The sequence below is a fragment of the Lagenorhynchus albirostris genome, chromosome 1 (genome assembly GCF_949774975.1).
Source record: "Lagenorhynchus albirostris chromosome 1, mLagAlb1.1, whole genome shotgun sequence".
Lineage (NCBI taxonomy): Eukaryota > Metazoa > Chordata > Mammalia > Artiodactyla > Delphinidae > Lagenorhynchus > Lagenorhynchus albirostris.
In genome coordinates, this window is record NC_083095.1 from 132,782,607 (window position 1) to 132,904,925 (window position 122,319).

General features: G+C 55.1%; 1 long non-coding RNA gene across 3 annotated transcripts; it reads left to right on the top strand.

The window, feature by feature from the left end:
* Positions 1-1,468: 1,468 nt before the first annotated feature.
* Positions 1,469-81,180, top strand: LOC132532036 (uncharacterized). 3 transcript variants are annotated; one of them, XR_009544306.1, is made up of 4 exons: positions 1,469-2,634; positions 25,219-25,332; positions 79,505-79,588; positions 81,137-81,180. It is a non-coding gene; the product is annotated as an uncharacterized LOC132532036 (long non-coding RNA). The 3 variants fall into 3 exon arrangements; XR_009544312.1 differs by lacking the exon at positions 79,505-79,588; XR_009544301.1 differs by lacking the exons at positions 79,505-79,588; positions 81,137-81,180 and adding an exon at positions 37,368-37,609.
* Positions 81,181-122,319: the final 41,139 nt, after the last annotated feature.

The following is a 122,319-nucleotide window of genomic DNA, read 5'->3' on the forward strand; positions in this document are numbered from 1 at the left end:
CACAAACACAAAGGCTGTGTGGCTCCCAGAATAGGAGAGTGGGAGAAATGGATGGGGTCGTAGACTGCTGCTTTGCTTGGATGTCAGGGACTCTGGGGAAAGGCTGTTTGTCTCTGTTTGGCTTCCCTAGGGCCCACCTGGAAGCCCTGGGAAGACTCCTCAGGAGGTGCTTTGAACCAGAGCAGGCAACAGCCGCGAGCTCGTTTCCCTTGAGGCCCCCAGGAAGTCTGGTAGGAAGGCAGGAGGAAAATGGCCAGGGAAGAAGGGAAAAGGGAGAGAGTAAGGGCCTTTGGGATGGTCCACAGAGCCAAGGCCAGGTGTGCAGAAGGAAAAGAACATTTGCTGAATACCTCCTGCGTGCTGGGTCACTCTTGTGTGTGAATTCTCATGAATTCTTCGCCAACCTCCTTTGTGGCTGAGTATTTTTATTCCCATTGTACAGAAGAGGACAGTGAAGCTGGAATTGGCACTGGGTATGGCCTGACAACAAAGGCTTGGGTCTTTTCAGGGCACCTTGGTTGGTGGGTGCTAAAGTCTGACCCTTCTGGGACTCACAGCACCACTACAGCGAGGCCTGGGCTTCTCCCACTTCCAGCTCCGGTCAGCAGGGGGAGGCTGTGCTGCGCCTGGCTGGAGATATTGGGGGAAGTTGGGACTGGGTGGAGTGAAGAGGAGAGAAGAGGAGAGGAGAGGAGAGAAGACAGGAGAGGAGAGGAGGCCTCTTTCAAAAGCTCCTGGATTTGGGGAGCCCTTAGCAATGCCTCTGTGATGGCTGGAGGATGGGGAGGCCTCTGCCTAGATTAACTAAGTGGCATCCCCACTGCTGCCCCAGAACAAAGTTGAAACTCCTCAATTCAAGGCTCTTACAGCTTCTCCTCCCCACAAATACACGCATTTTCCCTGTTTCCCGCTTCCAGGTCTTTGTATATCCTCTTCTCTTACCATGGGATGCCCTTTCTGCCCAGTCAATTCCTACTCATCCTTCAATATCTAGCTTCAGTGTCAACTCCTCCAGGAGCTTTCCTGGACCTCCTCCACCCCCACCCGCCGCGAAGTTCCGTCATACCTCCTGCTCTCTCATTTTTGGAGGGATCTACCACCAAATCAGAGCCCCAGAGACGATGGAAGCCATTGGCCTTCCAAGGAAGTGTAAACTGAGGCCAGAGAGAGGCAGGCATTTGCCCAAGGTCACACAGCAAGAGCGGGAGGCCATCCTGTGAGCCCTGTCCTCTTAGCATGACAGGTGTCCTCACCCTGTGCTCAGATCCGGACAGCTGCTTCCCTGATCCCTCCTCTCCCCGCCCCGCAGTGCTGGGCGCCCAGCCTGCACTGCCTCACACCTCCAGCCTGCCCCTAGGCTTAGCCGCCAACAAGCACGGAGCGCCCCCTGGATGGCGTGGTCAGGCCCGACCGCCCTCTCCTTGACTCACCTCCAGCCCGGGAGGGCTGGGCTCAACCGCGGCGGACGGGGCGCCGCCCGCACCGCCCCGGCTGCGCCACCGCCCCGGACTGTGCCGGCGCAGGAGGCCGCCCTCCTCGGCGCCCCCAGGTGGGGCAGGTCGAGCCCGGTGCGCTATCCCTTTAAGCCCGGGCGAGATGGGAGCTGTCAGCGACAGCCGAGGCTAGCGCGGGACGTAGCCGCCCGCCAGGCCGCAGCGGGGAGCGAGGAGCAAGCGGAGAGCCGAGGGGGCGGTGGGGCCCGGGCTCGGCGGGTCCCCTCGCCGCCCACAGTGCGTCCGCACCTCGGGCCCGGCGAGTGGCGGGCGGCACCCCATGTAATGCGGAGAATGTGAGGGCAGCGCAGGGCGGTGGGGAGGAGGCGCGGGAGAGGGCGTCGGCAAGATAGAGAGGCAGCCGGAGAGACTGAGGACAGGGATCGGGGCGGCTGCAGGTGGGAGAAAGGAGAGAAGATAAAAGGATAGGCAGTGACAGAAAAGGGGGAAAGAAAGGAGCGGGAGAGCACGCGGCTGCAGGCGGCGGAGCAGGCGAGGAGGAGGGAGCCAGCGCCTCTGGGTGGGAGCGCCGGAAGCCGGAGTCGGGCTCCCCGGCCGGGGGTCAGGCTTAGAGCACGGCCGCGGCCCGGCAGGGCAGGGTGAAGGAGCAGGGACGCCCGAGGGGGCCCCTCTGGGAGCACCGGAGGACCTAAGGCGGGGCCAGTCCGGTAGGACCGCAGGGCCACTCCTCAGGCCCCGCTCCGGGGGCTCCGGCAGGCCGGGGCCAGGGGCCTTTGTGAGCGCCCCAAGAGGGCGAGAGTCGGGAGTGCGGAGCCGGGTGTGCGGTGGCGGGGGGGTGTGCGCGCCCGGGTGTGCGCGAGTGTGAGCGCCCAGGAGGGTGGGAGCGCGCGTTAGGGATTCTGCTGGCATCGCAGAGTGGAGAGCAGGAGGCAGGAGCGGGGCGCGCGGGGGAGCTTGGGGCCCTCCCGTGCACACGCACACACACCGCGCGCGCTCACACACACATACACAGACACACACACGCGCACACGCCCTCCCTGCCTCGCTCGTTGCCGCGGCCACCATCTCAGAGCCGAGCCCTGCGGAGCGGGAACCCAAGCCGGAGCGGGAACAGGAGGGAAACGGAGCCGGGGAATGCGGCCCCGGAGAGGAGCTGCGCGCAGACTGCGCGCCCGAAACGGTGAGTGTGGCCGGGCCGAGAGACCGTGGCGGGGCGGGGCGGGGGCCGCGGGGGCGCAGGCCAGGGAGCCCGGGTGTCTCTGCCTGCCGGCAGCGCCGCGTCCGCGGCCTCTGATTGGGCGGGAGCCTCAGGGGCCGCGGGTTGGGGGTGGGGTGTTGGGTGCGCGCCCGTTGTGGGAGGGTGCACGCGCGGAGCTGCAGGGGGGCGCGCTCGGCACCCCTGTTCGTGACCGCGCTCTCGCCCGCTGGGCGGCCCCGCCTAACCCTCGCGTGTCGCGGGAACCCCGGCGACTTGGAGCAACTTTGCGTGTAGGGGGAGAGGATGGAGGCTGTTTAGTGGTGGAACTCCGGCCTTCCTTTCTCGAGGAGAGAGGGAGGAATGGGGCGGGGGCGCGGGTTGTGCCGCCCGGCGGGCCAATGGGTGCATCTCCACCACCCCATCAGCGCAGCCGCCGGCTCTCTGGGACACCCGTCCAGCCCCACGGCGCCGCTCTAGAGCCGCTCCGGGCGCTGGACCCCTGGACCCCTCCAGGGTCAGGCACAGCCACAGCTTCCAGGTCCCAGGGCCGCGAGGTCATCTTTGCAGCCAGGCTGAGGACACGGGTTTGAGGTGGGGAGAGTTGGGAGACGTTCCCGTGTGTGTGTGTGTGTGTGTGTGTGTGTGTGTGTGTGTGTGTGTGTGTGTGTGTGTGTGTGTGTCCCTGCTCCTTCTGCTCCGTGGGACAGGCGGCTGGAAGAAGGGAACTGCCGGCAAAGTGCATCCCATCAGCCCTGGCCCGCAGGAGCTCCCAAGAGGCTAGGGAGTGGAAGGGGAACCTCTAGGGCTCCAGCATAGTGCCACCCCCGCCCCCTATCCCTGCTTTGCTTGGAGCCATGATCCTGCGTGCCTCACTCAGTGTGATGAGATTGTGGTTGTGCTGTACCCCGGTCCCCACCTCCATCTTCTTGCATCTCCTCCCGCATTCCTGTCCACTGCTGACTACTTCAGGAAACTTCCTAGCTACCCCCCACCACCCCGCCATGCCAGCCCTGCCCCTGCAGAAGCTAGGATGGGGAGATGTGGTCCAGGATGGTTCCCCGAGAGGGAGGGAGGCCAGTGTCCCCAGGAGTGAGAGGCCCAAGAAAGGGTCAGTATTCAGGCCCCCTGCAGGCCCCTCCGCATTACCAAATCCTCCCTGCTTCCAGGCAGGTTCTTCCTTCTCTAGGAAGCCTTCTCTGATTGCTCCCAATCCTTCCTTTTGGCTTGGGATTCCGGGCTGGAGCAGCTGAGTTCCCCAGCAGCCCTTGTCCATGTGCCCTCCTTCCTGGGACTCAGCGTATGAGCCTGTGGGGTCAGAAGTCTTGTTCTCAACCTAGATGCTGGGTGAAGGATCGTGATGTTGGGCCAGTCAGTATCTACCTGGGTCTCTGGGGTATGGTAATATCTTATTTGACCAGTTTTCAGGCTTAGACCTCACTTCCACTTCCACTCCCCTTTCTGGAATCTCTCTGCCACCTTGTAAGAAGAGGATTTTGAGGCAGAGATGGAGACAGGAGATCTGCAGTCTCAGGGCAGCCCCTTTCACTGTGAAGGTATCCTTTAAACCTGGTCTTTGGTGAGGTGGGGAGGGGGCAGGGAGGGCCCTCAAGCCCTCTTTATTGACTGGGCAGCAGGGCTCTGGGGGCCTGCTGCTGGAAGGTCTCCCCAGGGCAGCTCTCCTGCTGCCTGTGACCAACACCCTCTCCAGATGGGCAGGGAGGTGGGTGCAGCCACTCTCAGCCTGATTCTCCCTGGCTTGACCCCAGCCTCATTCATCTTTGCCTCCTAGATCTGGGGCCAGAGTCTGCCTGGGCTCTGCTTGATGGTTTGCAAACCTGGTTCTGGCACTGGGATGTCGGTATCATTCTGGGAATCAGAGTGGTTTCCCAACCCCAGCCTGGCACTCTAGGTCCTCCTGTTTGGGCCCTGGAACCCTTCCCACTGTCTCAGGATCTCTACCCTGGAGTCCCTTTGTGGGGCAAAGAGCTCACCCTCAGGTGAATGGGTTCTCCACATGGAGGTCTAAATGTGCATTGGCGGGGATGGGGTCTGATGACTACTGGGACCACTTCCTTCCCAAATGGCCCACTTGAGACATAGGCAGCTGGAGTAGCTATCAACTCCAGGCAGGCTTCTGTGACCATTCCCCCCAGCCCAGTCCCGATGACAGCCTGGATTCATCCCCAGGGCCACTCAGGCCCTTGAAGTCCTCTGGTGGGGAGGCTGCTGCCCAGGAGTGACCAAAGCTCATCCTGGGGCTGGGGGTGGTGGTGGTGGTGGCCTGCTGGGTCCTGTGGCGGCTCCCTTAGCCTCTTTGCTGGCTTCACTCTGGGGCAGACTCTCTCTGCCTCTACCCCTTCCTTTCTGCCAGCTCTCGCTGACTCAGTCTTTCTTAGCCATCATTTCTCTCTCTCTCTCTCCCCACCTCTTTACCCCTTTGTCCCTGTGTGGCTCCCTGAGTCTGGACTTTTGCCTCCTGTGTGCTGACCTGACTGATGCCCTGGTTGATACCCACGTGGCTGGAGCCTGGCCAGATGTCTACTTCGCACCCCCCCGCCCCCCACTGCCCCCAACTGACTCCAGCAGGATGAGCCCTCCATATGGGACCTCAAGCCATGGAGAGGGAGAGAACATGGTACCTCTTTGGCCCCAGATCTGTTTGTTAGGGGTGAAAATCCCAGTCAGGTGCTCGCAGCCCCCACTGTCTTTTTAAAGACAGCTACTCCCCTCCCTAAACATCCTGACTGGGAATGCGTAGTGCTCAGTGTGGCCCCCTTAATTTCTGTGTCCAGCCAGGCCCTGGCCCTGCCATGTTTGTGTGTGTTTTTTTTTTTTTTTTGCGGTACGCGGGCCCCTCACTGCTGTGGCCCCTCCCATTGCGGAGCACAGCCTCCGGACACGCAGGCTCAGTGGCCATGGCTCACGAGCCCAGCCGCTCCGCGGCATGTGGGATCTTCCCAGACGGGGGCACGTACCCGTGTCTCCTGCATCGGGAGGTGGACTCTCAACCACTGCGCCACCACGGAAGCCCCTGTGTTTTTAAATTATAACAAATTCAGTGATAAGTTGTTGATTGGGCTGGGCCCTTGGGTGACTTGAAAGGGTAAAGTTACCCCTGACCACTCAGGCCTCCTTTTGAGGGAACTGGGGGCCACCCTGGCCAATCAGAGTCTCTTCTGCGGACTTCCAGGGCCCAGACATCTGCTCCCAAGAACCATGTCTTGCTTGGCCTTGCTCTTTACTGCCTGGAACCCTTCACTTGGGGCTCACTCCACATTGGGGGCATCTCCTGGTTTGAGGCCTGGGCTGAGTACTGGGGGTACTGATGACAAAGCTGGGCCCCTCCCTGGGTGGGCTGTCCCTGAAAGGGGTCACAGACATTGACCCACACCCCTGGGTATGAGGCAGCCTGGGCTGGGCCCCTGCAGAGGTATGGGGCAGGGAGGCTGGCAAGGGGTTATTTCAGATGGACCGGAAGGGCTGCTGCAATTTGACCTGTTGGGATGTTTCTGGCACTTGGTAGATGCTCAGTAAATACGCTGAATAAGTGAATGAATGGAGCATGTGACCAAGTGAGGGCTTTCCAGGCAGATGGCTTAGTGTTAGCGAAGGCACGGAGGTGGGAGGCGCCAGGCATGGGTGGAACATGTTTGCAATGGAGTAGTTTATGCAGGGGCACAGCAGGCACAGAGCAGGTTGGCACAAGACGGAGGAGGATCTTGAGTGCCCGACTGAAGAGTGTGGGCTGATTCCGTATTCAGGGGTTGTAGGGTTGAAGTTCTGGAGGGACGCGATCAGATTTGCAATTTAAACCTCTCCCTCTGGTGGTCGGGGGAGGGGTTGGCCAGGAGAGCCGGAGGCAGGGAGGCAGTCCTGAGGCTGCTTTGGGAATCCAGGCTGGTGCCCAGGGCAGCAGCAGGGGCAGGCACCTTGTCAGCCTTCGCCCTGAGAGCCAAGTGGCCGTGCGTGGTTCCCCTTCGATGGAGGATGGAGAGAAATTCGGACTGGGTGGGGAGCCAGGTGGGGTGATGTAGGCCATCCGAGTGGGGCAGGGCCTCGGTGATCACCACTCCCACCTCCTGGGCATACAGAGGTGGCAGGCATCCTGGAGTCATAAAATGAGCCTTTACTACTGGCCCTCCCACTGTGCACACTTGAGCAAGTCCCTGAGGTCCCTTGGGCCTCAGTTTCTATGTCTATAAAACGGATACGTTTTTCTCCCTGGGTACCTGGAGTGAGTTTGGGTGGAAGTTAGTGACCTTGGAAGTGGAATACACAGGGAAGGCGTAGAGGGGCGGTCGGCATCACTGTTTGACAGAGGAAGAGTTTGAGGCCCAGAGAGGGGCAGTGACTTACGCAAGGTCATAAAGCAAGTTGGGGGCAGGGCGTTCCAGCCTGGGGTTTTCCTGGCTGCGCCTGTGGCCTGCCAGGGCAGTGGTGGGCGGGGAGGCTGGGGCCTCGGGGCCTTTGCAGAGGACATCCTCAGGCAGTTGCTTTCAGTTGCAGTCCAGCTGTCAGCAAGCGTATGGGGCCATATGGCCACATCAGGGGAGACACCAGCTGCTGAAGGAGAGATAGCGGCTGCCACCCTGACCTTCTGGATCTGTGTAGGCACTGCCAGCCCCCAGGGTCAGGAGGGGAGGGGGCCAAAATGGGACCTCAGTGTCCAGGTTGGTTTGGACATGGAGGTGGAGCCTTGGCAGGTGTTCCAGTTCTGACACCCATCTGCCAGGGCAGCCGGACAGGCGGCTCCATGCCCAGGACTGATCCAATTGGCTCAAGACCAGCTGTGCCAGCTACCCCCATCCCCACCCCCATTCCCCATGCCGCTCCGATGGCCCTGCTGGTCCACAGGCCATGGGGTGGGCACGGCGCATCTGATGTCAGGGTCTCAGGCCTCAGGAGTATATGTGTGTTACATGCAGCTCAGGTGTGGACATGCAGCCTAACCCTGAGCACTGATTCTATAGCTCTGAGATTTTGGGGTGTGGAAATGGACCCCTCAATCAAAGGGCCTGGGCTTGGATGCCATCTGGAACCAAGTTTGAATTCTGACTCAGCTCCTTCTGAGTGGGATGAGTTCGGGCAAATCACTTTTCTGGGCCTCAGTTTCCTCATCTATTATGGGAGAACGATACCTACCTTGTAGGGGTGTCATTAGTGTACTTTGAAATAACACAGGTAAACTGTGCACTAGCTTGATACACTGAAGAGTCTCAGTAAATGTTAGCTCATGTTTTGCCCTCTGCTGGGAGAGGGAAGGGAGTCCTGTTGGAGGTTCAATCTCCAGGCTGAAGTAGAGAGGAGACTTATTATTTTCCAGGACAAAGTTTGCTTTCTAGTTTTCCATAAGTTTTTATACTCCCTTCCTCATTTAGTCCTCATGGCAGTTCTGTAAAGTAGGCAGAGAGCACCGACCCATTTCACAGATGAGGAAGCTTGGAAGTGATTCTCCAGAGTCACGCAGTGAGCTGGCCTTTACCCTGTCTCTGGATTCCTGGTCCAGGACTCTTGCTCCATTGGTATGCTTCCCAAATTTTGAGGGGCGGAGGCTGGGGAGAAGTGGGTCTGTCTTCAACAAGGTCTGTCTAGACCAAGCTTGGGGATTCTAGAGATTCCCTGCCTAGCCCTGTTTATATTATAGGTGCAGGGACAGGCTGCCATGGTGACAGCCGCCAGTCCCAGCTGGAGTGAGTATGCGGGATGCTCAATGGGGCAGCATTTGCTGCGTTTCTCTGTCTCGCCAGCACAGGTTAGCGGTGGCGGTGACAGGGAATGAGGAGGGGATGGGCCTTGGGCCCATCTTAGGCAGCCTTGGGCCATGCCAAGGCAAGCAGGGCTCAGCCTTCTGGGCCGGGTGGGGAGAGCACTGGGTTCTGCCAGCTGTGTGACCTTGGCCAGGTCACTGTTTCCCTCTTTGAGCCTCAGCTTCCCTCTTTGTAAACTGGAGATAATTCTCTCCCAGCCTGCCTCAAAAGGCTGTGTTTGAGACTCTACGATAAATATGTATTTTTATACAAACAGCGTCTTCCACAGCTGTGAGTCCAGGAGTCCCCAGTCCCACATCTGACGGTCCTGTAATCATACAGCGATTCACTTGTTGGGTGCTTCCTCTGGGCCTGGCTGTGCTGGCTGCTATGGGGACAGAGATGAATAAGACCAGCCCCCGCCCTCTTAGGGCGTGCAACCTGGCAGTAACTGTGGACGCCGTGGCATTTAACGGTCCTTCCAAACACATGCTCGTTGTCATGCTCCTACTCAGCACCCTTCAAGGGCTTCTTATTCCCTCAGACTGGCGTTTGGACCCCTCAGTGTTTTGCACTGTCTGACTCTCTCTCCTAGCCATCTCCCTCCATATTCCTCTGTGCACCCAGGCTCCAGCCAAATGCCACTCACTCTCCTTTTCACACACGCTCTGGCTTTCCTTCCTCCAGGGTTTCGCTCTGCTGTCCCCTCTGCCTGATTCCTTCCTCTGTCTCTGCCCATAGATCCCACCCACTTTTCAACACTCAGCCCAAATGCCATGTTTAGAAACCCCTCCTGGTCACTCTAGCTGGGAGTAGCTGCTCCTTCCTCGGAACTCTGAGAGCAGCATATCTGCTTTACGTTTTGCAAACGTTTGCTGTGAGGCCTACTGTGTGCAAGGCCCGTGATACATGGCAGTTGGTCTCTCTTCATGGCCTGGGAATGCCTTGGTGACAGGGACTGGGTACCTGGCACTTCCAGGGGACCTGGGGCCAGATGAGCTGACCAGGGGCATGTGGCCCATCCCTCAGGGCCTCGTCGGCCACTGCCTCTTCCGCCTCTCCGTTGTGCCTGGGGATGTGAGCTGGGCCTAGGACACCTGTTTGTGAAGCTCCAAGTTATGGGCGGCTTTTCTGCTGAGGTGCTCGCGACAGACGAGGCCTTCTCTGCCTCTGCCTCTCCATCTCCGCCAGGCCAGGGCAGGGATGCCCAGTCACTGGCCACACGTAACTCTCCCTGATGAATTGCATGGCATTCCGCAATTAGCGATTGATTATTTGGGGTACTGTTAACTCTTCCATTATCGATCGGCAGAGGTGGACCTGGCCAACGCCGGTGTGGGTCAGCTGGGCCTGGCTGGGAGATTGTGATCACGGCCATTTATTCCTGACCAGGAAGCTTGTACATAGGAACCAGAGAAAGGGAGGTGCTGGCCATCCTCTCTCTGATTTGTGCTGCCAGGGTTGGGATAGAGGAATGGGGAGGAGTGGGGAGGGGGCAGACAGGGAGCTTTTGCTCGCTCCCCCCTCCCTTTGTCCCCACCTTCTGTGTTCTGCTTCCAGTCTCTCCTGGCCTGAGTCTCAGCTTTCCCATCTGTTAAATGGGGATATCGGTCTCTGTGCGGTAACATTGTGCCTTTGAATGAGAAGGCTAGGCAGTCACTGACTTGTCATCATTTGTGCTTAAGCGGGGTGGGGGGCGACATTCAGAGGCTCAGAGAGGGTAGTGGCCACATGAGGATGGAGCCAGCATCACGATCTCTAGGCCAGGGCTGCTTTGCAGAAAGGACAGGGAGGTGGTGGGCTGGAGGGAGGTGGTGGGTCAGAAGACAACAGTCGCTGGCGGTGGTGGGATGAATTGGGAGATTGGGCTTGACATATATACAATAATATGTATAAAATAGATAACGAATAAGAACCTGCTGTATACAAATAAAATAAAATAAAATTCAAAAATTAAAAAAAAAGAACCTGCTGTATAAAATAAATAAATAAATGAAATTCAAAAAAAAAAAAAAGACGACAACAGTTGCTTCAGTAAAGCACTGTGTCTGGCTTCTGAATGTGCTAAGGCTTCTAAATGTTGAGCTAGGACTCAGCGGAATTTGTGCAAAAGCGATTTCTAGGGAAACCACATAAAGGAGATGGCAGGGGGGACGTTTAACCTACTTAAGAGATCCAGTTGCCTTTCAGGCCTGCCAGGAGCATGAGGCATTATTCGTGGGGCTCTGGTTCATGTGACCAACTTTTTTTTTTTTTTTTTTTTAACTTTTCGTTAGGAACATTTTCAAACATACGGAAAGATAGAGGGAATAGTGTAGGAAACTCCCATATACCCGCTCACCTAGATTTAACAGTTGTTGACATTTTGCCACATTTTGCTTTGTCTTTTTCTTTCTGAAGTAGTTTAAAGTAAATTATAGACATCATGACATTTCACCCCTAAATATTTCAGCATCCATCTCTAAAAAATACAAGAAAATTTCTGTCTAACCTCAAGTGGTCACATATTTCATTTTATCCTTGAGAGGTGAGGATGCTTGAGAGATGCGGAGACTGAGGCCTGTGAGGTGACCTGCCCTGTCCAAGGTCACATGGCGCAGAGCGGGAGGGGAGGAGAGGTGGGATCTAGGAGGCCGCTAAGGGTGTCAACCCATGATTGGCTGAGACGGTGGGGGGAAAGGGAGGGGGTGAGTGGTCTGGAGCCGGGCGGGTGGCTGGAGCAGAATCCCCCTCTGGGGGTTCCTCTGGCTCAGGCTGGAGGTTCCGCCTGGAAACAGGAAGTGAGTCTCTTTTAGAGTAACTGGGGCTCTTTTCCTTTTGTTTGCTACGGGGATTACTCAGGAACTGCAGCGTCAGGAAAATCTAGAACAACTTCTTGTTTATTGTTTAATTTAGGAGACTGTTATCAGGCTCTGGCCATGCAGGGCCAGGGGAGCCCCTGCTGGCACCAGGAGTAGGGCTGCCCCCACCAGCCGCCTTGGAGGCCAGTGGGGAAGGCATGGGGAGGGCTGCCTGGAGGGAGGGCTCAGGATCCTAGCTTGGGCAGCCAAGGGCTTTGGGGGAACTGGGGTTGTATGTGCTGCAGGGAAGGGAGGGCACGGTGCCTGGAGTCCAGGGGGCATGTGGGACAGCTTGGGGCCGAGCCTGAGATCTGGGCTGGGCTAAATCTTCTGTAGCCTAGAACAGAGATGGGAGGTGAGGCACGGAGGGGTGAGCTGGGGCACGTGCAGAAAGGAGAGAGGGCTCTGGCTGCCTCTAGCCTCACTGAGGAGCCATGTTCGCTCTCCTACCTGGGCCCACTTTCCTCCCTGGGGAGGGAGGATGGGTGTCCTCTGCCAGCCTAGGGTAGGTGCAGGTCTCTCTGGGATGCCTTGTCTCCTTGGGGTCAGGGTGATCCTGCCCCCCTGGCACCCACAAATGCTTGGGACTCCTTTTTCTGCCCTTAGTGCCCTTGGTGACTGACTTGGGAGCACCTCTTGACTCTGTGAGGGTCCCAGAGGTCAGAGGTATGCAATTGGAGAATGTGGGAAGGAGAAGGCAGGCTCAGAGATGATCTCATTCTTTTAGGTTCCAGATAAGGAAACTGAGGCACAGGGAGTGGCCAACTGCATCTTGGGTCTCAATTGAAAAGCACTGCAGAGCCTAGGCAATTAAGTCAGGCATCCGGCTTCTCAGTCCCAGGATCCCCAGCTCCTGGGCCTTGTGGGCTTGTGGTTCAGACAGACCAGTTCTCCCCTAGATGCAAAGGGGTGGAGGCGGGCCCAGCTGGGGAAGGGCTATCAGTCACCCTGGGGGTGGGCCCCAGGTTCTTAGGACCCGTGATCCTGTCTGCATACACACGCACCGCACCCCCCGCCCCAGTTACTTACCAGTGGGGAGAATGGGTATGTAGGCTGGGGAGGAGGCTGCAGTAGGGGGTCCTGAGGCTCAGCCATCCAGGGCCCAGAGGGTCTTCATGTGCTCCCATCTCTGCCCCCACAATGAGGAGAGCCCTGATTAGGGCCAGGCTTACTGCTGGGCTTCTTTCTTGAGGACAGGAGTAGGGGCAGTGGGCAGGAGAGCCCCGTGGGAGGAAGGCAATCGGTGGGGAAGCAAGAGACAGAGACCTCAAAACACCTTCTGATTCCTGGTCTACAGCCCTGTGGCACTGCCAGATCCTACATCGAGGCTGTGTATTCTCCGAAGTTGGGGAAGGAGAGGAAGACACCCAACTTCCACCAAGTGGCTTGATGGGGGCTGTATGACCTGGGACATGCCACTACCTCTCCTGGATAAAATGAGGCAGGGAATGGACCTCTTCTGCTCTGAGAGTGGGGCAGGGAGGATTGGCCATGGCTGTTGGCTTGTCTGTTGGCTGGTCCTTTAGCCCCCAGCTGGGTGGGCAGTGGGCTGGGAAGGATCACAGGAAATAGGGCAGGTCCTGTTGCCCCCACCTCCAGGCCTTCCCTCTGCTCTCCCAGTGCTGCGGGGTAGGGAGTGCACCGTGCCTGGAGTCCAGGGAGCAGGTGGGACAGAACAAGCACACGTCCCCATGCTGACTGACTGCATGCTGGAACCTCGGCAGGGTGTTGGAAGAGCGCTACCCTTGTTAGTGCATACAACTGCCCTGCAAAGTGGGCCTTATGGGTTCCATTTTACAGATGAGGAAACTGAGGATTAGAGAGGTCACCCAGCTGGTCAACGGTGGGACTGGGATTTGAGACCAGAACTACCCAGCTTTGCTGGACCACACTGTCTTTGAGACTTGGTTTCTGCTCTGGGATTTACTAACTGCTGTTCCCTGGGCCTTGGTGTTTGCCTTTGTCCAGTAGGGCTGGAAGGATGGCTGAGGGAGGCGCTGCAGCCACAGGCTGGAGGGAAGGCTGAGCCTCCAGTCACCTCCTCCTGGCTTGGCAAGTTCTCAGGGTTCTGACTGAGGCCTCCTGCTGTTCTTGGAGGAATCCTTCCTAAGCTAAGCAAAGTGAGAGGCTCCCTGGCTCTGTGCAGAGGGATTGGGCCTCTGAGTGTGCAGAGCCCTTCAGCACCTCCTCCACCCTCTGCTCTCAGCTGGTGTGTGCCTTCTGTGCATTTATCAGGTGATGACGAGATGGTGCGGGAGGCTGTGTGCAACTGTATGGGCCATCTTGAGGCCTGGAGAGTCACACCTGAGGACTGAACAGGAAGTAGGGCAGAGGTGAGTTCATTGAACACCTACTAAATGTTAGTCATAGTGCCAGGTGCTTTACATACATTACCTCATTTAATCCTAAAAACAATCCCATGAGATATGTACTATTACTATTCCCATTTAACAGATGAGGAAACTGAGGCTTAGAGAGATTGAGGGACTTGCAAAGGTCACACGGTTAGTGAGTGGAGGAGCTGACATTTGAATCTAGGAACGTCTGCTTCTAACAGAGACTATGTCATTTGTGTGCCACACGAGGGGAGTCTGTGCTGCAGCTGGGACGGAGGAAGTTAGGGTTCAGGAAGATGCCGCTGGAGGCTGCTGTGTATTTGGAGAGAGGAGGACAAGGGGCAAGTGAAGGGTCCAGGTAGGGAAGGAAGAGTTCAGTGGGAGAGGCGTGGTTGGAAGTCCAGCGTGCGGTCTAGAGCTGTGTGTCCTTGGCTCCGTCATCTGCTCAGGGTCTACACCCTCCAACCTGACTTACCTCCCCCTGAGGGGAGGGGTGCACACTCCTTATAGTCCCTCCTCAGGCTAAGGCCTGGAGGTGGGACTGAGCGAGGGTCCTCGGAAAACAGTCAGGGCAGTGTGCCCCGTAGGGAGCATCTGGAGAAGAGGCTGGAGAGGGGCCTGGGCTGTGCAGGCCTCAAATGCCAGCTCGGAGTGGTGATGTTCTCTGGATTTTGAGCAGAGCCAGGTCTGAGGATTGGAGGGATGGATCTCTGATGTCTGGGGGCTGGTTAGTGGCTGTGGGCCATGAATGGTGGGGAAGGGGTGAGAGAATAGGGGCATCTGGGGGCTTCTCCCCTCCTTGCCCCACGGCTCCTGTCGGGACAGGAGCAGTGGGGAGGTGACTCATCTCTCCTTGTCTCCCATTTTTTTGCCTTCCCTTTTCCTGCCTCCAGAGAAGTAGGAGTGGGGGTCTTTGGCCCCTCTCAGGCCCCTCCCTTGGAGGCTGTAAATATTTTATCTCCACCATCTCTGCTGCTAGAAATTGCTGCTTTTAACACTTTTTTTCCCCCTTTTGCTTGATACAAACGAATGCTGGAAAAATTCTGTGCCGGGCGCTCACTCTGTCTCTTCTGCTCGTGCCCAGAGTCCCCTCCAAAAACTCTAATTGCTTTTAAGCTGCCGTAGTTGGCAAAAGCAGTTTTCTTTACATTATTGAGAAAGGAGGAAAATCCACTACGTTCTCTTCTTCCTTTTTTTTTTTTTTTGATTCTAACCTTTAGTTTTGAGTTCCTCCTCACTGCTGCTAAGGTTCTGGGAGAGAAATGGAGTAGAAAGAGGTGTGGGCAAGGAGGCAGAGGCACCCTTGGACAGGGCATTTTGCCTCTCTGGGCCTCAGTTTTCCCATTTACAAGGTGGTCGTATGTCTATTCATTCAACAGACATTACCCTGAGTACATCCACTGGAAGAACTTGAGGACAAGGACGGGCTCTGTCTTTCTTGCTGCACCCCCAGCACCCAGCACAGAGCCTGACACACAGTAGGTGCTCTATGAAGATCAGTTGACTGAATCAGTGGCTCTACTGTGAGCCAGGCACTTTGCCAAGCACTGGGAATGCAGGGGATGAATCAGACGCAGCCCCTGGCCACTGGCTGAATGGAGGGGAGCTGCCACACAAACATAATTACCATATTGCTGAGTTGTAACATAGGTGGGTACAGGATACTTAGAAGCACAGAGCAGGGCTGGCCAGGGAAGCTGGGAAAAGCTGCATAGAGGAGAACTTGGGCTGCATCTTGAAGAGGGAGTAGGAGTTTGAACTGTGGCCAAGGAGGAGGGAGTTCCAGACAGGAAATAACACGTGCGAAGACCAGGGGTGATCAGCGCTGGAACTGAGGGTGGGGTCAGGCCAGGGAGGAGTTGAGGCTGCCCAGATGGGCCTGAGTTACCTGGGAGAGCTTTGCATGGAGGTGGGGAGTTTGGACTTGATCCCAAGGGTAGTTATAAGCTCCAGGGAAAACAGAGCTGTCAAGAAAGGAAAAGTAATCAGAGTCTTCTATGTGGCTCAGCTGGGAAGCTTATAACTCTCTTCTTCTTGCAGGGTTGGAGGGGGGGGAGGGATTAGGGCCTTTTGGTCCTGGTAAGCCTGTTGGGAGCAGGGGGTGTAGGGAGGCTGGCAGTGTGAGTCTGAGACAGACAAGGCAGGGGACAGGGGACCCAAATCCTTATCTCCTCTGCTTGTGCTAGGGTGAGAGGCAGCCCAGGCCTTTCCTGCACCCTGGGGTGGGGGTCCCCCAGTGTAGCTGGGGAGGCAGGCATCCAGTTCATAGGCCTCTGTTGCCATGGTCAGTCAGGTTTGCTTCGCTCTCGGTTCCTCAAGGTGTACAGCCCTTCACAATATATAAAGCCTGCTCACCTCTGACCCCTCAGAAGATCTTGGAAACTGTGCCCTGAGGTAGGCAGAGCAGGGGCCGTTCCCCACTGCCAGGTATAGGCCAGGTTTACCCCCAGGGTTCTCTAGGCAGGTGGAGATGGGGTGCGGATTTGAACCCAGGTCTCAGGGCCCCTCGCCGGCTGCCCGCACCACCTCTGTTGCGCCCCCATCCACCCCCAGCCCTCTCCTCTCCTCCCCTCCCGAGCCCCGTGCTCCTTCCCTGTTTGCAGAGCATGTGGGGCTTTTCAAAAGCATTAATGATAGAAAATAAATTGGAATCGGAGTGGAATCATCGCCGGGCATTCTCGGAGGACCGCCTCTGCCCTCGCGTCTCTCAGCCATATTGAAGCCAGCAGCCAGACCGGAATATGAATGAGTCCCGGGCCGGCATAGCTCTTAATCAGTCAGGGAGCCCTCACTGGCCAGACGGCATTCACCAGCAGCAAAGCTGTTTGCAATGAGGCCTCCGCGGCCACTGGGCATCACCGACCAGGACTGATTTCTCTGGGATGGAGTCAGAGTCCATGGCTGTGGAGGAGGGGTGGAGGGGGCCTGGTGCCTAGGTCCCCCACCCCCTCAAGCCCTCTGCTGGGGACACAGCTCTGAGGCCAGTCTGGGGTGGGGTCTGGCATCTCTGCCCAGGGTGGGGGGGCCCATATGAAACTGCCAGTGGCTCCTCAGGGTCTGGATTCCTCATCTGGGTATTCAAGGTCCCCTGTGTGAACTTGATTCTTTTTGTCCTGTCTCCTCCAGAAAGCCTTCCTTGATTACTGCCCAGCTCACAATGGCTTTTCTATTTTCAAGCTTCCTGTGGCCCCTGGAGCAGGGGTCTAAAGGGGACGGGCAGGTAATGAGTGGAGCAGGCTGGGTGTGAAGCAAAAGGGAGAGGTGGAGACTGTGGCAGTGTGCAGGCATGTTTGGGAGCTCTTCCATGGACGCTTTCACACCCAGCTCTGCTAAGTAGTCTTTGCTCCACAGTCACCCTTCTCGCTTTCTTTTTTTTTAAATTTTTAAATTTTTTATTTTTGGCTGCGTTGGGTCTTCATTGCTGCGCGCAGGCTTTCTCCAGTCGTGGCAAGCGGGGTCTACTCTTCATTGTGGTGCGCGGGCTTCTCATTGTGGTGGCTTCTTTTGTTGTGGAGTATGGGCTCTAGGCGCGCAGGCTTCAGTAGTTGTGGCACGCAGGCTCAGTCGTTGTGGCATACGGGCTCAGTAGTTGCAGCACATGGGCTCAGTCGTTGTGGCTCGCGGGTTCTAGAGCACAGGTTCAGTAGTTGTGGTGCACGGGCTTAGTTGCTCCATGCCATGTGGGATCTTCCTGGACCAGGGATCAAACCCATGTCCCCTGCACTGGCAGGTGGATTCTTAACCACTGTGCCACCAGGGAAGTCCCCATACTTCTCCCTTTCCAACTAGCAAGGAGTTCCTTGAGGACAGGCCCTGGTCTCTGCCCCTGCAGCCTGTCTCCCCACAGACATGGGTATGGGCCGGGCACCCAGGCAAGTTTTCCAGAAGCCTCAGGGGCTCTGGGGACCTGGGGAATCACTCAGAGTAACCCTCTTGTTTAGAGATGGGGAAACTGAGGCCCAGAGATGGGAGGTTGGAAAGTGCCCCTAAGCAGCCTGTGCATCTGTGCTCTTCTAATCCTCACAAGAGGAGTTTTTGTACCTGTGTTTTAGAGAGGGGGAAACTGAGGCTCAGGGTGTTTGGATCCGGGAGGCCCTGCCGGCCTGCATGTGAGTCAGTGTGTTGGAGCCCCAGTGTCAGCTGCCTCTTTCTGGCAGGAGTAGGGGTGCTGAGACAGGCACTGAGTCACCTGAGGGGGACGAGCTGCGTTTGTGCCCAGAGTAAGCCCAGCCAGGGGCGGGAGGCCTGGGATCCTGGCCCAGATCTGCCACCAACTCCCTGTGTGACCCAGGACAGAGGGCTCTCTCTGTGCCTCAGTTTCCCCAGGCCAGGCTGAGAGAGGCCCCTGGAGGGCTCAGAGAGAGTTCGGGGGGCTCCACTGAGCTCATATGCCTTGGCCTTGCTGTCAGCCCTGCTCAGTGCTTCTGTCCAGCCCTTGGGCTCCCTTGGCCCCAGTCCAGGATTGTAATGAAACCTCTTATTCCTGTACTTTCTGGGGTCACTGTCATGTGGGAGGTGGTGACACCCAAGAAGGTCTTGGACTCTGCAGACCTAGTCAGCAGTGTGGGGCAGCCGGGGCAGCCTGCCCCCCTACCCCAGGAGGGAAGAGGGTCTGAGGCCAACACCAGGGGGGAGGACTCCCAAATGCAGGACTGTACACGCAGCCCTACAGCCTGAGCCTCACCCATGCATGGCCCTGGCCCTTCCTTTCACACGCTCAGAATGGACTCCCAGGGTACACCTTGTGTAGCTCTGGGGTGTCAGATGGGGATACTGAGGCCCACAGAGTCTGAGAATGAGACTCAGGGTCGCCACTTGCTCACCCTGACCTCTGCCTGTCCAGCCTGTGCTCTCACCCCTGCACGACGAGGTGCTTCCCCGTTGCCGAGGTAGCCCTGCTCACCTTGGACGGCTCTCGTTCCTGCTTGGAGCTAGCATCTACCCCATGGGACTCTCGCGGGGGTCCTGGTTGGGGCCTGAAGCCGCAGAACCTGTCCTAGCCCCTGCCTTCCAACACCCCCCATGGACGTACAGGCAGACGCCAAGCCCCTGAGACCTCTGTCCTTCGGACGCCCAGCCTTGCTCCCTTCCTGCTCAGTGGTTCTGAGTCCTTTTGGTCTGTGGGCCACTTGGGGAATCTGATGAAAGACAGGGCCCTCGACCCGAAACAATGTACCCTCCCCTGCCTGCACCATATGCATAAATGCACATCTAGTTTTGTGCAGTTTCAGCGCTCACAGACCTCCTAAGTTCCCCATCCCAGGGGACCCCTGTTAAGAGCTCTGCTTTAATCGATTCCCAGGTGACATGGTGAATGTGACCTGTCGTGTTGTCCTAGGATGGGAAGCTAGGCGTGTCGGTCCCGCAGCCACGCTCTTGCGGCTCCACCCGGTGCCTGGCTGGGGCCTGAGTGCTGTGAGAACCCGCTCATTCTTTCCACAAACTTGAGTCCTTTATGCCTCCTCTCATTGGAGGGTAGGGCAGTATTGGGAGGCACTGGGTCAGGCATGAGGCTGAGGGCCAGTTGGGGAGGGTCTCTGGAATTTGCCACCCGCTCCTGGCCTCTCTACGGGCCTGCTGGCTGCCCAGACGCCCTAACACACACACACACACACACACACACACACACACACACACACACACACACACACACAGACTTTAGATGTAGACACGACGACACACACGCCCTTCACAGTCACTGCCGCAGACCCACACGAGCCCCCTCTCTCCGAGCACCACACACCTGCACACAGCAGTGCCCTCTACCTGTACCCACGGGCTCGCCCCAGCCTCTCTCTGCACAGAGGGAAGCACACTACAGCTTCCCTGTTTTTTTCCCTTCTCCTCTTTCCCTCCCTCTCCTTCCCTAGCACAGGAGCCCTGTGAGAGCTCAGAGCTGGACCTCAAAGCCCCCTCCCCTGGAGTTTTCTACCAAGGCCCTTCCCGTGTTGCCCTCACCCCCTGGGCTCCCCTGAGCCTCAGCCTAGGGTTCCCAAGACTGTGATGTTCCAGGGTTTCCTGGACACCTAGGGAAACCTCCCGCCCCAGCACTGGGAGCCCAGCCGAGGAGCCAGAGGCCTCTAGCCCCGACCTGTCTGTACTGCCTGTGTGACTTGGGCCACCCTCTGCCCCGCTGGCCTTGGTTTGGAAGAGTGAAGTTATGGGCTCCACATTCTCCAGCTGAGGTTCTCAAACTGGTCCTAGAGCCCTGGTGTCCCTGAAGGGGCCTGGGGGCTATGGGGGTGGTGGTGGGGCTGCATAGGTCCCTCCCATTTCAACCACAGCAGATCTGCTCAGATCTGCATTTTATATTGGGTTCCCGGCAGGATTTAAAGAAAAAAATTAACTCTTTATTGAAAATTCCATAACACATCTTGTAGGCAATGGAGACCATGAAAGCCCCCTCGTCCCCCACCTAAGAGGCGATCACTGTACTGTCTGGATATTATCCTCCAGCCTTTTGGGGCATAAACCAACAATCTGCTCTTTATAGAAATGGGTTCCTTCTGAAATAGCGTTATACAGCTTGATTTTTGTTCATATTGTTATACATAGAGGTGCCTCCTTCTGTCGAAGGGCTGCGTGGCTGTGGAGTGTTCCCTAGTATGGATGTGCTGTATTTTGTTTAAACAGTCCCTTATTGATAAACATTTAGGCCATTTCTTTTTTACTCTTACCAGCAATGCAGCTATGAGCATCCTAGAATATTTATATGTGAGTGCCTATGCTATCATTTCTGTAGGAGAAGCTCCTAGAAGTGAGATTACTGGGTGGTAGGGTGTGTGGGTTTACAACGTTATTCAGTACTGCCAAGTTACACTTCCAAAGGTTGAGCCAATTCCCTCTCCTTCCGATGGTCCATGAGTGCTCATTTCCTCACATCCTTGCCAGCACTGGTTGTTATCATTTTAATTTTTCCCAGTCTGATGGGCAAAAAATGATATCGTGTTGTTTTCATTTGCATTCCCCTGATTGCTATAGAGATAGAACATCTTTTCATATGTTTATTGGCCAATTTAGTTCCTCCTCTACGGATTTCTAATTCACTGCCAATTTTTCTCTTCTTTTGTCTTTTTTTCTTATTGATTTGTAGGGGCTCTTTGTATATTAGTGATATTTTCTTCCAGTGTCTCACTTGCCTTTTAACTTTGTTTATAGTGTCTTTGCTGTACAGATGTTTTTACGTGTTTATATAGTCGGATTTATCAAATTTTCACTTTATGGCTTCTGGATTTAATGTCTGGCATAGAAAACTTCCCCCACTGTGTAAGGTTTCATTTCAAATAAGAATTTTATTGCTGAGAAATCTTTGCAAAGCCCTGGTTTATGGGCTCCTCCTGGCAGCTGCAGCACTGGCTCTGGGGGAGGGAGGGATGGCCCCATCGGCGTATCCATTTCATCTCTCTGACTCTCTCTCTGTCCTCTGGCTTTGGGGAGACAGTTGCTCTTTCTTCGGGCCTCTGTCTCTTGTGTGCTCTGTTCCTCCCTTTCTGGTCTCTACTGTTTTCCAGTGGTAATTAGGGATGTGAGATGGTGGCTGTGGCAGCCCTCAGTGGGTTGGGATGGGACAGTGGCTGTTAGGGAACATGCCCTCCTCATCCTCCGCCTGCCAGCACAGCCCCAAGTCACATAGGCTGGCAGAACGGCCCCTGGCTCAGTTCTCTTTCTCACAGAAACTCATTTCCTGTTGGGAGGCTGAGGGAAGGCTCTGAGCTAACCCCACTCCCTCCTCCACCAGGAAGTCATCCCAGACAGCCCCTTCCTCCACTTCCACAGCCCTGGACCTGGCCTTTCCCTTCTGTCCTCACTGCTCTTTCCCTGTCCCCTGCCTTCTCAGCGCTGAGCAACCTGGGGTCCACCTGGCCACCTCTCAGGGTCTTGGTTTCCGCCTGTGTGAAATTGGTTGTGGGCATATGTAACAGCTGCTGGGAGGTGTGGCCCGTGTGGGATACAGCGGAGCTGGCAGGTCTTCCAAGCCAAGCTCTGGAAGGTGTCCCCTCTTGCTCTCTCAGTACTACGCCCTCTGAAAAACCCACTACAGGAGAGAATTTGTGTGCTGCTGACAGAGATGGGGACTTGAATTCCACGAGTGTGATGGCTGACGACTAGCGCTCACTTGTTCTCTGCTCCACCCCAGGCCCAGTGCTATGCTTGGCTCATGGGAGGTGCCCAGGAAAGCAAGAATGAACAAGGAAAGAGTGAATAGTGCAGGAGGATGCTGAGCCTGGGGGAGGAGAAGGGCAGCCAGGGCACCAACTCTCTTTGAGCTCCTTCTGTGTAGCAACGTACTTTTCTCATGCTTCCTCATTTCTGGGGATTGGGGGTGCTAATGGGGAATACCCCATGACCTTCTGGAGGTGAGGGCAGGTGGGCTCAGTACTGCCCCATACTGCAGGCCTCTGTGTGGGGGCTGGAGGGGGCCTTGGGCTGAGGGAGCAGTTGGGAGACAAGTCGGGATCTCTTTGAAGCACGACTCAGAAGCACATAACTGAAATCTCTGAGGTAAACTTCCCTGGGCTCCTGCAGCCCCTTGGACTTCTGTCCCAGCCCCCTCCCCCTGACTATGATGGCCTCTCTCCTCTCTGAGCTTCTGGCAGGCAGGGGTGGTGTCCTTCACATCTCTTTATCCCAGTCACCAAGCACATAGGTGCTTACCAAAAGTAGAATGAATGAATGAATGAATGAAAAACCAGGGGTATTAGGTAGAGGGTTCAGGTCTGGGGAAGAGGAGACCTGGGTTCTGGACTTGACTTTTTGGCTGACTTGCTGGGTTGACCCTGACCCTCACTGGGCCTCAGTCTTTCCATCTGTACAATGGGCCTTTCAAGCTCTGTGATTCTGTGACTGTGTTGACCAGAGCAGGCACTTGTCTCTATCTCTCTCTCTTATACACACACACACACACACACACACACACACACACTTGCATATACACACGCCAGTACTATCCTCTTTGATCACAGTGTTCGCTGAGCACCTACTGGTGCCAGCCCCCCATAGTACTGAAGCCACTTTAGCAGCATCCTGAAGTAGCTGTTTCTGTGGAAGTCTCACATTCCCCGGGGCATGTGTTAATCCTGTTGAAGACTCAGGCATCTGATTCCCAGGGCTCCCTGGGCTCCACTGAGGGGGTAAGGAGCCAGGAGGGCAGGTTGGAAGCACCTCCCGCCACCACCACCTCTGCCATGGTCCCCATCACCCCCTGGGCTGTGAGGCCTGCAGCTGGGATTTCATGTCCTTTCTAGGACTCAGCACACAGGCAGGCCTCGTGTCCAGGAGAGCTCACGGCTCCCACTGTGTCTCCTCCCCTGCCCCAAATCATTGTCATGCTCTGCCTGTGGTTGCATTTCCAGAGCAACTCCTTGTGATGCCACCGTGGAGAGTGGGAGCTTCAGGAAGGTTTGGGAAGAAGGGATCAGGAGGCCCATTCATTATCATGGAACATGGCAGCTGGGTGCTTGGAGAGGAGCTGTGACTATGTTTTGTCCTGCCAGCTCAGGTGGAAATGGGCTCAGGGCTGCCAGCCAGGTGGTCCGGAGGCCTGCCCGGGACAGGGCTTTGCTGACTTGTGCCAGTCTACTGGGAGCCAGCTTGGGCGTCCACTCAGGGTACCCCTGCCTGGATAGACCTGGCTTGGAGGACCCAGGCCTGAGGAACTGCCCAGGCTCTGGCTACCCCTCTCTCCCAGGCTAGCATCACTATGTCCTGTCCTGTCCTGTCCTCCAGGGTCAGCAGCCATTGGGAGGCACCCTGGGGACCTGCCGGCAGCAGGGGGCATAATTTGGGGCTGGTGAACTGTGGGGCTAGGCAGGCCTCTCTTATTGGGTCCACACTGCTTGTGGCTCTGTTGTCAGGAGAGGAAAGCCAAGGTGGACCCTGAAACCCGCCCAGTTCTCTGCCTCTTTCTTGGAGGAGAAGTTTACAGCCCATGAAACGCGAAGACTTGCCTTTAGAGAGTCCCTCCAACTTCACCTACCATGTAGCTAGAAATTCCGTCTTTGCATGTTAGACTTGAGGGAATGTTGACTTTGGGAGAGACTCAGAGGCCTTTGCCATCTTCCGCCCACGTTATGGCAACTACCTCCAAGCCCCCTCCATCCATGCGTCCATCCATCCCATCTGGAAGGCCTTGTGAATCCCCCTGGGGACTTAGGCCTGTGTTTTATGGTGCCATGTGGGGAATTAAGAGGAAACGGAGGGGCTTGCCTGGCCTGTCAGGGAAGGAGGGAGCTGCTAACCCTCGTGAGGGCTGCTGGGAGCCAGACCCTATTAGATGCCGACTTTCTGTGTCTCCCTTTCACCCTCACGGTTATAGCCACCTCTGGGTGCTACCTGTACTCGCGTTTTCTTAACCCTTGTCTTTGCGTTGACTCATGTTTGAAGGTGGATTACCCAGCGCTCCCCACGCCACACATCCATGAAATCACAGCCGTGATATACTTGTCATTTTTTAAAAAAATACACAGAAATATAAACACACACCTATGAAAATAAAAATGTTTGTCTACATCCCACCTAGAATCCCCTTATGTACCTCCAGCAGCGTGTCCCACGCTTAGAGAATCACTGATGGGGTTGGAACCTCTTGGCAATAGCTCAGAAAGCGATTTAGGTCTTTATGCGAGAGGGGGATTTGGGTCTTGGTCTGAGAGGCTGAGGAAACTAAGGCTCAGAGGGGGAAGCTTGGCCCAGGGCCACACAGCCAGCAAGTGAGGAAGCTGGGAGTCGACCTGCCTCCTCGGACTTCCAGCCCCAGGCCTGTGTCTTGGGCCCTTGCCAAGGAGATGGGACTCCCTAGTGTCTTCCTCCACTCATGGAGGGTGGGGGGACGGGGACCCAAGCTGTTCTTGGACAGTGTTTGGTGAAGGAATGAACTAGAAGAGGCTGGGGAAGGAAGGAGGGGAGGTGGGTGGCTGGGAGCAGAGGGCATCCTTGGGAACCAGGAAGCTGGGGCTCAGGCCCAGGGAGAGGCACCCCTGGTGCTCTGCTGTGCCCGCCCTCAGGGGCCAGCCCCAGGGCCTGCTTCCTGGAGCCAGGCTGGGGGGGAGGCAGGCCCTGGTGTTGGCTGGGCACCTACTGTGCCTCAGGCCGTGCATCCCTTGTCTGCTTGTATCTTCCCAGCAGTCCTGGCGGGAGGGACGGTATCCCCATTTTACGGATGAGGGAAGTGAGGCTCAGGGACTTGACTTTCCTAAGGTCACAGAGCCAGTGGGTGGAGGAGGCATGTTCAGACACCCCCCTCTCTGCCTGCTGCCAGAAGCTCCGTCATTCCCAGAGCCCCACCTGCCCTAGATGGTGGCATGTGAGTGCATGTGAGTGTCAGTGAGTGAGAGCATGTGTGTGTAAATGCCAGTGTGTGAGTGATATGTGAGTGTGTCAGAGATTAAGTGCATGTGTGTGTACATGTGAGAGCATGTGAGTGTGTATAAGCACAAGTGTGCCAATGAGTGAGGGCACGTGCGAGTGTGCAAGTGTGAGTGTGTCAGCAAGAGGGAGAGTGTGTGTGTGTGTGTGTGAGATGTGTGAGTGTTTATTGCCCAGCCGGGTGGGAGCAGACTCCCTGTGTGCATGGCCCCCCGCTGCTCCCCAGAACTGCCCTCTGCTGCTCCGCTCTGGCTGACGGCCCATCTCCTTTTCCCACAGCCTCCTGCTCCCACAGGCCCTGAGGCTCCTGTGCCCACAGGCAAAGAGAGAGACCGAGTCAAACCAGGCTGATCCCCCAGCAGCTGCACTCCCCAAACGCCTGCCCGACCTGAGGTAAGAAGCTGCTCTGGGCCGCTGGGAGAGCGGGGCTGGTGTGGGCCACGGGGGGTGGATATGGTGTCCCCAAGGGAGAGGCTGTGGGAAGGCCATTGAGGGGCAGTCTTTCCGGGGGGTGTTCCCATCTCTCCATCCCCACGTGAGTTCAAGTCCAGGAGGTTTGATTTGGCTGGACCTCCCAGTAGTGCTTTTGCTGCGGCAGGGCCCTGGCAGCCAGCTCCGAAGCTGGGGGCATTTTTCTGAGTGACGCGGTCTCACGGGCGTGCTGGCTGCTGGGTTCCCGCGTGGCATGGCATGTCTCTAACGGTGAGCTGAAGGGCTCTGTCCTTGGTTCTGTCCCATCGTTGACCAAATGTGTGCATGACTCTAGGTCAGGAGGGAGTGGGAACGTGCGGACAGAGACAATCAGCGTCCAGGAAACTGTCAAGAGGCTGGCAGTGGCTCCAACGTGTGGAATTTAATGGGGCTCCAGGCCAGAGTCAGTGTGTGGATGCACACACCTTCAGGGCAGGATGAGGCTCAGCCCCAGGTGTGTGCCTGTGACGAGCACTGGTGGCCAGGTGACCTTGGCTCCGTGTGAGCAGAGTAGATGGCCTCTTGGACTGTATCACAAGGAGCAGGGCACCCAGAATGTGGGAGGTGACAGACCTTCCCACTCTGTGTCTCCCGTGAGGGGATGTGGAGAAACTATAGCAAGTCCCAAAGAGGTGGTAGATGGGGAAGGAGGGGGGCCTGGGTGGCTGCCTTGCCTGTGACTTTGAACAGGTGACTTCCACCCTTTTTCCCGGCCAATGCTTTGTTCTGGACAGGCCTCTGGGACCTCTGAGAAAGTTTGCTACACAGAAGGAGCACCGGGGGAGGGCTCAGGGCAGCAGTCTGGACTGGAATGTTAACCCCATTTTTCAGAGAGAGGAGACCTCGCGGCTCAGCAGGGCAGTGGGCCTCAACCCCTTCTGCTGAAGGACTGGGTGACAGTCGTGGTATGGCTGCGGCTCAGCCGACACCGTCCTCCCACTCAGGAGGCCGCGGGGTGTGGCAGGGAGCAGACGGCTGGATTTCCTTCCTGGGTGCTAGGGCTCGTTTTGAAGTCCAGTTACCTCCATCAAAATATTCCTGCTAAAAAAAAAAAAAAAAAAAAATATTCCTGCTAATCAGTCAGCCCCTGGTGGAATGAGCAGCTGATTAGCCCCTCCAGTTTAACCTGTAATTGCTGCTGGGAGATGGGGAGAGAGGATGTGGTCAGGGTTATCTGCAAGGCAGCCAGGGGTGATGGGAGGACTGGGGGCAGGGGCGTCAGGGAGGCGGTGGCTGGGCCCTGCCCCCCGCCCCCCACTTCCCCATCAGGGGCTGCAGCAGCCTTCCTGCCGGCTAGGCGACAGTGTGAGGCACCAGGAAGCTCAGTGGGCAGGGAGACAGGGGAGCTGACAGGGGCCCCTCTCAGCTGGGGGGCTGGAGAGCCCTGAAGAAGGGCTGCCTGAGCTGAGCCTGGAAGGCTGTAGGATTCGTTTAAAATGTTCTGTTTTTCTGATAATAAAAAAGCCTGCCTTTCTCCATAGAAAATGTGAACACTTGGGTGTTTTACCTGTCAGTCTTTTACAAAATACATATTTATATCATAATTGGGATCAAACTGCACTTACTGTTTTCTAACCTGCCTTTTGCACTTAATACTATACTAAGATCATTTTCCCATCGTTAAATACTCTTCTGTAATGTGATTATTTATTTTTTTATTTTTGGCTTTGTTGGGTCTCCGTTTCTGTGCGAGGGCTTTCTCTAGTTGTGGCAAGTGGGGGCCACTCTTCATCGCGGTGCGCGGGCCTCTCACTGTCGCGGCCTCTCTTGTTGCAGAGCACAGGCTCCGGATGCGCAGGCTCAGCGGCCATGGCTCACGGGCCTAGTTGCTCCGCGGCATGTGGGATCTTCCCAGACCAGGGCTCAAACCCGTGTCCCCTGCATTAGCAGGCAGATTCTCAACCACTGCGCCACCAGGGAAGCCCTGTAATGTGATTTTTTATGGCAGTGTAATGTTCCAGCCTGTGTGCTGTAGCATGTTTAACCAATTCTCTGTGGTAGGGTTTGATTGTTTCCCGTGGTGTGTCATCATAAAGAATTCCTGGATGAACAAGATGACGTATGTAGAGTTATGATGGGTGGAAAAGGATTGGGGGAGGAGGAGGGTCCAGGCTAATCAGAGGTATAGAGGTGGGGGACTTTGGAGTGTTTGCGGAGTGAGGTGCCCAGGAGGGGGGCAGGGCTGGTCACCGGGAGCCTTCGAGACCTGCTGAGGAGTTGAGACTTGACTAAGCAAAGCCCTGGAGGGAGCTCAGGTCTTTCTTTGCCGTCTCCTGCCTCCTCTGGCTGCTCCTGTGGTCGGAGGGGAGGGGGCAGGTTGGTGGAGTGGGGAAGGGCAGATGCGGCTGGGGGTCCCAGATGCCACAGCCCTTGACCTCTCGCTCCCTGGAGGGATCAATGGCATTTAACTCAAGCCCCCCTCTCTCTCTGGTGAGCCCTGCCCAGGTCTCATTGCAGGAGGGACACACACACCAGCTCTGAACACTTACTGACTTCTGAATCAGTGCTGCAGCTCAGCCAGGCCTCCCTTCTTCCCCTTGGTGGAGGGTGGGAGGTGGCCCATGACCTTGGAGAGCCAAGAAGGGAGGCTGGGGGTGGGGTGTCTCCTCCAGGAAGCTTCCCTGACCTCTGGGCCCATCTGGTGGCCCCCTCCCAGTCCTCATTTCCCCGTGCACGTGTGTTCACACCAGCACTGCTCACACGCTGGGCGGGATTACCTATGGGCGTGGGTCTTTCTCCCCACAGACCTCAGGGCAGACCTAGCCTGATTTGCCCCTCTGCTCCCTTTATACCAGGTGCTGCACAAATGCTTACTGAAGTCATTCATTCATTCCATGGCTCATTCATCATTCGACACATACTTATCGAACACCTGCTGCGTATTAGGCACTGTTCTATGTGCCCAGCATTCACAGGTGAATAAGTTAGACCAAGTCATTGCCCTCACAGAGCTTAAATTCAAACAGAGTAGACAGAAAATGACCAGAGAAGTAAATTAATAATAAAGGTTAGGGAATAATAAGAGCTGTGGAGAAAAATAAGGCTGGAAAAGGGAGAGAGCATGCGGGAGAGCTGTTCTCTGCAGGTGGTCTGGGAAATGCCTCTCAGCTGAGCTGCCCTGTGAGCAGAGACCTGAGGAGAGGGAATAGGCCCCTGGAGGTCTGGATAGGCTCTGAGCAGGGAGCAGCCAGTGGGGAAGAAGGGCTGAGAAATGGGCTTGCGGGGCCTCTTGTTAGAGAGTGTGAATGGAGGTTATTCATGGCTCACAGGCTCCCTCTCACAGCCTCATGGGGAAAAAACTGGGGAGGGGGTTGTGGGTCGGGGGGAAGAGTAGAAGCTGGTAGGCCCATGCGGAGGCCCCAGCGTCAGTCCGGAGAGAGCTGGCGGACTGGGCCTGGGTGGGGAAGAGTGGCTGAGGGTAGGAGACTGAAGGAGTACTGAAGGATGGACTGTGGGCTGTGAGGGGTCAGAGCCTGAGAACAGGGTGGCTGGTAGAGCCTTTGACTGAGCTAAGCTCAGGGGGCCAAGGATGAATTTGGAAGGGAAAGGAAGAGTCCTGTTTGGAAGTGGTATGTTTGAGATGCCAGTATCCACGTGGAGGGGATGCACAGACCGTGGGTTTGTACAGCTGCAGCTGAGGGCAGAGGCTGGGGTGGGCATGTAAATGAAGGAGTTGTCAGCAGTCTGACCCAGGGTGGGGGTGTGGGGGGGAAGGGTGTGTGTAAAGCCTCAGACCCTGGGGACTTCCCTGGTGGCGCGGTGGTTGAGAATCCGCCTGCCAATGCAGGGGACACGGGTTCGAGCCCTGGTCTGGGAAGATCCCACATGCTGCCGAGCAACTAAGCCCGTGCGCCACAACTACTGAGCCTGCGCTCTAGAGCCCGTGAGCCACAACTACTGATCCTGCGCTCTAGAGCCCACGAGCCACAACTACTGAAACCCGCGTGTCTAGAGCCCGTGTTCCGCAACAAAGAGAAGCCACTGCAATGAAAAGCCCGCTCACCGCAGTGAAGACCCAACACAGCCAAAAATAAATAAATAAATAATGACACAAATAAATAAATAAATTTATTTAAAAAAAAGATAAAAAATAAAGCCTCAGAGCCTGGACAAGATCATGTAGAGGAGGAATCTGGGCCTTACTGCTTAGGGATCCAGCCCATGGGGGCTCCTTGCCCATGGGTGGGCCTGTCACCCCAGGCTTGCAGACAAGCTGTGTAGATTTACCAGCCTGGAGAAACTGCTGTCAGCTCACCCTCCCTAGGTCTTCTGTAACCACAAACTGGGTGGTTTATTTCTCATAGTTCTAGAGGCTAGAAGTCTGAAATCAAGGTGTCAGCAGGGTTGGTTCCTTCTGAGGGCTGTGAGGGAGGATCTATTCCAGGCTTTTCTCCTTGGCTTATAGATGGTCATCTTCCCCCTGTGTCTCTTCACATGGCGTTCTCCCTGGGTATGTGTATGTCCAAATTTCCCTTCTTATCAGGACACCAGCCATACTGGTTGGCCACGCCCACCCTACTCCAGTATGACCTCATCCTAATTAGTTAATTACACCTGAAATGATCCCATTTCCAGATAAGCTCACATTCTGAGGTACTGAGGTTTAGAAATTCAACATATAAATTTGAGGGGCAAAACTCAACTGGTAACAGCATGCGACTAGCCTGGGATTTCCAGAGCAGTGAACAGTGGACCAGGAAGCCCTGGTGGTGGTGAGCATCTCATGCCTTGAGGTATACAAGGTAGTGCTGAGGCAGCCCTGAGCTGTCAGGGATGGAGAGAGGAGATTCCTGCCCCAGGGCTTCCTGGTGTTTGTTTCAGGGCGGGGGGTTGTTTTTTTTTGTTTTTTTTTTGCGGTACGCTGGCCTCTCACCGTTGTGGCCTCTCCTGTTGCGGAGCACAGGCTCTGGACGCGCAGGCTCAGCGGCCATGGCTCACGGGCCTAGCCGCTCCGCGGCATGTGGGATCTTCCCGGACCTGGGCACGAACCTGTGTCCCCTGCATCGGCAGACGGACTCTCAACCACTGCGCCACCGGGGAAGCCCTCAGGCCGGGGTTTTAATTGGGGCCCAGGAACATGGTACCTGGTGTGTGACGGTAACAACCCAGTCCCTGTACACTCAGGGTGGAAGGCAGGTACGCACAGTCGGGACTGGAGGAGGAATTCCCTGACCTCTGCACTCCCTAGCTGGGTCACCTGGGGCAGTTGCTTTCACTTCTGAGCCTCAGTCTACCTTGACTGTGAACCAGGGACCATCTTGCCTGCTTGTTTTTGTCACAGGCCTCTGGTGAGGCTCGAAGGAGAGAACCACTGGGAAAGTGCTTTCCTTTTGCAGACATTTCCTGAGTGCGGGCTGTTTGCTAGGCTCTGTGCTGTCCCCAGGAACCCAGAGATGAGACGGTTATGGCCCTGGTCCTCAAGGAGCGCACAGGCCGTGGAGGCGGGTGGGCGGGTGAAGGTGGCACTTTAAGTTATGCCCGCTCTGGGGTCAGACTGCCTGGAATCCAGTCCCAGCTCTGCCTCTCACTAATGGTGTAAATTTAGGCCATTTACTTAAGCTCTCTGGGCCTCAGTCTCTTCATCAGTAGATTGGGAGTAATAATAGCATTGACCTTGTATGGATTGAGTCGGTTGGTGCACATAAGGGCTTAGAGCAATGTCTGGAACATAGTAAGTGCTCAATAAATATAATTTAAAGTCATCAGCTACAGGACAGTGTGATAGAGGACAGCAGAGGAGGTTATGGGGAGATGTGCATCGAGAGTCTGGCCCTGTGAACCCGACAGACGCAGTCCCTGCCCTGTCTGGGTGCCCTGCCATCCTGTTGACCCCTCAGTCATCTGCCACCCTTTGTGTGGATGGTGAGGGGGGTATGGAGCAGGCATGCCCAAAGGGAGAGGTCAAGGCCTTCGCACAGTCTTAGGTGGGGGTCCGGGGGGGGGTCTGTGCAAGCTGGGGGGGCAGCTGCCACTTCTGCCTCTGCCGCCTTGGGCGCTGTGCAGTTCGGGACAGGGTGCCTGGGGTGTTTGGCTTTGTTAGTCTTTGTTTTTAGTCCATAGTTTTCATAGGTTTCGGAGAGAGATGGTGGGGAAGCAAAATTAAAATTCTTCTTTGAGAAGTTAACAACTTCCCAATTAAAGGATTCTTATTTGCGAGATGCCTTAGAGGCCTTTTCAATCAAGAGGCTCTTCTGAATAATAAAAGGTGCTTGAGCTGGGCTTGGAGAGAGACAGAGTGGAGCCTGAGCTGCAGATGAGAAGGTGGGGGACACTGAAGACGGGTGCCCCCAGCCTTGAGAATGATGGTTGTGTGTGATGGGGGTGGGGTGCAGTTCCTTTCTGCTCAGCGGTGGAGATGGGGATTGGCATGGGGAGGGCAAAGAGGGGGAAACTGTCCTTACCTCCACCCCTTGCAGCCCTTACGCCCCTCTGGCTCTAGGCTGAACGCCACACACTGGTACCTTCTACTGTGAACCCTCTGTCCTCTTCCACTCAGGCCAGGAGAGAGTTGGGAGGAGGCTGGGGTGTGGTGATGACAGTCTGTAATGGTGAACAGGACCTGACCTTGTGCTCAGGAGCAGACAGTTTGCAGAGGGGGCAGCACCTCTTGGCTTCTGAGACCTCGGGCTCCGTGGTAACATCCTGGGTGTGGTTTTGTAGCTGTTTGGTGGGTGTGTCCACCTGCCTTTCAGCTTGGCACCCCTACTCAGTGCTACACAGCTGGTTTCCTGGGAGACCAGATCTGTCCTGCTTGGAGCTGAATGTCTGCTGGGTGTCTCAGGAGAGCTGCATCCTCAGATCCTGCTGGGATAAGACAGCCTAGTTTCCCTGAATGTCTAGAATGTGGAGGCCTCTATTTCCTGAACCCCACTTACAGATGAGGGAGCAGTGATGTAAAGTGACCCCTAGACGCAGAGAGGGGTGCTTGCTAAAAAGGGGCTTCTCTTCCCATGTCCCCCGAGGTCTTCCAGGTCACTGAGCAGAGAGGAGTTGGAGGGGACGTTGGCCAAGGCCTTTCCCTCAGTGGGCGGTCCAGACCTTTACCCCCGTCCCCACAGGGTCCACCCCTAGGACCTGTCAAGGTCATTTGAGGAGACCGTGCCACAGGTGGCTGCGCTGTCCAGGTGGTGTGGAGGATGGCGGGAGTGTTTTCAGTCTGCACCTGCTTTCCTACCCTCCCCCCACATGTCCTACTTTCCGGGAGCCACCGCAGCAAGGCTGTCTGTGTAAATACCCAGAACCGTGAGAGCCAGGCCCCTCCAAAAGGTTGACCAACCGTGCAAGTGCTCCCTGGAGTCCTGGGGTTGGGCCGATAATTGGGAGCAGGTGATGTGCTGGTTGGGGACAGGGAGGGCCATCCAGCAGCCTGGGGAGGGGAGGGCACCAGGGTGGGAAGGCTGGTCTACAGACCCCGTGAGGGGGGTCTTGATCAGGCCCTCTCACCAGGTTGGGAGCGGAGAGACTTTGGATTCAAGTTCCAGTGCTGCCACTTAACAGTTTGTGTGGCCTTGAGAAGTGACCCTGCCTCTCTGGATCCCAGTTTCCTCCTGGGTGACACAGATAACGGTGGAGCTGAGGTGCTGAGGGTCGCACGGGGTAGCGTGCGTGAATTGCAGGGCTGGTGGGTCATGTCAGTGGAATGTGGAGTTGTGGACTGTGTCATTTTCTTGGCCACACAGTGCGGCTTGTGGGATCTTAGTTCCCTGACCAGGGATGGAACCCACACCCTTGGCAGTGAAAGCGCAGAGTCCTAACCACTGGACCACCAGGGAATTTCCTGGACTGTGTCTTAACAGCACCATTTGGTGGGGCTGGTTCACATGCCAGCCCTGTTGCTTTGGTAGGTGCTTCACTTCTCTTAACTTCAGTTTCTCCATCAGCTCAATGGGCATGATGAGACCTATTCACAGAGGTGTGTGCTCCATCAGTGGGAGTCTTCTACACCCTTCCCTCTGAATCATTTAATGAGCCCATCCTTCCTGAGTGCCCAGTGGTACTGGGCTTGGTGGCCACGAAATGAGTAGGTGACATATTTCCTGCTTTTGGGTAGCAATGTGAACTTAGCGGGACTGAGGAGAAATGCTGAGAGTACAGGAAAGGGAAGGAGATGAGGGCTGGAGAAGTCAGGGAGGGCTTCCTGGAGGAAGCTGGACCTTAATGTTCAGGAAGATTTGGGGAAGGAGGTGGGGCAGGGAGAAATGTAGAGAGGGCAGGCCTGGTTGGGTGAGCAAAGACCAGGAAGGGGATGGTAATGGGGGTGGGGAGTGGGGGGTGGGAGGGGGTTGCAGTCAGAGCCCAGAGAAGTCCCAGCCCTGGACCCCTGGTGGTGGTGGGCGACTAGAAATTGGGAGTGGGACAGCTGTCTCTTGATTTAGGGCAGGGGGCAGCAAACACGCAGCCTGAATCCCAGCACAGAGCCTGGCGTGGGATGGGGCCTGTGGCGGGGGGCAGGGGTTCACCGTGTACAGGCAGAACTCCCCAGGCCCCAGGGCCTCGGGTGGGGGTCATGGAGACTTCGTGCAAGGCCTGGGAGGAGGCTGGTGGCAGATACCCAGACTGGCAGGATGGGCCTGCGGAGAGGCTCTGGCTGGAGGTGCCGCAGCCTGAGGGCAGCCTCAAGCCTGGATTAAGGAACCAGGGGGTCTGGCTTCTTGAGGGCCACAAGACTGAGAGATGGAGAAGTGGGAGGGGTCTGTGGTGGGTTGGGAGGGCCAGGAGAGTAATTCTTATTGAGCACCCACTGTGTGCCAGGCCCTGAGTCAGACTTGCTCTGAACTTGGGCTTGCACAACAGCCCAGAGACGGGGTGGCACTTAACTCTTCCTGAGGAGTTGGAAGCTAGGCTCAGAGAGGCTGATGACTCACCTGCCCCAGGTCATTTCAGATCTGAACTCCAAACTTTTATTTTATTTAAAAAAATTTTTTGGAATATAGTTGATGAACTCCAAACTTTTAGCTTTTTCAGTGGCCCCACACTACTGCCCAGGGCTGTGGGTTTTAGAGGTGATGATCTCCCAGATTTCTCTGGGTGGGCTCAGTAGAGGGACACCCAAATATGCAGTCTTCCTTGACTTTGCCTCTCTTGGGGAGGCTCAGAGAGGTCGAGGGTGTGCCCCAATGCCACACAGCACTGAGGTCTGCAGTCCCTGGCTCCCTGGAGAGGAGGTGCTCTGCTCCCCTCCTCTAGAGGGTCTGGTGGCCCCTGCCAGGCCCTTCCAGATCTGAGGACAGAGGTAATCTTTCCAGCCACAAGCCTACTCATGTGTCTTAGCCACTGAAGGACTTTAAAATCTCAGCCCCAGATTAAAACCTATGAGTGCTTCAAAACAATGAAAAATTTCCCTAATAAAAGAGGAGGCACACTCAGGTGTGCCCTAAATGAATGGAGTGACTTCCGGGATTAATCCAGGATGTATGGGAGGGCACCCAGCTAGGAAAAGTGTGCGACGGATATTGTAACAAACTGTTTGCTGGCAAGAGGAATAATTCTTAACGTGCGTGGCTGCAAGCGGAAGGCACCTCGGCTCTTCGCAGCGGCGTTCCTCATTTGCTGGACCTGAGCGGGGTCTCTGCTAGGGCGGCCTTACCTCTAGGCCTCTGGACCTTCAGTGATGACCTTCCAAACCCAGAAGCCAGTCTGAGTGGGAGTGCGTGTGCCCTGAGTCTGTCCTTAGAACCCCGCCCCAGGGCCTTTGGAGTCCTGCCACCTCCCCCTGCTCTGTGCCCTTGGCCCGGGGGACAGGGCTGTGTTTGCTAAGTGGTATTCCTCCTCCCCTGCTGTGTGGGCCAACTCTTCTCAGATTTCCTGACTCTCAGGCCTGCCCATTCCTCCACCTTAGACTATCCTGGGGAGTCTCTGCACAGACTTGCTCTCAGGCTGCCTCAGTTTACCTGTCCAGGGCTTGGGCCACTGCCTCTTCCCCAGCTCCCTAGCCTCGGGCATGGGGGTTGGGGTGGGAGCCACGTCGTTCTCCTTGGCCAGCACTCCCAGCCTCCTGAAGTGTCTTTGTGCTGAACCTGGGGGAATGGGAGGCTAAGCCAGTTCACATGGGGAACATAAAGGAACACAACCCCCAAGGCACAAATGACAGACAGGCCTCCTGTGCTCCACTCCCCACTCCCAGCCAGTGGGGGTGGGGTAACCAGCATAGGGGCAAGAGCCCTGATTTCTGGGGGCAAGTCTGCATTTAGTCCTAGCTCCCCACTTTCCAACTATGGGACCCAGACAGCACGCATAACCTTTCCTGCTTCCTCATCTGTAAGAGATGGGATCTTTTTATCATCATCATCGTCCATATATTTTTTAAAAAATTTATTTATTTTAATTAATTAATTAATTAATTTTGGCTGCATTGGGTCTTTGTTGCTGCGCGTGGGCTTTCTCTAGTTGTGGCGAGCTGGGCCTACTCTTCGTTGTGGTGCCCGGGCTTCTCATTGCGGTGGCTTCTCTTGTTGTGGAGCACAGGCTCTAGGCACGAGGGCTTCAGTAGTTGTGGCACGGGAGCTTCAGTAGTTCCCGCTCACGGGCTCTAGAGCGCAGGCTCAGTAGTTGTGGTGCATGGGCTTAGTTGCTCCAAGGCATGTGGGATCTTCCCGGACCAGGGCTTGAACCCGTGTCCCCTGCATTGGCAGGCGGATTCTTAACCCCTGCACTACCAGGGAAATCCCTCGTCTCATATTTTTGAAAACAAGATCTCATTCACCCATAGAACAATCCTAGGAGATGGGTCCTGTTATTATCCCCATTATGCAGATGAGGAAACTGAGGCTCAGAGAGGTCAAACAAGTTGCACAGAGTGGCGGGACCAGGACTCAGGCCTGAGTCTCAGGTCTGTAACTGCTTCATGAAATTGTTTAGAGAAAAGGTCCCAGATCACAGGTGCTGCTCCGTAAACCTCATCCCTACCCATTCCCTTTTCTCAGTTGAAGAGGTGCTGACACCCTTCAGAGGCTGGGACAGAAGACAATGGGGACAGGAGGCCCTGGCCCCCTTCTCACTAACCCCTCTGGCTCAGAGCTGACCTGTCTTTTCATTCATTCATTCAAGTGTTTATAAAATACCTCCTAAGTACCAGGTGCTATTTCTAGGTTCTGTGGATAGAGGAAAGTTACACATGCTTCACCTGCCCTCAGATGGTTTCCATTCTTGTGGGAATGGCAGTGAGCCAAACCTCAGATAATTTCAATAGTGTCAGACTGTGATGATTTTGGGAGGGAAGTAAACAGGGCCATGAAACAGGGAGTGGCTGGGGTGGGCTGAGTGGCTTTGGAGGGGGAGGGATCCAGGCAGGACTTTCTGAAGAGGTGACCTCAAGTCTGAGAAGAAATGGCATTCCAGGTGCCTGAAGAGAAAGACTAAGGCCTAGAAATGGGAAGGAGCTGGGTGTGTGTGAAGACCAGGAGGAAGACAGCATGCTGGTGGATAGGGAAGGAGGGAGAGGGGAGGCCCTGCCAGTAGCAGGTTTTATTCGGAGCACTGGGGGGTGGGGGAAGCTCTGGAGAGAGCTAAGCAGGAGAGTGGCAGGATCTGACGTGCTTTTCAAATTCCGTTCTGGCCACCGTGGGGAGAGAATGGATTAGAGCCAGTAGCAGGGAAAGCAGGGAGCCTGGTGGGCAGGTGGCTGCAGGATCTGGAGGGGAGCCGTGGGGTCACAGCGGGGAGGAAGGTGGACTCGGGATGGTGAGAAATGGATGGAAGGGGAGATGCTGGAGATGGGCCGTGTGGGGGGAAGGCTGAGAGTCCAGGTCTGGGGAGGTCAACTTGGCCTGAGTGGCCCCACTTCCGAGATAGGATTCTGGGCCAGGCAGAAGCGTGACAATCCTCATTTGGACTTGCTGGGTTGAGGTGCCGAGGAACTGTCCAGTGGAGCATCATTCCCTCAGGCCCTGTGGGGACCTACTGCGTGTCTCTAGGCACTCTCAAAATGACTTCTTGCATCTCTTTATACTCGTTCCAAGGTCAAACACGTTGGGTCATCTCATTGCCAAGTCCAGTTTTCAGATGAGGAAACTGAGGGGCTCTTATCTCACTTCAGTCCCTGAACTGCACACTGCCTCCCTCTAGACCCCCGGCGTCGACACTGAGAGGAGACAGCAAGAACAGGAGTGATACTTCATAGGAAGGTGGCAGGAAAACTCTGGGAGCCGGGCATCATCTCCTGCTGACGCCTGGGGCGTGTGTGTACGCGAGCACGCGCATGCGTCAGGCCCATTAACAAACAGAGAAATAAATTAACAAGTATTCAACCCACCAAATGTTCCTTCTGTTCTGTATGATAGAGCATGCGAACGTAATTTTCCCCTGGAGCAAATTGCTACAGCTGAACCTGCTCCTCATTTTCCTCCAAAAACTGCTTAAAATTCTGGAACGCTTGTTGATTTCAGGTCCTTTCCCTTTCTGCCTCCTGTCCCCAACCCCCAGGCTGCTTCCCTCCACCTTCCTTGTGCCAGGCCTCAGAGGAGCCAGATTGTCACAGAGCAAGAGTCCCCGCCCTGCAGATGGGAGGATCCTGGGGGGCAGTGGCTCAGGCCGGGGAGCGGGGCCTGTATGTGCGGTGAGGGGCTTTTGGAGTGCTGAGCGTGAACAAAATGCCCAGGGCTGGCAGAAAGGACCAGCGGCTTCCCACTGAGCCCTGCCACAGTTGTGCTGTGTGACCTTGGGCAAATCACTGCCCTTTCTGGGCTTTAGTTTCCCTGGCAAAGTGAGGCTGACCGTGCCTGCCATCCCACGGGATCACACCTTGAGGTGTACAGAGTGCTGTGTAAATGGGAGCCACCTCCTTCTGAGGACACCACGAGCAGGGAATGGGCGCCCCCCTTATCCCACTCCCAGGCCCTTCCAAGGAGCCTCTAGATTCAGGGTCTCCTGTCCTGCTTCTGAAATCCTCTAGGGCACTTCTAATTTTCTTAAAGCAAATTAATTTTAATCCACTTTAATTAAACATGTTTTATAAAAATGTATATTTATTTACAGACCTTCTTTCTTTCTCTGCATATCCTGATCATTTCTGTCATTCAGTGTCCAGCCCAGGTCTCCACGTGCAGGCAGCCCCCTTAGGGGTGGGATCCTGAGTTGGGGGGAGGCCCTTTCACGTTGACTACTGGTTGGCTCGGGCCAGGCTGAGTTACCTTTCATGGTGGCAGAAGGGGGACGCGGGTATCCGGTGCTCAGGAACCATAACATAACTTCCTACCCCTGTCTTGAGGGGTCTGGCTATACTTTATGGAAGATGCAAAGTTCCATCAATCCTGCAACTACCTCTGTGCTCCTCAGCAGAGGAATTAAACCGCAAAGAAGCTCCTGAGACTTTGCAGGCCAGATGAAGGAGGGCCTTGGCTGGGGTCCGCTGTGTGACCACAGAGCCAGCCAGCCAGGATCTGAGCTGTCTTCAAGCCCTAGGGTGGCCCCAAACCTTGTCTCCTCCAGGAAGCTCTCCTTGACTTTGACATTTGTCTTAGTCTGCTTGACTGCTGTAACAAAATACTGGGTGGCTATAACATAGGCTAGGTGGCTTAAACAACAGAAATTAATTTTCTCACAGTTCTGGACGCTGGAAGTCCGAGACCAGGATGCCAGCACAGTCAGATTCTGGTGAGAGTAATCTCTGTGGCTTGCAATGGCTACCTTCTCAATGTGTGCTCACATGGCAGAGGGAGTGAGGAGTGGGGCGTGGAGAGAGGGAGAGAGGGTGAGAGAGGTATTTCTGGTGTCTCTTCTTAGAAGGGCACTAATCTTATTGGATTAAGGCTTCACTCTATGACCTCCTCTAACCTTAGTTATTTCTTTACTCCAAATACAGTCATACTGGGGGTTAGGGCTTCAACATGTGAACTTTGAGGGATACAATTCCATCCATAATGCCATCCCTGCTCTCCTGTCCCCTGGCTGCATCGAAGCTGCACAGTCTAGAATTTGTTGTAAACTGTTGGCTTTAATTTTCCCCAAGGTCTCCTCCCAGCACAGTCCTGGGCACACTGGGGCCCCATAATGTCACTGTGGCTTGAGCTGCTTCCTGGCTGAGGCCAGAGTTTGAGGGAATTTCCTACTCCTTCCCCTGGTACCTGGTAGGTGGGCCCTGTACCCCAGCCTCTCCCCACATCTAGGCTGCTTGCTGGTCATCTACGGTAGGGGAGCCTCCAGACATCCACACCTGCCACACCCTTCCCTTCAGTCCCCACCATTGCTCGCAGGGAAAAGTTCAACTCCCTTGGCCTACTCTTCATGGTCCTTCGAACCTGGCCCTTGCTTGACCCCTTTAGCCTCACATCCTGCCTTCTCCCTTGTACCAAGAACAGGTCTTACTACTTTGTTCCCTCTTTTTGTACCAGCTGTTCCTCCTGCCAGGTAGAAAGCTGTCTCCTCATCCGGCCAGTGAACTCCTATGTATTCTGCAAAACCCTCTGAAGTACAGTCTTCCCCAACTCTCTGGGCTGAGTTAGTCTCTCCCTCCTCTGAACTCCCACAGCACTCTGTGCTTCCCTGTCTCTGTGTTTGATACCCTGGATGGTCCTTGTCAGGGGCTGTGTCTGGTTCACCACTGGGTCCCAGTACCTCCTCAGTGCCTGGTTCCATGATTATCTCTGAGCACCTACTTTCTAGGCACTTTTTGGACCTAGGAGGCTGTCTCCGTGGAGCTTACATTCTAGCAGAGGAGACAGACATTAAACAAGATGCATAAGCGAAATACGTATTGTGTTAGATCGTGATAATGTCAAGGAGAAAAAAAATAAAGCAAGGCGGAGGAAAAAAGGAAACGTCAGCAGCGGGAGTGCTCCGTTGAGAAGACTTTAGGTAAAGACCTGAAGGAGGTGAGGGAACCACGTGGATACCTGGGGAGAGCATTCAAGGCCAGGGAACAAGGGCCCCCAGGTTGGAAGCATGCCTGGCCTGTGTGAGGAAACGGGAGGAGGACTGAGTGGCAGGACAGTGGGGAGGGAGAGAGAGAGGGGTGGGACTTGATGTCTGAGAGCAAATGGGGCCAGAGCTTGCAGACTATTGTGAAGTTTTTGCTCTGAGTGTGTCGGGAGCCACTGCAGTGCTTTGACAGAGTGACACCTTGACTTGGGTTTTAAGGGTCCCTCTGGCTGCCTTGTTGAGGTCACTGTGGAAGCAGGTGCGCAGGGAGGAGGCTGTTGCAGTAATCCAGGAGAGAGGGATGGTGTCTGGACCAGGTGGTGGCTGTGCGGGTGGCAAGAAATGGTCAGATCCTGGATCAATTTTGAAGGGAAAATCAGTGAGACTTGTTGACAGTGGATCACCTATCCCGGGTGAGAGAAAGGGAGGAACTAAGAGTTGACCCCGTGGTTTTTGGCCTCGACAGCTGTGCAGATGGGGGTTCAACTACTTTTGAAATGGGGACTTTGGCAGGATCAGGCTTGGGGTAAAGTAAGGCACTCAGCTGTGATAATGTGACGCTTGATGCCCCTGTTAGTTGTCCAGGAGGGGTGTTGAGTTGGGTATTTGGTGACTGTGGTAGGCTAAATAATGGCTCCCACGGATGCCCATATCCTAATCCCTAAAACCTGTGAAAATTACCTTATATGGAAAAAGTCTTTGCAGATGTGATTAAATTAAGGATTTTGAGATAGGGAGATTATTCTGGATTGTCTGGGTGGGCCCCAAATGCAATCACTAATGTCCTTATAAGGGGGAGGCAGAGGGAGGTTTGACTACAAAGAGGGGAAGGCTATGTGACTGCACAGGCAGAGAGATTGGAGTGATGTGGCCACAAGCCAAGGAATGCTGGAGGCCACCTGGAAGAGGCCAGGAATGGATTCTCCCCTGCAGCCTTTGGAGAGAATCAGCCCTCCTGACACCTTGATTTTGGCCCAGCGAAACCAGTTTGAAACTGTGAGAGAATAAATTTCTGTTAGGTCACCAAGTTCGTGGTAATTTTGACAGCAGCCCTTGGAAATGAATACAGTTGTAACAGGCCTAGAGAGTTAGTGAAGCACCCTCAGTGTCCCGGGGTCATGGAGAGAGGGAGTGTGTGCCCTCCTGTGGGGCATGAGGTCAGAAAGCCCACAATGATGGGGTCAAACCGCTGCTGTGATGATAGCAATGACAATAATAATAATAATAATAATGATGATGATGATGATGTTGCCATGTACCACTTGCCCAGCCCTTGCTGGATGAGTAAACCATGAACATTTGCTCCTCATGATTCCCCTGTGATTAAGACTGGGGGCTGGGGAAGGCTAGGTGAACCCTTACAACGTGTCAGGCCCAGCGCCTGGGCTTCGCTCCTCTAGTGTTATCTCGGTGACAAGGCCCATCTCTGTGGGGTGGGTGCAGGGAAGGGGCTGAGTCTTCCCGGAGTGGTGGGGACACCTCACCTGGCCAGGCTAGAACGCTGCTCTGAGGAGAGCCCCTAAGAGCTGGGCTCTGGGGCCAGCCTGCCTGGCTTTGCATCCTGGCTCCTCCACCTGTAAGCCATGTGGCCTTGGCTCTGCCTCAGTGTCCTGTCTGTAAAATGGGTGTATTTATAGTGCCAGCCTCATGGGGTCATTGTGAGGCTTAAATGATTATATGTAAACATGTAAAATGCTTATAACATGTCAGCTTTTAACCCTCAGGCCTTGGGGGGCCAGGACCGTGGCGGAAGGAGCTTTGCAGTCCCCAGTTCTGGGTTCGAATCCCAGCTTCCCCAGCTGTGTGACCTTAGATGCTCAGTTTTCTCCTCTTAACACTAGCTGCTTGCGGGGTTCCTGGGAGAAGGACTTGGTGGCTGATATGTAAAGGGTCTGTTATGTTGGGGCCCCCAAGTTGGGGGCTCAGTCAGGGCCAGCTCTCTACCTTCCTTCCTGCAAAGCCCTGGGTTGGTGACCCATCCCCAGCCCCCCTCTACTGTGAGCAGATTCTGCTTTAGGGCTTAGAGGGAAACAGGGGGTGCATGGGTGAGGGGTGGGCTGGGGACTCTCCGGTGGCATTGGGTGTGGCAGGGAGGGTGGCCAGGGTAGCCAGAGTGAGGCCTTAATGCACCTATGAGCACGCGCTGGCTGCGTGCTTTTGGTTGTGGTGTCCTCCGCAGCAGCAATGTATTCAGGCCCATCAGAATCTGCAGGTAAGACATGCGGTGATATTTACAGCCCAAATCTTCGTCCCCATAAAGGGAGGTGGGGCTAAGAGGTGGGAGGGGGAGGGAGGGGCTGGACTTTTTGATAATGTCATAAACGGAGTCTGTCTCCCTGGAAACGGTGGCAGTGGTGGCGGCCACAGTCTGGCAGACGTGCATGCCATAATATGGGCCCACGGTGGCGGTGGCAAGGACGTTGGAAGGGATGAATGGGCTGTAACTCAGCAAGCTTGGGGCTCCGGGACAGCCGGCTGTGCTAATGAGGGCATGGCGGGGATGCTGATGGAGGGATGGGGGCTTGGAACTGGGCATCTAGGGCGACAGTGGGGTGCCTGCGGCTGGCCAGGGTTTGGGGGAGACCCTCCAGCCTCTGGCCCAGGGCCAACCTCAGAGACAGGCCAAGCTGGCAGGGAGACACAATGTTTTTCTAGGCCTGGAGGGACACAGACATAGGGCAGAGTGCTGGAGAGCCTTGGCTCAGGCTGTGGGAGGCTGTATCACAAGGAGCAGGGAGTCTGGTGTGAAGGAGGAGATGACTGGGGAGGCTTGGTCGTGCCTGGTATGCAGGGCCCTGTCCAGGGCTGAGTGTGATGGACCCACACTGCCAGAGCCTCTGGGGCCAGGGCTTTACCTAAATTGTCTCATTTCAGAGAGAGCAAGGAACTAGTCTTCCGCCACCGACCAGTCGGTGCTCCAGCCTGGGCCTCCACCTGGGCCCTCCGGGACACTAACAGAAAGTAGAAGGCAAGGAGGGACTGGGACCTGGAAAGTGGTAGGCTCGAGGGCTGCATTTGTCGTCCGGAAATCTCTGAGGGGCCAGAGCCCTCTCCCCAGACCCCGACCTGCAATGGCCACCAACTGCCCCATGGTAGAGCCAGGTCTGGCCAGGGGCATCCCAATTAGAGCTACAGATGGACAGGTTGCTTTGGGTGGTAGTGAGCTTGCTCTCATCAGAAGTATGCAAGCAGGGGCTCAATGACCATGGCCAAGGAGACCGGAGAAGGAATTCCTGATAGAGAAAGGGGAGAGTTTGGGGCCTATCCTTCTAGGCCCGAGGCAGGCACTGTCATCCTGAGTTCTAGGAGATAAGATGGCCCATGACATGAGAATTGTGTCTGTGGCTCTGCCCCTATTACAATGTGCATTGCATCTGAGTCCCAGGTCCAGGAGATGGGAGACCCGAGTTCTAGTGCCAGCTTGTGTCTGACTTGCTGTGTGACTTCAAATAGAGCCCTTGGCCTCTCTGGGCAGGAGCAAGGAGCACTGAGGCTGTGGGCTGGGAGCTGCTGAGGAAGAACCTTAGGGCCTGATGCCGGGCACTGACTCCAGCCCCTTTTGGCCACTTTCCTCTGCAGACAGTTGAACCCAGGTAAAGGGGGAGGCTAGAATCCCAGGAGTACCCATATCCCCATCGTTGATCCCTGTGAACAGAGTCAGGGCTCAGCCCAGGGTCAGGACGCTTCCTTTCATCTGCCGCTGCTGAGTGGCAATCAGCCCCGTGACCTGTTGGCCTGCTGCTCTCATTACTGATACCAGAGGCTTGAACTGGGTGGCACATGGATTGCGTGGGTGGTGGGCGCTCACGCTCTGCCTGGGGCAGGCACCCGGGACCGTGTGTATGAGCGTGTGTGTGTGTGTGTGTGTGTGTGTGTGTGTGTGTGCATTGGGCAATGGTGGTTGGAACAGGGCTCCTGCAGGATGCCCCACAAACTCTGGTGTCCATTGGGGTGTGAGTGGAATCGGGTAGCGGCTGCTCCTTGATTCTGAGGCGGAATCTAAGCTGGAAGGTGCTTGAGGGGCAGCGGGCCCTGGGTGAAGTGGGCAAGGGGCTGGAGGGCTTGGCTGGGGACAGAGTGGGCATCAGGCAGGGGAGACAGACCTGTCGGGTGTGGCCATCGTTTCGTGTGAGTGAAGGCCCACACTTCCCTGCTCACTTAAGGGGCCAAGAAAACCTTCTGGGAAATTGAGGCACCCTCCCTGCACAATCTCACCACCCCCTAGACTGCCCCTCCACAGACTCCGGCTCCCTTTACCCATCCTCCCCAGAAAGGGCATGGGCTGGCCTGCAGCCCCCAGAAGGTCTGGCAGGGCAGGGATCAGAGCTGCTCTGGTGGTTGGATCTCAGGAGAGGTTGGGAGCCCTCCCAGAGCTCATGGCCCAGTGACCCCCTTGGAGCCATGGAGGTGTGGGAATGAGAGGGATATTTTTTGTGAGGGCTGGCAGGAGCCGAGGGGTGCTCTCAGGATTTAAGGGAGGGTTGGGTGGGGCCTGGGGACAGCTGAGTAGGCATGACAGATGGGGTCTCTGAGACCATGGAGGCGCAGCTGCGCCTCATGCAGGTTCCCAGGTGAGGGCACTGGAGGAGAGCTCTGCTCCGGGCAGGGCCTCTGGGGGGCTGCCCGGCCCCAAGTGAGTTTCCGGGGCTGTGAAGCGGGAGCAGGGACACTGTTCTTAAAATCCTTACTCTCCTGGTCTGTGTGACCCCGGGGAGTGCCTTTATCTCTGTATATCACTGTACAGTAGTAGTTCCCTCTCATAGGGTCATTTGTGCTGGAAGGTGCTAGAAAATCACATGTCCTTTCTCTGTGGAGTCAGGGGCTGGGATGCATGGGCTCCAGGGGTGGTGGGTGGGTGGGGACCAGGCTCAGTTTCCTGGCCTCTGTTGGGATACTAGCTGCCTCTGTTCAGATCTCACTTACTAGCTGTCACTCAACTTTGTTGTGACTAGCCTCCTCATCTGTAAAGGACATTGGGAGGGACGAGCTCATGGGGCTCTTGTGCCCAGATTAAGAGTCCATTCCGTCAAGCCCTGCACATAGTAGGTGCTCATTAAATATAGGTCATCATTGTTCTAACATCGGAATTGAAAGCGCTCAGAGCTCCAGGCAACCCCTTCCCCCCACTGGCCTGCCCCCTCCATGCTCTATCGTTCTGTCTGTGTCAAAGCCTCCCAGGAACAGGGTATCCAGGGCTCTGTGAGTCCTCAGCAGTCACAGGGGTCAGTCTCCATAGCTCAGATGTGGAGACTGAGGCCTCAAAGGGAGAGGGCTATTGCAGGGACCTGGGCTCTGAGAGCAAGTGCCCATGAACCAGGTGAAGCTGAGTGGGTGGAAGGCTGGGGGATGGCAGGAGGAGAGGGAGAGGCTGAAGGCCGCTCCCCTGGCCCCCAACCCCCATAGCTGAAGCTGGTTCCTGCTAATTAGTGCCTTAACAACCTTGCTAAGGCGCTCTCCCGAGGATGCTCCCAGCCAGATAATTACAATGACTTTTTTGGCTTCTGGGGGGCAGCTGGAGGTGGTAGGGGGGAGGGCTTTTCTGGCTTTTTTTACTGTCCACAGGGATTTTCAAACCTACCCACTCTCACATCATTTGGAGAAGGAAAAGAAATGTGTTAATGGACCTTTTCCTGCAGCTAAGAGGGACAATTTATGATAGAGGTGACAAACTTCATTTTAATGACAGGCAAATTCCACTTTATTTTAAACTACAGATTTCCCTCTTTGTCAGTGGCTTTTGGGCATTGAAAGTGGAACCGAGGTGTCAGGTTGGCAGGACCTGGGGGCAGGCTGACTGCTCAGGTAGGCATGGGCAGAGTCTCCTGCTTCTGTCTCACCAGTTCGCCTGCTCACATGCATCCGCTCCTTTTAGGGGCGTGCTTGTGGGCTCCATCTGTGGATGAGGAAATTGAGAGGAGGTCGAGAGAAGTTAAAAGACTTGCCCCAAACTGCTCTGGAATTGGAGGGGTTGGTGGGTGGCCTTTGAACCTGGGCTGTGGGACCCCAAACTCCACATTCTTTCTACTCCATCTCGCTGCCTGACCAGGGGTGTGCGGGGGTCCAGCCAGAGTGGGACCGTCTGCCCAGGTCACTCCCAGGGACAGGGAGCACAGGTTGGAGAAGCTAGCAGAGTCTCCAGGCCATCGGCCAGCCCTGGCCCCAGAGCACCTGTGGTCACACTGGTCTAGAGGAAGGGCTGCAGGGTTCTTCTTTCCACACGGAGGATGCCGCCTGAATGGTGTTTGCAGGTCTAGAGGCAGGGCCCACAGTGGAGATGGGCATCCCATCTTCCCAGTGGCCTCTGAATCAGTGTGCGGGGCTAGCACCAGACCCCGGAGCCTGGGTGGAGAGGGATGACCCAATTTACTGAACAGAGACAAACTCAAGGCCAGAGAGGGCAGGCAGCCTGCCTAACCCCCCACAGATTTTCAGGGCCAGAGCTGGGATGGGAGCAGGATGTGGAGCTGAGCCCAGAATCTTCCTTCCCGAGTTATTGCATCCGTGGAATGGGCCCGACAGCATCCTGCAGGCAGAGGGGTGGCAGTGGCTTCCGAGGTCCCTGCTGGCCCCCTCTACCTCTCGGGTGCCGCCCCAGGCTCCTGGCCCGGCTTCCGGGGCCCTGAGGCCCAGCCCCACTATGCACAGGGCACTCCGTCAACACTGTGAGCTCTTGTCTTTAGAACTTGGAGAAGGTCTCGGAGGGCAGGGCAGTGTGGGAGCTTCCTTTCTACCCTCTGAGAACTCCCAGTGGAGAGTCCCGGGGCTGAGAAATCCTGGCTCTCAGACCCTTGGTTTTCTAGGTCAGAGGAATCTATTGCAGACCCTCTGCCCTCCCCTCCCGCCCCATCTGGGACAGTGGGATTTGTGAGGGCTCATGGGCCGTGGGCTGAGTGCATAGCGGCCCCAGTTAGCGCACCAGAGTCTGACCCAGCCTGCCTCTCCTCACTGGCGACCTTGGGCAGGTCCCCGCTCCCCGCGAGAAAAGTGAGTTAAAACCCACCTCCTGGTGGGATGGTGGAGGGGGCAAATGCCATACGATGTTGTACATTAGTCAGTGCTCAAAAGTGATGGCAGATGTAAAATTCTGAGAAGCATGAAATCTAGGAATCACAGACCTTTTGAGGTCCAGGGTCCTCGACTGTCAAGAGGTTGGATTTTTGGAGCCCCTGGCCCAACTCGAGAAGCGGGGTTGCTCCTCCCCCAGGGCTGTGATGCTCTCATCCCACCTCTATCTGGCTTCATCCTCTGACTTTGTCTCACTCACCAGGTGCCTGCGGGTGAGGAGATGTTGTGTTGGGTGCGGTGTGGGGTTCAGCTTTCTGGGTGACTTGAGCCCAGGGAAGGGTCGCAGTCCTCACTTGGGAGCCTGAAGGTGGGACCAGCCCCTTTCTTCACAGCCCACCCACTTGACTGGCCAAGGCAGGGGGTGGAAGGGGGCAGGTGTCTGGGCTCTCTCTGGCCCTGGGCGGCAGCCTGCCAGGCGAGGCTGGGAGCTTCAACCTCCTGTGTCCCTGGCCCGGAATGGCTAAGCCCAGCCCTGGCCAGTCCAGGGGCTCAGAAAGGGCCTACTGACTCCTGCCCAGTTGAGGAGGATGAATCGTTCCTGGGGAAGAGCCCCTGGGTCTGGAGTCAGGCTTGGATCTGAACCCACCTTTCCTAGCTGTGACCTCCCAGAGCCTCAGTTTCCCCATCTATGGGGAGTGATAGATGGCAGCAATGATCGGCCCCGCTGGGCACCGCCACTCCAGCTGAGAGCACGAAGGCTAATTTGCTTCCTGTGATGCAGGCCCCAAATTGTATGTCCCTGCATCCCAGGGACCCCCATCTCAGGAGGTCCCTGGGAAGAATTAAGCTCCCCCGGTTGGCATATGTGATCCCAGATCCCAGCCCCACCACTGACTGCAGTGTGACTGTGGGCAAGTCACTAAACCTCTCTGGAACTCAATTTCTCCAACTGGAAAATGGGGCACAGCAGGGTCTCAGAATTAAACAAGCTCACGTATGTTGCACATTTAGCGCTGAGTGAGCATGTAACGAAAGGCAGGTCTTACGTGAGGTGCCTGGTACCTAGGAGGTGCTGGGTGATGGTGGCTATTTCGGGTCCGCCCTGACCTCTCTTCCCAGGGACCGTCTCTGCTCATGGTGTGCGATGAGGGAGGGAGCATAGGCAAGTGGATGACAGTGGTCCGGCACCGTCAGCTGTGGTCGCTGTCCACAGCAGTGGGCGAGGGGCTGAGGTGTTGGCTTCCTTCCCTCGTTCTCTCTCCATGTCAGTTCCCCTGTCTCCATCCATGGCTGTGTTCGGCTTTGACATTTCCCAGCCCAAGCTGGAGTATGGCAGGGAAGGAGGGCGATTCCTCCCATGGGAAGGTACCCTCCTTGACCCCTTGCTGACCCTGGCCACTCTGTCGGCCGACAGACCTCCCAAAGCACCTGCTCTGTGCTAGGGGAGGAAGGAAGGAGAGAGGCCCAAGTCACGGGGGAGACTGAGAGGTCATGGAAAGCTGCTTGAAGGAGCAGCCTCAGGAGGACTTGAAGTGGGCTAACCAGGGGGGAGAAGGGAGGGCCCTTGGGCAAGTGGCCCAGCAAGAGCAAAGCCCTGGAGGTAGGAATGGGCCAAGTGGGGTTTTGGCCCTCTCCTGGAGCTCTTGGCAGACTTCCACTCATCCCAAGGCCGGCTTCAGCGTGGCCCCTCTGGAGGCCTTTGCTGACTTTGTGGCAGCTGGTGGGGGCTTCCTGCTCTGAGCCTCGCCCTGCGATGGGAAGCCTCCTCTGTTTCTGCCAGGATGGTGCTAAGCGGTCATCAGCCCCTAGTTCAGCTCTGTGGCCATGAGCCTGGCCTGGGGCAGGCTGCAGCCGGGACTGCACGCCAGAGCCTATAAACTGCCCGAGAGCAGTGGGAGCCATGGAAGGATCTTGAGCGAGGGGGACCTGAATGAAAACAGGGCTCATGGAGGAAGGACAGGGCAGGAAGACCTGCGGTGACAGGGCTGCAGCAGGCAGAGAGAACTCTCTGGCAGAGGGACCCTGCGCCCACACTCTGCTGCCCTGCCCTCCCCACTGGGCTGAGGTGCCTCATCTGACCTGAGAGAGGAATGAATTGAGAGTGTAGAACACCCTGGCAAGGTGGGCATCAATTTCCATTAAAAGCCTGGGCCGTGAATTGCTCTCTCCTGCTGTCCTCTGACAAGCCTGGCCCTGGTCTTGGCTGGGTGATGGGTGGGGAGCAAAGGGGGGTGGGTGAGGGGGGATGGGGGTAGAGCTCTGGGTGATGGGTGGGGAGCAAAGGGGGGCGGGTGAGGGGGGATGGGGGTAGAGCTCTGGGTGATGGGTGGGGAGCAAAGGGGGGCGGGTGAGGGGGGATGGGGGTAGAGCTCTGGGTGATGGGTGGGGAGCAAAGGGGGGCGGGTGAGGGGGGATGGGGGTAGAGCTCTGGGTGATGGGTGGGGAACAAAGGGGAGCGGGTGAGGGGGGATGGGGGTAGAGACTCTTATGCTTCTCCTTCCCCACCACCTTATTCCTCTCCTCCTTCTAGACAGGAGACTTGTGTCCCTGTCACCATCCCAGTCTGCCCCTCAGTGTCCCCATGAAGAAATCAGAGTTCTCCTTCCACAGACCTGGTTCTGCTCCTTCATAGCTCTCCCCACAATTTGTATTTATGGCTTTATTTGCTTAATGTGCTGCTGCCTTGTTCACAGCCCTGTCTCCAGTGCCTGGGACAGAGGAGGTGCTCAGTAACTATTTGTTGAATGAAAAGTGGAAAGAAAAACTCAGTAGACTGCGGGCTTGGACAGACTCCCACCCTCAGGAAGCCCCCAACCAGGGAGAAGAGGCAGAGGAAGAGGAAGCTGAGGGCCTCCCTGTCTGCCCCAGGGGACCTGCTTCTGCCCCTTTGAGGGAGGGCGAGGGGCCCAGGTGTTGAAACCCAGCAGGGGTGGAGGCAGGAGCTGGCCAGGAGGCTGGGGTGCTGGTGGGACGATGAACAGTCACAGGTTAGGGCAGGGGTTGTGGTGTTTAGGGCCAGAGGTGGCCCCACTGGCAGTGGGTGAGGCCGCGTGTGTTACTTTGTCATAAACCCTACAGTCCTCTGCCCTTCCCTGGGCCATTTGCCACTCCTCTGGAGCAAACTCGGTCAACTTTTTTGTGGCTCGTTTGTGTGTTTACTTCCCTTCTTCTAAAGAACTGGCTTGTATGGCTGTTCCTTGGTTTCGTTTCAGGCATTACCTAGTGAGTTTTACTATAGAAGCTGAGGATTTAGGGACTTCCCTGGTGGTCTAATGGTTGAGAATCGGCCTTCCAATGCAGGGGACACGGGTTTGATCCCTGGCCGGAGAACTAAGATCCCACATGCCGTGGGCAACTAAGTCCGCACGCCACAGCTAGAGAGAAGTCTTCACGCTGCAACAAAAGATCCCACGTGCCGCAACTAAGACCCGACACAGCCAAAAATAAATAAATAAATATTAAAAAAAAAAAAAAAGAAGCTGAGGATTTAGTTCCATTTGATCACCATCCCCCTGCTTCCACTCCAGGCACCACATTCTTGGTCGGCTGAGCTCCCCAGCTGAGCCACATAGAATACTCTGATTACTTTTCCTTTCTTTTTTTTTTTTTTTTTTGCGGTACGCGGGCCTCTCACTGTTGTGGCCCCTCCCGTTGCGGAGCACAGGCTCCGGACGCGCAGGCTCAGCGGCCATGGCTCACGGGCCCAGCCGCTCCGCGGCATGTGGGATCTTCCTGGACCGGGGCACGAACCTGCGTCCCCTGCATCGGCAGGCGGACCCTCAACCACTGCGCCACCAGGGAAGCCCTACTTTTCCTTTCTTGACAGCTGTTTTCCCTGGAGCTTATCATTATCTTCTTGCAGGGCTGGAGGGGTGGGAGGGATTAGGGCCTTTTTTTTTTTTTAAATACTTATCACTTATTCGATTCCCAATTCTCCCCCAGTTGGGTAATCTCCTCTCAACATAAGTAAACACGTAAAGTACTCTATCAATTTCATCTTCTGGATGAAATTTCTCCCTGAGCCTTCTGACCTGCTCCAATTCAGTTTATTTAGATGCCCGTTGTGCTGCGGGCACACTGGGATGGGCCCCCTCTGTTACCTGGGTTCCCTTCACCTCTCTTGGGTTGGACGTCTTGCTTCCCTTCTTAGTTGACACTCTCATTTTGGTGGAACACATCCTCCAATAGCTTCCAGAAAAGGTGCGTGGGAGGAACATGTTTTGAGACCTTGCACATCTGAAAATTCTTCCTTCTGCCCGAATCTTTATTGATAGTCTGACTGGGTATAGAATTCCAGATGGAGATCTGTTTTCCCAGAATTTAGAGGGGGCCCTCCCTTTAAAGTTGTTGCTTTAACGTTGCTTATGGTGCTGGTATTGAGGGGTCCATGGCTGCTCTGGCATCGATTCTGGGCATCCTACCTGGGATTTTCTTTCTGGAAGCCTGTAGGACCTTCTCTTTCCCTCCATGTTCTGAGAACTCACTGTGCTGGGCCTTGGTGAGGGTCTGCCCTTTCAAGCTAGAAGTTCATGTTCTTCAGCTCCAGAAGAGTTTTTGATTTACTCCTTCGTGATTTCCTGACCTCTATTTTCTCTGTTCTCCCTTTCTAGAACTCCAATTAGCCATGTGTTGTGCTTCTCGGAGGGACCCCTAACTTCCTTATCTTTTCCCTCCTTTGTCACATCTCTTTACCTTTCTGTCCCTGTTCCTAGGAGATCTCTTCTGTGTTATCATTCTACCCTTCTCATAGAGTTTTTGATTTCTGCTTTGTAAATTTTAAATTTCAAAGATTCCTTTTTATTTGCTGAATGTTCTCTTTAAAATATGTTGCATCCAACTCTTATTTCATGGATACTGTATTTTATTTCTGAGGATAATAATAGCACTCTCTATTTTTTTTAAAGTTTCCTTTTATCTGCATTGCCTGTTTCCTTCAAGTCGGCTTTTTTTTTTTTTTTTTCTGTTTGCGTACTTGTTTGGGACTCTGTCTTTCCTATTAGAGGTTTCCTCAGTTAATTCACTTGGCAGAAATTTATGGAGTACCTACTCTGCACCAGCCCCATTCTGTAGCCCTGAACAAAATGGTCAGAAGTCCTCGAGCTGGTGGAGCTGACATTCAAATGCCTGGTAATGCTTGTTTGGTAGCTCTTATTTAGCACTGGGGCACTAAAGGCTGATTGGTGTCCCCTGTTTGGGGGCAGACTCATCAACTGTGGCTTCGCTGTGGCTGGTTCACTGGGAGCCCTGATGGCAGGGCCTCCTGGAGCTGAGTGGGGGTGGAAGGCTGGAGCCGAGACCTGAAATCCAGCGCATAAACTTTCTCCGACTCCTTCCGTGTTCAGTATGGCGCCGCACACCCCACTCGGCCTGGTGTCTCCCAGTCTTCTCTGGGCAGAGCTGGGAGCTCCTTGGGGTCTACCTGCTTCTTGCCTTCTGACCAGTCCTTCTGTGCAGGGTTACCTGGTGCCTCCAGTTGCCGAGCCTTTGGTGGGTTCTGCCAGGTAACAGGACCGGCACTTGCTTTCTCAGCTCTGCCAAATCAATTACCACTCACCTATCTGCTTTCCAACTTCCAAAATTATGTTGCTCTTTTCCTCTTCTTCCGTTCTTTGTGCTGGTGGATTTATGTACAAAAAAAGATCCTTTCTTGTTGTAATGGGGTTTTGGAAAGGAGTGAAGGTAAATGCACGTGTTCAACCTGCCACAGTTGATCTGTACATCCTGCCCCTGATCCATTGTCCTGCCGGTGGACATTTAGAGCGCTGCCCTTTTTCACTCTCACCAACAAGGCGGCTGTGAGCATCGTGCATCCTCCTGGTGTGTGTGTGGGAGTCTCTCTTGAAGGGGAATTGCTTGGTGGTAGGCTGTATGCAGCTTCAGCTTTAGGAGATAAGGCCAGATTGTTTCCCCAAATGCTCGCGACAGCTTCTACTTCCACCAGCAATGCAGGAGTTGTCCTGTTGCCCCATAGTCCCCAACAACACTTGGCACTGTGACTTTTTAGATGCCTACCCACTTAATGGGTACAGAGTTGTATCTCGTTTTACTTGGCATTGCTGGGAACTCTGCTGCCCTGAGGCACGTCTTGTCATGCGTTTGGCCCTTTGGGTCTCCTCATCCACCAATTGACTGTTCCTATTTTTTCCCTTTTACAAAAAGTGGGCGATTTGTCTTTTTCTTATTGAGTTGCAGAGTTCTTTATACAGCCTGGAAACAAGTTTTTTGTTGGCTATACGTACTGCAGGTGTACTCCTTGGGTCTGTCTCTGGCTTGTCTTTTCTCTCTGTGGTGTCTTTGATAGCACAGATGCTTTAAATTGTAACAAAGTCAGATTTCTCACCTTTATGGCTTATGCTTTTTATAGCCTGTTGGGAATGAGAATTTTTTTAAGGCTCGTGATATATCTTGCTAAATTTTCACTGAGAAAAGTTGTCCGAACCTGCCCTCGGAAGGAGAGAGTCGACAGATGTCCCAGGAGCACGAATGGTGGGCATCACTGCGGTGGGAGCGGAGATCAAGGAGTAAGAGGATAATTAATGAACACCAAAATTCATGCAGTGCTCAAGGCTTCAAAGTGCTCTAGAGAGAAATGCTTTTCTTGATCCTTGACACCGTCCTAAAAGGCCCCTTTCTTTGTCTCCTTTGGAGAACCGAGACCTCCCGCCATGGCCCGTCACGGGTGACTCTGGTTCGACTCAGATCCACCTGTGGTGGCTGGGCTGGGCGTTGAGGAGGCCCCCAGGAGGGTGGTTAATAGGAGTCCAGGGGAGCCGAGAAGGAGCAGACTGCCTTTTCCCAAGGTGGGGCTACAAGTGTGCTGTGTGTGTTGTTACTGTTGGCTGGGAGTCTTTGTGCCCCCAGAATTGAGCCCCTGGGGAAATGGGAGGGGTTTGGGGGTCACAGAGCCCAGGGGTCTGCCACCGCCAGCTCTGTGATCTTGGACAGCCTTGAGCCTCTCTCCTTTGGGATAAAATGGGGTGACACTCACACAGCCCTCAGGGAGGTGGTGGGAGGAGTTGCTGAGTGAGATGAGATAATGCAGGTAAAAGCACCTGAAGCTAAAAAGATTTTCTTAGGTAGGAGGTCTGTTCCCTGCAGAGAGCCACAGGGAAGGGTGGGTACCCAGGAGCTGGGGTGAGCTGTGGGCTTCCAGGCAGACCCTCAGGGGTTGGTGGGGAGGTCAGGAAAAGCTTGTGGGTAGTGAAGGGGGTGGGACCAATGACCTTCATTTCCTTGTCAAAAAACGTCTTTTTTGAGAAACTCTGCTGTTGGCCCAGAGAGTGGGGAGAGGGGAGGAGTGAACTGGCCGCCCTCAGGCTGGCGGAGAGGCTGGTAAGGCAGGGCTGGGGGTGGTGCTAGGTGGGCAGGTGAGGACCATCCCCTCCCCCAGCCTCTGCTGACTGGTGTCACTCCACCCCACCTCCTCCCCAGGCCTCACCCAGCCCTCCCAGCCTCCCAGCCCGACCCGGGGCCTGAGGGGTTAATTTTGCCGCCTTGAGCCTGGCATGGCAGTATGCAAATCCATACACTTTCATAAACTGCTTAATTAGGCAAATGTTAATGAGATGTTAATTACTGTTGTGCCCGCGGATCCCACGGAAACGGAGATTATGTTTCTCTTCAAACATCCCGTCTTAATTATAACTTGTGCTTAATTCTGCAGCTTTTGCCAACTGGGTGAGGGCGGGGTGGGGAGGGGCATGCCTGCCTGCCTGGGAGGCGGGGGTGGGTGGGCATCTCCCTTTCTGGGCCAGGTCTCTCTTGCCTTCTCACCTTTGGTCCTCCAGTAGTTCCTTAGACATCTATTAAGCACCTACTATGTGCCAAGCAGGGTCCTGAAGCTGGTACCAGGGTGACAGAGAACAGTCAGACCTGGTCCCTCCCTCAGGGAGCTCCCAGCCCCGTGGGGAGGCAGCCTTGTGAGTAGATGTTACAGTGAAGGCCCCTGGGACAGAGGTAGAGATGTGAGGGACTGCTTCGCGGGGTGGGTGGTCCAGTGGAGGAAGTGGTGTGTCCCTTGGGTGGGGGGTCAGGGAAGGCTTCGTGGAGGACGGGGCCCACGGACTGAGCGCTAGAAGTGGAAAGGTGTTGACCAGGTAGATAAGAGACCTGAGTTTGGGTGAAGGGCAAAGACCTGGTGGCTGAAGCCTTGTCCGTTGTGTAGCTTCCCCAAAGGGCTCTCCCACTGTGGTCTTGCTTTCCCAGGCTCCAATCCAGATCTCCTGGCTGTGAAACACGGGATGGTTGGGAGGCTCCGTGCAGAGAGCCTTGGGCAGGGTACCTCACTCCATCTGTACACTGAGGGCCTGGTCAGGAATCGATGTGGGCCTGTGGGGAGTGGGGTCCTGAGAGGAAGGTGATCAGTGCAGGCTTACCGGAGGAGGCTTGCCCAAGTCCTGCTCCTCTGGAGCTCTGAGACTATATCTTGCCCTTGCACTTGGGTCTTTGAGCATAAGGTGCGCTTGGTGTGTGCCATTGCCCCACGTTCCATCCAGGCCTGACCACCACAGCCAGGGTCCTAAAAGACTGGCTTGCATTCACTGTCCTCATGTCACTGCTTTTTACCCACCCCTCAACCTGCTCTGCCTTCACTCAGCACCTCCCAAGCTTGTTCCTTGTCCTGTTCCACCCCCAGGTACCAGGAAGCCTCAGACTGTTCTGGCTTCAACAAAGACTGCCCAGGTGATTTCAGGGCTGGCTCATCAAGTTTTAGGGCTCAGAAGACCCAAGAGGGTGTAAAGCCCCATTTTACAGATGGGGGACACGAGGCCAGAGATGTTCAGGATCTAGCCTGGGGGTCACACAGCCAGCAGTTAGTACCATAGCACAGCCTAGAACTGGGTCTCAGGTGTCTTGTGGGCCTTTTCTTGGGGAACAAGGGAAATGGAAGCAGAAGCCTGCTCCCTGAACACAGTTGCAAGCCAAGCCTCACTCCATCATTCGTGTCCACTTTATAGATGGGAACACTGAGGCTCAAAGAGGCCATGAGCCGGGATGGAAGCTCTGTGGGCTGGGCATGTGGCAGGGCCTCAGTGAGCTCCTTTGGGTCATATCTTCTGACATCACTCCCCTGGGGGAATTCTTGGGCATAGGAGCTACAGGCAGCCATAAGGGGACTTGGTTTCATGCCCTGAGGTCAAGAAACTGCCTGGGCTCCCTCAACCCTTGATGCCCTCCCTCCTGAGAACTCCTCTGTCAGAATCTCTCCTTCCAGCCCTTAATTACAGTGGGAGATTATTTACCTGGAATGTCCTGTACCTGACCTGGACCAGATTAATGGTATTTTTAGAGACTGGGCATCTTAACTGGAAAGAGCACAATCATAGTGGAAAAAAGCTTTTATTTCATTCTGTGTATTTGCACAATTACAACTCAACCCTTTAAAGTGGTTAGTATGTCCCCAAATTTGAAAACAGAGAATGTTCATCTGAGCTTCTGTGCTATCAGCAAATTACTAGGACAGCCTTTGATCGCGTGTGGGGTCCTATGTCTAGACTGGGCTGTCATGGCCTGGTCCCTCACCATTGGGTGGCTGGTCCCAGCACTGTCCCACCCCATACACTGGAGCAAGTGTTTGGTTTAACAGAATGGTGTGAATTAAACATGGATACTTATTAATAGCAGCAACAAAATAAAACCTTTCACAATAGAGTCCACGGTTTATATGTTCCTAGATTGTATCCGCAATCTGGGTCTAGCTGCGAGTCCTGTTAGCCTCCTTTTCCTCATTTCCCCCAGCCCCAGGCAGAGCACAGTGAGCTCATACTGATTTAGAGATTTGGAACCTCAGAACTGGAAGCCTGGGGGGTCTCAGACTCAGAGGTTCCAGGGGCCAGGCAGGGAATGGAAATGAGCGAAGCAGGCTGGGTGGGGACTGTGGGGACCTGGAGGGCCACTGTCAGCCCCAGGTGACTGCTGCCACGTGGAAATGCGGGACCTCTGTGGCCAGATCAGATTTTTCCAAGAGAAACCAGAAGTGCAGATTTCTATGTGATTCATAAAAGTTGGCAACTGACTCGAACCTTTTAAAAACCACTGGGCAGGCCCAATAAAGCATTCCGTTGCCCAGTTTGCAAGCGCTGTGTATGGTCCAACCTCTGCTTTTATAGATAGGCACTGAGGCCCAGCGGGGCTGGGGTCACTGGCTGGGGCCCAGGACACCCTCAGTGGTCGGGCTCACTCTGCCTCCTTGAACATTTCCACACCCAGCCTGGGCTGTTAAATGTCACCTTCCCCACCCCCGGGCGCCCTCCACCCCTGCAGGGGAGGGAGCCATCAGGTGTGCTTGAGCGACAACACAGAAGCAGGCTGCTGCGGGGAAACAGGCGTGAGTCACTGACAAGCTTCCTTTCGAGGAGGAAAAAAAAAGCTGCCTCCTAAGAATTGTCACCCAGGCCTGCCTAGGTGACGCTTTCTGGGGCGTGTCTCTCTGGGGCCCTCTGGCTGTCACATTCTGGGGCGTGGCCGCCTTCCAGGCCTCTTGAGGTATGGACGCTGCTGGCATCAGGTGAGCAGTGGCATCCCAGTTACAAGATGTGGCTCAGATGCCAGGCTCCCTTCGGGCGTGGCCAGGGGAGAGGATCTGGCATGTTTGTTCAGTTATGACTTGTAAAAATAACACAGGAACTCTTTTATTAGAGTGGCTGTGCTACCAATCAACGTGTTTTCATGGGACGCTCAATGAGAGTGAGATTTGCAGAGATGCAGACGCCCCCCACATAAGCTGCCTCCTTTTTCCCCAGTCGCCAGCTCCAATCTGTCACTGTCTAATGGGGTCTCCTGTTCTGGTGGGGTGTGAGAGGAAAACTGCTTTCAGCTTTCTCAGCACCCACGAAATTAGAGGAGGGGCAGCGGGGGATGCTCACTGAGCACCGACTGTGTGCCAGGCCCTGGGTTTGGTCATTCAGTATATGACCTCGCTTAATCTTTACAGCTTCAGTATATGACCTCGCTTAATCTTTACAGCTTCAGTATATGACCTCGCTTAATCTTCAGTATATGACCTCGCTTAATCGTTACAGCCACCTTGTGAAGTTGGTGTTAATTGGCTTCATTTTTTCAGGTGAGGAAACTGAGGTTCTGAGAGTAACTTGGCCATGGCCTGCTGCCCCGGGCCCACTTGAGGGGGTTAGCAGGCTTCCTGTCCTTCTTCCCAGTTGATCTCCAGTCTTCCATCTGGACAGGGCCCTTGCAGTCTGTACCTCACCTCCACACTGGCCCACTCTCAGGCCCAAGGATTCTGGGGGCAGCTGGTGGCTTGTAACCTCAGGTCAGAGGCCAGTGAAGGGAGGGGGAGCTGTGGGAAAGTTAGTGTGTGCCTACGTGTGTGCTCATACACACAGGCACACACACACACACACACACACACACACACACACACACACGAGGGCCGTTCATTTACTCATGTCACGTGCCTGCCCCCTGGGTGCCTGCTACTTGCTCCCCTGCCCTGCTATTAAGTGCTTTCCAGGGCTTCAGAGAAGCCCCTGATTTTAATTCTTACTCATGGAGGGTGGGGTGGTTGGGTCTCGGCCTGCAGCAAAGAGAAATCTTGCTGCCTTGGTCGGAGGCCTGGTGGGCTTCCGATGGGCTGAGAGGAGCAGACCCCGCCCTGGGACACCTCAGACAGGCCTGGGCTGAAGTGGGGAGACTTGGGGCAGACGGACCTCACCCAGATATTCCCCCCCACCTCGGCCCACCCCTGATGATGGTGATGCTGGTGTTGCTTGAGTACTTCCTCTGTGTGGAGCGTGGTACCAGGGGCTTTTCATGGATGGTGGCCCCATCTGATGCTCTCAAGAACCCTGTGGGGCAGGCCCTCTCGTTATCATGTTTCAGACGAGGAAACTGAGACATAGCGAGGGTAAGCAATCTGCTAAGGCCACAGAATAGATGGGAGAGCAGGGATTTGAGGCCAAGCATCTAGCCCCAGAGGCTGTGCTCTTAAAGAGCTGCTCCCTTGGCCCGAATGTAAGCCTTGCCTCCTCCGTGAAGCACACCCTCACTGCCCAGCCTGCTCTGAGCTCCCCCAGGTTCAGCTGACTCTCCCTAGCAGGGCGGCCATCCCAGCCCTTCCTGAGGGCTCTCTGTGGCAGGGCCTATAGTCCTGCTTAGTCTCCTAAGAGCGTGCAGGTGGACCACAGGGGTGAGGAGATGCCCAGAAGTGGACAAAGGAACCCGGCTCCAGAAACTGGAGGTGACCTGGATGCGGTCTAGTTTGCTCAACCCGCTGCTCTACAGACAAGGGAATGGAGGCCGGAGACAGGGAGGGGCTTGTCAGGGTGCAGTGAGTTAGAGATGGAGCAGGACTCTGGACCCCAGGTTCAGTGCTCTCTCCTCCACACCCACTTGTTGCACTGATTTTATTTCCGAGATGGGGCCAGGATGAGTGGTGGGGGGAGAGGCCAGAGGGAAAGCCGGCCGAGAATCCCTTTCCTCTCCCTCCATTGCCTCTAACCCTCAAGCCATGCAGGCCTGTGCATTTTCAACTTCCCTCCCATCCTTCACCTCCCACCATTAAAAAAAAAAAAAAATTGGGAGATAATGGGAGGGGTGAGCTGTTGACTTAAATGTTTAAATTAGCCTCACTTTGCGGAAAGCTGGGTGTCAGGATAAACCCATTCCTACAACGTCATATATCTTTTCTTGAGTGGGAAGTTGGTGAATAAATGAATGTTCTTCATATATTATTGTGGCCTGACACAGCCAAGGCAGAGAGAGGCGGCTGCGGTGATTAACGAGCAGGTCTTGGCTAACGGGCTGGAGGTTGGGCTTCTTACCAGGGGCCCTGTGCCCTGAGGCCTGTGCCGGGGTGGGGGCCTGAGCCCCAGGTTCTGGGCAGTTCCAGGCAGCCCGTGCTCATAGATGCCTATGGCTGCCTTTCTTTTCCTCTTCATCCTTCTATCAGTGCCTTAGGGCAACCTCCCGCCCCTTGCTGGCTCTCTTTACCCTGTCTCCATACCTTCTTTCTTCTCCTCTGGGGACTTGAAGGGACATCTCTGTGGCTCAGGGTCCACTGAGGACCCTGTGTGGTCAAGGGAATAAAAGATTTCCCTGAGGACACCCTGCAGGAAAACACCATGAGATCCTAACACCTACATGGCATTTTTAGATCAAAAGCACATTGGCTTGGTCTTCACAATATCTCCATTGACTGATGAAGAAACTGAGGCACAAAGATGGAAAGTGACCACCATAAGGTCTATGGGGGCCCAGTCTCTGCCGATGTGGTGCTCCCATGCCCACCTCAGATTTGCTCTGGCTGACTGGACACCCCTCCCCTGTGATGCCTTGTCCCTGGAGTCAACCCCTACGCATGGTCGATGCCTAAGGAGCCCAGTCTGGGGGCGCGAGGCAGGAACCCAAGCCTGGGGAAGCACCCTACCATCCCGCAAGAGTGGTTCACAACCATTCTTGTTCCAGAGGCTTGGACCTCCTTCCGTGTCAGCCCACAGCCAAGACCCCGGGGCAGACTGCCTGAGAAGGCCATTCTCGAAGACATAGTCTCAAACATCAAGCCAAGATGATTCCTGGGGACCAGGGAGGCCTCCTGGAAGAGATGATCCGGAGACAGGGACACTGGTTGGGGAGGGAGAAGGGAGGGTGGCTTGGCCAAGGAGGGAGGCAGCAGGCCCTGAGCATCTCACCTTATTCAAGGATAGAGGGACTCCTTGGGTTTCTGGCCCACTCCCCCGGGGGCAGGGGCTGCAGGTATGTGTGGGGAGACCTGCACAGCAGAAGTGGGGCCATTCCCTAGGGCTGGGCTCCGAGGTGTCCCTAAGGTCAGCATGTGTGAGCCCGGGTGAGTGTGCAGGAGAGGCAGTGCCTGTGAGTGTGTGCGGGTAGTGGAGCACTGGGCATGCGTGCACACGTGTAGAGCCATCCAGTGCCCTGTGGGGGAAGATGTGTGGGTGGAAATAGGGGAATGCAGGGTCAGTGCCCTGAGCACATTCCCCTGAGGCGGCACTTTTGTAATCATCTTTCAAGTTAGCGTGTTGACACAAGTGTTCTTAAGACCGTGATGAAAATGTGCAGAAGAAGGACGGGAAACCAGTTAGATGCCCAGATGGAGGGAAAAAGTCTTGTGTTCATTGCCTCACCAACCAGCCGTGCTGAGCCTGGGCCACCGCTTTGGCTTGGCCTCCCCTTCATGGTGTGTGTTCTTGGGTGTGTAGTTGTCATTGTGTGTCAGTGTGTGTTGTGTAACTCTGTGTGAGAGGGTGTGTCCATGGGTATGTGTCACCATGTATTTCGTGTGATTGTGTGTATGACAGTGCACACCTGATTGTGTCATTGTGTGCTAGTGTTTATGCATGTGGGACTGTGCTTGTGAGCGTGGGTATCAAGTGTCTGAGCTCCTTGGACCCTGAGTTCCTCATGGACCCCAAGGGGACCATGGGCTCTATAACTGTAAAGCACTCTTTGCACATGAGGGGTCATCTTCTGTCACCATATGAGGACAAGTCCATGTAGAAATCAGGACCCGTCAAGGAAGGAAGTGGGCCCAGCTGGGCAGGGTGTAGCCAGTGGTGGGGGGCAGGAGGTGGCCTACCCTAGCCCTTCTGCATGGATATGGACTCGCATGTTCCTTGCAGTTGAGACTTTGCCTCCCCAGGGAGGAAGCCAACCACTTGGGCAGAGGACGTGTACAAAGCAGAGGGGCTGGAGAGGTGGGCAGCAGAGTGCCTGGCACATAGTAGATGCTCAGTAAAGAGTTGTGAGGTGAAACCAGGATCCGGTTATGGAGTTTTCTATGTGACCTTAGGGAAGGTGTTAAATAGGCAGCATAACTGCAGCGTAATTAATGACAACGGCTCCATTTGTTAAGCACCTGCCGTGTAGGCAGTGCTGTTAGCCAAGGTATTTTACCACTTCATCTTCCAGATAAGGAAACGGAGGCTCAGGGAGGTAGTGATGTGCTCTAGGTGACAGCACGAAGAAATGGTGGTACTAGGATTCCATGCCAGGTGGGACTTCAAAGCTTGTATTCGTCTCCCTTCTGTGCTTCAGTTTTTCCCATCTGTACTCTCAGGACCTGGAGGATATGACTTGGATTTGGCCGCCCTCTTTGAGTTTGGGGAGGGCCTTGCTTTGGGGCTACAGCCTGCTGACCCCTGAGTTCCCTTTTGGCCCTGATTCTGAGCCTGGCCTTCAGGGAACCGCTTCCTTCCCAGTCAGATCCCTAGGGCCTCCGACACCGAGGCCAGTGTGGGACGGGGCCTGGGGTGGGCAATAGGGGCAGGACTGAGTGAGGAGTGAGGGGCGTCTCCGTGTTTCTGAAGGGGACTGAGTGCCCAAGTAGAGTCGTAGGAGGGTCCTAGCCAGTAGGGAAGGTTTGTGCGTCCATCTGTGACCATCTGGTCCCATTTCCCACAGACCAGGCTGGCAGAGGGTGAAGCAGCGTCCTTCTTTTGCAGAACCCTGGTCAGGTCTAAATGCTTCCCACCCACACTGCCTGCCGCGATCTCCACAACCACCCTAGCAGCTGGAGACCCCGGGCCCCTTTTTACAAGTGAAGAAACGATTTCCTGGAAGCTTGTGAGTTTCCCAAGGTCTCCAGTGACTGAGGGCGCAGCTGAGGCTCCACGACTCTGTGCACCGGACAATTCTGGCCCTGGTCCTCTGGTAGGCTGGGGCAGGGAAGCTGTGCCTTGGGGCAGGGACTCGACCTCCGAGGGGGGCAACTGAGCCAGGATGCAGGGCCAGAGGGGCCGCTCTGCAGTCTTCTCCTCCTCAGAGCCCCTCCCCCAGGACACCCAACATGTGCCCATGCTGGGACTGCCACCCACCGGCTGAGTAGCCGAGTCAGTTGTGCTTTGCTGGGCGGGGCGTCATGTCACCCTGGCCCAGGGAAGCAGGCATGCCTAATGAATTAATTAATGTTGGCAAAGCCCTTGGAGATCTCAGGCTGAAAGGTGCTCAATGTGTGCAAATCAGAGTGATTGTTATTACCCATAATTATGGAGTTTCTGCTGGAGAAATGATTCAGAAGCGGATGGTGGCTGGCCCCGCAGAAGGCCCTGCTAAGATCTGTTCCTCAATCGCAGTGGAATCTGTCTTCCTCCCTTCCTTCCCTCCCTCCCTCCCTTTCTCTTTTCCTCCCTCCCTTCCCCCACCCCTCCCTGCTCACACTTTCTCTCCCAGCTCTGGGCCTGCTGCCCGCCCTTCCAGAGCGAATGCTTTCTTTGTCTCATCTCTCATGAAGACAGGCACCTGGCCCAGTTTGGAGAAGGAGGGGATCCGGCAGTAGCCTCTCACACTCTGGAAGTGAGAAGGGTCCAGGAACCGAGCCTTACTTGCCTCTTCTTTTACGCGGGTCCATAAGGGGTTCCCTGTGCCGCCTCGGGTGTGCGGGGATGGAGCGTGGCAATGCCTGGGAGGGCGCTCTGGGCTGGGAAGCTCGATGCCTGTGAGGCTTGCCTACGTTGTTTATGGAGACATGATGATGCGTGTGCTTCCAGCCTCTCCTTCACCGGTGTTCTCCATGTGACTCTGGGTCCCTGGCCAGACTGTTGGCCTCCCAATGGCTGAGGCCTGAGCATGTGGCCCCCATGCTGACAGACCCTGGCAGTGCCCAGAGCCAGCAGTCCAAATAAATAGTCTCTCAGCTGTGCCTTCCTTCCCTCCCTCCAGTCCTCTGTCTCCGGGCTCGGTTCAGCTCTCGTGCCCACCAGCCTCAGAGAGGGCCACACCCAGATTCAGCACCACGAACAGCACCTAGCTCAGCCTGGGGCTCGCCGTCTCCTGCAGCTTGTCCTTCGGACTCAAGCTCTGCTTTGTCAGGTGAGAGCACCCAGGCCAAGAGGATGCCAGTGACTTTTCCCAGAGCGCACAGAAGCGTAGCATGAGAGCTGACTACAGCACTGGTCTCTAAACTCCCCAGGTGTACCCCGTCGCAGCGCAGGGAGGCTTTAGAAGGATTTCCTAGTGTTCAATCAACGCTTATCAGGCAGCTACCGTGGGCCTGTCTCTATTCCAAGCTCAATGATGGAGCAGAGATGGAGGCAGCCAGATCTCTGTTCTCTCCACAACAGGACCCACACATCAACAGCAACCACAGCAATGAGAGCTGGGCACGACAGGCACCCCAGAACCGTGTGCCTGATTCTGTGGGGCCTGTGAGAAGTGCTCCAGCCATGAGGCAGAGCAGGTCCCTGCAGGATGCAATAGTCAGAGAGGCCACTGAAAGAGGTGGCATCAATTCTGGCCAGACAGAAAGGAGGGGGAAAGCGCATGGTCACTGAAGGGGGGCTGGCGTGAGGCCACCTGTGTGTGGGGGAGATGGTGAGAAGCCCATCCAATGCGCTTAGGGCAGGTGGCAGCGATGAATCTAAGAACGTAGGCTGTGCCCCTGCTGAGGGGCTGGTCTCTGTCCTGTGGGCACAAGGGAAGGCTGTCCATCACCATGGACACTGCGGGATTTCCACTCGGCTCTCCGGGGCTGCAGCCTGGCCTGCTACCAGAATCCCACCCCCTCCTCTCCCGCCCTCCCTCCACCTGGGGTTGGCCGATTTCGTCTGGAAGTGACAAAAGGTGTGGGTTGTCTGTGGGGTCTTTGTGTCTTATTGCTCGACCTGTAATCTTTCTCATCCGACACAGGCTCCTTTCTCTTCCCTGGTATTTGTCAGAAAGGTGGGACAGAGCCCCAAAGCCCTGTGTGGAAACTGGGCCAGAGCAGGCCTCTTGCTGCCCATCGATTTGCGCTGCTTTTGCCAGGTGCCTGAGAGTGTTTGCTGGACACCGTGGGGCTATGTTTGGCTTTGGATAATGAAGTAATGTCCTCGCTGAGGAAAGGATGGAGTCTGTGCTAACAAGCTCAGCTGCCTACTTTGAGGACAAGAAGCCTTTACTCTTGGGCTCCTGGGGCTGGCTGAGTGCAGGAGCTCTGCGGGGGACGAGTAGGGTGGGCAGTCCAGGAGCGCTGCTTCCTTGGCCCTGTGGCCCCCAGCAGAGCCTGCCTGGTTCAGGGGCAGCATGGGGTAAGGAAAGGCCTTGGATCAGATGGATCTGGGGTCTATCCATCCCCGACTTGCAGGTCTTGTGACCTTGGGCAAGTCACTGCCGACCTCTCTGGGTTTTGAGTCTCTTCCTCCGAAGAAGGGGCCAGGGTCGTACCACTGTGTGAGAGGGTGGCTGTTCGGCCTGAGAGAGATGATGGAGCAGAGTGCTTGATGCACAGCAGGGACTAGAAAATGTTGGTGGCCTCACAGTTCACTGCTTGGGGTCATGCCCTTACTTTGGTGTTGTCTCAGACCCTGTTCATCTTGGACACATGTGCCCTCCTCCTAGCCATCTGATCCCTTAGAAGGATGGGGTTTTCTTCTCGTTCCTTTCCCAGGGCTCAGGAGGCAGTGGGGCTGGTTGAATGGCTGGATTCAAAGGCTGAAGGTTTTGAAGTGCCCCTTCCCTTAGAGTCCAGGCTCTGGGGCTGGGGTCTTCCCATGGGAAGGAGCTGAAGATCAGGCCAAGAGAGCAGAGGGGAGGGAGCTGGGATGGAGAGGCCAAAAGCACTGCTCCCTCCTCCAGGAAGCCCTCCAGGGATTAGCTGGAAATATTCCTTCCCTGTGTGACCCCTTCCACATAGACTTTCACTGTACTCCTCTCAGGGCATCCTCCCCACCCCCACTATTTCAGGTCTTATAATCCTTCCCATCTCTATGAGGCTTTTTCTAAGTTCTCTCATATCGTGACTGATCAACTCCATAGGTGAGATGGTTAACAGTAATAGCAGTAATCGTAGTAATAATGGTAGTCATAAACGCAACTAGCCCTTATTGAGCACTTACTATGTGCCAGGCACAGTTCAAAGCTCTCTACATGTATTCATCTCTGTACTTTATGTAGACAGGGCTAGGTTTACTCCCATTTTACAGAGAAGGAAGTTGAGTCCTAAAGGGGAGGAGGGGCCTCTCGAGGGCATAGCGTGAGAGGCGGTAGAGATGGGCTCACACCTGGCTAGGTCAGTTTAGGCTGACAATCATGAATGACGTGCCCATTCTGTGCCCCACCTCTTCCCCTGGACACAGGGAGTTGGTGGGACACACTCTGGCTCTCGAGGAGCTCACAGTGGGAAGAATCTCCCCAACACACCCACTCTGTGCGTCCCTGTCCCACCTGACCACCTCCTGGCCCAGCTCAGGTGACGTCTGCATCTTTCCCATCACCTGGCCTGGTCTCTGGCTCTGCGCTTTCTTCAAAGTGGGCTCCCCAAGAACAGAGGCTCCGGTCTTGTTGGCTGAAGTATGGCTAGCACTTACCAGACCCTGGCGTGTAGTTGGTGTTCAACTAATTCTTGTCTAATGAAGGAATGAGTGTCATTGTGTGGATTAAATGAGATCGTGCATGTTAAGTACTTGGCATTCGACAAATATTTATTGAATGAAAACTGTATCTTCGGATGGAACAAAGGAGGTGATGGTGTCAGGTGTCTGGCTCATAGTAGGCTCAGCACGTGGGAACAGCAGTGGCCGTGGTTTCCGTGGAGGGACCCGAAACAGGGCCAGGGAGGGGGGTGAGGAAGAGAGGCGGAAGAGGGAGAGAGGCAGGCACCAGAACTCCAAAGAAGAGGCAACAGTAGGGAGGAGGCTGGTTGGCAGCTGGGGCCCTGACACCCACTCTGTGTGGAGCTGCGGCCTGGAGCGCATGCGTGTGTGCACGAGTGTGGGCGGGTGTGTGTGTGTAAAACAAATAACTGGAAAATGAATTTAATTATAAGGCACTTTTAATAGCTATTTATATTTAATCCTGCTAATTCTGTGTCTTGTGTAGCCAAAGTGTAATTCTATTCTTCTTTCTCATTTGTAAGCGAGAATGGAGAGGGGGGTGGGAGGGAGACAGCCCCAGCCCCACAGGAAGGCAGCAGGCGTCCTCCAGCCCTGGGATCGGCCAGGCCAGCTGTTGACCCTGAGGTCAGGGAGGAAGGGGTCACTGGCAAGGTTGTCCCAAGGGAGATCTGGGAAATGGCACCAGCTGTGTCGCCAGGGCGGTTAGTCCATCTGATGGTGTCTATTCAGCACCTGGGGTGGGGGTCAGGGGAACAATGGAGAGTCAGGTAGATCCAGGTTCAAATCCCAAGTTAAGCCATGTGCCTTAACCTCGGAGAGGCTCACTTTCTCCATCTGTAAAGTGGGCATAATATAAGGGGCTGTTAGGAGGATTTAATGAAATAGAGCAAGCCTGCCCCATATCTGGTGCTTAATTAACGCGTGTTCCTATACCCTCCTTACTCCCCTCACCAACCCCCAAGCTGGTCACTTCTCTGTGTTTCAACCTCTCTGGCTGCTCCCAGACAGCCCTCATGGCAGAGAGAAGGTGATTGACTAACTCAAGGGCCAATAAGTAGCTGGGGTCACGCCCCTTTTTTCAGAGGACCCCTTGGTGATGGCTTGGTGTGTGGGGGGTTGATGGGTGGTCTTGTGGGAGGACCCCAGAGGAGCTGGAGCAGCCTCACTGGGCAGCCACGAGGAGGCCTATGAAGTGGCTGTGGGAGGGGACAAAGAAGAGCCATTCCTAAGGAGCCGTGTCCCCAGACCTGGCTGGCAATAGGTCAGGAGCTAGAGACCCCTCCCTTCTCCAGTCTTTGCTCAGCTGCGGAGATTCTGGGCCATCCAGCAGCCCCCGCTGAGCCTGCTTCCTCCTCCGGGCCACGAGGCCAGGGTGTGGGAGGACTGAGTGAGAGGAAGAGCGTCAGGGAGACTTGCCCAGAGACACGGTTGTGGAGGGGTGCCCACTGGGGCCTCGCCCAGCGTATGGAGTTGTGCTTGTTTCCTGGCAGGAAAGGCAGGGGCCTCAGAGGAGCCCTGTACTGGGCCGGGCAGATGATGCTGGGCCCAGACCTCCCTCCAGGACCACCAGGGGGACCTGGGCTGGGGCTGGGAAGACAGGACAGGGACCCGGCCTTTCTCTACCCGTTGCTTCTTCCTGTGTCCTCCTGGCTCTGCTCACTGGGCCCGAGCCCTCCTCTGGTGGCAGCCACTTCAGGGTTCCAGGAGTTCCAGGAGGGCTGGGCTCTGCAGGAAGTCAAGTGGGGTGGCTACACATGGAGGCAGAGGGGGCTACTCTAGGGGCTGGGCTTCTTCCAGATCTTCTCCCAGGGAGTCCCCTCAGTGCTGTTGCAAGGACGGTGTTACTCTCTCCATTTTACAGATGGAGAGACTGAGGCCCAGAGAGGTTAAGGGACATGATTAGAATTTGGGTCGTCTGATTCCGAGGACAGTTCCTTTTCCTCGGTGGTAAACTGGTGGCTGCAGGGGTGGGGGTAGGGGGTGGCATGTCCAGAGGGTGGGATAGTGTGGAAAGTACACCTCATTAGGAGGGCTCAGAGTACCTGTCCTAGAAGGATTCGATTCCTGGTTTTCACACCCACAGGGGCCCAGCGAAGCTCTGCCCTGAAGCCCTGCAGGGCTGTTGGGCGTGGGAGGGTGGGCAGCAGCTCATCCTGCCAGAGGGAGTCTCAGGGAGGCAGCCACAGCCCCTGTCTGGATCGTATGGAAGGAGCGAGCTTGGCTCTGGGTTCAAATCCTAGCCCTGCCACCCACAGACTGAGTGGCCTCCGGCCAGCCACTTGGCCCCTAAGCCTCGGTGTCGCCTCCAACACTGGGCACATAGTAGGTTCTCGATGTTTCCCCCTCCCTCCGCCCACTTCCTCTGCTGATGCGTGGAGGTGGGTAATGACTGGGGGTGTGATTTCTTTCCGGGATATTTTCACTTTAATAGGAGACTTTAATGCCTCTGAACCCCAAAGGAACGATGTTTCCCTTTAACGGTGACATTTCAGGTGTGGGGGCAGCTGTGGGAGATGCTGGGGTGGGGGCTTGCCTGGTTCCTGTGTCGTGTGCAGCCTCATTCTCTGGCCCTTCTCCAGCCCCCTTCCCCAAGGCTCCCTCTGCTCTGTTCACGGGCAGAGGGCAGATCAACGTCTCGTTAACTTGATCGAGGGATTTGTTCCGAGCGTACTTGCCCATCAGCTTGGTGAAAGTCCAGCCTGGGAATTGGTAGACATTCTGATGCAGCCAGGGCCAGCCTGACCTCTGCTCTTCTAGGAAGTGAGGGGTCACCAGGCAGAGAATAATTAACAGGCAAACAGCAGGAGTGATTAACCCCGGGGGAGGGAACCTGGGGGTACGGTCCTTGGGAAGACTCTCTGGGGCTGGGTCTTATCTGGTCATTAATGCAGACCCTCAGGACCTTCCTGTGCTCCCACTCTGACTCATTGTGAACCCTCGTCCACTCAGTCCTACCAGAAGTGGCCATGAGCCCCGGGTGCCTGCCATGGTGTGGCCATGTTGTCATGGGTAGACGAGGGGAACAGAAGGATAGAGAGATCCAGGACTGGTGCTCTGGAGGAGCCCTGAGCCTGGGGATGGGGCTGGACTCAGCAGAATTTGAAGGCAGGGAGGGTTTGGAGAAGTCCCTGGAGAGTTGAGTCTAAGGGAGTGGCCACGTGGGCTTTGGCTGGAGACCTGGGCTCTAGTCCAGGTTCTACATTTGGCCTTCCAATGTGACCTTGGGTAAATTGCTGCTCTCTCTGGGCCTCAGTTTTCGAGTCTGTGCAATGGGAATTTTGGTCTGGACCAGCTAATCTCTGCATCCTCCGTCCATGATTCTAGGAAAGCTTAGGGAAAGGGCTGAGCCTGAGGGTGGGGGAAGAGGGTGGTCCCAGAGCACAAGGAGCTGGAGAGGGGTAGGAGGCAGATGTACGTGCTGCCATCCGCTGCGACCGGCACATTCATTAAGCATCTGTATGATGGATACCCACCCCCCACCCCCGCCCCTTCCCAGTTCACCTGGCGAATGGGTCTCGGGATTTGTTTCTTACTGAATGGTGTCATCCAACAAGCCAGCGAGTGCAGTGTCTTGCCTGAGTCTCCTGCAGGGTAGGGTGCCTTGTTATCCTCCAGGCAGTGTTCTCCTCCCCACCCGACATGCTTCTACACCTGACTGCCCTTTCCCTGTGGCATGGGGGCAATTCTACCCTCTAGATCTGCTTTAGTCTTCATTTAGGTTGCAGGTTCAAGGTGCTCTAAAGGGTGCTGGACAATCAGGGCTGGCTTCTTGGAGGAGGTAGCAGTACTGGTTCTGGACCTGAAAAAATAGCTGGGCAGGAATTGGACAGGTGGAGAGAAGAGTAGGTGCTTTCAGCCTTGAGGTTGGGGGAGGGATGGGAGACCATGGAACGAAATGGAGGAGATCCCTCATTCATACCCACGTTCCTTACGGAGGGCGCCTAGACAGTGCTGTTGACTAACTGATTGATCCTGTTCCCAGGTCTTATAATCTGCTCTTTCAGGCTCAGGTACTCTACATCCTTCCCAGGTGGCCCAGGAACTATTAGGTGACCGTATGCTGGCCTCCATTCACATAGTATCCCCACATTCATCCCTGCTAGAGGCATGTGGTGCGTGTGGTATATGGCAGGTTCTGCCGTCACCCAGCTAAGTGACTTTGGACAAGCCACTTCATCTTTTTGAGCCTTAATCCTCCTTAGGTATGAGAGAAATTGTCAGGTTTCACTGCAGAGAGGGCATTTGAGATGGGCTCCAGAGCGTGAATAGGAGTTCAGTGGGCAGAGACAGGTTGGGGTGGCAATAATTCTAGATTATAGTGGAATGCCTGGAACAGTGCTAAAGGCCTTTGTTGGGAACAGCTTCTTGACCATGATGCAGTGGTTAAGGGTGCAGTCTCTGGAGCCAGGCTGTCCCCTCTGTGAATCCTGGCTACTGCACTTACTAGCTGTGTGACCTTGGGAGAGGCACTAAACCTCTCAGTGTTTTGGTTTCCTCCAAGGAAAGGGGGAAAATGATAGTACCTACTTCATAGTGTTGTACTGATTAAGTGAGTTTATACATGTAAAGTTGTAGAACAAATCTGAGTACATAGTAACTGTTTAATAAAAGTTAGCTGCTATCGTTATTCTTACTGAGGCCCAGAGAGACTTGGGGACTTGCCCATGGACACAGCTTGTGATGAAGGTTTAGGATTCAGGCCAATGCCTGTTTAATTCCAAACCTCTGCTCTTTCTTCTACTCTGGGCTTTCCCGGTGTCTGACAGATGGGTCCAATGTACAAGCAGTGTCAAGGCCTCCCTGGAGGTGTTGGACCAGGCCTGCCTACAATGTATCCTCTTCCCTTCTGAGGACCTTGTCTGTCTTGCACTGAGGACCCTCAAGGCTTGGCATATAATAGGTGCTCAAGAAATACTTGTTGATTGTCTGGCTGCATAAAAGAAAGTGGGGTGGGCTCCCCACTTACTCCTGGAGCGTGCAGTGCTCACTGCATGAGCTCCTCAGACGCCACCTTTCCTGCCTGGTTGGGAGGTAACACCCCCGCTCCCCCCAGGTTCACAGCAGCATCCCCTCCGGCCTTTGCGATGCCCACCCAGCTCCCTGCCTTGCTGCTGCCCTCCCCCAGAGCGGTGGCCTAGGCGCTTTTTCTTCTACTCTGCCCCCCACCTTCAGTCACTGCAATCTTCAGCCTCTCTCCTGCCTCCCTCCGTCTTCCCCACTTGCTCATTAAGAAGAGAATAACTCCTGAACTTGATGTCTTTGCCTCTGCTTTTATATCGAACTATAATTTGACTGTCTAAAGGTTCTTCGAGGAGAGAGAAACGAAAATCAACCCCCACTCCCTGCCCAGAGTAGACCACCTTCAGAAGGAATGGAGCGGACCCTGCCCACCCTCCTTTGGCTGGGGCTCCTTTAGGAAGGGCACAGGGCACAGGCGTGAGGCTACGAAGCCTCAGCTCTGACCCCCGCCCCCAGTAATCTGTGCCCTTTCAGCCCCTCAACTCCGCTTTCGGGGTATCGGGGTCATGCTCCCCCTTCCACAGAGAAGGTGTGGGCCCTGGTGCTCTCTTTCCCCTCCCCTGGTCCCTGGGCTCCCTGCAGGCCCACTCTCATTACCCTGTGGGCCGTAGCAAAGGTGATGGTCGTGATGGATGTGACTGACAAGGGAAGGAGCCCAGAGAGGAGAAGGGGTTGCCCAAATCCCCTAGTGAGACCCCCTCCTGGCAGGGAAGGCTGGCGGGCAGTTGGGGGACAACCGAGTCAGCAGGGAGGGGAGGTGGCTGGTGTTCTGTCTGCGCACTGAGGGATGTTTCTTCCATCTCCCACTGTGCCCCACGCTTTCTCATGAGTGTTGTGAGCGGCTGTGGAAACAAGCTGGTGGGGAGGGCTAACCCCCATTTTGTCTGGGACCGTGGGATCTAGATGGTCATATGCTGATCCACACTCAGCCCCTGCGATTTCCTCCACCTGTCGCTGCTTTCTGCTCACCTGTTTTTTTAATTTATTTAATTTATTTTATTTTTGGCTGCATTGGGTCTTCATTGCTGCGTGCGGGCTTCCTCTGGTTGTGGTGAGCGGGGACTTCTCTTGTTGAGGAGCACAGGCTCTAGGCATGCGGGCTTCAGTAGTTGTGGCACTTGAGCTCAGTAGTCGTGGCTCACGGGCTCTAGTGCCCCTCACCTGCTGTTTTTTTTTTTTTTTTTTTTTTGTGGTACGCGGGCCTCTCACTGTTGTGGCCTCTCCCGTTGCGGAGCACAGGCTCCGGACGTGCAGGCTCAGCGGCCATGGCTCACGGGCCCAGCCGCTCCACGGCATGTGGGATCTTCCCGGACCGGGGCACGAACCCGTGTCCCCTGCATCGGCAGGCGGACTCCCAACCACTGCGCCACCAGGGAAGCCCCTCATCTGCTGTTTTGACAGCACCCTTTCCTCCCGACTCTGCCAGAGGTGAAGCCGCCTGTGTGTCCCACTCTCCTTGGAGCAGCTTGTCATCCTCTGCAGTTTGGTTCCCCTGGTTGCCTTGTGACCTCAGCTCTCTGATGGGCTGGATAAAAGTTATGATTTTGCCCATCATCTGGTTTTTCTCTCATCACTGGGCTGGGAGCAGGATTCTCTGTGTCTTCCACTCAGCCTCGGTTTTCCCCTCTGTAAGGGGGATGCTCACAGCCCCCTCAGAGGGCTGCTGGGAGGGTAGGTAAGCTGCTGTGTCAGCCACCCAGATGGTGGCTCTGCAAGACCCTGTCTGCTGTGACTCTGCTTCCCAAAGGCTGTGGGTACAGTGACAGGGAGGGGCAGCTCTGGCTGGGCTGGCCGGAGGCCGTGGTTGGGGGACCAGCCTGGGCCTTCTTACCCCTCAGAGGCTTAGGAAAGAACGTTCAGCTCCACACATGCCCAGTGGCAGTTTTTCTGGCCTGGCCCAAGCTGGGCTTGGGGGGGGCTGAGCCAGGTCAGCCGGCTCCCCTGGAGTGGCCCCTCTGTCCAGCCTTGCATTTGCCAGTAACTGGCTGAAGGCCCTACTCCTCTGCTTGGCTCAACCCATGAAGCTACTGGGCACAGAGGCTGATGCCCAATATTTCCATCCGCCTGACATCCAGGCTCTGCCCACTGAGTATGGCCCAAGCCGCTCTCTGCCCCTCCCCCCAGCAGACTCTCTCCCCCCTCTATCTGAACGCTGGTTTCCTCTCTGGGTTCAGCTGAGGTCCTGGGAAGCCTTGTGTGTGGACCTTCTGGGTGAGGCTTCCCTGGTCTGTATGGGACCAGGGCTTCAGTCCCCAGCAGCGGGGCTGGGCTGGTTACATTGAGCTTCCTGTACCTCCAACCAGCCTGAGACCCGCAGAGCCCTCGGCCTCAGGGGGCCGTGTTGGAGAAGCTGAGGCGGGAAGCCACTCGCCTGCAGAACCACGGGGGCAGGCTGGGCCTTTCCGTTTCTTCCTGGCGGTGGTGGGCCCTGGGGAGAGAGGCTAGCCACACTGCAATCTGTAGGGGCCGTGGCTTGGTTTCCAGGGCTGCCTGGGGGATGCTGGAGGGGTAGTCAGGGACCTTCCTGGGCAAGAGCCCTTAGCCTCTGCTGTGTCCTTGACCCAAGGGGGCTGGGACCTCAGGGCCAAAAGTGGGGGACAGGAAGCCTGAGACTGGCTACGGGTTTCCCAGAACAGCCTCTCAGGGCAATGTGGTGGTAGGCGGGGAAGGGGTTGGTTTCTTCAAGGTTCGGGCTTGAGTGGGCTGACCCATGTTCCCAGGAGCCCAGCCAGGCCAGAAACCCTGGGTGTGGGCAGAGAAGCAAATCTGACGGAGGTTCTTCTGGGGCCTTGCCCAGGATGACTCCCGTCTGGAGTGCCTTTCTTAGCCCAGCAAACATCTTAGAGAACCGCTTCAGGTACCTCTTGCCTCCCTAGCTCAGGTTTGGGCTCTCCGGGCTCCCACCCTCCTTCCATGGGCCGCATGGTGTGGTAGCTGCCTGAGTACTAGTCCGTGAGCTCTTCTAATGGGGGTCGAGGATGCTGGAAATGGGTGCTGGTGGACAGTGCCTGCCTAAGGGCCTTTGGACAGCATCCTGCCTGCCGCTGTTGCCTGGCTGCATAGCCTAGTGGAAGCAGCTGCTCTCTGAGCCTCAGTTTCCCCCTCTCCAACTTGACTTCTTAAGTGCTGCAGTTTAGAGATCAGACTAGGCAGGCTTCAAGTCTTTGGGTGCCCACCTCCTCGGGCCTTTTCTGAGCTGCTCTGTCTCTGCCGCCCTGGATCCCCCCCACCTTTTTTTAAAAAAAAATATTTAATTAATTTATTTAGGTTGCATCGGGTCTTAGTTGCAGGCACACAGGATCTTCATTGATGCATGCAGGATCTTTTCGTTGTGGCGCGTGGGCTCTTCGTTGTGGCACTCAGGCTTCACTCTAGCTGTGGCGCACGGATCTCTTCTCTCTAGCCGTGGCGTGCGGGTTTTCTCTTCTCTAGTTGTGGCACATGGGCTCCAGAGTGCGTGGGCTGTGTAGTTTGCGGCATGCGGGCTCTCTAGATGAGGCGCGTGAGCTCAGTAGTTGTGGCACATGGGCCTAGTTGCCCTGCGGCATGTGGGATCTTAGTTCCCCCACCAGGGATTGAACTTGCGTCCCCTGCATTGGAAGGCGGATTTTTTGCCACTGGACCACCAGGAAAGTCCCTTTTTTTTTTTTTTTTATGTGGACCATTTTTAAAGTCTTTTTGAATTTGTTACAATATTGTTTCTGTTTTGGTTTTTTGGCCTCGAGGCATGTGGGATCTTAGCTCCCATTGAACCCACACCCCCTGCATTGGAAGGTGAAGTCTTAACCACTGGACAGCCTGGGAAGTCCCACCCACCCACCTTTTTTTTTTCATTTTATTTATTAAACGTTTTATTTTATATTGGAGTATAGCAGATTAACAATGTTGTGATAGTTTCAGGTGCACAGCAAAGCAACACAGCCATACATATACATGTATCCATTCTCCCCCAAACTCCCCTCCCATCCAGGCTGCCACATAACATTGAGCAGAGTTCCCTGTGCCATGCGGTAGGTCCTTGTTGGTTACTGGATCCCCCGCCCACCCCCCTTATATTGTCCAAATCCTTCTTTATTCAGAGCCCTGACCTACCTCTTCAGGAAGCTCTCTCTGATACCTTCGGCTGTCCCTGATCTGAGTCGGAACCTGATGGTGTCCCCAGTTGCTCCCTTCTACTTGGCACACACTCCTGGCTCTGTGCGGGGCTGCGGCTACACAGAGACTACTCAGCATTGCCTGTGTGAGCAGGTGGGCCTGTAACATCCAGCAGGAGGCTGGCATGGGGAGGAGCACGGGTGTAGGAGCCCAGAGGGAGCAGAAATTCCTGCCCTGGGGCCGATGAGGCAACACTTGAGCTGTACCTTGAAAGGGGAGGCTGGAGATGAGGGGGTCTTGGGGTCAGAGACCAGGCTAGGAAGGGCCTTGAATGCCAGGTAGGGAATCATGGGATCTGGCCTCCCTTTGCAGGTGGAGAGCCCTGGGGAAGAACTCCTCCCCCTACCCCTATTGGGTGGCATCCTCCTGAGAGCAGACCCTCCCTATAATGCCTGGAGCCCTCCACCCACACCCTCTGCCCTGTGATCTTCTACTTGTCCTGTAGATTTCTGCTCTAAGGACAGTTCCTCAGGCAAGCCTTCCCTGACCACTGTCCATGCGCTCAGAGCCCCCTCATCCCAGTGTGGAGTGGGCTTCCCCCCTGCCCCCCCATCAGTGTGACCATTGATTGCTCGCCAGGCTTTCAGGCCACTGGGGGCAGGAATCAGAAGGGATTGGTTGTCCCCTGCATCCCCAGCTCCCAGCCCAATGCTTGGCACAGCGTAGGTGCTCAATAAATGTCGATTGATGATGTGGATGTATGTAGGGGCACAGGGCCGTGGGTCCCAGGCTGGACGGTGGGGCTGATTGGGGAGGGGGAGGCATGCACCTCCAGTGAGGTGGGGCAAAACCTGGGTCCCAGTTGGAGCTTTGCCTCCTTTGTGTGTCATTAGGCGGCTCTTTAAAGAGCTGTTTGCTGGAACAAAAGCCATCTCTGGCCTGGGCCTCGCTGGCTCCCTTTGGAAATGCTCTGAGAACAGGTGGACTGAGCCAACTTGTCACCCCCAGGCTGGCTGGTGACTCTGGGGAGTGGGGGGCAGCCACAGGGGCGGGGCAGTGGGAGACAGGGCGATTGGCGGATCCAGCCCTGACCTCAACGAAATTATTTTTAAAACCTGCAAGAGAAAGGGGATATTTTTAACCTTTGTTCCATCAAGGCATCCCAAGGGAAAAAGAAGGGGGAAGGAGGCAGATAGAGAATTGGGAGAGGGGCACGAGCAGAGGCATGAGCGGAGGTGGGGGGCTACCAGGGGAGGATGGGCAGCCCCCGAGAGCCCTGAGGACAAGCTGTTTTGTCCCTAGCCCTTTAAAATGTTTTAAAACCTCCAAACAGCAAGAGGGACAGTAGAGTTCCTTATATCGAGTTATCGCCTCCGTTTCAGGCAAAGATCAATCTTCCGAGTCTTGCAGCTCCAAGGGGGAAGGGAAGAGAATGAAAATGGGAGGCGAAGGAAAACGCTCCCTGGACCAATTTCCGCTGGCTAACACGATTACTTGGCGGCCAAGCAGCAGTGCCAGCTGTTGGCAGGCATCCTGGCCCCCTGCCAGTCATGCTCAGTTGCCGGCTGCCCCCCAAGGCTCCCTCCTGAATGGGACAGGTTGGCAGGTGTGAGAGCCCCAGTTCCCACCTGGGGCGGGGCTGCTGGGCTGGGCATCCCAGGGAGGCCTCAGGCCCCACTGCTCTTGAGTGTGCATCCGCCACTCCAGCTGGCCTTGTCCCAGCTTTGTGCCCACCTCCCAGCCTTTGCTCAGAGGGTCCTGCCCTGCTGGGTGTGCCTTCCGGCTCCTTCCCACTTCATATGGCAGCAGACTGTGTAGAAAATAGAAGCACAGGCTTTGGAGCCAGATAGAGCTGCCTCTGCCTCTTCATTCTTTTATTCATTTATTCAACAAATATTTACTGAGTGTCTGCTATGTGCTGAGTACTGCACATAGCGAGAGGTGGATATAGAGCTGAACAAGATGGACACGGTCCCTCCCTGCCTAACTGGGTTTGTATTATGATGAGGAGATCCCTGAGAAACAAGGACTAAATCAGCAAGAGAATGTCAGGTAGGGATAAAGTCTATGAAAGATGGTAGAGATTGGGGTGCATGGGGATGACCAGGGAAGATAAAGGAGGTCCCATTTGACCAGGGTGATAGGGAGGTCTGGGGAAAGAGCATTCTGGGCAGCAGGAGCAACAATGACAGAGTCCCCGAAACTGGCCAGTGTGGGAGGGGGCCAGATTGTGGTCAAAGGTGAGTTCTGAGCAGTGGGTAGGCTTTGAGGAGTCTAGACTGATTCTCTCTGCCATGGAAAGCCCTTGCTATGGCTGGAGAGTGACAGGATTCCATTTGTACCATCATGTGGCTGCCCTGATAGTTTGGGGCCAGGGTGGGATCAGGGAGCCTGGGGAGGCAGGAGGCTGCTGCAATTATCCAGGCAAGGGCTGACAGGGGCGGAAGCAGATGAGCCAGGGAAGTGGGCAGGATCTGGATGTGTTTTTGGGGTTGAACTGACACGGTGTGTTGATGGCTTGGGTGTAGGGTGAGAAAGAGAGGAGTCAAGGCTGAGGGAGACATAATTTGGGGGATAAAAATTAAGAGTTCTCTTTTGGACAGGTCTGTTAGATGAGCGAGTGGAGATGACAAATAGGCCTGTGGATTCACGCAGCTGGTGCTCAGGAGAGGGCTGGGGCTGCAGAGAGATCTGGGGGCGTGGCTGGGATTTAAAGCTACACGTCCGACCCACCAGGGAACGCACAGATAGGAGAGAGCAGAGAGCCCCGGCCAGCCCTGTGACCTCGGATGTTTGGAGGCGGGTGGGGTAAGAAGGGAGGAAAGCCTGGGAGCACAACCAGGAGAGGCTGAATCCTGGGAGCCCAGAGATAGTGTTTCCCGATGGAGGAAGCAGTCAGCCGTGTCAGAGAGTGACCACTGGGTTTGGCAAAAATGAGGTTTCTGGGAACCTTGGTAAGAGCAGTTTTGTGGGGTGATGGGGATGGAAGCACAATTGGAGAGGGAGTGAGGGAGAGCAGGAGGTGAGGGAGTAGAGAATGAGACACTTAGTAGAGAGAGCTCTTGAGTTTTGCTATAAAAGGGAGCAGAAAGATGGAAGGGCACGTGGATTGAGGAATCTCCTTCCCTCTCTCCCTTTGTCTTTTCCTCCCTCCTCTTCTTCCCTTTCTTCCTTCATAATATTGAGGCAAACTGATACGCTGTTTACCCGCTGTGTGACCTTGGGCAAGTAACTTAACCTCTCTGAGCCTCAGTTCCACATCTGCAAAATAGAGATGACAACCCAGATGTTACTGGATCTGGCACCTAGTAGGTACTCAGTAAATGGGAATTGTTCTTAAGTAGGTGTTCACCTGAGGGAGTGGTCAGCTTGACACTGGCACAGACATTTTTGGAGGACAATGTGGCAGTGAGTATCAAAATTTAAAATGTGTATACCTTTTGACCTGCTTTTTAGAAATACATGTGTACAAAGAGGCGGGCTTTTTTTCCAGCAATGTTTGAAATAAGAAACTGGAACCCCCTAAGCACTCATCCTGGGAGGTCTGATTACGTAGGTGAGGGAGTTCCTCCACGTAGCACCGAGCATAGTGGGGCTCTGTTTGGAGCACAGACACTGGCGCTTCATGGGCTCAGCCACTCCCTAGGCTGGGCGTTCTTGGGCAGGTTACTCTGCACTTTGGTTTTCTCATCTACAAATTAGGCTAACAGCAGCACCCGTCTTGGGGGGGTTGTTATGAGGATTAAATGGGTTAATACACACAGTGCTCAACCCAGTGTCTGGCAATTAGTAGGTGCTCAGTGAGTACAAGCAGTGATTATTGTTATCTTTATGTACAGACAGGGAAAGATCTCCAGAATCTATTGTGAGGAACGCGATTATACACCAGCATAGAGACCATACTCTCTGGCGCGTAACTGCAGGTTTGTTCTCTATGTAAACACTTGTGCACCTCTCTGTATGTCTGTGCAAATGCATAGTGAAAGTTTCACACCAGCCGGGCCGTCAGGACCTCTGGAGATGTGGTTGGGAGTGAGAGCATGTTTACCCTACAAATACCTGTATTTGAAGCTCTTAACAAGACAGAGCTTTCATGTACAGGCATACCTTGGAGATATTGTGGGTTTGGTTCCAGACCACCACAATAAAGTGAATATTGCAATAAAGTGAGTCACGTGAAGTTTTTGGTCTCCCAGTGTATATAAAAATTATGTTTATACTATACTGTAGTCTATTAAGTAATAGCATTGTGTCTGAAAAAACAAAGTACATACCTTAATTAAAAAATACTTTATTGCTAAAAAAATGCTAAGCATCATCTGAGCCTTCAGTGAGTCATAATCTTTTTGCTGGTGGAGGGTTTCAAATATTGCAAGAATTACCAAAATGTGACACAGACATGAAGTGAGCAAATGCTGTTGGAAAAATGGTGCTGACAGACTTACTCGATGAAGGGTTGCCACAAAACTTTAATTTGTAAAAACCACAATATCTGTGAAGTGCAATAAAACAAGGTACGCCTGTATTACTTGTATAGTGATAAGACTACAATATGTAAAAATAGTAAATTTAGTCTCTACCTCCTCCAGGAAGCCTTCCATGACTGCACTGGCCCATATCCCACACCTATCGGATCTATTCAATATAAGCTGACCTGCGGTGGCTGCTTTGAATCAGCCGTGTGTGCACATGAGTGTGGTCTTCTCAGTCAGCCTATGAACTCCTTGAGGGTGTGGACTATGCAGTTTACAGGCCAGACACATCTAGACTGGCAGTTCCCAAAGTGTGATCCCCAAATGGCAGCAGCAGCAGCAGCAGCACCTGGGAGCTTCTTGGAAATGCTGATTCTCAGGCCCCGCCCTGGACCTGCTGAATCAGAAACTCTGGGGGTGGGGTCCAGCATGCCATGTTTTCCTAAGCCCTCCAGGTAACTCTGACGCACTTACTTGTATTGATGGGGAAGCCGAGGCACAGTGAGGGGAAGGGCCGGCCCAGGGTCATGGGGCGAGCCAGTGACAAAGCTGAGATGACCCTGTCAAGGTCCCAGTGAGAGATGAAGGAGAGGGCCTGGGTGCTCCCTGTGGCCACCACATCTGACCTCAGGAGGGAGAATTTGAGGTTTAGTCCTGTGTGTCCAGGGGCCAGAGAGCCCACAGGTATGGGGAGGTGGAGACAGCTGCTCTCTGTTTATGGGCACTCGGGCCTGCCACAGGGAGCACCCCTCCCCCCAGCTCCATCCCTCCTGAGGCCCCTCCCCAGCCAGCTGCAGCCAGGTACTTGCTTTACAGAAAGTGCATTCTTGACCCTGGAGTGAGTCTGGCATCCTTTGGCTGCCCAGTCTGCTGCTCCCTCTGTCCCGGGCTGTGGGCAGAGGTTTGGTGGGGTTGATTGCCAGATGGGTCCTGTGGGTGAGGAGTCTGCTGGTCTCCATCTGACTGCGGTCTCACCCCTTCTCTGCTTTCTCTCTGCAGGTGTCCCTCTGAAGAGCCCCTGAGCCCGCTCACGCTAACCCCCCCGAGAGGTAAGCAGCAGCAGCTGTCTGGGTTGGTGGATGAGTCTGGGCCCTAGGGTGTGTGCGTGCAGGGCAGGTTCCAGGGGCCTTGTCTCCCTCTGCTCGGCCCTCTCTGCCACCATTTCTCCTCTTCCATCTCCTGGAGCCCACCTTTGCCCTCCTCCAGCCATGCTCCTGGGGGTCCTGTTGAGTTGCAGGGTGAAAAAAAGGGTTTGGGAATCAGCTTTGGGGAAGAAAAGAGGAGGGTGGCTCCTCGGTCTGAGGGGTCAGGGTTGTGGGGGCTTTTGGGGTTTGGGGGCTGCTGGCAGAGGCACCAGCCAGGAGTGAGACCCTGGAGGGACCCTGGAGGCCCCTCACTGAGCAGGGGGCAGAGCTGTGGGCCACTCAGGGGAGGTGGGCCTGCCTGTGGGGGGCAGGCCAAGGTCTAAGTTAGGCTGTAGGTGCTCTAGGTGGTCGAGCTCAGGCTTTGGGGGCCTGGCCGTGCTCTTCAATGAGTGAGCATTTTGGGGACACGATTCCTGGGTCTGGGGAACACTGTTTGATGAGGGGTTGCACAGGCAGGCCCCAGCAGGTCTCGGGGCAGGTGCTTTCCCTCCCCCCAGCTCCCTGTGTCTCCTCGGACTGCAGTTCCAAGAAGGCTTTGCTGAGTGAATGATTTCTAAGAGGGTTATGGCTTTAATTTGGCGTCAGGGGGCCCAAGTGTGTCTGCCGAGTCAGCCTCGCCTCCACACACAGGAGGGAGCAGAGGGGTGTGAAGTAGGGGAGGTGGCACCATTCCCCCCGAAAGCCTTTCACAGCAATAGCAGCAGCCAGTGGGGAGCAGTGGGGGACATGAGGGCGGGCCTCCCTGGCTCTCCATCCTCGTCTGGCAGCCTAACCTTGCTACACAGCCCAGGACGGGGGTAACCAGCTGGAGTTCTGGCTTCACCCTTGTCTGTGCGACCCACTCCTCCGCATTTCCTCATCTCTGAAAGGGGGCTCCTCCCAGTGTATCCTTCCGGGCATTGTGTTGTGTGGAGAAGGACTGGTACAGAGGCTGGCACACAGTTGATGCTCAGTAAATGTTAAAAGACACACCAGTTATTTTGCCTCATGGACTGAGTTCTGTGAACACAGAGCCCAGGGCCAGGCACAGGGTGGGTCTGGTTATCGGGAAGAGTCTGCAGGACTCTGGGGAACAGAGAAGAGCAGCCCACAGCGGCTCAGACACTCCTGCGAAGGCCGGCGCAGCCTTCCTGCCATTCTTGCGAGGGAAAACTGTGCCCAGTGGACCCAATCCAGGCAGACTGCCTGGAGGAGGGGTGTTCATTGTTATTAATTTGCCATGGTTGATCACCTCTTTTAAGTCTACAAGAAACATTTTTTACACTTTAATTAGCTCATTAATCTTACCAACAACTCATGAGAGGGAGCAGTTTGTTCCCTTCCTAGAGGTGGAAAGGAGCCTAGAGCCGAAGCTGAGAGGTGGGGGTGGACCCTGGCGGCCAAGGTAGAATTTGGCTCAGGTTCTCCCTCCAAGTCCCACAGTCTATGTATCACTCTCCACTACTCTGCACCTTTCCTCCCAGTCTGGGGCCTCCCAAGGGGAGAGGCATGGTTAGAGGCCACACCTTTGGCCACCATGTCCCCTGGCCAGGCCCCCAGGAGTTGGGCTCTGCCCTCCAGAGAAGCCATGGTATGTGGGGTGGGAGCTGGACTCCTGTCTGGACCAGGAGGCCACAATCAGCGGGGCTGCAAGATGAAGCCACTTGGCTGCTCTCTCAGGTTCCCTCTCCGGGGCACATCTATCCTTCCTAGACACGACCCACTTCCCTCTCCTCTGTGCCTGGACACTGACAGCCCCTATGCTTAGAGTTTGTCCCCACCCTTAGGAGCTAGCCCACAGTAACTGCCCTTAGCTGCCCTCCCCAGCCCGCCACCCCTTGGGTGGCTGAGTGGGCTCTAGCCCCATTCAGTTGACTGAGAGCAAGCTCCAGGCGCTTGCCCCAGACGTGGGATTCGGTAGCAGGGATGCTACTAAGGGTAGGCTGGGAAGGGCAGCTTCAAATCCACAAGGCTGACCACAGACCTGAAGGGATGGCATCTGGCACACCTGCAACTGGCATCCGATGCATGTCTGATTATTTAAGACTGTGGGATGGCCCGAGAAATGTTTGGAATAGAAGAAACCTGTGCTGGATCAGAGCGTGTGTGTGTGTGTGTGTGTGTGTGTGTGTGTGTGTGTGTGTGTGTGTGTGTGTGTGTGTGTGTGTGTGTGTGTGTGTGTGTGTGTGTGTGTGTGTGTGTGTGTGTGTGTGTGTGTGTGTGTGTGTGTGTGTGTGTGTGGTGCATGGGGAGCCTGGCGGGGAGGCATTATGCAAGTCTGGGAGCCACAGTTACAACAGCATCTGTCCAGGGGCAGAAGGAGGAGCCGCAGGCCCGCAGGTCACACCAGGGCACGGGCTCCATCTGCAGTCCAGGCTGGGCGTGGGTGGTGGCCAGCCTTGGCCAATGTTCTGCCCCACGTGAAGCCCCACGTGGGCACCAAGGGGTGTGCACTCATCTGAGGGGACCAGAAGTGTGAGGGCCACTCCGGAAGAGGCCTGGGCCCCCCCCCCCAGAAGAGCGCAGGAGGCCTGGGGAAAGGGTCTTGGCTGGATTGGTGGGCTTGCCAGGCACCCACCCCAATTCTATCATCGCTGCCAGAGTTCACTGGCCTTTTTCATGTGGGTCTGAGATGCAGACCCAAGCTGTGACTGCCCTCATTTCTAAAACAGGGGAATGATGGGGCTGGGTGTCAGGCCTATGCCCTAATTGACATCCTATTCTTGGGGATGTAATTTTCAGCTTTAAGAAGTCAGTGTCTCTGCTTCAAATACTGCTCTGTTTCCTTGGTTTTCACCTCAGTCAGCTCAACACAGCACAGAAGGGAGACCCCATGGCCTTCTCCCTTCTCCCCACCAGATCTCCGGTCATGGGCATTTCTGTGGTGCTGGGGGATGGACTTAGCAGAAAAGTATAGAGTTAAGAGCCCAAGTTCTGAACCAGACCACCTGGGTTCATACTGTTGTCACTGCTTGTGAGCTGTGTGACTTTGAGCAAGTTTCCTAACGTCTCTGTGCTTCAGTCTCCTCATCTGTAAAATGGGCATAGCAGTCGCTTCCTCATAGGGATGTTGGGAAGATTGGGTAAGAGGATGCATGAGAAGCCTTTAAACATGGCCTGTCACGTGGTGAGGACCCTGTCAGTGGAGCTATTATTATTGCCAGGATTTGTAGCCGGTTGCTCTTATGGGTGGGGTGGGCAGCAGAGCCAGCTCCAGCTGAAGCCAGTGGTATCTCTGTCCTCCAGCTCCTGTGGCTGTGGTTGGGGTGGTGGCTCTGGCTTCTTTTCTGCTGCCTTCCTCTGGGTATCAATTACTGAAGGCTGCCGGGGGCACTGCTGGGTATGAGGTGGAGGCAGCTTGTCCCCGCTTTGGTGATTGGTGCTTTCAGACACCAGGGTGGAGATGGGCACAGAGGGGTGAAATCCAAGTTGTGAGGAGATGGGGAGGCTGCTTGAATGGGGCGCGGTGGGGGGGCAGCAGTGATAACGACGGGGCTGGCCTGAAAGGCCTGGCAGGTGGAGGTGGGAGACAGGGAGGAGAGAGGGGAAGGAGAAAGACCTGGCACATGCCACCTGCCAGGCACCTGGCACAGTTTTCACACACGTAGCATTGTTCATTCCTCATACAGGAGAGGGATGTCACTAGCCCTGTTGCCATACGAAAAACAGAGGCCCGTGTGGGGAAGGTGAGTTGACCCAAGTCACAGAAGAGGCAGGGGTGGGATTGAACCCACCTGTGTCCTCTGCCCTGGGGGGCATGCAGGGCACCAGGAACGGGTGGGGCTCTAGTGCTAGGCTCTGACTGTCCCGGGCAGTGGTCATGCGTGGTCCTGGATGTGCATATGTGACTGCACGTCCTCCTCGCTCCCCGACTTCGGCTGGACACTTCTGGGAAACTGGGGCAGTAGGGCGGCTCCCTGACACCTCCTACGGTATTGGCACCTGGGGGCGGCTTCTACATCGGAGCCTGGTGCCCGGGCCCAGCCTGTTCTCCTGCACAGGCCTCCCATGACTCTGTCCAGCCCCCCACCCAGCCTACCTGCCAGGAGGGGGGTGCCGAAGGTGGGCTGGAAAGTGCCCCAGGATAATAAAAACGATCAGTGGCTAAGACGTTGTATGCCAAGCATGGGTTAGTGATGATTTTATTATGCCCATTCTGCTGCTGCGGAAATTGAGGCCGGAGGGGGTGTAGTGACTATGCAGTCGTGGGGCAGGGTTCTGACCTGCGTGGTGGGGCGCAGCTCTGGTTTTGCTCAGTGGGCAGTCCCAGGAGAGCCCCGCAAGGTCTAAGGAGTCAGGATCCTGCCCCAGCCCTGCTGCAGGCCAGGCCTCAGGGGAGCACGTGATATAAATCACCTCAACTGAACCCGCTGGCAGCTTCTTACTGCTCTTATGTTACAGATATGGAAGCTGAGCTGTGAAGAGAAGATGAGGTCTGCAAGGCCACATAGCTGGGAAGGAGTACACGGGGTGGTGTTCCCATTAGCTCTATCTGATCCCCTAGAGCTGCCCCTGGAGGTCCCTCCCTGGAGGCTGAAAGGAAGGGGCAGGAGTGAGGTGGTGAGGGCTGCAGAAAGCCCTCTTCCCTATGTGGCCATCACTTGGACCCCACCCCTCAGCGAGGCTTTGGTCTCTGGCCTGGCTGGGACCTGGGAAGACTCTGTGGGCCAGGACTCAGGCAGGCCCCAGTGCAGCCCATCTGCCCTGCGCTTGTGGGGATGTGGCATGGCCGTGATGAATGGGCTCCTGGCAGGCTAAGCATTAATCATATTGCTGGGCGGCGGGAGAGGCAGCTGCCTGAAATGCCTGCTCTGGGACAGCATCTATCACCACCAGGCCTGGCTGGACTGGGAGGGTGAGGGGGCAGCCCGGGGTGGAGGGGAAGGGGGCCCAGTCTGAGTGAGGAGAAACAGCCTTGATCTGGGGGTCATGTCTGAAGAGGCTCAGTTTGAGGGCCCTCCTCATCCCCCCGCCCCCCATATGTATATCTTCTTTGGAGAAATGTCTTTTCAAGTCCTTTGCCCGCTTTTGGGTCGGATTCTTTGGTTTTTGGTGTTGAGTCATAGGAATTCTTTATATATTCTGGATATTAGGCCCTTATCAGATATATGATTTGCAAATATTTTCTCCCGTTCACTAGGTTGCCTTTTCACTTTGTTGATTGTTTCCTTTGACACGCAGAAGATTTTAAGTTTGATGTAGCCCCATTTGTCTATTTTTGCTTTTGTTGCCTGTGCATTTGTTTTTGTTTTTTTTTTTTTGCGGTACGCGGGCCTCTCACTGTTGTGGCCTCTCCCGTTGCCGAGCACAGGCTCCGGACGCGCAGGCTCAGCGGCCATGGCTCATGGGCCCAGCCGCTCCGCGGCATGTGGGATCTTCCTGGACCGGGGCACGAACCCGTGTCCCCTGCATCGGCAGGTGGACTCTCAACCACTGCGCCACCAGGGAAGCCCTGCATTTGGTTTTATATCCAAGAAATCATTGCGAGGTCCAATGTCATGAAGCTTTTCCCTTATGTTTTCCTTTAGGAGTTTTATAGTTTCAGGGATTACATTTAGATTTTTAACCCATTTTGAGTTAATTTTTGTATATGGCGTACCATAAGGGTCCAACTTTGTATATGGTGTACCATAAGGGTCCAACTCATTTTTTTTTTTTTGCATGTGGATGTCCTGAAACTGAACATAGGCTGTAGCAACTGCAAGCTTCTTCTTTCTTGTGCAATATCTATATACCCGGGTCCATCAGGCCCACATCCTTTCCGCCTGGGGAATGACTGTTGCCCTGGTCATGAGTCCTTCCTCCTCCCCTCTTTAGGCACTGCTGTACCCAGGCCTGGTTAGGCAGGACAGGGGCCTACGGCCCCACTAGGGTGGTGTGGACCATTGCAGGGATGCAGGCTTCTTCCATGCCCATCTCCAGGGCCGCTGGGGCCTCTGGGTGGATTCAGATGCTCTGTGACGGGACAGATACCGGTGCCCAGTGACAGTGCGCTCAGGAGGACTTGGGCAGGGCCAAGGGCCCAAAGAGGCAACACTGGATGTTGGTCTGTGGGAAGAAGGTCCCCAGTGGGGCACCTTAGGGCTCTGGCCTCATTCTGCCCCAATCTTCTGGTGACTTAGACGAAGGCACAGAGTCCCACATTTGCCAGGGAGAGGTGGTTCTCACCTTGGGTCCTCAGCTGATGGAAGCTCTGGGCTAAAACCCACCAAACCAAATGGGATCTTAGGGGTAGAAAAATGAAGTTCTGCACTTGGGTACAAAAACTCAATGGCCAGGGGATGGGTACAGGAAGGGGACAGGGCCACTTTCACACACACTGCAGCAGTGCTGTGCTGGAGCCAGCTTGCATACCTCCTCCTCGAGGTGTGTCCATTGGCACATGTTCAGGAATCTTGCGAGCCAGTGGTTCAGCACAGGTGTCCCAGGTGTCCTGACTTCCCCAGGCCTGGCAGATGCAGGCTCTACCTCTGACAAGGCTGCCCGTGGAGCCAGGGGGTTAAACAGTCTGCCACTAGCCTTCTGTGTGACCCAGGCAGGCCTTTTCCCCTCCCTGGGCCTCAGTTTCTTCATCTGTAAAATGACCACTGTTTCCTTCCCATAGAGGAATTTTGAGGGTTCAAAATGATGATGGCTGTAAGTCTGTCTGTGGGGAGTCTGCTGTGCTAAGAGTTGACTGTGAGCTCGAAGGTTCCCAGGGACCACGAATCCACTCCCTGCACTGTATGGGTGGGGAAACTGATACCCTCAAGCTCATATGGCTGATCCAGGACTCAGACTCCAGTCACTGAATGCCCCATCCAGGGCTCTTTGTCCTATTCAGGTCCTCGCCCAGGGAATCAGCTAAGCTCAATTAGACCTGCCTCTGGACTGGGTACACCCAAACCAGCTTCCGATACCCAGGTGGGAGGGTAAATCCATGAGGGTAAATCCTTCTACCCTGATCCTCCACCATAGCTTATGTGACCGGTGGGAGGATGGAGAGGAGGCCAGGACTCCATCTCAGGCTCCCCCAGGGTAGGTAGTAACAGGGTCCGCCTGCCATCTGGGAAGCATCTACTGTGGGCTGGGTGTGAGCTTTGTGGAGACCTGCCAGGGTGGGATGTTGGGTGGAAATGGACCAGCCCCTGGCCATGAAGCTGGAGCCTGGCCCAGTGGGGCCTCTGGCCAAGGGAGGCTGTGGGGTACTTCCGGCCCTTGGGAGCTCGTGGCCCTCCTCCTCATTATGGAATGGTGGCTTCATGTGCCTCACTTCATTTGTTCCTCACAGTAGCCCACAAAGTGGGTGCCAACCTTATCCCCACTTTACTGATGACGGAACTGAGCTCAGAGAGGTGAGCTCGAAGCTAGAAAGCGGCTCTGCCACTGATTGCTTGTGACCTTCAGCTCTCCGTTGCCACATCTGAGCAATGAAGACTCAGACAGATGCCTCTGGGGGAATGTGTTTGACTTCAGATATATATTCTTCTAAGGATGCTGAAGTGTCAGAGTATCCACAGCTTTGAAGATTTGACAAGTCCAGGGAAGGGCCCTGATCGCAGTCTGTAGACCAGCGAACCCGAGGCAGAGAGAATTAGAGTTAGGTCTTTGGAAGTCACCCCCTTTCCCGCCTCACCCCATCCACCCTCCCGGGTAGGGCTTGCTGGCTGCTCCGGGCCCTCTCCAACGCCCCCTGAGGCTCGGGTCCGAGCCGGCAGTCACTGGTGATGCGGGTCTGGCTGTGTGTACGTGTGCACATGCGTGTGCTGGGGTGAGGGATGTGCCTGGAGGGAGCCGGGGAAGCCGAGCAGACTCTGTGGCTACTGGGCAAGAGGAGGGCCCCCACCCCTCCCCGCTCCTTCTCCAGGGGGCAGCGAGTGGGAGATGCCCTGGGTGAGGGTTTGTGCCCACTATATATAGCTGCTCAGACACACACACCCAGCTATTTTTGTGTTCTTCCTCCTACTGAGGCAGGGGGGAGGGGAGAGAAAGTAGTCCATCTAAAAATATAACCCGGGGAAAATATCACAGCGCCAGAGCCGGAGCCTGAGAGATCTGTCTCATTCTCTCGCCTCCCACCCCCGCGCCCCGACTTACCTCACAGCCGCCTCAGCTGCCTTTGGAACCTTCGAGATGTGGCCTCCTCCCCAACCTGTGCTGCTTTCCCCTCTTGCCCGCTAGGTGGGGCTGGGGTCTCCCTGCCCCCATTTCACAGATGAAGAAACTGAGGCCTGGAGAGGGCTGGCTTCGCGGGGGCCGCAGGCTCCTAGACACAGCACTTTCTGCTGATGGCCCCTTGGGATGCCCAGGTGCCCCCAGCATCTCCCCACCCTGTTGGGCCTTGGACTTGGGTGGCAGGGTTCAGGCGTGGCTCTGCACTCTCTTGCTGCAACATCTCCCCCGGAGCCTCGGTTTCCTCAGCTACAGGGGGGATAATGGTACCGTGTACCTGGTAGGTGGTGGTGAGGATAGAACAAGAGGTGCAGGTGAAGGCTGTGACCCGGTGCCAGTAAGTCAGGCCCCATCATCGTTGTTCCTATTACTACTATCATCCTTGCCTTTTTCCTGGCCCGGAGTCCCTCTTTTCCTGAGGCCTGGAGTCCTCTCAGCCCCATTTCCTGAGGCTTTGCTGGGTACAGAGTGGTTTAAAAAAATTACTTTATCCCTGGGAGCTTCCTGAGGGCAGGATGGCTCTTATCAGGTCTGCATCCCTGTGCCCAGTGGGAAGCAGGTCTGCCCACCCCAGCCTTCAGTAGCTGAAGATGGTTGTATTTAAATTTGCTGAGGAAGGTGGGGCCAGTAGAAGGGTGATTAAGCACCTGCCTCAGGCTAGGCTCCTGCTGCCCGGGCAGGTCAGATGTGTCAAGTGGGATGAGGTGTTGCCACCCCTATTATAATGATAGGAAACTGGAGCTCAGAGAGGGAAAGCCATAGTCCCTGGGTCACACAGCTGGGACAGCGGACCTGAAACAGAGGCTGCCTGACTCCCCTGGGATCCCAAGTTTCCAGGTTATAGGTGCCCCTCACTTGCCTGTCTCTCCTTCTGTGGACTGCAGGAGCCTCTGGGGGTACCTCTATGAAGGTTTAGCCCCCCACCCCATGCGCCTTCCTGGTGCTTTATGTTGTCTTACTGCCACCTGTCTCTGAATCTTGCTGTACAAGGGGTCCAAGGTTTCTGCGGCTGGGAGAGTATACTCCTGGATTTAATGAACACCTAGTGGATGCCTGTGTGATGGTTCAGTGTGAAAATGTCAACCTGTCCGAAAGCAGAGAGACTAGTCTACGGAGCTCCACATTCTCATCATCGAGCATCAATTCATGACCAGACTGGTTTCCTCTATACCCACCACCACTGGGTATTTTGACATCGTATAAGTTTATCCATAAATGTTTCAGTGTATATCTTTAAAAGGTAAGGACGCTTTAAGAAGCATAACCATAATGCCATTACCACACCTTAAAAATGGAACGTTACCTCGCACTTGGTATGTATTACCTGATAAAAAAGCCTGCAAAAAAGCCCTGAGGCAGGCGTTAGCATTGCCATTTTATAGATGAGGAAACTTGGGGCTCAGAGAGGTTTGGCAACTGGATTTAGGTCACACAGCTGGTACGTGGCCAAGAAGGGATTTGAACCTGGGCCACCTGACTATAAAGCCGGTGCTCATTCCTCTTTCCTCCGCCAGGCAGGGTCCAACTCGGCTCCTAGCCATTTCCAAAGAGTTGTCAAATCTTGTGACCCCAGCAGGGATCTGGGCATGTTTTTGTCGAGGAGTGTCTAGTTCCTAGGCTTCCTGGCCATGCCAGAGTCGGGTGCAAGACTCAGCACAGCTGTGTGCTCAGAGCGCAGGCTGCAAGGGAGTCCAGGCCACACCAGGACCGGGAGTGAGCTGTCTCCTCCGGCCAGTGCTGAGCCTTACAGGAGCATTAACAAGCCATTTAAAAAGAGCTGACGATACACTTTGCGGCTCCTATTTAAGATGTACTGAAAAATAAGCACCTTTTCAGGGAGGAAACTGAAGCATGTTGGGGTAAAATACACCTGTGGTGTCACCTATGCACGTGTCACACTGTAGGTGCTGTTTCGGGAGCAGCAAGCTCCCAGTTTCCCCCTCCCTGTATGGCCACAGAGGGTGGCACGTACTCAGTGAGCAGGTGCGTTTGTCAGCATCGCCAGCTCTGTGGGGGAGGAGGAGGGAGGTCTGAAGCTTTGGGGGTGTTAGATGTCAGGGTGGGGTGGAGTGGGAGTCATGGGTGGAGGGCGGAGGATGTTCCCTGCTCCAGACCACCCGTTTCACAGATGGAGAAGCTAAGTCTCAGATGGGCTGAAAAGTCCCAGGTCACACATCCTAAGAGGTGCTCCCAGCAGTTCTCAGCACCCCCAAGCCCAAGGGGGACACTATATCCACAGTGGGTGGTCCTGTCTCTCTCTCCTCCCTCCTCATCCCACCTCAAAGCAGACATTCTCAGATCAGACAGGCCCAGACTCTTGTACTGGTTCACTGTAACCTTGGGCATATCCTGCTTCTCTACACCTTAGTGTCCATATCTGTAAAACGGGGAGAGTAATGACGCCCAGATGGGACGAGGGGAGTGGAGAGTTTCACAGTTTGTTGGGGTGACCCCTTACCTCCTCGAAATGCCCTCAGCTGACACGGGGGCTGTGACAGTCTCCTAGAGAGTGCCATGGGCCGGGGCTCCCTCCCCTTCCCTCCTCCCTCTCTTCCTTCTTTCCTTCCACATATATCTCTTAAGTACCTACCACAAGCCAAGCACTGTGATGGACACTGGGGACACAACAGTGAACAAACAAAAATACAATCCAAGCAAACTAATAAAGGGTCTGGCTGCTTCATGAAGTTTATAGTTGAACAGGAGACTAAAGCTAGATAAAGAATCACAGCACTGTTGTAAAGCCACTGTGTGCACACGAGCAAGGGGCGGATATGCGGTGCTGTGAGAGGATTTAAGAGGGGATGGACCAGGTCCAGGAGGTCAAGGAGGGCTTCCCTGAGGAGGTGACACATGAGCTGAGCACTGCAGGATGAACATGTGAGCTGAGAGGGTGGTAAGTGGTGGCTGGAGGGATGAGGGCAGGAGGTAGAGGGAATAGCACGTGAGCTGAGAAGGATGAGGAAAGGCCAGTGTGGCTGGAGTGGAGAAAGCCAGGGGAGGAGTAGTGGGAAATGTGGCCGAAGGGGGCTGGGCCAGGCCTCCATGAGGGCCGAGGAGGGTTATACACTTACATTTGTGGTATGAACAGATTTCTGGCTGTTTTGTGGGGGAAATGGCCTGAATTGGAGTCAAGAGTGGATTGGAGAGGTAGTTAGGGGGTGAAGGTGAACATCCAGGTGAGAGGGGGCTGGTAGCTTGGACCGGGGTGATGGTCTGGGGTGCCCACTGGCTGTCCTCCCCAATTATTCCTTCTGGGCCTGCTGACCCAGGAAAGTCCCTGCAGGTGTCCGGGAGGGACAGTGCTCTAGGACTTGTCAGCCAGCAGGGGGTGAGGTGGGTGCCTTTGGAGATGGGTCTCCTTCCTTCCCTAGGAGGTGGGGAGGCCCTTCTGAGGTCAGGCATGAGAGGAGGTCATGGTGCAGGGCCCACTGGCCTGGGGGGCACACCCTCTCTGAAATGCAGCTCAAGAGGCATCCGGGGTGTGAGAGCATGAGTGCGTTGAAGGTGTGACATCTGCCTTGTCTCCACTTTGAGATCTAACCTAGGGAGGAGCGGGTGCCCGAGAGGGGAAGGGAGCGCGAGAAGAAGAAAGTGGCTCGCTTTTACTTAATTATGACTGATTGTGACAGCTTGCATCTTTAGTCTGAAAAGTATCTATGGGGTAAGGACTGCTTTTCTCAATTGGGATAATTATGTTAATTAAAATGCTTTCTTTATAGCAGTTCTGATTAATAAAAACAGTTTCACTGTTCTCTTTAACACTCTAACCTTCTGTTGCGCGGGGAAGGAGGCCCTTTCTCAGCAATTTATGGTTCTTCACGCAGATTCCAAGAGGCGACCTGCTGCTGGGTGGCCTGGTGGCAGGCACTTTGCTCACATACACGTGGGGATGGATGTAGGGAGAGAGGGCAAGAGAGCAGACCTGGCAGGCGGCTGGACTGGCCATCGGGACGGGGATGGGATGGGGCACCGTGCTGCTGAGTCTGCTGGAGAATAAAAATACCACTTATTGGGCTTCCCTGGTGGCGCAGTGGTTGGGAGTCCGTTTGCCGATGCAGGGGACACGGGTTCGTGCCCCGGTCCGGGAAGATCCCACATGCCGCGGAGAGGCTGGGCCCGTGAGCCATGGCCGCTTAGCCTGTGCGTCCCGAGCCTGTGCTCCACAACGGAAGAGGCCGCGACGGTGAGAGGCCTGCATACCGAAAAAAAAAAAAAAAAAAAGGAACCACTTATTTCTCTAATTGCTCTTTATTTCCTCTGGAAAACATAGGGATAATTAACGAGCTCCCATTTAAGAAAAATTACATATGGGGGAAAGAGGTGCCCGGGCCAGGAGTGGTTCTAGAATTGAGAGGTGAGCCTGGGGGATGACCCCATCCTGGCCTTGGTGAGTGGGAGTGGGGAGAGTGGGGGGAGGAGGGTTAGCTGGGGGGTAAGGAGCAGGGGGCATTCCCTAATACAGTGGGATAGTTGTTGCTGTGCAGGGGTGAGAGATGGAGTAAGGGAGGGACGGAGGGAGGGCAGGAAGAGGGCGAGGTGGGGATGACACCTGTTTCCCACTCCCAGTGAAGCTGAGCTGGAAGGGGATGAGAGCGGGGACTTGATGGCAGAAATCTGAGTTCTGGGCCTGGGTCTCCAGTGACGTGCTGTGTGACTCCGAGCCTGGCCTCACTGTCTCTCAGCCTCGATTCTTCACCTCTGCCTAGGCCAGGATCACTGCTCAGGCAGAATCTGCCCCATAGGCGTGTGCGTGTGTGCTTGTGTGTATGTGTGGACTGTGCTGGGAGCCGGCCCCCTCAGGATGCTAGTGAGTATCCTCTTGGGTGCCGGTTTCTAGGTGGGCCTTGCACCCCACTGGCAGCTGTCCGGCCCGCTAGCCCTTGTGTGGAGAGAGCATGGGCTGTATAACCTGCCCCATGACTCCACTTCCCAGATGTACTGAGGGCAGAGCAGGGACCCTCCTCGTCCACTCCCCCTGAGGCCCAGCCGTGGCTGGGGGTGGACCAGTCCCCACATGGCCCAACCAAAGCCCGGCTGTGCAGTGGGGTCTGAGCACCACTGAGGAGGGCCTGGGACTAGGTGCCTGTCTGCCGGGGCTCCCTTCGCACAGAGCAGCCTGGGCCCTGGCACAGAAGAAGCTGCGCTTGCCCTAGGCTCCCAGGGCTGCCTCTTCCTCTTCCCACCAGCACTCTGGCTAAGGTGGGGTCAACGCAGCCCTTGTAGTCTGTCTGCCTCCCCTCCCTTCTCTCTCCTCCCATTATCTGACAGGCCCCGGGGCTGTCCCTCTACCAAGAGGGAATGTGTTTTCAAAGATGGGACAGTTCCGACCCCTAAGACACGGTGTGCTGATGGAGGGGTTTCAGGCACTGTGAGCAATGCCCGTGCTCCCCTTTTGGGCAGGACTGCCCCCTCGCCTCAGCAGACACAGTTGGCTCCTGCATGCATGTGGCGGCCCCTGCATGCGTGTGGCGGCCCCTGCATGCGTGTGGCGGCTCCTGCATGCGTGTGGCGGCCCCTGCATGCGTGTGGCGGCCCCTGCATGCGTGTGGCGGCCCCTGCATGCGTGTGGCGGCCCCACAGGCCTGCTGGGACCTGGACCTGCCGCCCCTACCTCAGCCTGCCTAGAAGGCTGCCCCCCTCTCACCTCCACTGTATTTACGTGTCTATTTTATGATTTCAATTTTTAATGCCTCTGCTCTTTGAAGACGCTTAATGCTTTTGAGTGGAACATTTCCTTCCAGGACCTGAGCGCAGAGTGAGGACAGAGCAATAAATCAACTAATAACTGGAACCTCATTTTCTGCTCCACAGCAGAGAGTTAACCCCCGCCTCGCTGTATTCCTCTCGGAGGCGGGCAGCTTCGGGCGGGCGAGGGGGGCTGGTGAGCTGAGCCGGGCTCCCTGCAGCTCACTGCTTCCCGCTGCTCCCCTCCTCTCCTCTCTTCTCCCAAGTCTCTCTCCTTCTTGCCTCTGTTTCCCCTCTTTCTCTTCTTGTCTTCTCTTCATCTCTGTCCTTTATTTCTGTCCTGCTCAAAGCAAGCAGGAATAGAGGAGATGTCTGGAATTGGAGATTGTTGAGGGGACCCTGGGATGGTGTGAGAAAGTGTTTGTTGAGAGCTTCCTAGGTCAGGGCACTGGCCCAGTTTTGTCCTGACTTGCCGTGTGACCTAACAGGAGCCTCTCTGAGCTTCCAGGTAACCACCTATATAATAAATGGATCTCACCACATGGGCAGATGAGGATTTGATTTTTAACATCTAGGATAGACTTGACAGCAGAGGTGGGCAGTGCCTGAGATTCCCCCTGTTACTCCCCTGCGCATGGTGGCTTGCGGAGGGGAGAGGTGAGAGCCTCTCGGGCAGAGGGACTGGTAGCGATGGCTCTTCATTCCTTTTCTGTGCCTGAGTCTGCATGTTCACTGATGCCTGCATCTGTATATACGTTTGTGTGTGAGTGTTTATGCAAGTGTCTTGGCCTCCAGGGTCATGAAGCACCACCACTGTTCACCTAAGATGACTTCTGACCCTCTGCAGGACTTGTGAAAGAGCTCACACGGGGAACCACGTCTGCATTGAGAGGCTGAATGGTGCAGGTCGAGGTTAGGAGCACAGACTCTGGGGGTCACACCGCCTGGGTGTAATTCTGGCTTTGCCATTTACTGCTGTGTGACCTTGGATAAGTCACTTAACCTCTCTGAGCCTCAGTTACCCCATGTGTAAAATAGAGATAAAATAGTGCTTCCCTCATAATTTTGTTGTACACATTAATGAGTTAGTTGCCTGTAAAGTGCCTGGTACATAGTAAGTGCAATGTAAATGTTTACTGTCGTCATTGTTTAAGACATACGCACACAGAGCAAGCTCCCCTCCCCAAACCATGAGACACCAGAGATGCAGTAGGCACATGTGCCCAGACCCACTAGCCTCCAACACCTGGTGTGCGACACAGCTTGCAAGTGAGGAGGAGCTCAGCGTCTATCAGAGCAGCCTGGGGAGGCTTCTTGGAGGAGGTGGTGCCAATACTAGGGTTCAGGTAGATAGGAGGGTGGACCTGCAAGGGCAGGAAGAATATTTGGAGAGTCCCAAGGCCCAGATGGTTGTGCTTACATTGATTCAGAGGGAAGCAGGGAGGGGAAGGACAAACATTTAGTAGGCACCTACTACATGCAGACATCTTGTATATGTTATCTCTCTGTGGAGATGAGGAAACTGCATCTGAGCACTGAGTTGTGACTTGCCCAGGGTCACCCAAGCTGTCTGTAGCAAAGGTGGGATTTGAATGCGTGTCTGTTTGACCCTGAAGCTCTCCTCCACTCGTGGCTCAAGTCCCAGTGCTGCAAGGCTGGAGAAGGGCAGCCAGTCCAAACCCTTCCCCTGCAGTGTCCTGCTCTGCTGGACACCTCTACTGACAGGAGTGCACTACCTTTCAGGACAGTTCATGTCATTTTCACATGGTTGCACTCTAACCGTGATATTCAGGCTCAGCTAAAATCCAGTTGCTATAACTCATCCCTTATACACCGTACACCGCCTCGGCCATGCCCTGCCCAACGGGCCCATGCTGAGTGGGCCCGATTGACGTGTGAAAGGAATGGAAATTGCGCTATATTGAGTGCCTGCAGTGTGCCGGACGTGATGCACAGCACCGCCGCATTCCACCTGTGACCACGGTCACCCTATAGAATGGGCTGGTGCCCAGTCCCGGGCGTTCAGTGTTCCACACAACCAGGTCCACCACTGGCATCCAGGACAATCCAGAATAGTGCTCAGCCCCGAGTATTTGGTTTCCAGAGTATTTAAACAGATGATTCTACTAGGTTATAATTTTAGCACATTACAGCTGATGTCTTCTTGGGGCCATAAAACAGCAAACTTTTACTGCTGGAAGCAGCTCCCAGCAGGACGTGGGGAAATTATCATGTCATCGAGTCATCTGGGTAACAGTTACTGTTTTGGGGAGAGTGGAGTATGTGGATATTTATAGACACGTGCACCCTCCCCCATGTGCAGACAAGCCTGCCTCCTCAGGGGAGAGAGGATGCTGCTGGAGGAGACCAGGGAGCTCTTGTCCATTCACTCAACAAGCATTACTGAGCACCTACCATGCACCAGGCACTGACGTGCAAACTCCCTCTGGCTGGTGGGTGAGGAAGACAAACAAAATAAAGGCAAACAGGAGATTCGAAATTGCTAATGGTGCAGTGATGGGATGAATGGGGTCACCTGTGAGATGAGGCCCAGCTCCCTCTCAGGTGAGGGAGCACCTGTGAGAGGGCCCTGAGCTGGGAAGAGGAGACTGTGTGGTGGGAGGGAGGTGGCCTCACATGAGGGCATTTGCATGGCACTCTGGGGCTGTGGGGAGGAGCTGAGATGTTTTCCAAGGGGCAACGTCCAGCTAGCTCTTGATGGGTTAAGCCGGGGAGTGACTGATGTGATTTAGGATTTAAAAAGAGTTCTCTGGCTGCTGTAGGAGGGACCAAGAGGGGAAACAGGGTAAGGCAGAAGTGATGGAAGCTTGGGCCAAAATGGTAGCCATGGGGATGGGGAGAGGTAGATGATTCCAGACCCATTGTGGAGGCATAACTGGGAGTAGGGGGAAAGACATGAAGGAAGCAAGGAGGACGCCTTGATTTCTGACTTCAGCCGCTGTGGCTATTTTCTGAGATGCGGAGGACCAGATGAGGTTTGAGATTGGGATTCAGATAGGAGTTTGGTTCTGACCGCCTCCTGGAGCAGAAATGTCCACTGATGGTTGGGTTCATAAGGCTGGAGCTCAGGGAGAAAGTTGAGCAGGGGATGGAGATGCAGGAACCAGAAGCTGTAGGTGGTGTTTATAGACATAAGTGCTGATCGCCCAGGAAGAGATGTGGATGGTGGAGAGAGAGGACCCAGGCTTGGGCCCTGGGCTCACCAACGTGGAGAGTTGATGGAGGTGAAAGAGCCAGCACAGGAGGCTGACGGGGCATACCCAGGGAGAGCAAGGAAAGCTCCACACCAGGACGGTGTGGCAACTCAGAAGCCAAGAGAGGCTTCCAGACAGAAGGGCAAAGTCGGCCATGGTCGAGGATGCTGCGAGGGTGGGTAAGATGGAGACATAGACACCGCCATTTCCTTTGACAACACGGAGGCCATGGCAGGCTTGGATGAGAGAAGTGTTGTGAAGGGATGAACGAATCCAGCTTCAAGTGGGCTGAGGATAATGGGTGGAGAGAGAAGGGAGAAAGGGTGTAGTTGACTCTTCCTAGAAATTTTGTGAAGAGGGGAAGAGAAGTGGATGGAGTGGGGGCTGGAAGGGGGAGAGTCACAGGAAAATCTAAAGAATGTGTAAGTCCCGGACACCCTCTACCTAGCTGCCCTCAGCGGTGATGTTCTGTATAACTGTGATACACATCAAATATCAAACCAGGTCACTGACATTGGTACAAGCCACAGACCTTATTCAGATTTCCCAGTTGTGTGTGTGTGTGTGTGTGTGTGTGCGCGCGCATGTGCGTGTGTGTGCGTGTGCATCAGTACTGTGTAATTGTATTGCATGCGTAGCTTTGTAACCACCACCACCACAGTTAAGACAGACTGTTCCATAACCACGAGGTTCCCTGTGCTACCACATGCCCCTCCCCTCCCCCACCGTCCCTCCCCCGCAACTACCACCACTTTATCCGCCATCTCTGTGGTTTTGTGATTTTGTGAGTGTTATAAAAATGGAATCATATAGTATAGAACCTTCTGAGATTGAGTTTTTTTAAACTCAGCATAATTAAGGAAGGAGTTTTAAAAGGACGAGAGATACCAGAACACGATTGCTGCTGGGGGTGGGGATGATGGATCCAGTAGAGGGCAAGATGGGTGATGTCAAGAGACAGCACAGTGGTGGGAACCAAATTCTTGGGACCAGAGGTGATCGGTTCAGGGTCCAAGTGGAGCAACTAACCTTCGACAGGCAGCGTGACCCCTCCTCAGGCAGGAAGAGGGGATACAGGCAGAAGCAGGTGGGCTTCTGGAATCTGCCATAGACAGTTGAGGGAGTTCACATCTGCCGGCTTCTGCTTCCTCAGGGAGACTGAAGGGAGGGCTCAGTTGAGAGTGACGGGTCAGACAGAGATGGGAGGTATGAGGTAAGTGCGGTAGGGGAGACATTGCCATCTTGGAGAGCAGGAAAGCGAGCCAGCCCGTGACACAAGCTGGGACTGCTGGGCAGTCCTGGGACCACTCAAATTCTGAGATTTTGAGCTCACGGAGGGCACAGCCTGCATGGTGGGCTCATTTTTTCCAATCACATTTGACTTTCCAGCTATACGTGTCAAGAGGGTGCTACCTGGGTTCCTCCAGACATGGGTTTCATGAAAGTGTGGCCAAGGGAGAGAGGGGGGCAATGTGCTTGAAGGATTTATTATACTGATGGACCGTGGAACCCAAGCTAGGCAAAGAGTGTGAGGATGGAAGAGCAGTGAGGGAGAGAGGGAGGTGTGAAGGTCTCAGTGGTGGCAGAGAGCCAAGCAGAGGCACAGGTGGGCTGGGCTGGGAGACTTGGTCAGAAGCTGTGGTGGAGACAAGGGCCAGGCTACAGCCTGGGATGGAAGCTGGAGGGCATGGAAGCCAAAAGTCACTGGAGGCAGGAGGTGAGGGAACGGAGAGCCCCAGAGTTGGTCTTCCCTAGCGTGGTGAAGTCACCAAGAGGATGACAAGCGCTGAGACTCGGAGGGAGATGGGAGCCTTCGGTGGGTGAGGCGGGGTGGCCAGGAAGTTGGAAGGAAGAGATGGGCGAGGCACAGCCCGATGGGGTAGGCATCCAAAGGGCAGGAAAATTCTAGGTGGGAGAGGTTTGGAGCTGAGGTCTGGAAGGGACTCAGAGGAGCAGGGAGCACGCCAGCCTTGCCTGGCCTAGCAGAAACCATCTACAGAGTGTCACTGTGCACCCACCCCTCAGATGGGAAAATAGAGGCCCAGAGAGGTTAAACAAGCTTCATAAACGATAGGCTCTGTGGAAGCTTAGCCAGGGCCCACCTGAAAGTCAGTGGAGTGGTGAAGAAGGTAGATTCAGGAGCGAGCACATTGCTGGGTTTGAGTCCTGCTTCCGCCACCTATAAGCTGTTTTCTAAACCTTTCTGGGCCTTTCTTCATTTGTGAAATGGAGCTAGTAACAGTGTCTACTCCAGAGGTGGGCACGAGGATTGAGTGAGTTAATGCACACGTTCTGTGAGTCCTGGAGCCAACCCTATTTACATATAGGGAAACTGAGGCTCAGAGAGAGGCATTGACTTGTCCAAGCCCCAGTGGTTCCCAGCTTCCCTGCCAGAGCCCACCGCCCTGCTCCAGGGGTACCCCACCCACTGCACTGCCCCACTTCCCCCAAACACATGCTTCTGTCAGGGTCATCCCGGATGCTCCAGCAGCCCCAGGAAGCAAGCAGGATGAGGGTCTCGTTCCCATTTGGCAGATGGGGAAGCTGAGGGCAGGATGGTATCTTTCCTCTCTATGTATCCCAGAGTGCCAAGGGAGGGTAGAATCTTTATTATCAGCCAGTCTTTACTGTGGGGGACACAGAGTTGACACAGACACTGTTCCTGTCCCTGTGCCACAGTCTCACAGGGGAGACAGGACAAAATAATGAGTCAAGGTAGTAGCATTAAACAATGGAATACAAGGCAAGGAACAGTTGCTCAAGGTGACAGGGATATGGGGCTGGGAGATCTCGGAGGGCGAAAGAAGTCTGGTGACTGTGGTGGCGAAGGAGGAGCAAGGGTGTAGCTGGGTTTTGAAGGGTCGTGTGAGTTTAGAGAGAGGGGCATTTGGGGGTGGGGGGCGAGGAGAGGGGAGCTGTACTAGCAAAGGCCCAGAGCGGGGGAGGGGAGGAGGCTTCCGCTAGAGCAGAAGAGGTGGGAGGGCGAGGCCTTGCAGGCTGGCTCCTGCGATGTCTCAATCTTCTCCAAGACTGGTGAACCAGTTGTCCCTAAGGCTTGTGAACAGATGCCAACAGTGGGAAATTGGCCAGTGGATTCTCTATGGCCCAGCACGCCTGAAGCCGCCAAGAGCTGAAGCGGAGGGGCCTGCAGGCCGGAGGGGGGCTATTGGCCCCGGGGTGCACTGGGCCAGCAAGCTCTGCAAAATGGGGCTACCCCAGCCGCCCCTTGCCTCTCCCAGGCGGGCTGTGTGAGGTGTCACAGCCCTGTGAAGGCTTCTTCAGCGAAACAAATGCTGGCACTGGGAGTGATGGGATGGAGGTGAAGGCTTTTAGACACCCAGCAGAAACCCAAGGCACGTCAGAAAGCAGAGTTTCGGGAGAAACTTTGATTTAGAGAACAAGGTTTTGGCATCAAACTGCGATCAGAGAACAGAGGCAGCCGGCCACGCCATGAAACTGAGCTCTGTAAACCTCATTAATCTGATGCCTCCGTGTTCAAAGAGGCACCTAATTAGAAAGAGCCGAGACTCTCCACCGGCTGGTGGCCCATTGTTCCCGCCGGACGATTCACACCAGGTGACTTCAAAGCCCACTCCTCCCGGCCCTCGGCTCTGCTCTGCGGCGCCAACTAACCAGCATTAAGAGCTGGCTGCCCTGGCTGGTGAGCTTGGCTGCGCTCATGCTCCGTTTGGTGCCGGAGCTGGGGGCCTCCACGCTGCTCCTCCTGGGGTAGACGGAGCCACGTGCCAGCTGCAGGTTGGGGTGCGGTGCAGTCCACCGGGGCTCAGGGCCCGGAAGGAGCTGGAGAAGGCCATACTGTCGCCTCCCATCCTTCAACTTCCAGGTCCAGCTCCTCCTCCGGAGGCCCCAGAAGAGGACCTAGGACGTCCAGCCAGAGGTCACACTTGGTCTTGCTGGGTGGTCTCATCTGCATGGACTCTGGGTCCCCAAGGAGATTCAGGAACCTGCCTTCCCTGGTTTTCAGCCCCACCCCACCCTGTGCCAAGGGCTTTGCACTGACAGAGTAGGTGCTCAGTGAGGGTCTCGGCACCTCCCTCTCTTAGCTGAATGCCGTGTGAGAGGCTGGCGATGGCACCAGGATGCAACGGCCAACAGTGCTGCTGAGAAGTTTCCGTTTAGAGTTGGGCAAGCCTTTCAGCAGTGACGTCACTTTCAGTCTGGAACATCTGGGTTCAGGGAGACTGTGGATCTTTCTCTGCCTTTCAGGATGTTGAACTACAGTTGAGTCTAGAGACAGGGGAGGCACAGAAGGAAGACTCGGGGTCATGAACCTGAAAAAGGCCAGGACTGGCATTCAGGATTCCAGGATTTCAGGCCTGTGATCGGCACTGACTGGCTACCTTGTGCTCTTGAACAGGTTATTTGCCTTCTCTGGGGCTCAGTTTCCAAATCTGTGGGATGGGAATGATAACTCTTTCCTATCCAGTTCTCTGGACTGCATACAGTAAGGTCAGATGGGGGACTAAGTGTGAACCTGCCCTGGCATCTGTTCAGAGTACGGGGTCGGGAGGAATGGGGACACTCCCAGATTCGCTTGCACACCTCCAGAGGTGAGGTGCTCACCACTTGTCAGGCTGCCTTTTTTTTTTTTTTTTTTTTTGCGGTTCGTGGGCCTCTCACTGCTGTGGCCTCTCCCGCCACGGAGCACAGGCTCTGGACGCGCAGGCTCAGCAGCCATGGCTCACGGGCCCAGCTGCTCCGTGGCACGCGGGATCCTCCCGGACCGGGGCACGAACCCGCCCCCCCCCCCCCCCGCATCGGCAGGCAGACTCTCAACCACTGTGCCACCAGGGAAGCCCGAGGCTGCCTTTTTAATTGCTGGATAGTTGCAGTTGTTAGAATGGTCATTGTATTAATTGCCTAGGGCTGCCGTAACAAATTACCACACACCTAGTAGATTAAAACGACAGAAACTTATCTTCTGAGTTCTAGAGGCTAGAAGTCTGAAGTCAAGGTGTTGGCAGGGCTATGCTCTCTCTGAAGGTTCTAGGGATGCACGTTTCTTGCCTCTCCCAGCTTTTGGTGGTTGTTTGGCATTGCTTGGCTTGTAGATACATCATTCCAATCTCTACCTCCCTCCTCACGGGGCATTCTTTCATGTTTGTGTGTCTATGTCCAAATTTCCCTCTTCTTATAAAGACACCAGTCACTGGATCAGAACTCACCCTAATCCAGTATGACCTCATCTTAACTAATTATGTCTGCAATTGCTAATTACCCTGTTTCCAAATAAAGTCACATTCTGAGGTTCCAGGTGGACATGAATTTTGGGGACACAATTCAACCAGTACATTTATTTTCCTTCTCCTGACGCCACCCCTGTGACCCCACCCCCAGAAATTATCCCCTGCCCAGCCCCAGCTCTATCAGCCTCCCATGCCCTTGTCTGCTCTTCCGGGACACCTTTTGCTGTTGCAGGAACATTTCTGGCAGAGTGTCCATCTTACCTCCCAGGTTCTGGCATCCCTCCTCCTGCTCTTCTCGCCTTCATTTATTTAATTTTTTAACATTTTTATTGCAGTATAATTGCTTTACAACTGTGGGTTAGTTTCTGCTTTATAACAAAGTGAATCAGCTATACGTATACATATATCCCCATATCCCCTCCCTCTTGCATCTCCCTCCCACTCTCCCTATCCCACCCCTCTAGGTGGTCACAGAGCAGCGAGCTGATCTCCCTGTGCTATGCAGCTGCTTCCCACTAGCTATCTATTTTACGTTTGGTAGTGCATATATGTCTATGCCACTCTCTCGCTTTGTCACAACTTACCCTTCCCCCTCCCCGTGTCCTCAAGACCATTCTCTGTGACTGCATCTTTATTCCTGTCCTGCCCCTAGGTTCTTCATCTTCTTGCCTTTAGACATGGAACTCCCATCACTCCACTCCAGGACTCAGCCCAGGTCCCACCAATTACCAGCTGCCTTGATGTATAATACTTTAAACCCCTTCACCTCATTATAGGAAATTTCTTTTGAATGGCCTTTAAAAACCATCTCATTACACAGGAAGAACTGTAATTATCTTGCACAAGAAGGAGGTTCTGGATGAGCTGGTGCCCAGCACTGTCCAAACCTCCAGAGGGTTTACCATTTGCTGGTTTGGCCACTAGGGTTGAGCTCCTCCTCTCCCCCATTTAATCCTCTCCAGTCCCTTTTCTTCTGGGATTTGGGCACCCTTGTCACTGTTGGTGGCCTCAGGAGGTCAGAGCCTCCCATAGAGAGAGCAGATCTGCAGAGTGGCCAGGGCTGGGGGTGGCAGCCTTGGATGGGGGCCTATGCTCCGATGGTCAGAGCCTCCCCCAGCCATTTTCAGGGGCTGCCTAGCTCTTCCCGAGCCCACCCTCCAGGAGGTATGTGCGGCTTGCCCAGTTGTCAAAGAAAATCACGGTGGGGCGGGACCCTGGGGGTCAATAGGTCCAGTCCCTGCCCTCAGCCTCTTACCCAGTCTTCCCCAGCAGCCTTCTGAGAAGGGACTCCAGCCTTCCTGGAATCATCAAGTTTTTTCCAACCTTTCGGAGGATTTCTTTCGTGTCTGGCTAAAACCCCTTGCTGCCCCAGGGCTGACCTGATTTTAAGCCCCTCTCTTCCTGGCTGTGTGACCGTGGGCAAGTCATGTGATATTTCTGAGGTGAACTCCCTCACCTGCAGAATGGTCAGGATCGTTTCTGCTTCAAGTGTGTAGTGAGATGGGCTATGGCTGCCCACGTGGAACACCTGGTGTTGGCGCGTAGTGGGAAGTGAATCCACACTGCTTCCTTTCCCAGAAGAGACTGGCCGTGGGGGCTTCTTTCCCTCTCCTCTCTGCTTAATGCTGGACCGAGTGGCCCCTCTGGTGACTTGAGGAATGGCTCCCCAGCATCCCTCAGTGGCCCTGGGTGGGTGTGGCTCTCCTCCCTCATACACTGTCCGCCCTCCCCAGCCCAGGGGTGTGTGTGTGTGTGTTTGGGGCTGGTTGCAGGGATGATTACTTCCCTTTTCTTGGTTCCCCTCCTAGTCGTGCCCAGGCCAGAGCTGTGGGCACAGCCCGGGCCACTCCTTAAGCCTCACCCTCCCCTGAGGTCACCAGCATATTGGGGAAGTTGTAGTGGGAGGGAAGAGAGGGCATCAGGGTGCCCCTCACTGGAGATACCCACCCCCCCCATGGAGCCTTTTGGCCATCCTGAACTTTTCAATTCTCGGCTTTGTGATAGGCTCCAGGGACTGCCTTAGCCCCCACTGACTAGTTAGATGGGCCACAGCCAGGAGATGGCGGCATGTGGAAATGTCAGTGACGTCCATGGAGCCTGGCAAAGTGGCTCTCTTCGGAGGGGGGCCGCTGTCTCAGTGTTAGGACAGCTATGAGGAGACCCCAAGCTCCCTCCCCCCACAGGCCAGGTGGTCAGCAGCTGGGGGTGGAGTCTGGGTGAGGAGGCCCCTGAGTGGGAGGACAGGGCTCCTGGGGTTTAGTGCCAGGTGCCCGAGACCCTCCCTGCCACCACACCTCTCCCGTAGCCTCTGTCCCACTCTGCATCTCAGCACAGACATGCTTCCTCCAGGACATCTGTCTCCAGGATCCCTGAGCCCTCCCAGTCTGGTCTAGGTGGCCCTACTGTGAGCCGTCTCAGCACCCTGGACTGCCACCACAAAGCTTTCCCTCCCCTCACCTGTGCACCGCCCAGACCTGGGGGGCCCTGAGCAGGCAAGCTTGAAGGAATGTTATCTGTGCAGTCCTCTCTCCCAGTAGTCAAGCAGGGAACCGTGCCGGGCTTATTCACTCTGGTACCCCCAGGGCCCAAGCAGCGCCAGGTGCCTGGTGCAGATTTGCTCAATGATTGGATAATAGGAGGGTTGGCCCTCGTGGCTAGATCTCGTTCATCAGGCCAGCGAGTCTTAGGGGCAGGGATCCCGCCTGGCTCTAGGACTGAGGCTCATCTGAGGGTGGAGGGTGTCTCCCCCCAACCTCCACCCTCCTTTCAGAAGAACACGACTAGCAAAGGAGCAGGAGGTGCTGGACGCTCACCACACACATGGGCTTGGTTTGCTGCCAGCACTCCAACTATACTCACCAGGTCTCCATCCCGTCTCCCAGGTGTGCTGACCTCCACCTGCAGAAACAATGATGGGAACAGAGTACTGCTCCCTGGGAGCTCCCTGGGGCTGGGGAGTCCAAGAATGCTTCCTGCAAGAAGTGGGACTTGATCAGATCGAAATCTGGATAGAGAGATGAGGAAGGGCTTTCCAGGCAGAGGAAGATGCAAAGGTGTGACTGGACGTCCGTGGTCTGCTGGCAGGAAGACGGGAATCTGAATTTTGGGGAAGATCAGTGTGGGAGGATGTTGAAGGGGTCAGCTTGGGAGATGCCTGGACCCCAGATGCCAGGGGACAGATGCTGTTTGGTTCCCTGCCCTGCCAGCACCTCTAGCAGTTCAATTCCATGATTTGAGTTCCAGGAACCCCGTATGTGAGACCCAGTCATAGCCGGCCACTCCCCTCCCCGCCCCCGCCTCCACAACCCAGGTCAAGTTGTCCTGAGTCTGGGTGCAGCAGGGGTCAGCCACAAAGGGCTGACCGGCCGAGGCTGCTGTGGGTAGGGCCAGGCTCAGAGGCTTACCAGAGCCCAGTACTGAGAAGTAACAATCAGAGGGGTGAGCTTGGATTTTTTTTTGTCTTTCTCTCTCTGTCTCGCTGTCCTTTCTGGAGCATCAGGACGTGTGGGCACATCTTATTCCTCCCCACATGCCTGCCCACTGCCTGCCTCCCACTGAGATGGTTTGCTGTGAGCCAGCCCCTGGCACGGTCTCAGCAGCTGCTGAGGTCCTGCCCTGCGCCGTCCCTCGCTGCACTGTCCCCTACAGGGGATCTGCATGGTACCTTGGCACAGCTGAGGCTGTGGGCACCAGCCAGGGAGGCAGCATCGTACCTTTCTGGGTGTCTGTGCTTGCCAAGGCCTCCTCTGAGACTCCAGATATGGCTTTTGGAACTGGCTGTGGAAGCCAGTGGACTCTCTGATCGGCTCCTGGGTGATGAACCTCAGGGGGCATTCCTGTTTACTGAGCCTCTACAATGCCGAGGCACTGGGGATCCAGGGCTGAACAAGGCAGCTCTGGCCCCTTCCCTTGTGAAGCTCACAGCTTTTGTTAGGGTGGGGACGGGGACAGACAGTAAACAAATAAACAAACAAATAGATGTATAATTGCAAACTGACAAGTGGTACGAGGGAATAATAGAGAATGCGGAGGTGGGGAAGGCTCCAGGCCCGCTGAGACAGGGCAGTCTGGGAGGGCTTCCTTAGGAGGTGTCTCATCCCATAATCAGATGGATGAGGGGGCGGGAGCTGTGTGCAAGGAGTGGGGAAGAGCATTCCATGCCTGGGGGAACCTTGGTGTTTTGAGGAGCTGGAAGGAAGCTTGTGGGGTGAGGGGAACAAAGCCGGTGGGGGTGGGTCAGGCAGAGTCTGTGGACCATGGTGAGGAGGGTGGGTGGGTTTTGCTCTAAGAGAAGGAGGAAGTTGCCGGAGGGTTTTAAGGAGGGAAGGGAACCTAATCTAATTTAGAGTTCACTAATACTGCCCTGGCGGCCACGTGAGAAACAGAGTGGAGAGGCATAAGGACAAAGGGTGGCGTTCCAGCAGGCAGTGGTAGGCTTGGCCTGGACGGAGGTGCAGAGACGAGTTTGGACTGGAGACACTTTTAGGACTGTGCTGGGTGGGATGGGGGAGGGAGTGCGGGAGGAGTCACGAGGCGTTACAAGGGCTCCCACGTTTCTGGCCTGCACTGCTGGGTTGACGGTGGAGACATTCACAGAGGCAGGAGCATAGGAGGAGGAGCAGGCTTGGAGGAAGATGGGGGGTGAGGGGCTTGTGGGACATCCTGGGGGACATGGCAAGGATGTCAGGATATTAGTGGTAACAGTCAGGTGACTGACATATTATCATTCCCATAATCCCACAGCTTGTGTGGGAATCTGAAGCTCACAGCTGGTAGTACTGAGAGCCAGGATATGAACCCAGAGCCATCACCTCTAGGGGTGACTCCCCACCCTTGCCTAGTCTTGTGTTTGAGGAGGGCAGTGCTTTACCCAAAAGGATGAGTCACCAGTGGTGGGACTTCAGGCCTGGGTGGGCAGGTCATCTCCCCGTGCCGCCACCTTGGTCCTCACCCAGGGTCCTGTCTGGGTTCAGAGGCACACTCTCCCCCTAGTATCACACTGTAGTGCTGTTGGCTGGGAGGCCTCAGCTGCCCTGGGAAGGGAGGGGGCAGCTCATCCCCGTGGCCCCATAACGCCAGGGAGGATCTGGAAAATCTCTTCAGTTGTTCAGCCTGAGATGTCCAAAATTAGCCAGGAGTTGGGGCTTTCCGAGGACAGAGGAGCCCAGCACAGGGTGGTTCCCTGAGGCTCTGCCACTTCCTGCTACCTTCCTGGATGTGAGAGGGGGCTTGGGGTTTGCCTGACTCCCATCTGCAGGGGCCCCTCCTCTGTTGGCTGGGTGGGGCACTGAGAGAAGGGAAGCCATTTGGCAGCCGGAGGGTGGGGAAAAAAAAAAGTGCTGAACCAGGATGGGAGTCCTGAGGCTGCCGTTTACCCCCGGTGACCTCAGTGTCCCCACCTGGATAGTGAGCCCAGTGAATGGGTGAGGCCGGGGGCCCTTTCCCTCAGGCATCACAGGATCTCCACCTTCTGAGGTCAGAGTGGCAAAACATACCAAGAGCTTGGGTCGTGGGGCTGTGATCAGGGGACAAAACTCGTCAGGGGGCCTGGAAAACATGGCCAGGGTGATGGAAGCAGGGCTGGGGTGTGTGTGTGGGGCATCTTCAGACAAAAGCCAGTGGCATAGGGGAAAGGTGTGGGGAGGGTGTGAACAGAGGGGCAAAAGGCTGGGAGCACACACTGAGCCCACAGGCTCCCGCCTCCTCCCCACCAGGGATGAGCCAGTTCATTTGATGGAAGATTACTCAGCAGTTTTTCTACAAGAAGATGGGAGCCCGACAGCCCTCCTTAGGGCTGACTATGACATTGGTCTCTGGTAGGGACTGGCTGCAGTGGCTGGTGACTGGTTCAAGGCTCAGTGTGACCAGGGTTGGGACCCGGTGTGTGTCCAGGGTCAGGGCTCAGACTGGTTCTCTAGGTAGAACCCTGCTGGAGCAGGTTTGGTACCCACCTCATCCACACTTCCTCTGAGCTCTCAGCACTCATCTGCCCCACGGGCCCTGTTCTTTACATGCCCAAGGCTGATGTCACCCACTCTGGGGCTTGATATGAAAAAACCAAAGCCCTGGCCAGGAATCTGGTCATAATGTCTACAGTTCCTCCAGAACTTGCCACTACTGGACACTGTATAGTGTGATTATTTCCCCCATTTTATAGATTAGGAAACTAGAACTCAAAGAAGAAAAGCAACTTTCTGAGATCAGCCAGCTAGTTGAGTGATGGAGCCAGGATAAAACTCTCTGTCCCTTTTCCCCTTTCCCTCAGCATCCCTCCCTGGGGCAGAGAGGGGCCTTCAGCAGAGCTCTTCCTGCCCAGGTCCCCCCATGGAATCTTATTCCCTTTTCCGTCTAGATTGGGGGTGTAAGTTCAGTCTTCCTCAGGCTGAAGTTCCCTGGGTAAGTCAGCTGGGCCTGAGGATGGACTAGGAGATGCAGTAAGTCCGTCTGCTGGGTCCCATGAGGACCAGGGGTTTGGCTTTGCCCTATTAGAGGACAAAGGAGCATGGCAATCCCAGTGGAGGCCTTTGGGCATCATGGTTCTGGATTTGAGAGCTTTAGAGGGTCCTTCCCAGCACCTCTGACATCACCCCTACAGGCATTTTCCTCCTTTGCTTCTAGGAAGTGGTGCAAAGAGGGCCACTCCACCTCCTGTAGGCTGGATAGCTCATGTTGCAGGCCAGAGAAGAGAAGACACTTGTACTAAGAAACAGTATGTTAGTAGAGAAGAGGGACCAGAACCCCAGCACCCTACCTCCACCGTCAGTATTCCTAGGTGTTCCCTCCTTCAAGCTCAAGACGATTGTGGAAACTGAACACTCATGAGCCCACAAAGGAATCAGTTGTAATAGTGGGACTCCGAGCACTGTACCAGCTATTCTCTTGGGCTTTCCTGACTCCTCTACTAGCCTCAGACATTTCTCAGCGATAAGAATCTACCCATTTGTGAGTCATTTAGAATATTTCATGGGGAGAAGCGGTCCAGAATTTGAACGAGGTCCCGGGAGGGTACTGAAGTGGGGTCAGCAGGCAGCCACACTGACATGGGAGGCAGCAGCCCCTGGCATGGCTTATCTGCACTCTGTTGTGTAAACCCCAGCAGGCTTGTGAGGTGGACAGGATCAGCTCATTTCCCAGCTGGGGAATCTGAAACTCAGTGAATGAAGTGAAGTGATGGGCCTAGAGCTTTCCAGCCAATTCTCACCCACATCTGATCTAACGCCAGTGGCGTCCCCTCTGTGTGCCCAGACTGTGGCATAGAGAGGAAGATGGTTCCCTACCCTCAAGGAGCTGCTGCGAGAATGAGATGTAAGTCAGAGACATAAAAGGGAGCAAGAGCTACTGAGCTAGGTCTCAGTGCTGTGAGCACAGATGCTAGCCATGCCGGGAGCCCGGGAGAGATCAGTGCAGCTAGAGCAGTTAGGGGAAGGTGGGTGAAGTTTGTATAGGAAGAGGGAATTGGGAAAAGCAGGCATAGCTAAGGGTGTGTGTGGGGTGGAGGTGACCAGGTGGTGGTCAGGAAGGCAGCTGTCCGGGGTGCTGAACAAAACAGCACTCACAGGACTTTTCCTCAGCTCCCCCTGTCTTCCTGGAGCCTTGGAGTGTCCTTTCTCATGTCTGAGCCTCAGTTTGCTCACCTAGACAACTTGAGTACCGGAACCTACGTCACAGCCTTGTTGAGAGGATAAAGGAAGGTCACAGAGGACCATGCTGAGCACGCAGCCTGCATACAGTTGATACAGGCATTGAGAGGGGTGGCCTGTCTGGGGCGTCTCCACTCCCCTTCCGTGTCCCCCAGCCTTTAGGCCTGGACACCTCGTGTTGCAGATGGGGCAACTGGGGACCAGAGTGGGGAAGATACTTGTGCCAAGAAACACAGTGTGTAAGTAGAGGAGAACCAGAACCTCAGGGCCCTACCTCCCACTGCCAGTATTCTTAGATGGTGCCTCTCCCTGGCTCAAAGCTTATGGAAACTAGATACCTCTGGGGACTCAAATAGTGGGAGTCCAGGCAATGGACACCTGTTCTCTTGGGCCTTCCTGACCGCCTCCCCACCGCCCACCTAGCCTCAGCCCCCTTATCCTAGCTCTGGGTTGAATTTCATCTCTCTTTAACCACACCCTTACCCTCCCTGACCTCATACGAAGGTGCTTCTCAAGCCCTGTTGGCAACATCAGGCCTCCAGGGTGCCCCATCTCACCAGGGAGACGAATGCTTTGAGCAGGGGTGGAATGAGGCAGAGGGCTGCTGGAAGCCGCAGGAGAGATATCCCTCGCCCTCCCCTGCCTCTTACCTCCTCATCTTCTCAAACTGCCTGACCCCCTGAGTCCTGGGCATGGGAAAACTTGAAGCCACTGGGAGGGGAGCCAGGAAGACTTCACCCCCAAAGACCTCTCTCAGGCCTACTGATTATGCTTGAGATACCCTCCAACTTCAGCCCCATGAGCCTGTTCAGCCGTTGGCATCTCCTTGTTCATTAGAAACAGTCCTAGGTGTGAGTACCAGCCTGGCCATTCCCATCTGTGACCTTGGGCAAGTATAATATAATCCCCCGGAACCTGTTTCCACATCGAGTGGGAATAATAGCATCTACTGCCTGACATTGTTGTGCAGTTTCACCACCTGCCTTTTTAACGCCCGAGATCTTCTGGAACCTGGCATGTGGGTGAGGTGGGTCCTGTGGGAGACAGGCGGGGGGAGCTGCAGGTATAGGCCATACTCAGCACCAGCGTTTTAAACACTGGGATGGCCAGACTGAGCTGCCACCATAGCCACTGTGTAACCTCTGACCTTGCTACCTCTGACCTGACTCTGGAAGGTTCCCTCCCCCAACCCCTACCCCCACCCCACTCACCCAGGCTCAGGAGTGGTCACTTGGAGTTATGCTGAAAACATGGGGCAACTCGCAGACCTTGGCCACTGGTGGCACCCACCTCACCTACCACCGTGCCTGCAGCTGGCCCAAGGCTCAGACCTCAGTCAACCCTCCACCAGCTGGTCCAGCCAAAGAGAGTCTAGGAGAGGGGCGGGCTTGCCCTCAGCTCCGCCTCAGTTTCTCTGGGCACAAAGTGCTCACACAAAGCCTAGCACAGAGTAGGCGCTCCAAATTCTTAAGCTATCATTATTATTATTGTTATTAGTAGTAGTAGTAGTAGTATAGCAGTCCCATTTCACAGAAAAGCAAGGTGAGGCCCAGAGTAGTTGAAAAGCCACCACCTCTGTGAAGCCTTCCAGGTTCTGCCCCTTCTCCCAGAAGTGGCTCTTCCTTCCTCCTGACTTGTTTGTTTCTCTCCAATGTTCTTGGTTGGCTAGGGCCTGACACACAGTGCGGTAGGTTCTGAGGTGGGCGGGGTGAGCTGGAGGAGCAGCTCACAAGGATATGGGTGCTATGAGGAGGCCTGGGCCCAGGAGGCCCATCTGCCCAGGGACCCTCCACTCGGGTGAACCCCATTCCCCAGCCCTCACTCCCCACCTCGGGCTCCCCTGCCGGCCTGCTAAATGATTAAGGAGTGCTAATACGTGTGCTGAGAGCAGGGCCTCTGCTGCCCCAGCAACCTGGGCCTCTGCTTCATCCTCATGTCTGCTCCCTGGGGGCATCTGCCATGTCCCTCTGTGATGTCCTCCTTCCTCTCAGCCCCTTCCCCACTGGGTCCAGTGGGCAGAATTCTCACCTCCCTACATTTCTACTAGCCGGTTGGCAGTTGAACTCAGTCCAGTAAGAGCTCTGGGTCCTCCTGATGTGCCCACTCTGACCCCTCTCACCCTCTGGCCCTGCCTGTGTGCCCCTTCGTCTCCTTAGGTGGGGCTGTTGACCTTGTCATTCCTCACCTGTGCCTCTTGCGCCCTTTCCAGCCTCTTGCCCACGGGGGAGAACTCCATCGTGAACTTGCCTCCGTCCCCTCACACTTTCTCTCTGGCTTCCCACCCCTGCCTTAGAGGAAGAGGAGTTTTCACTGCAGGCTGAGGCTCTTCCCTGCCCCCTCCGTGATCCCCCCCTCACCCCCATCAGGCTTCCCCTTTCCACAGCTCCCGTCTGGCTCCCGCCCCTGCTCGTTCCCCAGCTCGGGAGGGTTACCTGGATCCCCCAGCCCGTGGTCATTCCCGATCACTCCTGCAGACTCTTGGGCTGTAGCAGAAGCCCTATAGCACCTGTCACTAATGGAGACAGACAGCAGCCCTGGACTTCTGCCCACCCCATGTGGCCATGGAACTTCCTGGGCAGCACTTGTGGGACTCAGTTTCCCCTCTGTTGAGTGAGCCAGAACAATGCCTGGAACAGAGTAGGCACTCAAGAAGTTCTTGTTGAATTAATGAACTAAGTAACTAATCCCTGAGGGCTGGGCAGATCAAAGTAACTGATGGATTTAAAAGGGCTTTGCAGAGTCGGACAGTGTTGTTTGGACACGAGCATCCGTGATACTCAGCGGGCGTTCCTGCTCCCCACCCAGCTAGAGCCATTTGACCTTTGCCTCTCCCCCCACTGGTCAGCCCTGCTCCTCTTGACCCCTGAGACCCTTACTGGCCTGAGCACCTCCAGCGCCTCAGTACTGTGCCAGGAACCCAGCACTGAGTCCCAGCTCTACGCTCCTCTAACCTGGCCCCAGCCCTGCCTTGTGCCCTGGCCAGCCTGCAGGTGGTCTGCCTGCCACCCTGCTCTTGCAGACTCATGGCCTGGAATTTCTGGCTTCCGGGCCCGGCTTCCGTGGTGCTGAATGTGTTACCGTGAGTGATGCCCTTCAGTGGACCCAGTCCATGCCTGATCCCGGTTTCCTCCAGCCCTCGCCTACTAGCCTGCAAATCTGGGCAGAGTCCTGAGCGCCAGTCCTGCGTGTGGGCTTGGGGAGGATGCGAAGGAGGAAATGCTTCACCCCTAAGGCTGAAGGGCCCACATGTAAACCACCACCGGAGAATGGCAGAGCCCAGAAGCTGGGGTTCTGGCTGTAGGAGATACCCGGGGCGGGGTGCGGTCAGGGAGGGTTTCCTGGCAGAGGTGGTGGTGCCTATGGGGGCCAGTGAGGACGAGGAGGAGGGGATGAAGAGGAGGGTTTCACCCGTGGGCAGAACAGCGTGAGCAAAATTGTCCTGGGTGCCCACGTTGTGCTGGCTCTGTGCCAGCTTCCCACCCCCACCGCACAGCCTTCGGGCGCGTATCATCAGCTCCATCTAACAGACAGGGACACAGAGGTTCAAAGGGGGCAGGAACTCACCCAGGGTCACCCGCTATCACTGAGGCATTGTCAGGCCTCGACTCCACGTCTAGCATCTTTTCAGACTCCTTAGTGGAGGGAGAGTCTGGGGAGGAGGGGGCGGGATGCTGGCACCCGCCGCAAGCATCACACAGCTGGTGACTGTGACTTTCCGGGGAGGGGGTGTGGGATGGGGGGGTGGCTTTCCTAGTTGGTCCTGTTCTTCCCTCCCCCCACCCCCGTGGAAGAGCCCTCACGATGAGAGGTTCCCACCGTGCCCCCTTTCTGGAGAGGCCGGCAGTTTGCCTTTTCAGAGGATAATTCCCCATGATACAGAGATATTTAGCCTAATAGAAGCCGACAGATCATTCAGGGCAGTAATGCACTCCGGCTTCAAGCATTTAGTTTCCTCAGCCTGAACTCCCAGATTAAAGGCTCCTTGCCTGCGCCTGCCCCACAAGGATGCCTGTGACCTTGACTGCGGTGATGGGGTAGGTTTCTCCCACCCTCCTTCCCTCCCCCTCCTTTGCTGGCTTCCTCCTCTCTCCCTTTCTCTCTTTCTTAAAAAAACAAAGGTATTTTTCTTCTTAAATATTCAGTTGAGAGGCTGTTGCTTAAACCCTGCATGCTCTGGGGACAGGCCAATCGCGCTCGGCTGCCAGTGGGGCACGGGAACCCCTGGCGAGCCCGGAACACTCCCGCAGCCACGTGGGGCCAGCGGGTATGCTGTACCTGGTGGGCGGTCTGGGCAGCTGGACCCTCCAGCCTGGCCTGGGCAGACAGAGGCCCGGCAGATGGCCTTGCCCAGGGATAAAACTGGCCCCCTACTTTCTCTGCCCGCCTCCCTGGCCCAGGGATCTGACCTGACACCCTCGCTGACTGGGGGCTGCTAGGGCAGGAGGCTTCTTCTGCTCCTTGGACCTGGGCATCCTGGGAAGGACCTAGGGAAGACTAGTAGCTAAATTGGAGGAGCAGATGGCTGCAGAGGTGGCACTGGAGGGCCTTTCATTGATCAAGACGGTGGTTTCTGCAATTGCCTCCTGGCCCCTGCAGGGTCCACTTGTCAATTCGTCTGTCCCTGCTGCTCTCTGTCTTGTCTTTGCCTTGCCTTCTGTCTTCCTCTCTCTGCCGCCCCTGCCCCTCTTTCATCTGCTCACCAGGCTGCCTATTTGAGCTTCCTTGCACTTCTGTGGAGGCGGCAGGGAGCATGGAAAGCACAGGGTATTTCGAATCAGCCAGTCCTGGGTTCAAATCCTGGCTCTAGAACTTACAGGCTGTTTCTGTTCGGTTTAATATTTTGAGTTTGGGCAAGTTCTTAATCTCTCTGAGCCTTCATTCCATCATCTATAAAGTGAGATGCTGATACTTGGCTCACAAGAATATCCTGGGGTTCAGTGTGTGATGTGACATGGAGTGGTGCTAAGGGGTGGCAGCTTTCCTGCCTCGGTGGTCCCAGTCTCCCTACCTCCTGACGCTCCCACCTCTCTTGCCCAGATGCCCTCTCTCTGACCCTCCGGCTAGGAAAAGGGAAGGTGTTCAGGAGGGATACCTGGCAGGTGGGCTCTGGTTCCCCCTGGATACAAGCTGCCTGTATAGGGGTGAGGCAAAGAATAAGGCTGAGTGGGAGGGACCCTTCTCCTCGAGTTCATTTCCTGGGCAAAGCCTAGTGTCTGGTCCTGGGTCTGGTTTGAAGGATCCAACCTAAGGGACTGTGGCAGTACTACCAGGGGAATGAGACAAAAGGGTGGGAGAGCAGGGCCTCTGTAACCTGGGAGGAGAAGGCTTCTGGGCTGGGACTCCCCTCCCAGGTTTCAGTGGGACGGCGTGCAAAGAGAGCCTCTAACCTTCAGGGATGGGGAGTTGCGGCAGCTGGACAGGAGCCCAGGGTGGAGGGGAGATTCCTGTTCCCTCCTTCTGAGGCAGGGGTGGCAGGATGACCATTGGAGTGCAGGAGGGGAAGGCCCCTAGGTCTGGGGCTGACGTGCTGGTCGGACCTCGAGCTGGTCCCATTCCCTCTCTGGGCCTCAATTTCCACACTTGCTAAATGGGGTTAATCATCCTGCCCTATGTTCCTCATGGGGTGGGCAGAAGATCCAGTTAGAGAATAGATGGGAATGTGTGGTGATCTATAATGTAGTAATAATAATAACAACTATTATTCTGGCCATTATCTTGCCTTCGTTTCACTCTCTGTAAAACCCTCTTTGATCCACACAATCTAGCCCTGATTCATATGTGAATAGAATTAAAGAACCTCATGGCTGAAGGCAACCTCCCATTTAGTGCAAATCCCTACCCAAAATATATGTTCTCTAGAACTCTGCTTGCATGCCCCCAGGGACAGGGAGCTCACTACTCCTCATGCTGAAGAGAGATCTCTCTTCCTGGAATATTCTCTCACTGGGCCTAGCTCTGCTCTCTGGGCCCATAAATGCCAAGTGTCTTTATCAGGAACCTGAAGTCCTGACCAGGCCCCCCGAGGCTTTCCCAGGGAACACAGGTTCCAGGCCCACCTCCTCCTGTCCAGCCCCTGTGAACAGACCCCACTGTATCAAAAATCTTCTAGACAGTTACCTTGACGACTGACATGGCTATCTGGAGGTGGCCGCACCGTCTCCAGAGCTGGAGTGACTGGCTCACCCAGCCCCCACGTCTCCTGGCCACCAGGCTCCACAGAGGCCACGACTCCCTGGCCACTCACGGAGCTACTCACAGAACTCAGCCAGAGCCTAGTAACTCTCTCTTGTCCACTTTGGCCCTTTCCTAGGGCAAGTGGAGGGCTTCGAACAGGGGATCCTGCCTCCCTAATTGACCCCTCCAAGGTTGGACCTACTTTCGAAGCTCCATCCTAGTCTCTGCCAAAAAAGGTCGTTCCAGGCAGGGCCAAGGACCAGCTCTGCTGATGCCAGTGAGATTCCACCCCAGGGACCAGTCTGACCCGCTCTCCCGCATTCTTGGACATGGTTATGTAGCTAACCACTGAGGAGCCCAGCCCATATTTTTCTGTCTCATCCATCAGGGATGTCACGGGGGCCTCGCTCGTGGCTGGTTGGAGCGCATGTCATCATTTTGAGCAGCCAAGAGAGGACATGCAGTTGTCCCGCAGGACTCTTTGGTAGTGAACTTCTCAAACTTACTATTGTCTTTCCTGGCGTCTGGGCAGCACTTCTAGAATCTCTATTGGAATAGATGTAAGCTTCGCAGTCTAAGCTTAGATTGGCTTTTTAAGCCCCCTTTTTATTAAAAAGGGGAGAGATGCTAATATTTATAAATGCCAGTTCTTGACGTGTATCCTTTCAGCGAGTCTTCATCACAGCTCTCTGTGGGAGGATTGCGGTTACCACTTGGAAGATGAGGGATCTGAGCCTTGGGAAGTGAAGTAGCTTTTACCCAGGGTCCCACGGAGAGCAAGGGGTGGAGCTAGGACTCAGACCCAGGATTGTCTTAGCTTCAAACTCCTGCTGTTCCCAGATTCTGGGCCCTACCTCCCCAGTCCCCACACCCCTTGGTATAACTTTTCAGGTTCAACCAGCATGTTCTTTACAAGCATGTGCTGGGGGCCTGCTCTGGGCCAGCCCCTCTGCACCCTCCCTCGTCCCGCCCTGTCCTGTCTTTTTGTACAATCTTGTCTCCCGTCAGCCTGAGGGCGGGCCCCAATCTCTGCCCCTCCCTGTGTGCCACGCATAGGACCAGAGAACAGAGCAGGGGCTTGGGAAGAAAGATGCTTCCCGGGGGGTGTGTGAGACTCAGCGTGTGTGTGGGGTGGCAGTATTCCTGGTGGCTCATCTGCTGTTATTTTTTAATAGTTATTTAAATTTTTTTGTGGGGGGGTCTGGTAGTAAAAATAGTACGTGTCTGTGGTAGAAGATCTAGCAGTCATACTGGATTCCTTTTTCTTACCCTCACCTCCTCACATCCAACTCATCCACTAACTGCCGATGAGTTGTTTTTTGCTATAACATATATCCTGCATCTGTCTGGTCCCTCCCTCACCCTAGCCCGAGCCTCATCTTCCTGTCTTGGGTGACTGCGACAGTCAGCCCACTGGTCCCCTGCTCCTGTGCCTGTTCCCCTTCAATCCAGGCTCCACTCAGCAGCCCAAAGGAACTTTTCACAATGAATAAAACATCCCAGCACTTCCCAGGTGACTCTTCCTTGCACTAGGGATGAAGTCCGAAACTTTACCTTGGCCTTCAGGGTCCACCCTCCCCCTGTGGCCTCCTTTCCTGCTGTCGCCCCTACCTCTGCCCATCTCATTCCGCGTGCTGTTGCTCCTCAAAAACACCAGGCTCCTTCCCAGCTCTGCTCTTTTATTTATTTATTTTTAAAAATATTTTATTTATTGGCTGCGTTGGGTCTTTGTTGCTGCGCACGGGCTTTTCTCTAGTTGCGGCGAGTGGGGGCTACTCTTTGTTGCGGTGTGCGGGCTTCTCATTGCGGTGGCTTCTCTTGTTGCGGAGCATGGGCTCTAGGCGCGCTCACTTCAGCACTTGTGGCGCACGGGCTTAGTTGCTCCGCGGCATGTGGGATCTTCCCGGACCAGGGCTCGAACCCATGTCCCCTGCATTGGCAGGTGGATTCTTAACCACTGCGCCACCAGGGAAGCCCCCCACCCTGCTCTTTGCCTTGCTCCTGCTGCTCTAGGAGTGACTGAGTTCTTATCGTCCACGTATAAATTCAGATGTGACCTCTGCAGAAAGGCCTCCTCTGATTCTCCAGCTAGAGTGACCCCTTAGCCTCATCCCAGGTACTCTCTCTCACATTACCAGGCTCGATTTTCTTAATTGCACTTGTCACTCTTTGGAATTATCTTGTTTCTTTATTTGCTTATTTATTTGCTTATCATCTGTGCCCCCCATCCCCATGAGGGGTACTCCACTGAATCTCCAGCACCTCTAATATACTTACTCTATAGTAAGTGCCCAATAAGTATTTGGTGACAGAATGAAAATAACAGAGAAAAATGTAAAGGAGAAATAGAAATACAATTGTGGATATGGTAGCAGGTAATAATGTAATAATTGGTGTGTGTGTGTGTGTGTGTGTATACGCTGGGGATCACCTGCCCTTTTAATTATAGGCTTGAGGGTGCCTGGGCCTGAAGCATTGCACATATGGGAGACACACATGTGCACATGTGGGCTGTATGCACGCACATGCATGTGCACACACTCGTTTCCCTGTTCAGTAGCAGTGTGACCTCTGACGAGGTCTTTTACCTTTGGGGCCTCAGTTGCTTCACTTGTAGAATGGGGCTGCCTGGGGCTGGAGGCAGAGGACTGGATATCTTGGCCTCTTGAGGTCAGCCCTGGCCAGCGACAGCAGCACTGCAGGCAGCTGGTGCTCTGAGGCCTGTCTGCTGGCCTGCTGTGCTGTGCCAAGGGGTGCCAGGAGGTGTTTATTGAAGTCCACCTCCATACAGAGCTGCTCCCCGCTGCCCTCTGAGGTGAGGATCTCACCCAGGCAGGAGGGAGTAGTCCGAGGTCAGGAAATTGGCAGGAGAGCCTGGAGACGTGAGCGTTGCTGCCAGGAGGTGGATTACGTTCACAGTCGAGGTCTCTTGGATGCATCAGTAGCTGCAGTTTGAATGTTTTCGTTTCTGTGTATGTGTTTTTCTAAAAAAATTTTTTGATACCATGTTTTACTTCTGGAATTTTTTTTCTTTCAATTGCTACAGAAAGAATTTCCATGCAATTAAAAAGGGAAAACACACACACATCTGTATTTCTACTGCTCCAAGTCAACAGCTGTTTCCTCCCTGCCCCCTTACCCTTTTCCTGTGAAGACAATACTGGAATCTTGCAGAACATGTGGGAAGTAGAAGTGGCCCTTGACCTCTGTGCCTCAGTTTCCTGATCCCAAAAATAAGAGTATAAATTGCTCCTCGTACAGTTGTTGTACAGACCACATGGGCCAACATTTGTAAAGCACTTAGAATGTGTTTTTGTTAAACAGGATGAGTTAATTAATAGAAAAGAAAGGGCACCATTAATGCCACCATCATGGCACAAAGAGGCAGCAGTGGAAGTCTGTCCTTAGAGTCAGAAATCAAGAGTTTGAACCCCGACTCTGCCCTCACTCCCCATGTAACCTGGCATATGCGTGTGGCTTCTCGAAGCCTCAGCTCCTGCATCTGTAGAATGGTTATGAAATCTGGAGGTCGTGATGCTGCGGTGCGGGCTGGGGGTAATAGATATAAGTGGACTCCGTGAGCCCAGAGACCTGCACACCGCTGCAACCCAGCCCCACCCTCATCCATTTTCTGTTTCCTTGCTCAATATTGTTAGGTAAACATTGCTCTGTGCTGCTACCAGTCTCTGTGTTTATCATTTTTTTTTTTTGCGGTACGCGGGCCTCTCACTGTTGCAGCCTCTTCTGTTGCGGAGCACAGGCTCCAGACGCGCAGGCTCAGCGGCCGTGGCTCACGGGCCCAGCCGCTCTGCGGCATGTGGGATCTTCCCGGACCGGGGCACGAACCTGTGTCCCCTGCATCGGCAGGCGGACTCTCAACCACTGCGCCACCAGGGAAGCCCTGTGTTTATCATTTTTAATGGCTGTGTAATATTCCATCCAACAGAGGTGTCATGATGCGCTCTGTCATCTCCAGTGTGGGATGTTTAGGCAGCTTCCAGCATTTTGGTGTTATTAGTAACCCTGCAGTGAACAGCTCTGTGCCCAGAGCACTTCTTCTCTGATAGATGATTTCCCCAGCCAACCTCAGGGCTAGTCACTGAGGCTGCTTTGCTGGGGTGCTGGGGGATGGGACAGCAGCAGTGTCTGGGAGAGTTAGGTCCCTTCAAAAGGGGCCTGATACCCTGCCCCAGGAGCAGCAGCTTGGGTAGTGGGGCAGCAAGACACTCCGTGACAGTGCTGAGCAAGATGGGAGAACATAAGGCCACCATGGGAAGGGCAGTGGGTGCCGTGGAGAGCGGGGGCTAGGAGTCTGAGGACCTGAGTTCTGGGTTTTGCCTTTGCCACTCTCTATGTGACCCTGAGCAAATCCCTTCTCCTCTCTGGACCTCAGTTTTCTCTGGGTACTGTGGCCAGGGACTGCCAGGAGGTGGATTACGTTCACAGTCGAGGTCTCTTGGATGCATCAATAGCTTCAGTTTGAATGTTTTCGTTTTTGTGTATGTGTTTTTCTAAAAAAATTTAGAAATTTTTTTAGGGCAAGTGTTGGTCCAGGGCTGTATTATTCAATGCGGTAGCCACTAGCCACATGTGGCTATTTTGATTTAAATACAAACGAATAAAAGAAAAGAAAAAAATCAGATTCTTAGTGTCACTACCCACATTCCAATATCCGCGTGTGGCTAGTGGCTACCGTTATCGGGCAGCACAGGTACTGAACACATTCATCATTGCAGAAAGCGCTATTCGACTGTGCTGGTCTAGAGACATTTCTAGAGATCCAATCAGCCCAATGTTCTGTGATTCAAGATCTCTGTCATCATGCCTTTTTCTGGAGCCGGGAGGAAAGCCAGCATCCTTTAGATCAGAGGATTCATTAAGGGCCTAAAGAGGCTTAGTGACTTTCCAAAGCCCAGGACCTCTGGCAGTGTCCTGAGTCTGAAATATCCTCACCCTCTTTGTCTCCCCAAAGGTCCCAGCTCG